This window comes from Paramisgurnus dabryanus, chromosome 8 (assembly GCF_030506205.2).
Source record: "Paramisgurnus dabryanus chromosome 8, PD_genome_1.1, whole genome shotgun sequence".
NCBI lineage: Eukaryota > Metazoa > Chordata > Actinopteri > Cypriniformes > Cobitidae > Paramisgurnus > Paramisgurnus dabryanus.
Window position 1 is genome coordinate 11,817,228 of NC_133344.1, and position 144,179 is coordinate 11,961,406.

The 144,179-nt window shown below is 37.7% G+C and overlaps 8 protein-coding genes across 10 annotated transcripts; 6 read left to right on the top strand and 2 right to left on the bottom strand.

Moving 5' to 3' along the window:
• Positions 1 to 3,286: 3,286 nt before the first annotated feature.
• gpr55a (G protein-coupled receptor 55a) lies at positions 3,287 to 10,484 on the top strand. Of its 2 annotated transcripts, none has more exons than XM_065280025.2 (2): positions 3,287 to 3,535; positions 8,805 to 10,484. In XM_065280025.2, the coding sequence occupies exons 1-2, from the start codon at positions 3,514 to 3,516 to the stop codon at positions 9,794 to 9,796; spliced, it is 1,014 nt and encodes a 337-aa protein (XP_065136097.1). In that variant the 5' UTR covers positions 3,287 to 3,513; the 3' UTR covers positions 9,797 to 10,484. The 2 variants fall into 2 exon arrangements, with proteins under 2 accessions (XP_065136097.1, XP_065136096.1); XM_065280024.2 differs by having other exon boundaries at positions 3,290 to 3,535; positions 8,802 to 10,484.
• A 4,039-nt stretch (positions 10,485 to 14,523) lies between these two features.
• lpar5b (lysophosphatidic acid receptor 5b) lies at positions 14,524 to 19,130 on the top strand. Its single transcript, XM_065280519.2, has one exon. The coding sequence runs from the start codon at positions 15,640 to 15,642 to the stop codon at positions 16,585 to 16,587; it is 948 nt and encodes a 315-aa protein (XP_065136591.1). The 5' UTR covers positions 14,524 to 15,639; the 3' UTR covers positions 16,588 to 19,130.
• Positions 19,131 to 19,965: 835 nt separating this feature from the next.
• itm2ca (integral membrane protein 2Ca) lies at positions 19,966 to 35,969 on the bottom strand. Of its 2 annotated transcripts, XM_065280521.1 has the most exons (7): positions 35,662 to 35,968; positions 34,286 to 34,429; positions 31,465 to 31,613; positions 30,895 to 30,934; positions 23,420 to 23,530; positions 23,110 to 23,260; positions 19,966 to 21,662 (listed from the first exon to the last, which is right to left on the bottom strand). In XM_065280521.1, the coding sequence occupies exons 1-7, from the start codon at positions 35,767 to 35,769 to the stop codon at positions 21,571 to 21,573; spliced, it is 795 nt and encodes a 264-aa protein (XP_065136593.1). In that variant the 5' UTR covers positions 35,770 to 35,968; the 3' UTR covers positions 19,966 to 21,570. The 2 variants fall into 2 exon arrangements, with proteins under 2 accessions (XP_065136593.1, XP_065136592.1); XM_065280520.1 differs by lacking the exons at positions 30,895 to 30,934; positions 31,465 to 31,613 and having other exon boundaries at positions 35,662 to 35,969.
• Positions 35,970 to 36,535: 566 nt separating this feature from the next.
• On the bottom strand, positions 36,536 to 52,154 carry cab39 (calcium binding protein 39). The gene is made up of 9 exons (XM_065280522.2): positions 51,993 to 52,154; positions 46,601 to 46,757; positions 46,301 to 46,465; positions 45,763 to 45,881; positions 43,578 to 43,746; positions 43,410 to 43,469; positions 42,342 to 42,407; positions 42,041 to 42,184; positions 36,536 to 40,142 (listed from the first exon to the last, which is right to left on the bottom strand). The coding sequence occupies exons 2-9, from the start codon at positions 46,715 to 46,717 to the stop codon at positions 39,954 to 39,956; spliced, it is 1,029 nt and encodes a 342-aa protein (XP_065136594.1). The 5' UTR covers positions 46,718 to 46,757; positions 51,993 to 52,154; the 3' UTR covers positions 36,536 to 39,953.
• A 405-nt stretch (positions 52,155 to 52,559) lies between these two features.
• rps5 (ribosomal protein S5) lies at positions 52,560 to 54,496 on the top strand. The gene is made up of 6 exons (XM_065280523.2): positions 52,560 to 52,668; positions 53,296 to 53,403; positions 53,561 to 53,770; positions 53,960 to 54,088; positions 54,188 to 54,286; positions 54,381 to 54,496. Exons 2-6 carry the CDS (start codon positions 53,296 to 53,298, stop codon positions 54,447 to 54,449), a joined length of 615 nt encoding a protein of 204 aa, XP_065136595.1. The 5' UTR covers positions 52,560 to 52,668; the 3' UTR covers positions 54,450 to 54,496.
• A 379-nt stretch (positions 54,497 to 54,875) lies between these two features.
• On the top strand, positions 54,876 to 55,887 carry lypc (ly6 domain containing, pigment cell). Its single transcript, XM_065280525.2, is given in 3 exon segments — positions 54,876 to 55,013; positions 55,132 to 55,251; positions 55,665 to 55,887. Coding segments are annotated over 3 exon segments (384 nt in total). The 5' UTR covers positions 54,876 to 54,958; the 3' UTR covers positions 55,874 to 55,887.
• Positions 55,888 to 57,117: 1,230 nt separating this feature from the next.
• On the top strand, positions 57,118 to 79,928 carry msh5 (mutS homolog 5). Its single transcript, XM_065280527.1, has 24 exons — positions 57,118 to 57,204; positions 57,287 to 57,410; positions 57,789 to 57,869; positions 58,284 to 58,337; positions 58,806 to 58,927; positions 59,020 to 59,126; positions 69,928 to 69,963; positions 70,054 to 70,136; positions 70,721 to 70,766; positions 71,488 to 71,626; positions 72,384 to 72,446; positions 72,548 to 72,676; positions 72,775 to 72,847; positions 73,028 to 73,137; positions 73,568 to 73,648; positions 74,825 to 74,912; positions 74,996 to 75,182; positions 75,320 to 75,446; positions 75,544 to 75,693; positions 78,308 to 78,382; positions 78,515 to 78,658; positions 78,767 to 78,904; positions 79,008 to 79,081; positions 79,270 to 79,928. Exons 1-24 carry the CDS (start codon positions 57,121 to 57,123, stop codon positions 79,379 to 79,381), a joined length of 2,427 nt encoding a protein of 808 aa, XP_065136599.1. The 5' UTR covers positions 57,118 to 57,120; the 3' UTR covers positions 79,382 to 79,928.
• A 6,430-nt stretch (positions 79,929 to 86,358) lies between these two features.
• Positions 86,359 to 91,090, top strand: LOC135770751 (green-sensitive opsin-3-like). Its single transcript, XM_065280526.1, has 5 exons — positions 86,359 to 87,216; positions 87,364 to 87,532; positions 87,779 to 87,944; positions 88,633 to 88,872; positions 90,605 to 91,090. Exons 1-5 carry the CDS (start codon positions 86,787 to 86,789, stop codon positions 90,713 to 90,715), a joined length of 1,116 nt encoding a protein of 371 aa, XP_065136598.1. The 5' UTR covers positions 86,359 to 86,786; the 3' UTR covers positions 90,716 to 91,090.
• Positions 91,091 to 144,179: the final 53,089 nt, after the last annotated feature.

Consider the following 144,179-nt stretch of genomic DNA (forward strand, 5'->3'; position numbering starts at 1 on the left):
AGAATATTATATTATATCATAATATATTAGAATATAGACTTTATGTATGATTGACAGGCTCGCCCCTCGCTCTTTGGTAACATCCCACAAGGCAAAAAAGGTGACATCTAGTGGAGAAGACTAGAAATTAGATCAATGTTTGCGGAAAAAAAAACGTCGAAAATAAAATTGGAAAAAAACTATTCGTGGCCTGTGAGAATCGATTTTGAATCAATCACAGAAAAAACGATTAATCGAAAAATCGAGCCCTACTCGCGTCATTGTTTACTTTGAAGGTCGTACTTTTTGCATACCATTAACATGTACTAATACACACTTAAGGGCTCGTTATAGTTGTGGGTAGGTCCTCCGGCGTAGCTTCGACGGCGTAGGTTCCGAGTCGGTTTTCATTTATACTTTTGCGTCGTCATCCGCATCGACGTGCAAACACACGCGCAGACCGCTGGTAGGCAGTAACCACGCGTGTCACCACAGTAGCAGCGCGAACGTCAAAGAAGAGGAAGCTTAGCAAGTTAACCCACAAACGAAGGAGAAACAGCAACTTGTTTTGTATAATTTGAGAAGACCAGCAATGATGGAAGTAAATAAACAACGACTTTTAATGCAGTTTGAGTTAAATCACTCCTCAACTTGGCTCATCTTTGTTTTCACCGTCACAAACGGAAATACATGACGCAGTTTTTTTAACCTGACGGGAGGGGTTCTGGTGGACCAATCACAGCGCTTGCGGTCCGCGTAGATCTGACGTGCTGTTGAAATTTTTGCAAGGTGCACATCAGGCTACGCAGAGCTACGCACAGGCTATGGATAGCCGACGCCGTAGCTACGGCGTAGAACTTACGCACGACTATAAATCGGGCTTTACACACCAAAGGAAATTTAAAAACGTGAATCGGACCATAAGTGCCCTTTAATATTTACTGAGTAAGCGCATGTCAAAGATTGAAATCAATGCAAAGTCAATGAGTGAAATCTAACTTTGGTGCTCCTTATCTCATTATTAGATCATAAGACTTTAGCCTGGATTTCACAGACATGCAGGGTCACATATTTTACAGTAAATTTCCTTAAAAATGTGCTAAATCTCACAAAGTTGGTAAATAAACTACACTTCAATGTAATTATGAAATCAAAAAATTTTTAGGGGTATTGTTTGTAGTAAATATAATTGATTGTGTAAAGAGAAGTATGTGTGTGTTGGATATAAAAACAAAGCCTGTTTTCAGGATGGAATGTGAATTCATTGAATCATCTGTATGAATCAGTAATGTAATGCCATTGTAAAGAAGCCTGTCTTGATACAATAGGAGCAGCTCTTATTCAATTCACCTGTTAAAACCAGGTGTGTCGATGCTGTGGGTAAAAAAGCCAAGCATTGTCTACTTTTAATTATCCTCTGCAACATGATCAAAGTCCACACCCCATGTTGATATCAGTCGTACCACCATAATGTTTATTCATTAACTGTGTGATAAAATGTGTCTATTTTGCATTAGCTTACAAAAACAGTTTTTGATACACTTCTTATGTGCAAATTCAAGTTGTTTGTTATCCGCAGCCTACTTTTAAACAGGTAATAATAATATTTGATCAGTGGGAACAGACATGTCAATTATTTCACATAGGTTTTCTTAATTTGCAAGTTACAGCAAAAACTGAAGGCAAACAGAACTTGTGGTCAAGGTTTGTCGACATCTTATGGTGAGGTTTGGTATCTCCCGTGCACTAAACGACTACTCGGTGCATTTCCTCCTTGGTTAACCCCATGAATACAGTGTGAGAGACAACGTATAGTTGGTTAAGAGTCACTTGGGTACTTGGGCTTCTCATGTACTTCCTGTGTAATGCAACTGTTCTGTACAAGATCAGCTAGTACATACTCGTTCATACTAGTATTACTCATTGGCAATAAGCATTTTAATGACCTACCTAGCCTATGTGTTAATAATGCAGAGACTGATTTATTGCCTATTGTATTATAACCTGTACTTACACAAGACTAGTCACGACAAGAAGAGACGATAAAGAAACAAAATATTAACCATATTATCATGACTACGACAAGGAAACGCTAAATAAAAACGATAAACACACTTTCATTAACTCCAGCTAAAAAAAAAACGAAGAAAAAATTAGCTTAACTTACCAGGAAAATAACTGTGCTTGATGATACTGGTGTGTAACTTAACTATCGTAACATGCATGGTAACTTGAATACATCGCTGATCAAACTATCCCCGCGATTCACTGTCATATGTATGTTCTTCTTTTTGTACTATGGCACGAAAATATTATCTAGTGTTGTTAAACAAACAAAATTTAGTTACAATACGAAATGTTATTTGTACGTTACGCCACTTACAATTAATACGAGTTTCCCAGCTTTCCCAGCTACTTTTTCCCTCGTATTTTTCATTTTTTAACTTCACCGATGGATATCTCATCAGATCCAGAGGCCTTATGGGATAGCAAAGTATCCCGTGTCATCAGGCTTGTTTGACTGAATATGCACCGCCTCAACAACCCACAGCTGGATGACGTCAAAGTTCCGCGAGAGGGATTTGAAAGCAGATTCCTCCGCATGAATTCTTTAAGCTCTCGCGGTACTTTGACGTCATCCACTTTTCAGTTCGTGTGTAGCCGAATAAAGTCGAACAAGCCTATGATACGTTTCGAAATTTGCCCATTGGCGCTCACAACCATGATCACAACCCCTGAAGGATTTCCCACAATTCATCTCGCGTGACGATTTATTTCTGTTGATAAAAGCAAACGGTCGCTCACCGCGAAATTGAAACGGTATGTAGGGTCCTAGCACAGTTGATGTGGTGTTAGCGGTGGAATTGTTGTGGGATTAGATTAAACCCTAAGCAGTGTACAGAGTAACCAACAAATGTAGACTTTGCGTGTTTCACTTTAAAATAGCGTATTGGTGTTGCTTTACTATTTAAATATGACCATTGACCATGTTTTAAAATACTATGCAGTATGACGTGACGTTAGGCTGTTTTTAGTTGTGCATGTCTCCAACAGCTCGAATTCCCCACCTACTTGTTTAAATTTAAATATAATGGATATTTTTGCTTTAAAGTAACATGCATGTGAAGAAAACAAATAACTTTCATTATATTTTCTATTGTTATATATTTACTCATTACATTACAAGTAATTGAATGAAGCATACAAAACAAAGGTTGATTAAAAATAATGACTAAAAACGGTTCTGTCAATGTTAGTCATTTGCTGTTCCTGTAATTATGTAATGATGCTGTTTGTCAAGTTTGACTAACCGCGCACAACCGCACGCGCGCTTCAGAGACTGGTGCGTGAGCGCGCGCGTGGGCTACAGTAGTTTCTCTGCTGAAAAAAACTTAAAACGTGTGTATGTGTGCACGCGCGCGCGCGTTGTACAGTTGGAGAGGAAACAGGACCCATCCATAACGCAACACTCAAAGAAATCGACTTAAGGGAACCAGCAGGTACCGGTGATCCAAACAACTTTTGACTGTGGGAATGAACTCCACCATCACGTCATGTAAGTAACCCGCACGTGACATGTCAAGAGTGACACAAATAATAACGATCATTTTCACCGAGTTAAAGTTAACGTTTCTGTATAACCGCAATGAATGAATATGTGAGTTTGAAACAGTGTTAGATAATTTAAGAGTTTTCTCTCAACTTGTTTTTAGATGTTAGTGGTGTCTTTTCACACTTATTTCACAAAATATTTTTAGATATTTCATTTCAATCTTTGGTAATTTAGTAATGGTTACTATTTTAGTAATTGTTTTATGCTGTGTTTCAGTCAGATCAAGACAAGTATTTCCTATTAAACAGAGTGTGCTGTAAATATAGTTTGTATGGTTGGATTTTGGTTTGTTCTAGTATTTCTGTTGAAACGGGTAGAGAGTCAGCGAAACATCTAAGTTCTCTAAAACTGTATTGTTCAATCATAAACGACCTAGGCATATTGAAGATAATCGACCATGCAATCTGTTTTGCATACGTCTTTAAAAATAAATTTTACCCTCGAATGAAAAGATCTCGAATAGAAAGGAAACCCCCGGCAGACCACACTCACATCTTGACTGTGTGCTGTTGGTATCGTCAGAGAATTTCCAGTGGAGGTATCTCAGTCAAATCGATATAAATACCAAGACAAGATCAAGATAAACTTTTGTGGGTACAACGTGACTAATTCGTATGAGAACTGTAGTTAACCTTAAATCTTTACATCATCACCATTATCACGTTTCTTAATAATATTAGTGTTTTGTGTGTAAATATATTATAAATGATAACAGGATGTTTCTTCAAGCCAAGGATTATTTGCATGTATTTTCATAAAGAAGTTGTTGGTTTTAGATGACACGCGATATGACGTTTAGTTTCATTTTTATATGTACAATACAGATTAAATCATATGTGAACGAGTTTGTGAAAACACAGCTGAAGTCTTTTTTTAAGATTGACTGTTTCTAAATAAAATCATGTAAATGTCATTCTGTGAAATTATAACATTGATATATTTAATATTGACTGATTAAGGTCATGTCAAAGATTGAAATTAAGTGAAATCAATGACCAAAATCAAATTTGATGCTCTGAATTACTACAAAACTTTAGTCTGGATATTGCAATCATGGTCACCAATACATTACAATGTACATTTCTTTGCATATGTTTCGTTAAATCAGTAAATAATATATATAATATATATATATATATAAGTCGCTTTGGATAAAAGCGTCAGCTAAATGAATAAATGTAAATGTAATATTGTTGAGGAGAGACAGGTGGTGGTTGAAATTGCACTAGTTTCTGCAATCATAATATGCTTTATACTTTGTTTTTGATGTAGTTTCACAGTTGTACGTTTTTATGTCTAGACATTTTGAAAAAGTTAGCAAGGAAAGATCAGTTAGTTTAGTTTAGTGTAACCAATGAGGCTTTTCATACCGTAACCATAACCAAATGGTCCCATTTGCAAGTATTAGGTTACGATGCCACGATTAGATGTGTTGTTTTTGCAATGTCATGACCATATATAGCCTATAATTATTTTTCAGTTTCTTTATTAGAATACAAACATAAAATAATATTTTATAATTTAATTTAATTTGTTACATTTATATAGCGCTTTCTGTAGCACTCAAAGTGCTTTACATATAAAAATGGGAATCTTCTCAACCACCACCAATGTGCAGCATCCACCTGGATGATGCGACGGCAGCCATATTGCGCCAGAACGTCCACCACATACCAGCTTATTAGTGGAGGGAAAGCAGAATAATGTCACCAATTAGTATATGAGAGGATGATTAGTATAGGCCAATGGGCAGGTTTGGCCAGGATGCCAGGTCATAAAAAACAATAAACAATTAAATAAAAAACAAACAAACAAAACAAACAAACCCCTGCTCTTTTTCGAAATACATCCTGGGATTTTTAATGACCACAGAGAGTCAGGACATTGGTTTAACGTCTCATTCAAAGGACAGTGCTTTTTTGACAGTATAGTGTCCCCATCACTATACTGGGGTGTTAGGACCCACACAGACAACAGGGTGAGCACCACCTGCTGGTCTCACTTGCTGGTAATAGCAGGAACCCCGAGCTTTCTTAAATCTACATGATATGAAATCTTACTCTAATCTAATGACTTCAGGATCTCAATCTTCTTAAAAGAGTTTAAGGTGTGTTTAGTGCCACCAAGAGAGATCACACTAAAACTGACTTTTTGCCAGAAGATGACCACATTTTGTCATGAAAACTGTATTTTTTTTTTACATTTTGTGTACATATTTTCTGTATAAAGGCTGAAAAATCAGCTAAACACTGAAAAAAATCTGGAAAAAAAACTGTCAAATTACAGACACAATAAATTACAGAAATTTCCGTAATACAAAATACATTTTTTCTGTAATTTTGGTGGTGGCCTAGACTCTTAAAAATAAATAAAGGTGCTACACAATGTCATAGAAGAACCTTTTCTGTCTAAATGGTTCTTCAAAGCACTTTTAAAATCTAAAAGACGTTCTTCATATTATAAAAATGCTGGTTCTTTAAGGAACCAAAAAAGTTTCTTCTATGGCATTGCGTGTAAAACGTGTAAAAATATCTTCTGTTATCTTAACTGGCTCAATCAGCTCACTATGAGGTAAAAATGTTTGATAGGTTAATATCATACACATATATAGGTCAAGCATTTATATATCAATTGAACATCACCACAAAATACACCCACACGTAGATACAGTACAGTAATGTTTGTTCGCTGTTGCAATTTAAACTGTAATGTGGTATCGCTTTACTATTACAATTAGTGTTACAGCTGGTTAAATGGTTCTTAGATCAGGTAAATTAAATACAATTTAAAATTATTTTAAAAGGGACATATTACAAGTGTTACGACCACAGTCCTATGAAAGGGGTATAACAGATGATGATGATGTGATGGATGTAATTGGTGTGTGTGGGGGGGTAGGCAGTCAAAGACCACAAACACAAATGAAGGCAAAAACTTTGATTTTTATTTATATTCAAGTGGAGGTGCAGTAAGTGAAAAAGGTGAATAGATTTACAGTATTTACAGAACAAAAACACAGACACAAGGGGAAAGTGGACAAAGACGGTGCCCAATTAAAGAAATAAACAAAACAAAACTGTACTAACTAATGTCAAAACCTGCTAACCTACACTAAAACTAAAAGGTAACAAGATGAATCTTCAGCATCCAAGACGCCCTAACCTACCTACTTACTCTAACTACCCAAACACAAAACGTACAGTGGTTGGCACACGCCTCTAACCTAATGTATCTTATACAGTTGACGTTCCCAAGTGGTGCACAATGTAAGTCACATGACATACTTACCTATCCACTTTTTTAAGATGCAATATGTTTGGTTTCCCCAGAGTATGTGAAGTTTTAGCTCAAAATACCATATAGATAATTTATTATAGCTGTTAAAATTGACACTAAAGGTGTGAGCAAAATGTGCTAAAATGCAAATGAGCTGATGAAATGGTTTGTTAAAATTGAAACTCAGTGCAGTGGTTGGATAGTGCAGATTAATGGGCGGTATTATTATAATAAGATTAAAAGATATCTTAAAGGTGCCGTAGACTGTAAAACTGTATTTACCTAGACATAGATGAATAATATGAGTCCTGTCCATGGTAATGACATATCCTCAAACACGGTTGTTTCCTCCTTCTTATGTAAACATCATGCATGCAAAACACATTTAAAAAATGTAAGATAAGTGAAGAAAAGCAGCAGATCCACCATTGCAAACAAAGTTTAGAACAAACGTCAAGAAAACAAAGAACAGAAATCAAACATTATGGTGACGAAAATGCTCCACAGCTTTCTGTTCTTGGAAGAAGGGAAAATAAAAGAAGAGAAAACGATAGTGATCGTGCTGTCTATTTCATTTGTGTAATTGTTTGTAGTGGAGTGTCCTGTTTCAATATTTTCTCATGCATGCACTGTTGTACGCGTACTGTCTGTGCACTTATATTTGTTACCTTGTAGGACAGCATTTTTTAATGAGGGCATTAGTATGGCATTAAATTAAGTACAATGTTGTGACTGCTGAGTTATCCTAGTTAATGCTATATGTTAGCGTTTAGGCTGAAGTTCTACTATTGACGTTACAGTTACGTTTTGCAGGTCCATACAAAAAAAAACACAAACTTACCACTCAGAAATGTCCGTTAACTCTTTCCCTGCCAGCTTTTTTATAAAAAAGTTGCCAGCCAGAGCCAGCATTTTCATGATTTTCACAAAAGTTTAATGCCTCCAGAAAATGTTCTTCTTTAAAAATATATAAACAAACATATATTATATATATATATATATATATATATATATATATATATATATATATATATATATATATATATATATATATATATATATATATATATATATATATATATATATATATATATATATCAAATGATAGAACAGACCCTCTGCTTTCAATCAAAAAAAACCTTTTCATCCTACCTTCATTCGTTCTCTTTTTATCACCTCTCAAATATGGGTAGGTTTCTTCAAAAACACCCAATTTTGAGCAAAAAGATAATTCCATTTTTGTGAAGGACTTTTTATAGAGATCAGATTCAGAGCGATCCTCAAAACATACACGGAGTTCTTTCTCTTTCACGTGAGATGCTATTTCCGGGGTGGAATCTCGTTAATGGCGGTGAAACAGTTAACAATCTCCAAACAATTGATTATTCCTCAAATTCTGTATCTTCATCAAATACAGACTCAAACATAATGTTTGTTTACACACACACAGAGAGCTACTGAAAGGAGCTGCTCTGAGAAACAGCCAATCAGAGCAGAGCTCAACATTATTATTCATGACCCTTTCAAATAAGGGTTGTAAATGGACATGTAAAACTGTCTCTGGGTAATTTTTGCACTTTATAAAGCCACATACCTTCTATGTAGATATCAGAAAACAATTTAACAAATTATGTCAGTGCATTCTATGGCACCTTTAAAATACTGTATATCAATGTCATTGTTTTGTCTCGAGATGAACACCAGTATTGTTTTTTCTAAGGTTTGTTTGTAAAGACTACTTAAATGTCTTTATATATCTAGGGCTTATCTTGTATTCATCTTAATCACCCCATAAAGTCTGCTATACTGTAAATATGATATCGTTTAATGACCCAGATACTTTGCAAACTTTGCATTTTAGCAATATTTATTGATCAATAATGAAACTGAAGTTACAGTCTCTCTCTCTTTCTCTCTCTCTCATTTTTAACAGCAGGGTGTAACTGGGTGTGCTGGGTTCAGTGGTGCATGTACATGCCCATTTTGGTTTTTGGATTCCCCTTGAACCTGGCAGCTCTGTGGCAGCTCCTCTTCCATGTCCGACGCTGGAGTGAATCCACGGTTTACCTTCTCAACCTGATAATAAACGACATGTTGCTGATGTTTTCCCTGCCCTTTAAGATATACGCATACGAGAGGGCCTGGACCCTCGGCCCTACCTTCTGCTCCTTACTGGAGAGCCTGCTCTACGTCAACATCTACGGCAGTATAATGTTGAGCGTATGCATTGCTGTTGACCGCTTCATTTCTCTACAGTTCCCGTTCGCTGCCCGTCGCCTGCGGTCTCCACGCAAGGCAATTGTCGTGTGCCTGTTGGTTTGGATAGGGGTCTTTGCAGCCAGCGTTCCCATCTACAAGCTCCACGACACGGGCAACAACGCATCTCGTTGCTTTCAGCAATTTTCCAAAGACACCTGGTCAAAAAGTGGGCTCGTGATTGCTATGGAGACAGTGTTTTGCAGCAGCACCGCGGTGATGGTGTTCTGCTCCGTGCGTGTGGTGCAGATCCTCCACGATCTGAGGAAACGCAACCCGGACGATTACAAACTGCGCAACAACAAAAGCATAAAGATTGTCCTTAGCAACCTAATGGTCTTTCTCACATGCTTCATCCCTTACCACATAGCAGCACCGATGTACTTTCATGTCAAGGTCAATACACCAGATGATCTCATGATCGATCAGCTGCGCTACTTTATTCATATAAGCATTTGCATAAGCAACGTGAATTGCCTGGCAGATGGTGCATGTTATTATTTTATTCTTAAGGAGAACATGCAATCTGCGCAGCGAGAAAGAAGAATGGCCATACAAACCAGAGAGACACGAATACGAAAACCAGACAGCCTAACGAAATGCAGAGAAATGTGTAACAGTTTGTCCAAAAACACAGAGTTGGAAATATGTGTGGATACGGGTTTTACATAAAGTCGTACAAAAACCTCAACAGGGAAAGAAACAGAAGGGAAACGGTAAAGCAACAAAGGATGGCGGTGAGCGGATACACATGGATACTGATGGAGCCATGGAGTATACACTTAAAATACTCACTGTAGTATGGAGCCAAAACACATGCACTGGTTGGTTAGTTGGTTGTTCTTCCAACCAGAAGTGTCATGCTCATGCAAACATTTGATAGTAAAGTTGCACTATTAGAATAGACTACGTGAATTGCTGTGTCATACCACTGCAGAGTCATTTGGTTTTGTTATCATCTACCCAACGTTATGTTGCTAAAAAAAGCTGTGAAATGTGAAAGACGTTATAGTTGATGCTGCTAAATGTATGGTTTACAGGATGCCAAGTTTAGTTGAAAATGTTTTTTATTATTGTACAGACGGTCAGGATTTAAACTAAAGCAGGCTTACATATGTCGCACCTTTTTAAAAAGCACTATGATGTTAAAAAGACAAAGTCATTCGTGTCTTATCTGCTCTTTGTCTTATCTCACCTCGAAACAGTCGGTGCATGGCACCATTGCTACAAAGCAAGATCAAAGTGCTCGTTTTTTAAACGGATATTTCACATTTACATTTTTTGCAAAGTATTTGATTTCCTATTTATTTTTGTATATGATTGGACATGTTGGACTACTTAATAAATATGTTTGAATGTTCAGGTGCCTTTACTGGCGTATACTGATTATTTAATATGTGACCCTGGACCACAAAACCATTCATAAGGGTGAATGTTTTTAAATTGAGATTTATAGAGAATAGGACAATATTTGGCTATTCAACAATCTGGAATTTGAGGGTGCAAAAAATATTACCACATATTACCAGAGGCGGACACTATTTTAGTATTTTTACTTTCTACATAAAAGTAGATTTTTAAGTATTTGTATTTTATCAGTGTTTTGACATTCCAAAGCATATTATCATAATTTTTACTACACCATATTTCATAATTTCAAGTTTTTGGTTTATATTTAATATTTAAGTACATTAAAGAAAAGTAAAATTATTTCTTTGTAATTAGGTATTAAATAAATTTTAATATGCAATATAAAAGGAATACACAGTATGATTTTATGCTTTAGAATGTAGTGAACATTTTTCAGTGACGTAAAGTAAATTTTTTCCCAAGACAAACACTTTGATAAAGCACAGATGCCTCAAGTAGTGTCCGCCTCTGCATATTACTAATGATAAATATATTTTTTATATATATATTTACGGTAGGAAATGTACAAAATATCTTCATGATCTTTATTTAATATCCTAATGATTTTTGGCATAAAAAATTTCATTTTGACACACACAATGTATTGTTGGCTATTGCTATAAATATACCCATGCAACATATGATGGTTTTGTGGTCCAGGGTCACATATAGTTGCAGCTGTTTTCCAAAAAGTTTGATTAGGGGCAATATCAAAGTCATTGTGAAGTAATTTTAACCCTTTAGAATCACTTAGTCTTTATTTGTTTTAGTTTCAATGGTTAAACAAATACTCATGTTTTTATTTACATTTGGCCGACACTTTTATCTAAAGCAACTTGAAGTGTATTCAAGTTGAAAAAATTTTCTTTTCAGTATGTGTGTTTCCTAGAAATCCAACCCATGATCTTTTTGTTGCTAACACCGTGCTATTCCAATTGAACTGCAGTTTATTTTCTCACCAGCAGAGGAGGCTCTTTATTCAAGCAAAAAACAGCCAACAAGAGGTGTAAAGGTTACAAAGTGAGATTGCAAGTTGATATTTAACGTTTTTAATATTACTTTTATCAATATTTGACATTACCCTTTGCCTGTGTGTGTACACATTTGTGTCAGTGAAAATAGGTGGAAACGTACTCACAAATGTACATGTGAATGTACAGTACACTGAATACATTTAATGTGCAGTTCACTGGGTGAAAGCTCATGACCAAATCATGTTTTGATTTGTATACAGGTGCTGGTCATGTAATTAGAATATCATCAAAAAGTTGATTTATTTCACTAATTCCATTCAAAAAGTGAAACTTGTAAATTATATGCATTCATTACACACAGACTGATATATTTCAAATGTTTATTTCTTTTAATTTTGATAATAGAACTGATAACTAAGGAAAATCCCAAATTCAGTATGTCAGAAAATTTGAATATTACTTAAGACCAATACAAAGAAAGGATTTTTAGAAATCTTGAAAAATACTGAAAAGTATGAACTTAAAAAGTATGAGCATGTACAGCACTTCATACTTAGTTGAGGCCTCTTTTGCCTGAAAAGAAGCTAATATTTCAGTAAAAAGCATTGTGATGGGACACCCCTTACGAAAGTTAACCATGATTTTACCACAGTTAAAAAAACATTAAATTATGGTCACAATAAAATTACCATGGTTGTTACTCTGGTAAAATAATGGTTTTACCAATGGCACTCAATGTGCCAAAAAAAAAACATTATTGTTATCTTTTTTCAAACTATGTTTTCTGTTCACTTTTGATCTCATCACTACCCTATTGGTTTCATGCAACAAAAAAAAATGCCTAAATGACCTTATAGTTGTACTGCCCTCCATTAGTAGCTACTGTGACAGCAAAGAAAATTTTGCTTTGTTTACTTTGGAAACAAAAATATTGTAACATGAATAGGCCTATAAGGGAAACATACAGAATGTCACATTTTATTAAAGCTGCCAAAGAATGCATTGATACAACAATTTAACATTATTCTCTGATATCTACATAAATATTTGATATCATACATAAAAATATCCACAAAAAAATATTTTCATTTACAAGGATTTGTCCCAAGAATTAAATGGTATATTATTATTATCTTATTTGAAAGGGTCATGAATAATAATGATGAAATCTGCCAATAGGTTAAGCAAATTTATCTTATATTTTCCTTGAATTTAGTATTGAAGAAAATTTTATTGAAGATTTTTTTCCTTACCCTATTGACAGTTTTTTTTCTTGTTTTATGCACAAACAAATTAGCGTCGCACACCTGAAGTAGATAGGTGCGTGGGATAAGAAGACACAAAGTCTCGTAACATACACAAAAGGCAATTCCCGCACACTATCTGCTTGCTGAAAAAGTTTTTAATAATCGTTGCGTTGCATTGTTTTATGCACAAAATCACTTAAATTTGATATTTTTGGTCTAAAAACTAGACTTATTTTCTTGGGTACTTTTGCTCATCAAGAAAAAGCATCTTAATTTCAGAATTGTTAGATATTTTACTGAAAACAAGACAAAAATACAAAAAAAAAATTCTTGAAAATATTTTTTTGCAGTGAGTGTACTTATGGAGGGCACTGTATATAAAAAAACATTGCACCCTTAAATTCAGGCAGCCGCGGCTTAACCTAAGCTTGGTTTCACAGACAATGCTTAGCTAAAACCAGGACTAGCCCATAGTTAAATTAAGATGCTTACGCATCTTTTATAAACATGTCTTAAAGATGTTACTGTTGCATCTTGAGACGAATCACTGGCATTGGCTTATTTTAAAGTCGCAATGAAATTGAAATGAAAAACTATATATGTATTTTTAATAGTGTGGTATTATTAACAAATGACTTATCTGTGAGCTTCATTATTTTTTAAAAATTTGTGTGTGCTCATAATCTTTAATCAAAAATGCAAATCTCCTCCCCTCCTCAAAACGATCTCTCTTCACTTCCGGTCAAAAGTATGGCAGGTGGGCGGGGTCCGGGAGAAGATCGCAGTGATTAGCAATTAGCAACACGACCCAACTTCAAACGATCCAATCAGATCTCGATGGACAAATTCAAATCCAGCCCTGCCTTATTTCATCTCAAAAGCCGTTTCATTCGGATATACGTCACCACGGGGAAAATAAGGCAATCGCTACTTCCGTTTCATGGCGACTTTAAGATCTCTCAGTGCAAGTTATTTTCAGTTGAGAGAGCTAAAACATGTGTTTTACTCTTGAATTAGTCTTAAAGGGACACTCCACATTTTTTGAAAATATGCTAATTTTCCAGCTCCCATAGAGTTAAACATTTGATTTTTACCGTTTTGGTATCCATTCAGCTGATCTCCAGGTCTGGCGCCCTGACTTTTAGCATAGCTTAGCACAATTCATTGAATCTGATTAGACCATTAGCATCGCGTTAAAAATGTATGTTACCACAGCAAAGTCCTTAATTATTACGCCAGAATGAGAGTATAGTTCCTAGCCATTTCTGTCAAGAAAATCATAACTTTTAATTTTCCGTTGGTCTTAGTACACAATGTAACTACAGAAGAGTCAAGTTTTAAATAGGAAAAAAATTGAAACTTTTTTTGTTATTTTTTAGCGTGATGCTAATGGTCTAATCAGATTCAATGGATTATGCTAAGCTAAGCTATGCTAAAAGTGGTGCCGCCAGACCCGGAGATCAGCTGAATGTATTCCAAAACTGTAAAAAAACAAATGTTTAACTCTAGGGGAGCTGGAAAATTAGCATATTTTCAAAAAAAGTGGAGTGTTTCTTTAAGTCTTGTCTGTGAAACCGACTTTAGTCTTCTACTTTTCTGTTGGCAATATACAGTGCAATTTGTAGCTTTAGAAGCATGCCACAGTTTCAAAGAAGATGTTCACAATCTAGATCTAGATGTTCTGCTCTCTCTCTCTCTCTCTCTCTCTCTCTCTCTCTCTCTCTCTCTCTCTCTCTCTCTCTCTCTCTCTCTCTCTCACACACACACACACACACACACACACACACACACACACACACACGCAAATTTTTTCTGTAAATACACTTACAACCCACAAGGCTTGTAAGCAAAGTGTATCAGTATTTCCAATGCAGCAATCTGAACTATACACACGTTATTGCCACGGGTAGCTATGGTGACTAAGTGCCATAAGTGTGGGTTCAAATGTTTTTTTTCCATAGGCAACAACGGTGAACGGAATTAGTCAAGTAACTTATTTGCCTAAATCTAGAATTAATTATTTAGTCTTTAGTCTTTATTTTTATCTCGAGCTTACACTGTAAAAAATAAGTTAATTATGCGAGTCAATTCAACCTACTTTTTAAAGTTTTGACTTGTTATATGTTGACATAACTTATAAAAGCAAGTTGAAATTGTTAAACATTATTTGTAAAGTTAAAAATATATGTTGATACAATATCATTTTTTTTTATAGTGATACGATTTTTATTTTAAAAACCTGATGGATTGGTACATGGTTTATCAGACTATTAAAACGTAAGGGGTCCTGTACACTGTAAAAAATGCAGCATAAAGACTTGGTTTTGCAAGTCAATTCAACCTATTTTAAGTTTTGACCTGTGATAAATTGACATAATTTATAAAACAAGTTGATATTGTTTAACTTAATTTGTTAAGTAACGTAAAAAAATAAATGCTGATTTGACAAAAATGCTGCATTTTTTTCAGTGAAGAGCTCAATAGTGGAGCACTGCTTTAACAATGCAAAGGGTGATGGGTTTGAATCCATGAAACATATATGCTGATAAAAAATGTAAAAAAAAAACTTGCGCTGGAATGCAAATTGCTTTTAAGCGTGTGCAAAATCATGTTTAAATCTTAAAAGAGAATAAATGGTTTACCTTATGGCACCCTTTATAGAAATTTGTTTAGTTTTAGAACTTAGATTTAAGGACGTTCAACTATACCACGTGGACTATGACCTTTCTGTAACAGGTTCAACTAAAAGGGGCGGAAAAAGAAACCCATCCCCTCCTTTACCTCTTTCTTCTTCGATGTGTCATTTCTCTGTGGGTGTCCAAAGCTTATTAAAAGAACGAAAAGAGGATCTAAGAGGCCACGTTCTATTCAGTACTTTTGGAAAATGAGCGTAAACTTGACTAACAACACATGCAGTGAAATCGTATGGACGCAGCGGTTTCTGGTATCGTCTATCGTGTACGCACTGGTGCTGGCCGTGGGTCTGCCAGTCAACGCGGTGTCACTGTGGGTCCTGTTGCGCAGACACGGGCTCCGGTCACCGAGCGCCGTGCTGATGATCAATCTCGCCGCGTCCGACATGCTGCTCGCGCTCTCTCTGCCGCTTCGCGTTTACTTTTACGCAACGCTCCGGTGGCCTTTTGGAACGGGTATGTGCACCGCTGCCGTCATGATGTTTCGGATCAACATCAGGACCAGTTGTATTTTCATCACTTTAATCAGTTTGGACCGGCTTCTGGCCCTGGTCTTTCCTCTGCGCTCCCGGTCTCTGCGCACCTCCGGGTTCGCATCCAAGTTCTGCGGTCTGGTCTGGATCTTAATTACCATCTTGTGCATCCAGGAGAGTATAATTTACAGCCGCGCACTGAACAAATCGCTATGTGGCTCTAATATTTTTTGTTTTGAGGTGCAAGTTGAGGGCTCAGAACCCGTCGCGATTGGTCAGGCATCATTTTTCTTAATACTCCTGGTGATCAACATCATATCCACGGTCATGGTCATATGCGCACTGAGGAAACGTCCCAGTGTGGACGCGGCAAAGGTGAATAATAAAATGAGCGTGATACTTATTTTTGTTGTTAACATGATGGTGTTTATTGTGTTTATCTTGCCATTCTCCTTACAACTCATGATGGTCACCTTAAAAAACGAGGAACTGGAATATAAAACAGGCAGAGAAGTTTTACGCGCACTGATCTGCCTGGCGAGTGTCAACTGCTGTTTGGATCCGCTTATTTATTACTTCTCTCTGGACTCGTTTTGGCAGGACAAAAGCAAAAGTCAAGGGTATGCGACGACGCATTCTCTTAGTAAGTCAATGGAGAGGTCATGAAACTTCTAAAAGCGATGTGGACACAGTGGTGCATCACCTGCTCTCTGGTTAGTGTAGGCTAACATATTTTTGACCTTGTATGTGAAATCCAGGCTTAAGACTCAAAATCTAATTGAGATTAATCGTTACTTTAATTTCAATTTTTGACATGGCACATTGAAGATCTCTTTCACTGAATGTTCTTTACATTCTATAGGATGATAAATCACTGAAAATGACTTTTCACAGATTTAATAATGCATAGGAGAGACTAGGGGAAGTTATTACAATTTATCCATTTTACACTGTTTTTAGTCCAAATTTTTGGATAAAAATGTATGGTAAATGCCTAAATGTAAGTGTTTAAAGCCAACATACAAAAACACTATTAAAACGTTTAAACCTTACAGGTATTGTATCCCCGGTCGCCCCTATATATTTTTATTTGTATCAATTTGTAAGAAATGTGTTATGATGTTTTATACTTTGGATTACTGCATTGATATTTTGGTCCAGAATCCCACAAAGAAACATTTTTTTATTTTTATGAAAGCAAACATGCATTGCCCAGATATCTATAAAATATGTACATACATCTGAAAGATTAAATATTAAAGTATACCTTTTTTAATATCTTTGTACATTACCAGTCAGATCTTTCAGATAATTTTGAGATATGTATAAAATGTGAATCTTTTAAATGTTTAATATTTGTACAAGATAATGTAATGTAAGATAATGTATATGTGGTGGACTGAAAGTCATACTGTATGCCACATAGAGCTTTTTTTTAACTTCCTGTGAAACCACCCATTCTCACCACAGAACAAATCATCTTCCATCATCAGTTTACACTAAACTGTTAAAACAGAGAGTTATTGTAAAGAAAACTAACATTTAATGGTTTACACATACACATACTGTAGAAAGTTTACATTCTCTATTTTTGGGGCGGAAAGAAACGGGCCTCAAAATCAAAATATTGAATTCCTCTTAACTTCAGAGGAACTGAAACTTGTGCATATATATTTTTTATTTTTAGCTGCAAGCAGCAAAAAAACTTATAACTCGACATAAATGTATGTGTTTTAACAAATGTTGTTTAAATAACCTATTTATATTTATGTTTGACTTATCAGTCAGCAGCTTGTATTGGTATTTAGCTTGGAAAAATATTTAAGCTAAAAGATGAAGTGTTAAAAGATTAACAGATGGAAAAGGAGCGTTTGTGGGAAAATATTTAAATGCTTGTGAGAAACAAAACATGTTTACAGCATGTTACTCTGTTACTGTATATATGTTCATTTACCTCTGGAGTTAAATAACGCTGCTTAAAGTGTTCTTCACAGTGATGCCATAAGAATCATATTTTATTGTTTGTTTTCTTCTTTATACCTAACATCTTATTTAGTTTTTCTTTTCATTGTCTCCTTTGGTTTCTTACTACAGAATCTGTATGGCCCTTTTCTTTGCAAAGCTGCTTTGGAATCAATATTAAAGAAGTATTATGCAAAGCGTTATACAAATAAATAGCATTTAAACTGATCAATCACTGCATTTATCATTATACATTCTTCATGCTATCGCAGAGGTCTTCAACCTTTTTCAGGCCAAGGACCCCTTAAAGGCGGGGTGCATGATTCTTGAAAAAAACTTTGGAAAAGGGAGTCGGCCGAGTAACAACCAATCAGCAGTAAGGGGCGTGTCTACTAACCAACATCATTGACTGGGTTGCGTATGTATGGGGCGGATCTATCCAAAGATGGTCCAGATTCTGTTGGGGTAGGGGTGTGTTTGTTTACATGATTTCAAATGTCAATACTGGCTTTCAGAGATCATGCACCCTGCCTTTAATGGATAAAGAGGGGGACCAGGGACCCCCAAGTACTGTACATGTATCAAATTAAGACTGGATTCATAAAGTATGCTGTGATGTTTACGTTACAAAGATATTTAAATAATTATTTTTGATAAACACATTCTGTTAAAATACATAATTTACTCAATAGATTTTAACATGGGAACCTTCATCTTATCAAATTTTTTATTATTAGCCTTTTAATGTATTTGTATTTGTTGTTTCATTTCATTTTTTTTTAATTCAAACATTATTTGGAGGACCCCTAGTAATACCATCAGGGACCCCTAAGGGGCCCCGGACCCCCGTTGAAATCGTATATATGTATAGATTGTGATTCATTACGGTCCATTTTACAGTACTGTATATACAAAATTGTTTATCTTAGCATTACCACCAACCTCATTACGAACCTATGGTGTTTGTGAGAAAATGTTTAGATCATCATTTCTAAACATGATTTAAGAGTTCTGTAAACTGTTTAGATATCGTGAACTCACACATTTTCGTTTGTGATGCAATGCTGTTGCAAAAAAAAAAAAAAACAGGAAGATTGTCATTTCTGGAAGTGATGTTATATATAACGTAATGTACAATAATCATTACATGCCAGGGTACGGCCAGAAGAGAGAAACAATTCTGTTTCTCGGTTGAAAATTTAAATAGCTTCAGCATTTATTTTATTCCTCTCCAACAGAAATCATTTCTTAAATTTACAGAAATTAAATCCAGACAGTATACTGTCGGAAAAAAATGGTCGCTAGCTGTTGGAGCGGTTGGCCTACCACAAAAAGTGGGCTACAACTTTTCACCTAAAGTGTTTATATTAGTACCCCAGAGGTGCATATTGGTATCAAATGTATACTTATGAATGGACCATATAAGGACCTTTTTAAAGGGTACTGCCCCAGTGAAAGCACTCGAATGATGTAGAAAAAAGTTAAAACGCCTTTATTTTAGTCTTTTAAAAACAGGTGAATATTCACCTACGCGTTACGGCTTTCAAGCCTTTGTTGAGTTGAATTATCTGTTGCATCCAACACCTAGATCAGCATTTCACACCCTGTTCAACACTTTTTTTTTTTGCTTTAACAAGCTCAGGGCTATTTTTATCATTTTATCCGAAAGGTTATTCCGCTTTAACATCTCTTTATTTTTTTGTATCTTGTTACCTCTGACTTGAGAGGTCTGAGATGAGAGGGGAAGGATGGGTGTGCATGTGTGGTAGAGATGACTGATGACATTTTAACAAGGAAATTAGATAAGATCTAATACAAATGTTCATCTATTGCAGGTGCACACACTGTTGTGCGATCATTTCCAAACATTTCCTCTTAATTAAAATTAATATGTGATCCATCACCAGTTTCGGGTTGGCTTTGATTTGCCCTGCGTCTGACATTTCCTCTTTTGAAAGTGGACTTTATATGCGCATGGAGAGCCGATGTAATAAGCCGTTACTCAACTGCAATTGTACTTTCTCATAACTGTAAATGTGGATGTGAAATTGCCGACGTTTTAAAAGAAAAACCACAAAAAAGTTCATGACACAAGTTTATTTACATGTTTGCTTTACCAAACTTGACAAGGTTTGTGAACTTTAACACACACACGGAAACACAGAGAGCTTTTGAGATAGTATAGGCTACTTTAGTCCAGGGCATGAGTCTGGCCTAAGGCTTCGCTCATAAGAAAATACTCAAATGCATGTGCATGTGCTCTCTTGAAAAGCATGCAGAGAGAGAGAAAGAGAGAAAGAAGTGAGAGAGATTGAAAGGGGAAGTTGCACAGGAAGCGGGCACTGAAATGACATTGCAGACCGAGTACAGGGTACGGAGGAAAGTGAGTGAGCGCACAAGTATGATAAATGTAACCATGAATGTGATTCATTACCAGACATTTTAATTAGCATTAAGATCAATTATAGTATCCATGAGAAGCGATGCACCAAAGCTAAACCAAAAATTCTGGACATGCTCGCCAAAATGCTATTTGGTATTAATAGTATAACTTTACTTCAGTTAATCACACCTAGGCTCTCGTATTGTTTAATATGTTTTTAAAGTAGACTGTATAGGTGTAAAACTAATGTTCGAATTGAGGGGGGAGTGGGGTGGTCCCAGACCTCCTATGAGCATGGAGGGACCCCCAATAAAGCACAAAAATATAAATAAGGGGCCCCCTGGTTTTTATTTAAAATTAAAATATTTAAAATTCTGCCACAAAGCGATACTGTCCATTATTTCACAATAAACTAATCCAAAAGATTTCTTAAATAATAAATATTGATCCAGGATAACATCTTACTTTGTGCAATCCCGGCGACCTTATAATGACCGAAGAGGTGAGGCTTAGCTAGGGGAACCCATTGATATAATCTGAACGCTGCGTAAAACAGTAGTTATGCAAGTTTTGCAATGCAACACTGGCTAATCCCGAAAGCTGCTGACACTTGTTAACACGCCCTACAATGACAATGTGCAAAGATATTTCACAGCGCTAAAGGAAGTTCTTTAAAAAGAAACTTCCCTGCCTTCTCACATAAAATGCATGCGATTAAAATGAACCTTCACATACACACTTCCGTCTTTTCTTTATGTCAAATATTCCGAGTTTTTCAGCTTGGTTTCTCTTTGAAATTGTGCGCATTTGCCTCACACTTTTATCAACTTCGAAAAAAATGATATTATGTATTTTATCTGTGTCCTTTCTGTACCACTAGTGACACCAAATGACATTTGTTTGAGCAACTTTACATTACAACATCAGCCCAAACAATGTTGCGAGTTTGATGGTGGTATTTTGAGGTTTTCTCAACCAATGGTTTCGAAACAAACACTATTTTCACATTGTCTGCTAGTGATGCAAATAGTGACTCACTTTAGCTTTAAGACTTCATGATGCTACTGTGATAAGTGCACTGTGTAAAAAGCGTTATTTGTGTGATTATTTTTGCCAATTTGCAAAAACAGCGGTGATAGACAGCGTTAGAGAACACATCTTGTGAATAACAGATTACGGAGAGACATTAAAAAGAAAGAGAGAGAATGACTGTGATTTAATGACAAGAGTGTCAAAGGGGAGTGGCTACTCAGACCAACAATGTGATCTCATCAGGAATGGGAAGGGGCAAAGGGTCAGGCAGCCTATGGGTTGTCACAAATCACCGTCTCCACCACAAACGTGTTCTCGAAGTGACGTATACGGTGACAGTTCTGTGCATCACGCTTGGAGATACCTAACAGGAGAAAATACACACAATTATGTCTGATATAAAAATATGCCACTGCAAAATATTTTTAGAAGACATTTATTTTAAATAAATAAAGTACAATATTCTTAACTCTTTCCACGCCATTGATGAGTTATCTCGTCAATTAAAAGAAAACGCTTCCCTGCCAATGACGAGTTTTTATGGCGATCCATATTTTCAATATTTACCACTAGGTGGCACTCTTACCCAACTTATAAAACACAAAAAAATCCACTGATCCAAAAACAGTAAAAACTCGGTATGTTTTGATCATCGTTCTGAATCTGATCTCTTGCAAAAGTCCTTAACAAAAATGCAATTATCTCAGCTATTTGCGCAAAATGTTTTATTTTTGAAGAAACCAACCAATATTTGAGAGGTGATAAAAAGAGAACAAATGAAGATAGGATGAAATGGTTTTTTTAAGCAGAGGGTCTGTTTTTTTCATTTGATATATTGTATGTTCATATACAGAAGCACATTTTCTGGAAGGCATTCAACTTTTGTAAAAATCATAAAAAAATGCTGCCGCTGGCTGGTAACTAAAAAAAAAAGAAAATGGTAGGGTAAGAGTTAAAATATTACAAAATTATATATATATATATATATATATATATATATATATATATATATATATATATATATATATATATATATATATATATATATATATATATATATATATATATATATATATATATATACTAGGGCTGGGCATAGATTAATCTAGATTAATCTCATACAAAATAAAAGTATTTTTTTGCATAACATGTATGAGTTTGTGCTGTGTGTAAATATTATGTATATGTAAACACACACACACACACATACATATATATGCATTTAAGAAATGTTTTATTTAGAGCTGGGCATAGATTAATCTAGATTAATCTCATACAAAATAAAAGTAATTTTTGCATAACATATGAGTTTGTGCTGTGTGTAGTTATTATGTATATATAAATACACACACATTAATGTATGTATTTAAAAAACATCTGTATGTGTATATATATTTATTTATATTTTTATATATTCTTAATTATATATAAATAAAAAAATGATATTTAAATAAAACATTTCTTAAATGTATATATATTTATGTGTGTCTGTTTAAATATACAAAATATTTACACACATTACAAACTCAAATTTTATGCAAAAATACTTTTATTTTGTATGAGATTAATCTAGATTAATCTATGCCCAGCCCTAGTTTTATTTATATATTTGTTTTTTATTTATAAATAATATAGAATATATAAACATATAAATAAATATATATACACACATGTAAATGTTTCTAAAATACATACATGAAATACATAATAATTACACACAGCACAAACGATGATCAGGAATATATATTGGTCTATAACACTACAACACAAACACTAAAGAAGATCGATTATTGAAAAAAAATGTAACTTACGACGGCGTGAGGTGCGACGGCGGAGCCTGTACGTGTCTTTACCATTGCACAAACGATAGATAAAACGTCCGAGCTGGTGCATGTTATTAACACGACCAGTCACAACCATCTCTTCTTGGACAATGTATGTCTGTGGCAAATAAGTCCCTTTCTACAAAAAAAGAGTAAGAGAATTAGGTTTTAGTATTTAGTTTAAATTAGCTTACAATGCATTCAGGCTTCGCATTTTATCAGAACATGGCATGCTGTTCTACGTGAGCTTAAGTAAATCATTTAACTGACATTATAAACACACACACACTGTAAGTACCTTGACGTTTATAAGCAGTTCCCAGAGGTTACGAGGTGGCATAACCACAGTGGTGTTGAGCTCAGTGACATAACACTTATTTAAAGCGATGTCATGGTAGGCTGTCAGACCCTAAAACCCCAAACATTCACATGCACACAAACAAGAAAACAATGTTAGAGTTGAGCGAGTGTACTGTATGGTACAGAAGTTTTACTTATCTTAAAGGGATAGTTCACTTTAAAATGAAAATTCTGTCATCATTTACTCATCCTCATGTTGTTCTAAACCTGTATGAATTTATGTTTCCAGAAGATATTTTGAGAAATGATGGTAAACACACAGCAGTAAGTGACCATTGACTTCCATAGTAGGAATAAAAAATATGATGGAATTTAATGGGTACCATCAACTGTGTGCTTGTTGTGGGTAGATGTGACTGAGAGGTCGTGAGCAGATGTAAACACTCAGGAGAAGTTGGATGAGTTTGAGAAGATGGGATTTTTTATTTATTTACCCCAATTCAGGCCAAATAAAGGCAATAAAAATCATCAACATTAAAGAAGAAAAATAACTATTAAATAAGAAAGTAAATTGACATGAGAGTCAAAAAAACAAAAAAAAAACAATCAAAATTTATAATTTTCAGCTGCTTAGAAACAGAGCTTAATAAGAAATCACATTTGAGAGCCTACATCAGACTTATGTCTTCACCTCTCCTCCTTCCAAGACTGACACTGTTCGACTATTTATAGACCTGAAACACACCTCTGAAATTGGCACATACCAACACACCATACAATACAGGGGTGGCTCAGGTGAGCAAACAATAAAAGCTTAACAACAGCCAAAATACTAAATATACAAACCTAGAAAATTGCAGACCATTATTTATATAATGCAAGCTCATATTTGGCAAAGCCACAATATATATTTACAGCTAATAAATTAAATTAAATTAATAAATCAAACTCGGGGTAACTTCCTGTTGACCCGGAAGTAATAGCGTCATTTCAAGCTATTTAAACCTGCCCATTGCAGCAAACTTCCCTTTAAACAGACCAAACGGGATATGCTGGTAAGATACAATGATGGTACCTTGAAACTCTGTTACCTTTTAAACTAAATAAACAGACACATAATTAATAAAAACATGTGTTGTGTAGTTATTGTGATCAGCTATTGTTGTGAAGTGAATGGCATGATTTGAACAGTAAGAGATGTATAAATGGCTGTAGCTATAGCATATAAATCACCGTAGTGTTAGATGTCAAAAATGTGCACACAAAAGCTACGGGATAAATGAGTGTATTGATGAATGGCTGTAATTGACAAATGATTAGAAACAGTATGATGGTTAACGAAATACATAAACACACTATACCAACATATAAAGGTAACATACTCAGTCTTTACCTTATGGTAGGTAGCGCTCCGCTACCGTGACGGTAGCTATGAGCTCTGTCACACACCCCCCCCCTTAAGAGAGAGCGTCCAGATCTAGTTCATGACGCGAAAGAAAGTCAGCAATGAGATTGTCCTTTCCAGCCCTATACTTCACCGTAAACCTGTATGGCTGTAAGGATAGATGCCATCGGGTTATTCTAGAGTTAAAATCACGCATGCGGTGTAGCCACTGCAAGGGCCTATGGTCTGTCTCCAAAACAAAGTCTTTGCCAACTAGGTAATATTTTAAAGTGTCCAGAGCCCACTTGATGGCAAGACACTCTTTTTCGATGGTGGAGTACCGTGTCTCGCGAGGGAACAGCTTGCGGCTCACAAACTGTATTGGCCTTTTGTCCTCCCCCTCACCCTGCAACAACACTGCTCCTAGGCCAATGCCCGAAGCATCGGTTTGCACAGTGAAGGGCAAGGAAAAGTCAGGACTCTGCAACACTGGTTCGTGGCACATACTTTCCTTTAGGTCATGGAATGCTGCCTCACACTCAGCAGTCCAGACCACCTTGTTGGGGCTGGTCTTGCGAGTGAGGTCTGACAGGGGAGCTGCTCGGCTCGAAAAGTTAGGGATAAAACGCCGATACCATCCGATCAACCCCAGGAAAGATCTCACCCCTCTCTTGGTTGCAGGCGGCTGGGAGTTGCGTATGGCATCCACCTTGCTGACCTGAGGACGTATTGTGCCACTACCCAAGACGTATCCCAGGTAGCACACTTCAGACCGGGCAAGCTGGCATTTGCTGGCATTCACTACAAGCCCGGCCTGCCGAATCCTTCGAAAGACATCACTGAGGTGTTGAAGGTGTTCTTCCCATGATGAACTGTGGATGATGACATCATCAATATAAGCCGCGGCATAGTCCTCAGCTCCCCTCAGCACCTCATCCATAAGCCGCTGAAATGTTGCTGCTGCCCCATGTAGGCCAAAGGGCATGACCTTAAAATGGAACAAGCCAGATGGGGCTTTAAAGGCAGTCAGCTTCTGTGCTTGGGGGGTGAGTGGCACTTGCCAGTAGCCCTTACACAAGTCTAAGGTGCTGAGGAACTCAGCCTTACCCAGGCGCTCCACCAGCTCGTCCACACGGGGCATAGGATATGGGTCAAAAGCGGAGATTGTGTTCAGCTTTGAGAAGTCGACGCAGAAGCGAAGCCCCCCATCCTTTTTTGGCACCAGGACCACGGGACTACACCACTCACTGTGTGATGTCTCAATCACCCCCATCTCAAGCATCGCCAATACCTCCTGTTTCAGTGCGGGGATCAATCGCGCTGGAACTCTGGTGGTGGTCTGCCTAATGGGGCCTGGAGAAATCAGCCGGATGTCATGGGTGATGACGTCAGTTCGCCCCGGCTGGTCTTGGAACAGGCCTCTTGGGATGATTTTCATCAGGTCCTCCTGCTGCTCAGATGTCAAGTGTGTAATGGAGGGGTAGGTTGACTTGCCGCCCGCAGTAGGAAAGTACTGCTCCGACGGCTCTTCTTCCTCTTCCACGGTCCGTGCCCACAGCTGATCTTGTATAGTAGATGGTCGGTCAATCCATTGCTTTAAGAGGTTCACATGGAAGATCTGTTTGGAGCGACGTCTGTCTGGTATTGAAATTTCATAAGTAACTTCACCAACCTTGCGAAGTACCGTGTAAGGGCCTTGCCACTTCGCCAGCAGACTGCTTTCTGATGATGGCAACAGCAGTAGCACTTTCTGTCCGGACTTGAAGCTGCGACTGCGTGCTGTCTTGTCATACCACGTTTTCTGCCTCGTTTGAGCCTGGGCCAAGTGTTGATGTGCCATGGAGCTCAGCTGGTCCAGCTTCTCCCGCATCTTCAGGACATAACTCGCAATGTTGGTTGGCTGGTGAGGAGCGTCCCCCTCCCAACCCTCTCGGAGGATGTCGAGTGGGCCTCTCACCTCCCGTCCGTACAAGAGTTCGAAAGGAGAGAACCCGGTGGATGCTTGCGGTACTTCTCTATAGGAAAACAACAGGTAAGGAAGCCACTGGTCCCAGTCTGCTCCTGACTCAGATACAAACTTCCGCAGCATCGACTTCAGTGTCTGATTGAACCTTTCCACCATGCCATCGGTCTGCGGGTGGTAGGGTGTGGTCTTAATACCCTGAATCCCTAACAGGGAGTATATCTGCTTCAATGCCTTGCTTGTGAAATTACTTCCCTGATCTGTTAAAATTTCTTTGGGAACACCCACACGGGAAAAAAGTTGAATTAAACTATTGGCCACTTGCCTTGCCTTAGTATTTCTGAGGGGGAATGCCTCTGGGTAACGCGTTGCGTAATCACAAATTACCAAGATATAGCGGTGCCCTGTCCTACTCCTCTCTAAGGGACCAACTACATCCATGGCAATACGACTAAATGGTGTGTCAATAATTGGGAGGCTGACGAGGGGAGCTTTTAAGCCTCTTTTGGAGCGAGCAGACAACTGGCACTCGGGACATGATCTACAGTACTCAGCTATGTCCTTGTTGAAACCTGGCCAATAAAATCTTTGCAGGATTCTCTTCTCTGTCTTCTCCCTGCCTAGATGTCCTGACCACGGAATGCTGTGCCCTAGGTGTAACACTTTGGCTCTAAGATTCTCAGGAACCACTAACTGCTCTGTGTTTGCACTCACTCGATAAAGTTTCTCATTATTGACAACAAAACATACGTCACCCTCCCTCATGGCTTCTTTAGCCTCTTCATCGGTCTTAACCGAGGAAAAGCAAGAGCTAAGTGTGGGGTCTTCCTGTTGAAGCTTCTTGAACTCTTCACAAAAAACTTCATTGCCATCTAATTGTGGGAAGGACAGACTTTCCCGCATTTTGGTACCTGACACCTTTGCTCTGCGCCTCTCTGCCTTGGACTTTTTAGGTTTGTTATCAGAACAACCCTCAAATGGTAAGTCTGACCAACCATCAGTGTCTGGTTTGTCTCTGGCTTGTGCTCTAGTTGTAACATAAGCACTGACTGTGTTAACACTTTGCAATAGCTCTGTAAGAACTGGTACATCCTGGCCTAAAATGACTGGGTAAGGGCATTTATCCAAAATCCCCATGGTTAATAAGTATTTTTGGCCATTAATCTCAATGAGAACCTCACTGGTCTGGTGCTCAGACTCATCGCCATGGATACAGCGGACCCTCACTTTGCCCACAGTCTGAAAATCAGACTTCAAACAAGATTTGAGAATGAATGATTGACTACTCCCTGAGTCAACTAAAGCCTGAATTACTTTTCCTTTTATCTTCACAGGGACAGTAACATCCGAAGTAGTACAAGGTAAGTGTTTGCTAGGGCCAGGTAAATAACATAGTCTTGAGTCAGACACTTTCTTCAGTGTACAATTGGGCCTAATGTGACCTTGCTGGCCACAACCATGACATATAGGTACTCTTGGTGTTTCAGCTGGAGTGGGGTTAACACTGGGGCTTTTGGGGTTATTAGAGGACCTAAACATACGACCACTACCCCCCGCAGACCTACCAGAGGATGTCTTCTCCGGCTCTCGCTGGGCTACTTGGTATGGTCTTCTCCAGTCCTGCTGTTGTATACCCAGGTGATAGCCTTTTCTGGGTTGCCTAGCGGTCATGAATGTCTCCACCAGGTCTGCAGCTTGTGCCGATGAGACTGGGGTACGTTCTCTCACCCACACCTGAAGCTCAGGGTACAACATGTCCAGAAACTGCTCCAGCACGATTTGGTCACACACCTGCTCTTTGGTCAACCTGTCTGGAACTAGCCACTTTTCCATCAGGTCCTTTAGCCGGGCTTGAAGTTCTTTCGCCGCCTCGCCCTCCTTGATGAGCTTGGAGCGGAAACGTTGGCGGTAAGTCTCTGCACTGATATTAAACTTGTTGAGAATGGCTTGCTTCACTTTCATGTAATCCTGACTGTCTTCCAAACACATGGCTACGTAGGCAGATCTGGCCTTACCATTTAACAAGGGAACGAGGTATAATGCCCAAGTCTCATGGGGCCACTGACTTGCTGCTGCGAGCCTTTCAAAGGTGGTTAAATAGTGCTCAATATCTTCATCCTCTTCATATGGGGACATCTTAGGAGGTTTCCACCCCCGCTGGAGGTTAAGTGGTGCAGCAAGGCCGAGAGTGGTGGAGTTGAGGGAGCTCTGTATCCTGGGTGCTGGGTGTTGACCTGGATGTGGCTGAGGAGTTGGTACATCCAGAAAAGGCATGTTGTGTAGTTCAAAAGTTGTCGAAGGGCGAGAGCCAGGTGAATCTATCTGCTGTAGTACGTTGAGTGGCTGTCTCGACGCCTGCATTGATGCTGGATCGCCTCTCACCAGTTGCTGTAGTTGCTTAAATTGGTGCTCCATACCTTTCCATCTGCGCTCTTGCCGGAGCGCCTCTGCCTCTATCTGGTCCTGCTGACGGCGCTGAGACTCCACCATCGTTCTCACCATCTTCTCCAAGCGGTCTGTTCTGTCTTCGACCACAGGAGTGGGATGTTTAGATGACTCTGTGGATTTGGGCCTGGTCCCCATAGTTGAACCATCTCTAGGGGGTGCCATACCTCTGCCTTGACTGTCCATCTTGACTCACTGAGTGCTGCTCGGACACTGTTTACCCGGAAACCGCTGCCACCAAATGTTGTGGGTAGATGTGACTGAGAGGTCGTGAGCAGATGTAAACACTCAGGAGAAGTTAGATGAGTTTGAGAAGATGGGATTTTTTATTTATTTACCCCAATTCAGGCCAAATAAAGGCAATAAAAATCATCAACATTAAAGAAGAAAAATAACTATTAAATAAGAAAGTAAATTGACATGAGAGTCAAAAAAACAAAAAAAAACAATCAAAATTTATAATTTTCAGCTGCTTAGAAACAGAGCTTAATAAGAAATCACATTTGAGAGCCTACATCAGACTTATGTCTTCACCTCTCCTCCTTCCAAGACTGACACTGTTCGACTATTTATAGACCTGAAACACACCTCTGAAATTGGCACATACCAACACACCATACAAAACAGGGGTGGCTCAGGTGAGCAAACAATAAAAGCTTAACAACAGCCAAAATACTAAATATACAAACCTAGAAAATTGCAGACCATTATTTATATAATGCAAGCTCATATTTGGCAAAGCCACAATATATATTTACAGCTAATAAATTAAATTAAATTAATAAATCAAACTCGGGGTAACTTCCTGTTGACCCGGAAGTAATAGCGTCATTTCAAGCTATTTAAACCTGCCCATTGCAGCAAACTTCCCTTTTTTCCTCACAATTCAGATTCATTACACATATGCGCAAGTTATACAGTAGGTGGCAGTAATACTCCAAAGGAGTGAGCAGCCATTAAACGAAAAGAAGAAGAAGAAGAAGAAGACAAACTTCCCTTTAAACAGACCAAACGGGATATGCTGGTAAGATACAATGATGGTACCTTGAAACTCTGTTACCTTTTAAACTAAATAAACAGACACATAATTAATAAAAACATGTGTTGTGTAGTTATTGTGATCAGCTATTGTTGTGAAGTGAATGGCATGATTTGAACAGTAAGAGATGTATAAATGGCTGTAGCTATAGCATATAAATCACCGTAGTGTTAGATGTCAAAAATGTGCACACAAAAGCTACGGGATAAATGAGTGTATTGATGAATGGCTGTAATTGACAAATGATTAGAAACAGTATGATGGTTAACGAAATACATAAACACACTATACCAACATATAAAGGTAACATACTCAGTCTTTACCTTATGGTAGGTAGCGCTCCGCTACCGTGACGGTAGCTATGAGCTCTGTCACAGTGCTTACCATCATTTATCAAAATATTTTCTTCATCATTTATCACAATACTTCCAAAATATTTTTTCCTACTATGGAAGTCAATGGTCACTTACTGCTGTGTGTTTACCATCATTTCTCAAAATATCTTCTGGAAACATAAATTCATACAGGTTTAGAACAACATGAGGATGAGTAAATGATGACAGAATTTTCATTTTAAAGTGAACTATCCATTTAAGAGCCAAAGTAAAGTGAATTATGGGTAGCTGAACATTTGTGTTTTACCCTGTGGAAATCATGAATGATATCAGCAGGGTCTGTGTTGCTGAAGTCAGGTAGCCTGGTTAGCCAGACCTACATCAAGATGTAAGGTCTGGCAACTCTTCACACAAACGGCTCAATGCAAGGGGCGGGATATAAGGTTGTCCCTCAAAATGCCTCTGCACGCAATAGGATAGCGCTATGACGGATCAGAGCAACGAAGAAGGTGACGTAGTTACCGTAACCAGTCGGCAAAACTCCAAACACATCTTTCTTGCTTAAAAAAGACTTCAGTAGGGTTTATTTGCTCTTCTCTCAAAGAAAAACATAAGTCTAAGTCCTCCAGAGTCGCGGCCAAAGCCGCTTCAAAAGATAGCTGTTCGCCAGCAGCAGCAGCCATTCTCTGTTTTCAAGTAGGAACCGTTGCAGCTCTGTCGTCATCATGTTAAGCCCGCCCCACAGACGCTACACACGATGTGATTGGCCTGACCAAATTTTGGTTTTTGGACCGGGTAAGTGTATTGTGAGTGCCTAGACTAAACCCTGGCAGCAAATATATTTTGCGGCCGCTAGGGTGCGTCTAGATTTCTAGGCTAGAAGTCAGGCACAGGCACACTGATTTGCTCATAATTTTCTTTCAAGTAAATCCCCACGCTCTCCTCCATCTCATGAGACCCTCGCAGCGGAGCAGACACAGAGTCCTCATACACCACACGGCAGTGGAAGCGACTTTGATCCGGAACCTGCAACAGCATCGCAAAAAATAATTGCACGGACACATCCAGAACCATTAGTATATACAGCCGATACATTACCAGTATGGAAAGAAAGCACTGGCCAATCTAGAACCTTTAAAACTATCACATTAAAACTAGGACATAAAACAAAGTTGACTTAACAACAAACTTTAACACTAGTAAATAAAGCAAACAGTGATTGCTGATATACAACCTTTAACACTAGCATATAAAGCAGAGTTGACTCATCTAGAACCTTAAAAAAACCATGTTGACTCATCTAGAAAATTTGGGGGGGCTAATGGTATTTTATGCATTCTGACTTATTAACACAGTTAAAGAGTTGGATTCCTCATGCGAAAGCAACCATATCTCACAAATTTCTGTGATATAGTCACAGAATATTTTGCTCATTTATCCGTGTCATTGTCACGGATCTCCGCATTTTTCCGTGTCCGTACCACAGACTTTTGCGTGTCACTTTCATGTATTGGTTACTCAATAGTTTTTCCTATTTTTAAACCATTGTCGCTTGGGTTTGGGGTTAGATTTGGGTTTGGGTTAGGATGTCACTTTAACTATGGGTTTATACTATTTTTCCAGATTTTTAAACAATTGTCGCCTGATGTTAGGGTTAGAGTTGGGTTTAGGTTAGGATGTAATTTTATGTTACAATGGTAAGAAAATAGGAAAAACAACTGAGTAACCAATATGTGAAACTGACACAGAAAAGAAAGTCTGTGGTACGGACACGAAAAAACGTGGAGATCTGTGACAATGACACGGATAAATTAGCAAAATATTCCATGATTATAACATGGAAATTCATGAGATCAGGTTGGCTAAAAACATGGGAAAAAGTTCAAAGAACCATTTGGATGTTTAAGGGGCCAATCACACCAAAAGCGTTTATAGTTGCCTTTTTTGATTGATATTCTATGGGCAGTGAGCATTTGCGCACTGTTTATGCGCGCCGAACGCCTTGCGTTTTTTGCCGCCGGTCGCAGCACGTGTTTTTGCAGGAGTGCTGAGAGCGGAAAAGCAGCCGACGTCATTCGCGTCTTTCCATTGTCCAATCGAATGAGGCGAGAGGCGGGCCTTACGTTGTGCTGAGGGAAGTTTACAGTTGCTTTGAAAAAACGGACTCCACTCGCTCACTCTCTCCTGAGTGTTTGTGCACCTCTCATCCTCAAACAAGATCAGAGCAAGCGCCCTCTTTTTAAAGTTTCTGCTAATATGACAGTTAACATCAAAGGAGCGCTCACGCTTCCATATTTGATTGACAAGACAGCTGACTTTGTGGTTGCCTAGCAATATAAAAAGTTGCGTTGCACTGCTCTTTTTAAAAAAGAGCCTTGCGTTTTCAAGCGTTTAAAGCGCGTTTGGTGTGATTAGCCCCTAAAGGAGTATTTCTGTGCCGAATGCACTTTGTCTGGGTTGGTACAAGTTTCAGAAAGATTTACTGAATCTTTTCCTAAGCAGTGCAGGAAGTCCAGTGGAAGTCCTTATATGGGCACTTCGCCCGGAAAAGCGCACGCACACAACAATCAAGAGCTGACACGAAATCAATGTCAACTGTGAGGTAAATTTAAGCTTGTTCAGCTTCCCAAAGAACCCAGCATTCCCATACAGTCAAAAATACATTTCTCTGGCCAAAAATATGTTTTAAAGGGGACATTTCACAAAACTTTAAGATGTTATTGTTAAATAATTATTTAGTGTCCCCAGAGTACATATGTGAAGTTCTAGCTCAAAATATTATATGGATAAATTATTATAACATGTTAAATTTGCCACTTTGTAGGTGTAAGCTAAAATGTGCCACTGTTGGGTGTGTCCTTTAAAATGTAAATGAGCTGATCTCTGCACTAAATGGCAATGTCGTGGTTGGAAAGTGCAGTAAGCGGTGGTATTAACCCCTTCTGACATCACAGTGGGAGCCAAATTTCATTGTTCCAATTTACTATCCTTTCGTTTTGTTAAATTAAATGGATGTAAAAATGTATCAAATGAATTTTTTTTCTTTTTTTTGCATAAATCTGTTAATTAACCTCCGTACTGATCAAAACTACAAAATGTTTACAAAAATTGCATGATTTTAACTCTTTAACTGCCAAGTTTATAAGTGATGTCACTGATTTGAGGGGGAAAACACAAAATTATTGATTTTCAATATAAAAAGTGATTATGGACTGGATTTTTGTTCACCTTTTCAAAGTCTTGGACATGTCAAAGATTAGTGAAAACATTTGGCTTTAATGCATTTTTGTTTTTGTGCAGCATCAGATTTTATTTTTTCCCCCTCATTTATGGTTTGTGGCTATTTTGCCCCATTGATTTCCATTATAACAATGTTTTTTGATTGCAGAGCCATGACACCATATAATCTTGCATTCTTGATTGTTGGTGGTTTTTCTTTTGCAAAGAGGTAACATTTGTCATTTTTACTGTTGATCACCATGTGGCACCATTAACCCTTTAGTAGGCCTGTGCAAAAAACAGAGCTTAATTTGTGGTTTGTCCATTGAGTTATATGGAGTGTAACAGCATTTTAAGTTTTGTAAAATAAACATAACGTCCTGACAGATCCAGAACCTTTAAATTTTGGATTATATTACACAGGATCCGGCATGTGTAGCACATATACAGTAGTTGTCTTAAATGTACTATTGTTTTACCTGAGGAATGATGTAATATCGGTAGATATATATTGAAGCATATATCAGACTGCAGGTAAAGACAATGAGTGCTGTTGTCAGACAGCAGAGTCCACTCAGAGATGAGCGTTTCCGTCCCACAGGCAGGACCAGTTCCTCTTCAACCTATAAACACAGCAGTAATGAATTCATCACGTCCTCAATACAACACTTTTACTATCATTACCCACACACTGAGAAACGTGCTACAATCTGCACTTCATTCGCTTCATCCCGCTGCAGTCAAGAATGGATTATTCAGTGCTCTCCTACTACAGTGAGAAAATATTAGATGTCGACGTGACTAATAACGCCTCCAGTCTAGCAATCCATCTGGCACTGGCCCGGCTCATGTCCTTAGCTGGCCTCCTTCAATTTTCACATCTACATTTATGCCTTTTGTGCCATAACTGATTGTGACTCTATCAAAACTATTTCTGATCCAAACTGACAAGGGAACGTTGGTCTAACCAGAGGTGTGAGATACGTACTGTTTGTCCAACCAGTGGCGCACAGGGGGAAGCATCCTGTTTTGAAAACACTTATAGTTCATTTGGGGACAATAGTGAAGCAGAATAACAAACATCACATTGAAGCTATCTTCGTCATACTGGTTGCGGTTTTGCTCCCAACAAAGAGATTTATGCATTTGGACGATGCTTTTATACAAAGCGGCTTACAGTGCATTACGAATACAAATTATAAAATAACAAAACCTGACACAGACAGATACCTTTTGAGCCAGTGCAATATTAAACAGCTAAAGCTGAATGAAGTCATTTCACCTCACTGTAGCCATCTGCCATTTTGTCTCCATTGGATTTGTGTGTGTGTGTGTGTGTGTGTGTGCTGCATAGACACATAAACACCCTGCACCATTTCATCCCCTATTATGAGCTCTAAAGAATATGCATAGGCCTTAAATACTGACAATAACATATAATGCAATGATTCAAATGTGATTATGTATTGTATTCAGTCAAGGATGTTTATCAAACCACCACATGTCGTCTTTAAATGATTCAAATAAAGCCGATTATTAAATATGACATTCAATACACTAATACTGTGTAAAAATAAGGTCATAAAGCACACATTAAAATAAATATTTTTATTTGTGTTATTATTATGGATAAATCTGACGCAGTCGGGGTGCAGGTGCATGTTATCAAATCCAGAAGCAACAATAAATTCGCGCAATCCAGCTACAAATACTTACAATGGCAAATGAACTTTGATGCAATGTTAACAGATTTCACCAAGCAACCCAATGTAACGTTACGGTTTATTTACGAATCCGTTTCCGTATTTGTTGTAACCGCAGTTTTTACGTCATTAGATATAAATGCGATACTTACGTGTGGTAAGTTTGGGGGATGCTGGATGAATATTTGCGTCTTGTCTCCATCACTATCATCTTTCTCGGCTTTTTGTCCCGTGATGGGTTGAAAGCTGATCTTCACCATGATGCTGGGAAATAAACGGTGGTTTTTTGGGCGTAGATCCCCTCCTGGCCTTGTCCTTTGACACACTGTGTTTGCTGTTTGTTATAGGGCACCGGAAGAATGTGTTATTTATTTATATACGTTAACATGAAAATCGCCCTTAAAGTCACAGCGGGCGCGACGCTGGGATGATGCGCGCGACACGAAACGGGCAGGCGCGCTCACGTCATCCATCTCTATTATCTGAGGCACGGTACTTCGTGTTCTACACAAGTGATATAACACTTACAAAAGGTCACATTGATGCTGTCTGGTTTTAATATTATTTTATTTTTAAAATAAACATGCTGTCGTGTTACATATGCACCACCACGCTAATAAAAAACAATAGAAACATCATAAATATTCCTACATTAAAAACATACTACTGTACTGAACTGTAAATTCACTACACTGAAATGAATTGTAAAAAAATTCATTTCATGTAAGAAAAGTTAAAAAAAAAAGTAGTTAGTGTAGTAAAACCATGGTTTTGCTGAAAGTAATCAATACACTAATAAAACATGGTTACTACACATTTACCACAATAAAACCATGGTTAATTTATAAAAACTATTAGGATTTGTATTATCTTTATTCAGCACATAACTCTTACCCGTTTATTGGTTCTGCTTTACGTAAAATATTTATTTTGAAATACTTGGTACATGTCCAAAAATATGGTATTATCATTGTAGATGAACAATAGAAACTATCACAGAAAGTGTAATGGATTTAATGATGGTACTGGGAATTGCATTGGTTTTCATGGAAACTATAATGGTCTGTACTGGTAATGTCTTAGGCTCTATTGGTGGGAGATATATAATGAATGGAAACCAATAAGGAACACACTACCTGAAATGGCTGATGATTCATAATGGTATTTGCAATAAAAACCATTAGAATTTGTATCCCAAAACCTTGCATCACCACAAAACCCATCCCATAAAGTACAGAAGACAGTGGAAACTTTTATTTTATTCCAAACTTTATTTCCAATTGTTAGTCTGGCAATTGATTGACAATTCAAATTAAATCCCCACCAAGGGCTCCAAGTTTTATTACTTGGGCTGGACTTAAATACGTCAAGTTGGACTGTTTAATTATACAGACTCTGAGCGACGATAGGTACCCAGCCTGTTGAAGGTCCATGCTATACCCAAAGCTTTAAAATATAAACATGCACTTATATGCAAGTTTTAATTCTCAGAATTCTTAATGCTGTAGGCCAGTAATGAGGCATATAAGATGATCGCAATTGGCTGCTGTTATATATGCCAACCATTGAAATCTAGATTACAGATACAGTATTACTTTGTTGGATTGCTACTCACCAAATGAGATATGTTGAGACTGAGGTATAAATATCAAACCCCTGTGACTTTAAATACTACTGTAAACTTCCTGCAGAACAAGCTTTTATGAGATTTCGGCCAAAGTTCTGCATTGCATGTATTACAATCAGAGTTACATTATGAATTACATTCAATATCGTGGGTGTTTGTGAAAGGTGGTGCCTTGAAAATGATCAACCAAAACAGTTTTCTGTTTCATATCATATTATTTTGACGTAAATTAATAAATGACAATTGTGTAAAGCCCACATCTAGCAAAGTTATAACACTGAAATGATATAAAATGTTTGATTGACAATGTTCTCAATTTCCAGCAACAGCTACCAGCGGGCGCTCATAGTGCCACAGGGATGACTTATTTTTGTAGGATAACCCGGAAGTTAGCGGGACACTGGTTCACTCGCAAAAAAGGCCATTCATTATTCCCATAGACTTTTGGATAAATGCAAAAAAAATTATGACACAGTTTGTTAGTCTTCACAGATGAACAAAACTTTTATGAATTATGAAGTCAAAATTTAGCTTTTTATATTTGTAGTAAATGTATTTACACTTAAAAATTAATAAAATTTGTATTCATCTGTGAAGATTATCTTATTTGACGAAACGTGTAAGTGTCAAACTTTTGTTAAACACTTATTTTTTGCAATAATCCAAAAGTCTATGGGAAAAATCAATGGGCTGTTTTGGGAGGGAACCAGTGTCCCGCTAACTTCCAGGATTTGCCAGCAAAAATAAGTAATCTCTTCAGCACTCTATATCATCCGACCATTTTAGACAAGTCTGCAACTAAAGGGTTCAAGTTTTTTTCTAACAAGGAAAGTGATACATCTCTGATAAAGATCTCATGTTGCAGCATATGTGTAAATATAACGAAAACCATGAAAATGTCATATTTCACCACAAAATCAAGAGAGATAAATATGGGAACATTTTTTGAATTAAGACAAAGAAGGTTATTTGCAGTAAGAACCATTCAGGTTTATTACATTGTGACATTTTTTCATGATAATAAAGCAATTTGATTTTAACTACAATTATCACACAAATTTAAGCTACAATATGAAGAAATATGTTTAACTGTCATGAAAAAGACATCACAATGCATACACAGAGTACTTAAAGGAAAACACCACCGTTTTTAATATTTTATTACGTTCTTACCTCAACTTAGACAAATGAATACATACCCATCTTTTTTCAATGCGTGCACTTTGTGAATGTGTTAGCATTTAGCCTAGCCCCATTCATTCCTATGGCTCCAAACAGGGATGAATTTAAAAGCCACAAAACACTTCCAAGTTTTCCCAATTTAATGACTGTTACATGGGTATTACACGAGTAAGTATAGTGGCACAAAATAAAACTTTTGTTTGGAACCATAGGAATGAATGGGGCTAGGCTAAATGCTAATACATTTACAAAGCGCTGTACAAAGATTAAAAGTGCACGCATTGAAAAAAGATAGGTATGTATTTATTCGTCTGAGTTGAGGTAAGAACATAGTAAAATATTGACAAACGGTGGTGTTTTCCTTTAAAATTGAATAGTAGAACTTCACAATAAGGTTGTATTTGTTAACATAAGTTAATACATTAGCTAACATGAATTAAACTTTTATTAATCTCAGTTCTTTTTAATTTTAGCATTTACTAATTTTCAAAATCTAAAGTTTAACTGTTTAAACTAGTATATAATACACTATACAATTATGAACAATTGAATTGGCATTAATAAACATTAAAAGCTGAAAAATGGTTAGTTCATGTTAGCTAATGCATTTACTAATGTTAACAAATACAACCTTACTTTAGAGTGTTTAATCTTTCTTTTAATTATTTGATTTTGGGGCGAAATTTTCCCTGGACATCTTTTGGTAAGATTCACAAGAGATCAATGCAAGGCAAGTTAATGGTTTGCTGATCAAACTCAAACTGGTAAAAAAGCATTGGTACTGGTTATAATAGAACATCTAGTACTTGTGGTAAAGAATTACACAGAAAACAGATTGTAGGTTAGTTTCCATGACATCACTACTACAGCGTGAGAGAAAAAATCAGAGTCGACATCTACAAGGGCATTGCCACAATACTAACCATCAACAAAACCACCCAATCAACATGATCAAAATGAGTAAGCCGTGTGAAAATCTTTAACCGTTTCAGCCAAATGTGTGGGCGATGAAATCTAAGCCAAAACAAAAAAAAGAAAAATGAATAAACCTATGTACACCCTGGCTATGCAACTTGTATGCATGATTAACCCTTTAACACACAAACTTGTGCACAACATCATGCGTGCACCACGTTTCCCTGTTTTAAACCCCAGTTAACTGAGTAAATAAGGAGTGTGTGTGTAAAGTTGTTGTAGGATACGTTAAGCGCTTTCGCATATCAAATTCCTTGAATTCATTAATATCCAATACTAAACTCCATCAACGTAATTTAGGTTAATTAGCATAAAGAGACATCCGAGTTTGTGTGCAACGTACAAAACCCTCCACTTCTGTATGTGCAATAACGCAGCAGCATCTATAACGGTCCGTACAGTTCATTTGCCCGTGTTTTTAGCCATGAGAATAAACATTGTGGGGGTTGAGGTCGCATGTCGAGCGAAGCAAGACTCTTCCCGTCCTCCATAATTTTTCACCCGTCTGGCAAAAGCGGGCGACGCTTCCAGCAAAACACAAATCTGTTCAAACATGCCTGTGCTGCGGCCACTTCCAGTCCCAGAAAGCCAAACTTTGTCCAGACGTTGCCTAAAACACCGTCTAGACATTTTCTATGCTGTCGAATACATTCGCGTGTCTCAGGCATCCTGTGGGGTTGGCTTTTTGAGGTCGCGGATCTGTTTGATTAGATAGGTCTTCTCGTCGTTGAACTGCTCGTCCTCGGTGCGATCGCTCTGAAACTTGGTGAGGAACTCGATCAGCTTGGTCTGGTTCTTCAGCAGGATGTCCAGGATCGGCTGGGTCTTGTTCGGGTTGGCCACAAACACCTGAAAGAAAGACATTTTAAATAAATACAATTAAATAAATAAATAAATACAATTAAATAAATAAATAAATACAATTAAATAAATAAATAAATACAATTAAATAAATAAATAAACATATATATATATATATATATATATATATATATATATATATATATATATATATATATATATATATATATATATATATATATATATATATATATATATATATATATATATATATATATATATATATACATATATATATATATATATATATATATAAATAAATAAATAAATATATATTTTTTAAATCATACCACTCAGAATAGTGAAACATCACACAAAGGATTACAAACTATGGGGTACAGGGTTCCTTTCAATGACTTTCCAGGTCCAATACCCTGAAATTCAAGGACTAAATGTGGGGACACATTTCAAGTGAGAGCAAGGTTACATCGTGTTACCTTTAAGATACATCATTACAGTTCCCTTTCAAGGGGAACTCGCACGGTGTCACTGCACAACACTTTGGGGACGCCTCCAGGGGTAAGTGTGTCTGAATGTGTTTATCAAATTCAACGACAAAGACAGGGTGATGCGGGATCCAGGAAGTATATCGCTATCTGAAATATTGCCAAAGACGGCGTTACAGGGACACAGGAAGTGTGGCAAGGGAGACTGAGCATCTCGTTCCCTTTTCAGGAAACAACAGTTACATACGTAACCCGAGACGTTTTTATGTGTCAAACACAACTATGCAAAAAAGCATTTTGGTATGAATCAACATTCGCATACAGAAAATATAAGCATTTAAAGCGAACAGTTTAGCATGTGTGCTTTAAAAGTCAAGAATTTTTATGATATTATCCTACACTACACAGGGAATAATATGGATTTTTTTCCAGAAAACTTCTTGTTTAAAATAGATTCACACACTTTCAATGAACCTGTATCTATGTATTTATATTTTCAACAACTTTCCAGGGCCTTGAATTTTTCCCTCAGATTCACAAACTTTCAAGGATTTTAAGGACCCGTGGGAACCCTGGGCGTAAGGGGGCGCTTTCCCAAGATTTGTTGGTGAAAGGTGAAATGTAGGACTTTTAGAAGGATCTCTTGCCAGAAATACAATATAATATACATAACTATATCATCAGTGGTGTATAAAGACCTTACATAATAAAATGTATTGTTTTTATTACCTTAAACGAGCTGTTTTTATCTACATATACCACGGGTCCCCTTACATGGAAGTCACAGTCATGTTTCTACAGTAGCCCTAAATCGACAAACTACTCAAGACGACAACATGTTTGTCCTGTGCCAGCTAACGTAGCTTCTTCTGCATTTCGAAATTGAGGTTATTATATAATTTAAGTATAGAATAGTTACATACGATAGTCACATCAAAAGAAGTAATTTTATAATCGTGATTTGCGATCATCTTATGATTTATGGGTGATCGTGCCCTGTGGAGTAAACATGAAAGTAGTGCTGCCTCATGATTATTCGCGACTAATCGTTTGCAGAATAAAAGTTTTTGTTTACATAATATATGTGTTACACACACATATGTATAATTTTAAGAAAATAAATATTTATATAATACATATTTATATTTATATATAATATAAATTATATATAAATATAAACACGTATATACACATGCAAATGTTTCGTAATTATATAAATGCAAGTGTGTGTTTGTATTTATACATAATTATTATACACAGTACACCCACATATATTATGTACACAAAAACTTTTATTCTGCAAAACGATTAGTAGTGACTAATGTAAGGCATCACTACATGAAAGCTGTTTGCTTTTTAATTATATTTAGTTTGGATATAAGTGTTAGAATATCTGTTAGCTTTAGCATAAATGTTAATAAAGTGTTAATGTGTCGGTACCTTAAAAACATGAAAGGCCTCAAACTGGATGTTGCGGCTCTTATCTCTCAGTAGATTCATCATGAGTTTGAGGTTTTCTGGTTTGCTTATGTACTTCGTCATTATGGTGAAATTATGTCTGTCCAAAAGCAGCTCTCCCAACAGCTAAGGGAAAAACACATTACGCAATCTGAAACCATGTTTAGGACAAAATCTGAGTAATAATAAACAACCTGCATCATACCACAAAAGCATAAGTACAAACGTGACATAAATAAAAGCAAATAACAACATAAAAGCGCAGAATTTTCCTGCTGCTTACCTTTAGCGACTGCCTCTTGGTGACGTAATTTTCAGAGTGAAGAAGTTTCTCATATTCACTAAAGAACTGAAGATAAAAAATGAAAATAAAAACATAAGCAGATGGAGAGATACAGTATTAACCTGCGTTTAAAAATGACACCAGATGGCTCTGGGAAAAGCTCTTGAATTATTAGTTTGCCGATGCCATTCAATCTGATAGTTTGTTATCTAATGCCGTAACATTCATGTATTGTGGTGGAACTTCACATTCATATCAACTTCAATATTTTTCCTAACAGAAACTGTAACAAATCAAAACAATAACCCAGAACAAACAATGAGTTCTGAGAGGATGCGGTTGGAGTACAGAATGGTTGAAATCACAACCTTTGAAAACAGACAATAGCTTCTTTCACACAGTAATTTCAGTAAATTTCCATGAATTTACCAGAATTACTTTATCAGTAAATACAAAATTGTGCCATTCACACACACGCAATGACGTTACGCCTTTTATTAGTAAGATATCATTCACACGTCAGTATCAAAATTACAGTAAACTCTGTCAGAAAGCAGAAGTTTCCACTTAACAGCCATGTGAAGAGATCGTTTTGTGGTGTAAACAATCATGGGTCATGACTTTATATCCACGATCCTATAGCAAATGCTGATAGACATGCACAGTTACTCTTGACCGTACAACGCAAGCGGCGCAAGGGAAGTGTTGCAACTCGCGTCTAAAACATTAAGCAGTAATGTCTGAACAATTGTGCAAACAATTTGGGCAATTCTGCAGACAAAGAGTAAACTGTTTGAAACAACTTTGGTGAAGAAATTTGTCCTATTTAGCACTTTAGGTGTGTCCGACTTACATAAACAGCACGTCATTTGTATCCGAATGCTACGATTGGCACTAAGCTCTCATCCGTGCTCATACCGTTAATCCCATTTTCTGTTCACATATTGCATAGTACCAGTAAATGACTGGTAATCTTACAACCTCTCTTAATGTTACATTTACCAGTCAAGACTGTATTAGGGACTAATGATGGAAACCAAATCAATGACAGCAGATCCAGTGACTCACCCTGTCATAGTTCTGCTCCAAAAACTCAGCGCTGAGCAGTTTGTGTCTCGTCAACAAATCCTGGAGGAAAACCAAACAAACCGGATTTGTCAGACACAGCAGTCACACAATTTAAAAGAAATATACATAATTAAAAATGCCGTCCAGACAACATCACAATATACTCACTTTAAAAGTGGCGAATGCATCCGAGGCGATGTCAAAGGTGGACATCTCAACATATCTGAAGAAATCGTAAAACTGCTCGGAGGATAGCGTGATCTTGGCCAGCGGCTCGTGACGTATGCATTCCCTCAGCATGATGCCACAGTTCAGAGCGATATCTGGAGACTCGTAACTATAAGAGCAAAGTCAGAGAAGATCTTAACATTAAAAATTTTAAGACACTATGGGCCGGTTTCCCGCACAGGGATTAGAAATAAATGTAAGAGCTGTCAAAACTGAAAACTATTTTCACTAAAATATCTTGAAATACATCAGTGCTCTTTGTTTTGCCCCAAAATACACAAAGTAATGTTTTTAGTAAGGCATGTTTGTTCAAACTTGTTATATTTCCTAATTAAACCAAGGTCTAGTCCTGGCTTAAGCTAATCTCTGTCCGAGAAACCACCCCTATGTTATGCGTGTGGCACACCGGGCGAAACGTGGTGCGCCACATGTAGGACAACACACAGGTGTCACACACTGGACGTTCATATTCAGTAGTGCAAGTTTAAGCCGAAAGTATACTAGGGACGTCCGCGCATGCGCGCCATCCGCATGACATCATTTTCGTCATCAGGAGGGTCCGCGGCTTAAACTAATCCGCATGACATCATTTTCGTCATCAGGAGGGTCCGCGGCTTAAGCTAATCTCTGTCCGAGAAACAACCCCTATGTTATGCGTGTGGCACACCGAGCGATACGTGGTGCGCCACTTGTAGGACAACACACAGGTGTCGCACACTGGACGTTCATATTCAGTAGTGCAAGCTTAAGCCGAAAGTATACCAGGGACGTCCGCGCATGCGCGCCGTCCGCATGACATCATTTTCGCGTGCAGGCAAAAATTTGAGACCCCGCGGACAGTGGCCGTACAGTCCGCGTACAACAGCGCATCCGTGTGAAAATATTTAGACAGGGCACTCCACTATAAACAATTATACAAAGGAAATAGACAGCATTTGCACACACACTATCGTTTTTCTTTTTTAACTTTTACTTCTTCCAAGAACAGAAAGCTGTGGAGCATCATAATGTTTGATTCCTGTTCTTTGTTGTCTTGTTGTTTGTTCTAAACTGTGTTTGCAATGGTGGATCAGTTACTTTTCTTCACCTATCCTAATGTTTTAATGTACTGTAAATGTCGCCAAATCAGTGCTGCCCTGACAGCCTGTTAGACTAATAATTTGAATAAGAAATCATTTGTATTGCGTATAGTGTCGAACGCGGCCATCCGCGTGTAGCCGCGGGGAGTATACTTGGCAAGCCGGACGCGGACGCAGAAAAAAGGTATACCCCAGCCTTTAGTCAGAGAGAGTCTACTCTACTTTCAGTCTATTTTTCATGCAAAATGTGTGTTAGCAGCCTGTGTTAATCGTTAATGATTTGGGACAATTCTGATTTTATTTATTGTTAATGTGAGTGGCGCTGCAGGGATTTAAGCCGCCGTCATAGTGTATATATTGATAAAAATACTGTTTTCAATTTTTATAGACATGGCGTGACGCGCCGCTTCTCGTCTGGTGTTTGCAAATAGACTGATGTAGGATTAAATTAGGTCTGCACAATAAATCCCATGCCGTTTCTTTGATTTGTAGTAAATCGGCATCACTTGCTTTCAGATGGAGCGACATTAACTACACAGAGCCGTAGTTCACTGATAAAAGCTAGGCAATATCGCATTTTATAATTGCGAACACATCTCCTGCAATAATGATTGGGATATATTCTCTATCTTTTCAATCACATGCGATTTATCGTGCAGCGCTAGATTAGATGTACCCATTGCTAATGTTGAGTCCACAAGATTCAGTATAAAAACAGATCTAGGAATAAAAGAGCCCAGTTTAAAAACTGCGAATGTACAAAACAACACCACTTGAAAATCAACTAATCTGTGAACGGTCTAAACAGCCAAACCGTTTAAAAAAAAGCACTGTTTCAGGTTAACCTGATTGAGACTGGAAACGTTTCATTAGGAGGGGTTATGCTGAAGTTATGCATTCTTAGGTTGCTTTTTTGCATTTACGATTTGATCTAAACCTCTAGGTGGAAAACATTAATCTGTAGCATGAAAAAGTTTGATAAAGGTTGCCCAATAACATCCGTCTTGATTAGAAGTAAATGTCCATATATTTTGTGTATGTCTCACCCTTTCAGCAGCATGAAGACTATGTTCTGTTGAGTGCACAGGTATTCCACAGTGGGTGTCCGTGTGCCAATCTGTCGTCTCAGAATATTGTTAAAGATCTGCGCTACATCTTTCTTTCCCTACAAAAAGCACAAATACATGCAGAATAGTTACTGAAAAGCTGTTTAGGGGGAGTTCACAGTTAGCGTCTTTATTTTGAATGAAGGCGTGAGAATAGAGAGCAATGCAGTTGCAACGGGCATGCAATGGATATGCCACGTCTGAAAGCATGTTCAAGGCATGGTCAAGGTTTTCTGCGCTTTTTAGACGCAATTTTTTTGATAGCAAAGTTGCTGACTATATCTGAAGGTTGTTCAGTTAACACATTATCCACATGTAACTGAATCTCCATACAGGGACGTTAACAGCAATGAAACAGAATTTGAGAGCTCCTGAAAAGACTTTGATGACTCAACCCCTATAAAATCTTGTATTTTGGTCTTTGTGATAAATGTAGTGTGACATTTGTTGCTTAGTTTATTGAGCATGAAATACACACCTCAAAGTCAATGAGCTGCAGATCTGCAATGAGGATACTGAGCAGACCGCTGTTATAAAGCTCCTGAGCCAGCTGGGCCACGGCTTCAGTCTGTGGTTCTTTCTCATTAGTGCCGTAAAGAATCTCCTTCATAGCCAGAAGACATTTGGACACCTCTTCAGAGGCCTGCAAACACACACATCTCTCATTACTGGCTGTGTAATGTTCATATATGATTCAATTGAGTGTACAACAATGTATAATCCTGAAAACATCACAGATATCACACCCATGTGTAACACCAGTGAGCATGTGTGGTACCTTCTCAGCCTTCTTGTCCGAGATGTCCTGTTTCTCCAGAATGGTCATGCTGTCCTTCAGGCTTTTTACGATGCCCACCGGTAATTTGTGGGGCGGCCTAACAAACGGGAACGGCATGGCAACAGGTTACCAGGATAATCAGGAAAAAGAAAGCGAGCTGTGAAATTGAACACAAAACAGAGAGGATATTAGATTGAAAGAATATAAATGAATATGTGAACAAACAAAATAAATGAATAACTGTGATCAGGGCTCCAGACTAACTTTTTTCAATAGGAACACAGTGGCCCCCAACTGAAAATTTAGGGGCACCACCGTAAATCAACATGCTAACCAAATATTTACATTTCTACTAATTTCCACTGTATTACAAATAAATACTTTAATGATAGATGCAGAAAGTACAATGTGCTGTTTCAAATTCAGTGTCACATTTTATTGTGAACTTTTGGAAAAAAAGGTCAAATTTATAATTATTATTATTATTATTAATAATTAAGCAAACAAATAAATTAAATAAAGCTATGAATTAATGACAAAAAAAAACAGAACAGCTCAAGAAAAAGAAATTTGCCTTAATTAAAGATCCTGTAAAGTCGGATATTAAATGTGTTTGAGTTTGTTACACCACAGAAACATGTGTTATTAACACCCCAACTAAATTTAAAGGGGACATATCATAAAAAAATCTGACTTTTCCCATGTTTAAGTGCTACAAATGGGTCCCCAGTGCTTTTATCAACCTAGATAATGTGAAAAAAACCTCAGTAACTTAGTTTTGGTATACCATTCTCTGCAAGCATGTGAAAAAATAGGTCATTGAAATTGGCTCCCCTTGTGATGTCAGAAGGGGATAATACCACCCATTAATCTCATTTGCATTGCATTTTTGCTCACACCTACAAAGTGCCAATTTTAACGTTATAATAAATTTTCTATATGGTATTTTGAGCTGAAACTTTACATATGTAATCTGGGTACACCTCAAAAAGTCTTGTGAAATGTCCCATTTAAATGTTGATAAACCAGCAAGTAAATAAAATAAGTTTCATGGTGCATTCACACCAACTGCGGTAGAGGCGGCAAAAACGCGCTATTCGCGCGTAGTTGGACGCTTGAACATTTGAGTTTACTCACTTCATTCGTGCATGAAATTTTAGTCATTCCAGACATTCACAAGGAAATTCGCATCATGGGAGGGGATTCTGCGACTCCGCTGAGACTCCACTCGCTTCCTGTAATCACGTCACTACTACAGCAAGGTCCAGATTGGTTAATGCAGCGCGGAAATCCACCGAAGTTCAGATTTTTCAACGCTCAATTCGCACGTTCAGCGCCATTTGCGCCACAGGACGCATAATCGCATCTATGCATTGACTTAACATGTAAATCACTCACGCTTGCCGCCTCTACAGATTGAAAAATCTGGTGTGAACCGTTCATCAGGATTCTCTTCTCCCAAACGCTGGGGGCGTGTTCGCTGTTTGCGCAAAAAAATCATGCCCACACGTGTAAAGCTGCCATCTCTCTCCATTTTCAAATCCACTACAACATGAATGAATATTTACGATTGTGTTATGGACGGACCCATGCATGGTGGCTCAAGTGCATCATCAAGCCACTGTTTTAGGCCTGCCTTAAAACTCAGTACTACATATTTTACAATTTTTGTGGTGTGTTTCAGCAATACATTTATAATGTGTTTAAAATCTTCAAGATTTACTTTACAGGGACTTTAAAATTTAAGACAGGTTAAAAAGAGAGTCATAAGCTTATTAACTCAAACATTACGATCTAAAATACTTTGTACCAGTTTCACAGACGGGCTTAAGTCTAGACTAAAATGCCTTTTGAGCTGTCTAACCTGATAACAACATGCTTATTCCAAGCCTTGTCTGTAAAACCATGGCTTACAGATCACAAAAATCAAACTCACCTCTCCAAATGACTCAAGAAACACTGATCAAACCCAACACTTTCACACACCCACTGTACACAACAGGTTAAGAAACACACACACTTTCACGTGTCTGAACTAGCAATATATTACTCAGTACAGATCCTTGACCCATTGCTCAAGAATAGCCACTGACACTGGTTGGAGGCTGAACCCAGATGTGTTGTGCATGGTATAAGAAGTATACCCACTTTTTTATTAGATGGTATGGGGTATACCCACTTCTAAATTTAAATAATATGAATTTCATAATGATCCACCTTAAACTAAGAAATCATGTAGCAATGGTTAAGTGACATCACTAACACATTTTCTTTTTACACCACGACCACAAATGCCAATGAAAACCTTGCTAATAGTAAACAGGAAATGTGCAGCAAAAGCCTCCACAGTGAATAATTTTGTATGCAGACTTCCTCTATAAAAAGTAGTGCATAACAACTTTCAAAAAAGTTTTGTCGAGCACCACGATTGTAAAATAATCACGTTACTTGAGGATAAAAACACCTTGTTCTGTCATTATAGCCGCTCCCGAAAACACAACTTCCTTGTGACAAACAACTTTTATTTGAGACGAAGTCTGTATATTAACCTGAATGTTAAAATTCCCACGTATTGGCTTAGTGTCTGCAATTTCCAACCTTTACAGGGCCAAAGATCTCCACACAGACTCAGCCAACAAAGGGGCCGTGGCATAAAAAGCTGTCTCTGCATTGTTTCCAACCAAGTAAATATAAAATTACTAAATAACATAATTCTTACCAAATCATTAACTAGAAAGTTAGAAGTGTCATTAAAATGCGTGTTATAAGATGCACACTGAGACCAAATTAGAGTAACAACATCCTCTGTAGTATCCGTCACATGCCTTGAAATGGCCATGTGGCAGCTTTTTGGATGCGTGCGTCACAGCATACGTCCAGGCGCTTTAATCTCCACTCTGTTCAGTGCAAGGCAGCCAAATCCTTGATTTGATGACCACACTCGCCATGTCTGCACCTAAAGCAAATCTCAGCTCAAACAGATGCTACAGCTCAATTAGACAGCTGCCTGATTTGCTAAGATACAAGCAGAGGTCTAACATTCATGTTGTCAGAGCTGCGTGTGATTAATAATAAATTAATCTGATCAGAAACACTAATGAGTATTATACAACGTCAGCAATAACTGATTCATGAAGTACTGTTGTGTATGTGCTAGGTGAAAACTCTTAAGAGCTCATAACAGTTGGGCATAGCCTCGACGGCGTAGGCTACACATCGGTTTTTATATATACTTCTGTGTCGTCAATCGCATCTTACATGCAATTATGCATGCAGGCCATTGGTAGGCAGCATCCTTTTTTGTTGAATTGTCGATCTGTCGGTGTTGCGTCACTGCCGTTGCTCACTGCAATTTCTAAACTTCTCAAACGCCAAAGCAGACATCAGCCAATCAGATCACCTTATGTAAATAACCTAGTGCTGACGCTAGCCAATTACGTTTATGCAAGACCGAAGAACATAGGAGCATAAAATGGAGAAAAAGATGAATAAGTGCGGTGTGTAACAGGTGAACGTGATTTCACCAAGTAAGGTGTGATCCTGGATCAACACCATTGTTGGTCCTGGATCAACATTTTCATTAACCGGATTGCCGGATTAGGATTAGTGTGTATGTTAGATTAAGGTTTAGGATTGGGTTAGGGGCTTTTAAAAATACTCCTTAAACTTTTATTTCACACTAATTTGAGGGTTTAAAAATGGTTAGGGTTTGAGTTAAGGGTAAGTTGGGGTATCTTTATTAAAACGTTGATCCAGGATCAACAAATTTTTTTTATCCAGGATCACATTCTTACTTGGTAAAATCATGGCTACCATGTGTAACATTAGAACTACACCAGCAATAACTAGCGCAACCAAACCGGTGACCTGGCTAGCTTTCAAAACAAAAGCTGCCTTTTTGTGTTATGTTGCGGTCACTATGATGATCGCATCAGGGCCACGCTTCAAATACACACTACATCATGCATTAAAGGCGGGTGCACAATTTTTGAGAAACGCTTTGGAAAAGGGAGTCGGGCGGGTCTATCAAAAGAAGGTCCAGATTCTATTAGGGTAGGAGTGTGTTTGTTTAGGTGATTTAAAATGTCAACATTGGGTTTCAGAGATTATGCACCCCGCCTTTAAAGGGACACAAGGCAGCATTTTTATGTTAATAAATCATCTTCGTAAGTCGGTATATGGTTAAATGACTCATTACATGACGAATGAAGACTCTCTCGCCCGCCCCTACCGTCTGTAGGAAGAATAGCCCACTTGCAAGTTCGCTGTATCCGACCCGGTGTCCTTCAGTCTTGTAAAGTCTCAGATGTAGAAAGCATTTACTCCCAGACACTAGGGGGAGCTAGTAGAGAAATAATACTCAGACTTGCCTTGTGTGCCTTTAACTGGCTTTACATCTAAGTGTTATTTTCATTACAAATTTAAGGAACAGAAATATAAATTGGCAAATTCTAATAAATATTTTAAAAAAAAATCAAATATTGGCCGATATATCAGCCACTGCAATATAACAATGTATCACTACTATTGACTATTTTAAACTTCTATTTGAGAAGGTTTTTAAACCACATATAAATGTAACTTGAAATAGATTCGTTAAAATTTCGGATTAAGGTCGGTTATCATGTGTTTTTCATCCGTTCACACACTTGGTAAATATGATCTGATTCAAATCAGATATGTAGAAAAATCAGATGTGGACTGACAGTGTGGGCAATTTAGAGTCAGACATTTAGCATCTGGTTTGCAAGAGGTAAGGTGTGAATTATAGCAATACAGCCAAAAGCCATAAACATGCATGCTCTTGTTCTAGCTGAAGGCATTTTCATGTAGTTTAATACACAACTTATTAACACAGAGCACAATGAAAACAAAATGACAAACACAACCAAGCATTTCACAGTCAAAATGATACCAAACACTACAACATACATACAGAAATCTCAAATCTACAGTTTGTGATTAAATATGATATAAACCCATAAACCAAAGTTTTATGAATGTTAGATGCAGAGATCTCTGTGTGTAATCAAAAAATATTCACCTGCCTATCTACACAGCATGACTTAGATCTAGATCAACAATAACGGACAAAAATGGTAGGCAAGTAAAACACAACCCCTATAGGGTTTCCTTTGCGCAACCAAAAGGCTTGGTATGATGGATACACATAACGCAGGCCTACATCTTTATTTTTAACTTTTACTGAAAGCTTCTCAGACACAGAAGATAGGAAACCACAACTCACAGTTGAGCCGAATACCGTGTGCATATATTGAAGAGATAGATATGGTTTGTATTTGATCTGATAAGTTAGGCCCCTGACTGCACTTTAAAACAACTGCAAGAATAAAAGCATGAGCAAACACGACAGAAATAATCAACACCGCACCTTATTTTGGTTTCCTTCGGGCGTTTCTATCGACCAGCGGTGTAATTCCGGGAAAAAGTGTTATTTCTCACTCTGTTTAGTGCGGATAACCGTGTATGTATTTGTGTGTATGTGAGTATGTATGTGTGTGCATTCAAACCACAGTCATCAACACTGCACCAACTTCCGCAAACACGCCGTGAGGGTAATTTCAAAATAAAAGCCCAAGACTGTGGTCTCACAAACTGTAATAAAATATTAACATATAATTTTGTTGTTCTTTTTTCCATAAATTATAATGTAAAAAACACATACACTTTTTTTATGTTTTCAGGCAACATATTATTATAATAAAAAAAGTATTTTTGATTTTTGCATCGTCTTTTCGTTGAAAGTCTAGTTGCCGATGATATACTGCCCTCTACCGTCAAATATAATATTATGCAACAGCACGCCATTGTGACATAGGATTAAAGATCACAAAATTTAAGTGTGTTTATTAAAATACCTGCCTTTAGAATGCCAAATAACCGCTTCAACAAATAACTAACTAGAAAGATAAAATAGTAGGTGGGGCCAATTCATCAGACGACTCCGACCCGGAAGTGAATTGGGCGGAAGTAGTTTTTTCCTCCGACCTCGTGTCGCTCTTCCTTTCCGCCTGCTCGAGTGCGCCATACACACACACGCTGCGAAGGTAACGAGAAAAAAATAGTTTTAAAGCGGTTTTATCACATCCGCACACCTCAAAATAGCCAAATCGAACAGCTTAGAGTTCATTGTATATATTTTAGCCACTTTTGTTATGTATGGTCCGTTAGAAAAATGATTTTTGAACGGCTTTCATAACCGTTGCGTGAGTCCACAGTGTCTCCGTTAGGAAAGACTGTATAATCAATCTCACGCATTTGAGACAAATCACACAAAATTATCAGTGTCTCGTCATTTATACATTTTTTGTTGTCTGACTTTTTAAAAATGTTTGTCACAATTTTAAATTTTTGCATCTTATTTCAGTCATTGGTGGACCGTATTTAGATTTAACGTTAGCTCATGGTGTACTGTATGACGGCGTCCATCCATGTCGGTCTTTTAGAATCCTTTAGGTTTCATAAATCTAAGTAATTTGTTATCAAAGTTAATTTTGTTTTTATTCATGCATAAGTTCCTTAACACTAGCAATGTGTTTTTCTCAAATTCATAGTCATGTTAAATTGTTAAACTTTGGTTTACTTTGTTTAATATACTTGTTTAATATGATTTAATAATTGAACAGAATCGTTCCTCATATTTGCTAACAATCAGTTTTCTTTTTTTTGTTAAGATGGCTGAAGACTGGGAGGCTGCTCCGGCTGTTGCTGAGACACCAGAGATCAAACTTTTTGGCAAATGGAGCACAGATGATGTGCAGATCAATGACATCTCCCTGCAGGTATTATATATTAACCCTTATGACTTAATTCAGTCCAATTTGGCCTTGCTGAATAAAAAAACTCAGGGAAATCTAAAATAACACACATTTTGAAAGGAAAATAAATTTTAAATAGATCTAATAAGTTGAGTAAAATGATGTCTCTTTTTTTTGTAAGGACTACATTGCCGTTAAGGAGAAATATGCCAAATACCTCCCCCACTCCAGCGGCAGATACGCAGCCAAGCGTTTCCGCAAGGCTCAGTGTCCCATTGTGGAGCGCGTCACTAACTCCATGATGATGCACGGACGCAACAACGGCAAGAAGCTGTTGACCGTCCGCATCGTGAAACACGCCTTTGAGATCATCCACCTGCTCACCGGTGAGGTGAGACAAACGTTTACTTAAGATTTATATCTTGGAGATTTCCATTGCTGTGGCCGGTAATGCTGGATGAGATGAAGTCTTTGAAATTTTTGAAAATAGCATTTTGGTGCAAATCAACTATATGCACAAGTTTCTCTCACGTGTTGTGCTGGGTCAAAGTCAGATTCAAATCATCTTTGTCCTCCCCAGAATCCCCTGCAAATTCTGGTGAACGCCATCATCAACAGTGGCCCTCGTGAGGACTCCACTCGTATCGGACGTGCTGGAACCGTGAGGAGACAGGCTGTTGATGTGTCCCCCCTGCGTAGAGTCAACCAGGTCCGACTTTATAACTTATTTCTGCAAAGTCAAGAAAAATTTGTTTTTAAGTTGCATTTTTGTAACGACATTGTCCTTTCATGTTCTTGTTGTTTATAGGCCATCTGGCTTCTCTGCACGGGTGCAAGAGAAGCTGCTTTCAGGAACATCAAGACCATTGCAGAGTGTCTTGCTGATGAGCTCATCAATGCTGCTAAGGTAAGAGAGACAAATGTTACTTTAAAATTGTACTTTACATCTTGCATGTTATCCTGATTGGTGTTGTAACTGTTTTCGTTTCGTTTATTTTTAGGGTTCCTCCAACTCTTACGCCATCAAGAAGAAAGATGAGCTGGAGAGAGTGGCCAAGTCTAACCGCTAATCTCCATTTTGTTTTGTTGGATTACAATAAAGGACGAGTGAAACTTATTAATGTCTCTCGTGTGTTTTTTCCATGTAATGATGTTCAGCCTGACTGCAATGCTACACTCATTTATGTGCTGTTCGATTTAAGTTATTTCATGATTACATTAAGTAACTTAATTTTGACTCTTCTCTACAGTCACAGGAGTTTCATTTAAGATGCATGCCTTTATTTCTTTAATTACATTTGTGCTTCTATTCCATGTTGAAGTTAAAGGCATCATGAGATTATAACATCCCATGATTGTTTTAATATGAGATCTGCAGTTTGCTTTTAGAGCTTACAATACTGAATCAACAAATTACTGAAGCATTGAATTGTTACAGGGTGGGGACACAAATTTGTGTATGGGAGGGAAAAAGGTTTTGAAGGTTCTGGCAAAAAGGGAAAGTCTGTTTGGGATCAAATCACTGGTGATACATGTGTGATCATTACAAACTGGGTGCATTTAAAGATAAAGCTGAAAAATGACTCCACTTTTGTTTAACTCTCTTCTCTTGTTTTGTCTTCTCCCATTTGTGGGTAAGTTAAAGTAGAATTTAATAAAACTTTACTGAACTTGTAGTGTAAAGAGCTTTAAAATTAGCTTTTATTTTGTATTTTTTTAATGGCAAAACTGTATTTCCTTCTTTGTTTCCAGTTCCTCTGTTGTGTTATGTCTGTGTGTTTCCTTCTATCTCTCCTCTGGACTGTCTTAAGTTCCCAACCAAGTGTCCGCCAGGTCAGCTTTGTTTGTCGAGCAAAGCAAACTACCTGTAAGGTAGTGAGAACTTTTCAGGATCACACCTGTAAGAATTTTATACAACATTTATGCAAATCGTTAAATTGATTTATATTTTACTATTACAAGTCCATTTGTATATTCTAAAGATCACAATATCTGCTTAAAATCCTTAAAATTAGGCATATGGAATACAAAAAATTCTTGTTTGCTTTCAAAACTGAAAAATTATTACATCCTACAACAATTAATGCAGGAGGGCCTCATAAAGACAATTACATTCCTACATCATACAATTTGGAAATAAGTCACAGTATTTCCATCTATGTCTTAAATGCAGCAGTTTGTTTGCAGAGAAATGAAGGGCAACCATTAATTATTATTAATAAAAAAATTAAATGTGCATGCATGCATATCTCTGTTTTTATAATGTGCCTTATGTCTTTGAATAGGAGATTTTGAGGTTGTGTTGTATGAGAAGAGCTGTGTTCTTTCTGCCCTGTGTGGTTTAACCGGAGAGAAGTTTGCCATGGGTTTAAACTTCACCTTCAACAGTGACTGCTGCGAAACGAAACTGTGCAATGGCATATCAACCAGTTCTGCTTTCTTCTTGTCCAGTGCTATGCTGTCAGTTCTTCTGACATTTATTTATGCACAGTAAACCCAACAAATGAAATCTCATGCAGAATTTTTTTAAGCATCTAAAGTATATTCAGAGCCCAGTGTCACTACAGGTTTTTAAGTATATTAGGTGTGTGTGTGTGTGTGTGTGTGTGTGTCCTGTAGTTTTTGAGACTTTTGCATATAGCTTAATATATCTGAGAAAAAATAAAAATATTAATATTTCTTGGGGAAACTAATTTATATGTTTGTATGACTATTTTTGTAATATAACTTTTGTACATTTATGTCACGCATGAATACTTGATATATAAATAAACTCGTGCTTTATAAAATGTTTTTTACTTACCACTAGACTTTTTTAACAGATCAATTTTTTTTTTTATACAACTGATTATTGTAAATTACAAAAAAATGCGTGTTAAAATTTATGCATTTGTTAAATGTAAGAGTAATCAGAATTTGGTAGCTGACATAATAATTGCCCACTTTGACAACTTGCCACATTATTCAGAAAAGTGTTTACTGTAAATTAAAGTATTTTTTCCAGGGTAAAAATGGATGAAAAATGCTTTTTTGTGTTCACTGGGCAAGATGTACGTAACCAGAGTAGATGCACGTAAACGTTGAGTAACGTTGGCTGCGCCGGCGCGCGCCTATTTGAAATCGAATAAGCGCCCGTTAGTGGTGGGAGGACAAAACAACACGGACATTCAGCGGTGTTTCTGTTTAAAACTTCTAAAAAAAAAAGAGCAAATACTGAAATATTTCAGGTTTGTATAAAATCCAGGAGTGCAGTTAATGGGCAAGTGTAAATGTATTTTATTTAAAACTCTTTCAATCGTAAATCTGATTTCTCCTCAGAGGTTTATCGCAGGTGCCATGTTTATTTGCCTCGTTTTCTTTATGTTTATTAATGATATTTATAAAGAAAATCAAAAGGGATTTAAAAAAAGAGTAAATACCGAACTATTTCAGGTGTGTATTAAACCCAGCAGCGCATTCAAACGGGCAGTGTAAATGTATTTTAATCGTGAATCTAACTTTTCCTCCGAGGTTTAAAGTTACCTCAGGTGTCATCTGTTTTTTTCGCGTCGTTTTCTATGTGTTTAATAATTGTATGTAATAAGAAAATCAAAAGGGATTTTATCTTAAGCCCTCAAGGGATTTAAAGGTCTGAAGTGAAGTACCCGCCTGCGTTGTGTCAGAAAAACCCTTATTAATGATATGCAAACCATATACCAAAGAGAAAATATAAAGTTTCAATACATTTTTGTACAGTAAAATATGTCCAGCAGCAGTTTTGTACAAGAACCAGAATTTGGAGATGTGGGTATAAATGGAGATAACGAGGATGAAGAAAATCATGAGGTAAATTATTATTATTAAAAATTATATTTCAGTTATGGAGCACTTTATTTTGTCATTATTGTAATGATGTGTGTTATTTTAGATTTTCTTGAGTGTATTTATTCAGCAAGGGCAAATTGGACTGAGTTACTATGACAACAGTGATTGTACTTTGCATTTCATGCCGGACACAATGGAAAACAGCGACCTCCAGCTGCTAGATAGAGGTACTGCACTATGAATTTTGTTTTGTCTCTTGAATCAGCCAGAATATTTGAATTGCATATAAAATCAAGATAACAAAAAACATTATTTTGTTTAGCAGACACCTTTAACCTCATAAGATCCAGGATTTAGCTATTTTGGGGTTATGAAAAACCAATAAATATAAATAAATATTTTTTCTTAGAACATTAGGCAGTGTTTTTGTCCATGTTTGTGTACAACAGGTCCCAGTTACACAGAATTAAGTATTATGGTCCAAACAATAAAAAAATTATGTCCACGTATTTGGACATCTAGGTCTTAGGAGGTTAAGCGATTGTTTGCTATATAATGTGGCCAGTGCATTAGTTTTCACTGTTTTCTTGAATTTTCTTCATCAGTCATACAGGAGCTAAGCCCAAATGTCATAATCACAAGTGCAAAACAGGACCACAGCCTGACCCAGTTTATTGAAAGACTTGGTAAACTTTCCAGCTTTATTATTATTTTTTTAATTAATTTATTTTAAATAATTTTAGACTTATTTAGCACAGGCAATCTGTCTTTACGGGGCGGTTTCCCGGACAGGGATTAGACTAGTCCTAGACTTAAACACTTTTAAGAGCTCTCCAAACGGAAAACAACTTGCACTTACATATCTTAAAATACATCAGTGCCCTTTGTTTTACCTCAAAATGCACACAGGTAATGTTTATAGTAAGGCATGTTTGTTAAAACTAGTTATATTTCCTAATTCAACTAAGGCCTAGTCCTGGATTAAGCTAATCCTGATCCGCGAAACTGCCCCTAAATCATCTAATCTTATATCAGACTAGTGAGTTGTTGTTAGTAAGACAACTATTGAACCTAACTTTACAATTGTGCCTCCATTTCAGAGTTAAATCCAGATTACAAGCCTGAAGTGGTCTTATTTCCAAGTGTAAATTTTGGTGAGTCTTTAGAAATAACTCTATTTGAAAAAAATGCTAAAAATACATGATGAAATAGTTTGAGAAGAATTTATTTATTTAAAGCCCCTAACCCAATCTAAATAAAAAAATCTGTCACCTGCTCCAGAAAACAGCGTGAGGGGCACTTGAGAGTTTACATTTATTTCAGACAGAAAGCTTTTGAATTAATTTATTGCAAAACTGGGACAAAGTATGGACAGTATTGCTTTTGTGGCAGCGCAGCACAAACACATTTAATTCTTTTTAATTTTAATAAATAACAGGGGACCCCCCAATTTATATGTTTGTGCCTCATAAGTGGTCCCTCAATGTTTATAGGAGGTCTGGGACCACCCCAGTCCCCCTTCATTTCGAACACTGCATATAATTATGTCGAGTTGGATGACTTAGTGAGAATTTGTCTCGTATATAGCACCACACTGAATGACTCTCTCCTGCCCTCTGCAGGTCTAGAAGTGAGCAAACAGCGACTTCTCTCAGCACATCTCCCATTGCTTCCTCCTTCCATCACAGCGAGTGAGAAAATCCCCTATCTTACCTCCTGTATCCCATTAGACTCCGTGCTGATGGTGAGGATGTTTTTATGCTTTATGATTTTTTATGAGAAATATTGCTGTTTGGTAAATGAATGGGCACAAAATCATGTTCTTCTATGTTGTAGGTGAGGTCAATAGGAGGGCTGTTGAAGTGTGTGGAAAGTAGGAGAGCTGGCTTAGAGCTGGAGGGCAATGTGGGTGTCCCCATACATCAGTTTCTGGCCTACACACTGTAAGACATTAATATACATTAACCATGTATATGTTCTAATTTTGTGCACCTAATTGAAACTTACCATTTAAAATTCACAGTCTCTGATTTCCAGGAATATAAATACCAATAATGTTGATTACCTTAACTCAAATTTTATCCAATTAAATGTTTTTTTTATGAGAATGAGTCATAAACATGATTGGGACATAAACAAAAGGCTATTTAAAAACTGTTAGAATCTAATTCTAAGCAGGTCTAGGAGTATGAGATTTTCTTTCAAGTTCGGTACCTAGGTTGTTAAGTTAGGATCTGAGGTGAGCAGCAGAGAAATCTGATATCAGAGGACCATGAAAGACACTGACACCGAGATGCAGTTTCAATCATAGACAAAAGTTTATTAGACATCCTTCACATTATATAGGATACAGAAAGGAAGTATTAGTCACCTGAACACAGTCTGGCACACTTCTCGTGATCAAAACATTGACGAATCCGTCTAGCCAATAATCAGATGATTAATTGACTTGAACAAACAACAGGCCCTTAGGGTAGTCACCCCAGACGGCTTTATGCTTAATACAGAAAAAGGGGAAGTGATACTAAAAACAGGGAAGTGGGGTCTGGACCATACCCTCCTTGACCTGACCGCAACCAACCTGCAGTTACCAAAATATATTTCATAATATCTCCTAAACATAGCATATTCAAAATCATCAATCACTAGGGAAAAACATTATCTGAATCAGAACAGAAGATGAACAGTGGGTTATACAAAAGTCAGACATAAAACATTTCTATAATATGCATTGTATCTATTCAACCTTAAAGACAGGATGAGCTTGTCATCAAAATATATGATTAGGAAAATGCCACCCTGAAAAGGATTATCATAAGCATATTAACATAAATGTGAAATCAAACAGGATATAGATATATATTGGGTTTGCTTACAAGTTAACTAGAGGGGGTGGGAAAGGTACATCTTTTAGATTCTTACAATGGCCCCTTTGGTACACGATAGTGGAGCACACTTTTTCCCACACCCAGAAATAGCAGTTTGCATTTTTTGTGGGCTATAGACCCTGTGTTTATGCAGGCATCAAAGATCCATTAAAAGAAAAACCCAAAAAATAAAATGATTAAATCAAAACATCAAAAATGACCAAGACATATAACAAGCTTGATCAAAAAATAGTTAAATGTGATTCCAGGTTCATCCCACGCTGTAATGGGGTTCCTATTTTATAAGGGGGTTTCAACCACATCATTACTGGTTGAAACCCTAAGTCGCCGCACAATTTCAATCATCTCCTCGGCCGAGGGTAATTCATCAGATTCGGGTATATCATAAATTGGTTCGGGGTCCTGTCGTTCTAGGACATAAGTTTGAACAAAATCGTGGGAATCTTCACTCTCATTCACACTACGAACCTCTGGGTCCGTAGTGACCATCGTACGAGCATTCTGATATTCAAAATGTCTTTGGGGCTGAGTGATGCTAACCATAGTTTGATAGGTCGTTGTTGACATCATTTTTTTTGGTTGTTCGAGTTATCAATCCAATTAAACATTGTATTAGACACGGAGCTATCAGCAATAAGGCAACAATTAATAACATCACAGGAAGGACGGTAGTGAAAATCCACGTTCCCCAACCACCCCACAGGCCATCCAGCCAAGCAAACCAGGAATCACTGACCTTCTCCGGTTGGGGTATGGCCTTTCTCATGTGTCCTATGATGTCAGTAAGATTGCCTGAATTATCAGGAACGTTAAAGCAACAAGAAATTCCGAGCATTTTACACAGACCACCTTTCTCTGCTGTTAACATGTCTAGTACCAATCTGTGTTGTATCACCGCTTCGCGCATCTTCTTTAATTCATCACCTATTAGCTGAAAAGCGTAAGTAGTATCATTTTCGAGAGATAAAACTTGCCATGCTAAACCATTGATTTTATTTAATGCGACTGTTGTACCCACCCCAGTAAGCATTCCGGCTAAAGACCATCCCACGTTTTCCCACGGACTGGTCCACGGATTGGCGGTGCGATATCCATCATAATGATCTGGCCGAGCCGCACTGAGGACTTCTCTTTTTGATCGATTCTTAACGGTTCCGGTTCCGAGAACTTCATGCCCTTGTCCAGATAGGATGGTGGTACCTGTGGAAATCAAAGAGGGATAACAGCATCCTTGCCAGTCCCCTGGATCTAGATGGTAGTGTGCTATCCCTCCACAGGTCCACATCATACCTGGAGCACTATCTAAGTGTGAAAAGGGACAGTTAAATTTTTTCACACCTTTTCCAGGAGTGTGTAAAGTACAATTACCAGTTCGTTTAGTGGAATTAATTGTGACAGTGTTTTTACAATCTGACATGCCAACAAAATGTGTTCCGGAAGTGGAACAAATACATAACTCGGCTAGGTGTGACTGCACATGAAATGTGGGTCCCCTAAAAGGCAGGCCAGGATTAGAACAATAATGGTTTGTGAGATTGAACATTATGGGCTGATTTGCTTTAAGATTGTCACTCATTCGAACAATGATTGACATCTGTTCTGGCATTACACATTCATTGGTTATCATTTCTGAGGTTAAAGGCTGAGTTCTCCATGCAGTGTGTAACTGCATGCAGACCCAGCAATCTCCATCCAATTCATCTTTAACAACGTCTCTTTGCAACAGTGCCAATGCACAAGCATAATTACCATTACATTTAGCTTTAGCAGTTCTTACTTCCTTAATGTTGTCACTCAAATCAGAACCCATAATGTACTCAATGTCTTTGCTGGAAAAATTTTGTGGCACGTGATTGGGGTCAGGGAATAAATCAGCCATTATATTTTTCATAGTTATCTCAGGAGGGGGAGGAATTACATTAAGCTGTACTTCCTGATATGCATCTTTGCCAGTTAGGGCCCATACACAATAATATTTTCCTGCATCAGAAAATTGAACATTGGCAATCGTAATGTTAAGTAACCAAAAATACTGTCTGGTTCGAGATCGCCCAAACACTCGTGTCATTTCTTTTCCATTGAAAATTCCCTTGTGATCCCTTTTTACAATCCCAGCCCTAAACCTGGGATTAGACTCAACTTGTTCGTCACCATAATATGCTTTAACATTTGACCAGGCACATTGTTCTGAACAAAAATACAAATCTCTACCGTATTTATTTCTGGTTACGTCAGTATTGGAATCTCTCCCAACACTAATAGATATGGGGTCACAAAGAAAACTTCCATCTTTACCTTGATGTAGAGTGACTCTTAGCGGGTTAGTCTCGGGGGCCATGGCGGTCTGATCTTCCAATGCACGCTTAAAAGGGGCAGTGGCATTATTAACATCAGATTTTAACTCAAAACCAAAAATCAGTCCAGTTATAATGGCTGAGAGGAAGAGCAAAATCCATGTTGTTCCCCTCAGCCCACACAGGCCCGGCTGCCTAAAGGGATGCCAGGGTCTGTGTCTTGCTTCAATCATTTTCTAAAGGATCTGTCTTAAAAGATACAGGTTAGTTTTCACTGTACATGTGTTCTTGAGACACCATACGCTTTTGAACCTTGAAATTTCCCTCGTGCTTAAAAATACAGAATTGAATCACTGAGGGTTCTCCCTCTGTAAGCACACTAATCACTACTCCTCCTAGGTGAGGGTTCGTGTTTAACGCAAGTTTTGCTTGGTCTACAATCTCTGGACCTATAAGGCTAGTGGCAACTGCCAAGGTTGTGTTTACACACCCAGGAAGTTTTGGTTCCATAGATGTTCTTGTAAAACAATCGGGATACTTCAAGGATGTACCACCTGTAAAATAACTTTGTAAATGAAAAATAGACAGTGCAATAATTTGTACTTTTGTAAAACATCAAAGTCTCAAAAGCGGAAAAGTCTCAAAAGTTCTTCTGGTATGTTTTCAATTCACCTCCTTCGAGTGTAAACAGGAACCAAAGGATGTAATAGTGAAACAGTGCCCGTTTCACAATCACGTATGAGATATTAGCGTGATCTTCCAAGATTTCCACGATATCTTCCACGACTTCTTCCCCGAAAAAAGCATAGGCTTCAGCTACCTCACACTCTACGAATCCTTCCAGTGGCAAATCCTCCATGAGGGTTATGACCTTCGGCTGTGGTCTCGATTCTCTCAGATACAACCAGTGGCTCTGGTTCGTCCCCTGCTTCTCGTTCCGTGGCAGAGTGATGTTTCAGCCTCGATGCGTGAATCCACTGTGGCTGATGATCGGTCAGGACCCCGGTCCTGGTGATAGCAATCACCTTTGCTGGGCCGTAGTAGCTCGGCTCTCCAACCCTTGTTGGTTTCAGATTCTTAATCAGAACACTCTGTCCAGGAGCAAAAGAATGAGTAGGGTTTTCTGAGGGAAGAGGAAGAGACAAAGAAACGTCAGCACAAATAGAGTTCAACTTCTCAATTAGGGACGCCGTGTAATCCTCCTGTATCACCTCCAAGTCACCTAAGGAAGAAATGCCAGCACGGCCTTTCACCCAAGGGGTGGGGAAAGGCCTGCCCATTAGTATTTCAAATGGAGACAGTTTTGTGGTTGAAGATGGTGTCATTCTCATTTCTGCTAATACTGTGGGCAGCAAATCTACCCATTTCTTTCCCGTCTCCAATGCCGCTTTCGTAATTTTTTGTTTAATCGTCCTGTTTGTTCTCTCTACTACTCCGGAGGACTGTGGATGATACGGGATATTAAAGTGCCAATCAATAGACAGTGCTTTTGCCAAAAGCCGTGTTACCTTGGATGCGAAAGGTGTCCCGTTATCTGATTCGATCGTCGTTGGTATGCCGAAACGAGGAATAATTTCTTTTGTCAAAATTTTGACCACCGTCTTTGCGTCTTCTTTTACGCACGGGAAAGCTTCGGGCCATTTCGAAAATCTGTCGCAAAAAACTAAAAGATACTTATAATTTCCGACAGGTGGCATGTGAGTGAAATCAATTTGAACATGTTGAAAAGGTGCCTCAGGGTGTGGCAATGCATCATGTTTAGTTTGTCTGTGCGGGTTAACTTTTGCACAGATCAGACAAGAATCCAAAATCAATCTGGTGGTTTTGTTTACATCTGCTATACAATATAATTTATTGATTGCTTGTATCACTTTTGCGCTACCGGTATGTGATAAGCCATGGTAATGTCGGATTAAAATTATCAAACCCAATTTTGGAAGCGCCACCCTTCCTTGTTTGTCCCTCACGATTCCCTTTCCATCGGGTTCACAGCCGTGTTTACCCCAATGTTCGAGGTCACCTTGTGTTGGTTGGCTCTGCAAAAATTTGATATCAATATCAGGTATGTTAGTCACATGTACAGTCATCGCAAGGTTTGTTTTGATATCACCTTCAAATGGTGATTTGATTTGTGCTTGAGCTGCTTGTTTAGCAGCTTCATCTGCCCTTCTGTTTCCCACAGCCTGCTCATCACTTCCTGGTGCATGGCCTTTTACTTTCACTATTGCCACTTCAGACGGTAGCTGTACTGCTTTTGTTAACCGTCCTATTAAATTTGAATGTGCAATAGGCTTCCCATCTGCTGTCTTAAAATCTCGGGCTTCCCATGTCTTAGCAAAATTATGCACGACGCCCCACCCGTATTTTGAGTCTGTATAGATCGTCACTCTTTTTCCTTTCATCAACTCGCATGCTCTTATCAAAGCTATCAATTCTGCAGCTTGTGCTGAGTTGTAATTTAAAGCAAAAGCTTCCATGACTTCACCAGTATCCTCACCAGTATCCGACACCACAGCATAGCCACACAAGTAGACACCATCTGATGGCTTTGCGCATGAGCCATCCACATATATATGCTCCCCCCCATCTAGGGGCGAATCCTTTAAATCGGCCCTAGTGGAACAGGAAGTGGTCAGTTCAACAATACAATCATGTTCAGTATTGTGATCAGTTGTATCTACCAACCCCAAAACTCCCAACAAGGCGGAGTTAATTGTAGACGTGGGCTGGATAGACAAATTTTTTGTTGCCAACAAAGTAACCTCATACCCAGACCGCCTCTGCGCTGTCATGTGTTGTGTTTGCATGTTATGTAAAATAGCACCTACTTGATGTGATGTGTAGAGCGTCATTGGATGTGACAACACCGTTCTCTCTGCCATCTGTACAACCAGAGAAGCAGCAGCCACCGCACGAAGACAAGCAGGCATACCTGAAACTACATTATCTAGCCTTTTAGACAGGTATGCGATTGGTCTATAAGTACTGCCGTGTTGCTGGAGCAGGACGCCCACGGCCACTCCCCCCGCCTCACGTGCATGCAAATGGAAAGTCTTTGTATAGTCTGGCAAGCCCAAAGCAGGGGCTGTTGTAACGGCATGTTTCAGAGCATTAAAATGCATCTCAGCTTCATTAGTCCAGTAAATTAACGACCCAGGCGGTGCCTTGTGATCGATCAGGCCTCTCAGGTATTTGTCGTGGGCAGCACACTCAGGAATCCACGATCGGCAGTAGTTAATCAGTCCCAAAAAGCTTTGGACTTGTTGGACAGTTCTTGGAGCTTTCATGCTCCGAATTAGTTGCACCCGATCGGTGGAGATGGCTCGCAAACCTGGCATGATGATGTGTCCCAGGTACGAGACTTTCTGCTTCACCCACTGTAGTTTTTCCTTCGATGCTTTGAAACCAGCGTCCGCCAGCACATTGCAAACGATAATGGAGGCTTTCTCACAGTCTTTCTCAGTCTCAGCTGAGACCATGATGTCATCGGCGTACTGCAGAACGCAGACCGAAGACGGCAAATCAGTCATTTTTGCGAGAGTTTTTTGCACAGCGGCGGAGAAAACAGCCGGTGAGTCGACACAACCCTGGGCAAGACGTGAGTAGGCGAATTGGCGCCCCCTATAGGTAAAGGCTAGCAGTGGCTGCGTCTCTGGATGCACTGGAACAGAAAAGAAGGCAGCACACAAATCAATGACAGTGAAAAAATTATGTGTGCATGGTATAGAATTTATTACTGTTACCACATCTGGTACAATGGGAGACAGGGGGATAATCAGTTTGTTGATCTGCCTTAAATCTTGTGTCAGTCGCCATGTCTTCCCATCGGCTTTCAATACCGGGTTGATAGGTGTGTTGTATGGAGAGTGGATGGGTCTGAGGATACCTTGTTGGAGAAAATTTTCAATTAGTGGTGCAATACCATCTTCCTTTTCTTTAGACAAAGGATATTGTTTAATATAAACGGGCTTATCAGTTGTAAGTTTAGCTTTGTATGGCTCCATATCGATAAAGCCTGCATCATTGCTCGACTGAGACCACAAGGTTGGATTAATCAAGGTGTCTACATTCAGTGGCATGTTGGTGGGAACTGGATTGGGGACAGGATCCGCCTGTTTTTCGTTTTCCCCCATTGACAGGGGTTCACTGTGTTTCTGTAAATATGACATAAAAGAGAAAACAACATGTGAGGGATGAAATTTGATGTCCATATTCAATTTGTGCATCATATCACGCCCGAGCAGATTACGACAGGCATCTGGTATAATATGAAATTTGTGAAAAAATGGTTTTACACCTGGAGCTCTTATCTCCAAGGGTGGGGTTATTGGACAGGACATGTCAGTTCCTGAAATACCCATAGAACATGCAAATTTATCAGTGATGGGCCCCTCATACTCATAAGATGACATTGAAGAGGCATCTGCCCCGGTATCTAAAAGGAATGTATACATTGTACCATTTACCTTCAGATCAAAATAGGGGGAATTTTCATCATTGCTATCAAAAGAGAGGGATACCATCGATAAATCGGAACTGACATTGTTCTGTGGGCCCCGTCATTGTGCCTGATTGCGCCAGTTAGTTTGGTAGTTACGGTCAACTGGCTGTCTTTGCATTTGCATTTGCCGTGGCTGTTGGCCTTGCTGTGGCTGTTGCATTGACTGTACACACGGTGGCGCCCTTGAATCATATTTGCGACTAATGTTAGTTCTGCATTCTTTCTGGTAATGGCCCCTTCTACCACATCGGAAACACACAATCTCTGATTTATCTCTCCGTTCCTGTTTCCTTTCCGGGTCTCGAGCAGGCTGTCTCCATGGTTGCGACGCCTGCCCTGTGAACATAGCATTTTCAGTTTTAACAGAGAAACCACCAGAAGCATCAAGCTCACGAATTCGTTTACCCAAATCAACCACATTCATGTCCATCAAATTAGTGGTTGTTACTCTGATCAGCTGCGCTTGTCTGGGATTCATGTTATTCAGCAAAGTATTAGCAAATAGTGCATTTAAATCTTTGCTTATGGGAAGTTTTGAATCATCAACCCAGGCAGTCTTAAAACGTGTGTAAAACTCAGAAGCACTTTCTTTAGGCTTTTGTTTAGTGTTAACCGCAAACGACAGATCTTGGCGTGAACCAGCACGTTTCTCCAAAAATTTGCGCAGCTGTCCATAGAACATTTCAATGTGTTTTATATCTTCCCAAAATGTATGTTGCGGCGAACGCGCACTTCCGTCACCAACAATTTCATCATTATCACGGGTCAAACAGGGACATGCTTCAATCAATAATTCTTCCGTTACATCAGGTTCCATCGTACGCATCAAAATCGCACGATAGTCTGCACCCGTGAGTTGTGCATACTTCGTGTGTGTTTGTAAAATATTCACAAATTTTGCTGCATGTTGTGGAGACGGTAGACCCTTACATATTGTATCCATATCAGACATTAGCAAAGGTTTCAGACGCAACTGATTTCCAGCTCTCGTCCACACCATAGCTCTAGATTTCTTTTGTACAATTTCATCATCTGGTTGGTCAGAGACTCCTTTTATAGCAAGTTTCGGAGAATGTACTCCTTGTGAAACCATTTTCATATCCACAATCGCTGCGGATGCACTTGCGGCTCGATCGACAGCGGTTGCGGATATCACATTGTAAGGTGGTGGTTCCTTTTCAGAACAATCAATTTTTTCGCGCATTTTTTTCATTTCTTTTTTCTCTGGACCTTTGTCCCAGACTTTTTTCATTCCCTTCCAAACAGAGAAACATTCTTTCATGTAAGACATGTCCCAATTTGGGTTTGCCAAACCATGGATGGACATGCTTTTAGCCAAACGCATGCCATCTTTTGTGAATGAACCTGTTCGTGGATATGCAGGGTCAACCTGCGGGTACAGTGTCTCAGACCAACCAGATAAATTTGTCACATATGGATCAACATAATAAGACTGTTTATTTCGTCTCATAAAATTGACGGGGGTCTCCCCCGGCAATGGTCTTGAAATAGAATCCCCCATCTTCAAACACCGTAGTATATACAAGTATATGCACACAGCAATAAGCAACAATAAAAACAAATAGCAATCAGAAGCGTCACAATAGCGACAAAAAAACATGAAAAGACAAACACCCGGGTTTTCTGTGCTACTCCGCTCAGCCTCAGCGTACCGTTTATAGTTGTTTGTTATCAATCATTTGATTAATTTGTTTTGCAAAATGTATTTATTCATTTAGCAATTTGTTATTCCAAATTGCGATGTCAATAGCTTTTTCCAGTGTTAGCTTTATTTCGAATCAGCTTATTCGAAATATTGGGCCGTGCTCGATTAATGTTTCATTTATCGACACCACGATCTCAAATACACAGTGAGCTCAAAACTGTATATCTGATTCGTTTCGTGGGCTGGTAGAATCAACTTCCAGCGCTATGAGGATTTAATTTTCAATCACGAAAACGACTTTACCACCTGCCCCACCTGGGCGAAGTGGATTGACCAGTCTTGACTCGAGTCAACAAGATACAGGTCCTCTAGGACTCTCCAGGTCCTCTAGGACTCTACAGGGGCAAGCGCTGTATTTCAAATTTATTAGAAATATCGCAACACTTACCCCCTTTTTGTAGAGTCCTCCCCGATCTGCGGTGTTTGAAATTCGGTCTCCGGTTCGAGGATGTTCCCCTCTTTCGCCGGACGAGCGCCCAACTGTTAGAATCTAATTCTAAGCAGGTCTAGGAGTATGAGATTTTCTTTCAAGTTCGGTACCTAGGTTGTTAAGTTAGGATCTGAGGTGAGCAGCAGAGAAATCTGATATCAGAGGACCATGAAAGACACTGACACCGAGATGCAGTTTCAATCATAGACAAAAGTTTATTAGACATCCTTCACATTATATAGGATACAGAAAGGAAGTATTAGTCACCTGAACACAGTCTGGCACACTTCTCGTGATCAAAACATTGACGAATCCGTCTAGCCAATAATCAGATGATTAATTGACTTGAACAAACAACAGGCCCTTAGGGTAGTCACCCCAGACGGCTTTATGCTTAATACAGAAAAAGGGGAAGTGATACTAAAAACAGGGAAGTGGGGTCTGGACCATACCCTCCTTGACCTGACCGCAACCAACCTGCAGTTACCAAAATATATTTCATAATATCTCCTAAACATAGCATATTCAAAATCATCAATCACTAGGGAAAAACATTATCTGAATCAGAACAGAAGATGAACAGTGGGTTATACAAAAGTCAGACATAAAACATTTCTATAATATGCATTGTATCTATTCAACCTTAAAGACAGGATGAGCTTGTCATCAAAATATATGATTAGGAAAATGCCACCCTGAAAAGGATTATCATAAGCATATTAACATAAATGTGAAATCAAACAGGATATAGATATATATTGGGTTTGCTTACAAGTTAACTAGAGGGGGTGGGAAAGGTACATCTTTTAGATTCTTACAAAAACGCTCCAGCTTTCTGTTTAAAAAGTAAAGAAAACAGCAGAGTCAGACTTTAAAATCTGTTTTGTGTGTTCATTATTTCACAGGAAAGATGTTGTATACATGGACAAAGACACATACAGGTAAGTTGTATAAATAGGTTAATGAGATATAATCCCCTCTTCATATGTTGTCGTTTTTCTGAGAGCTAATTTTTGCCCTCACTTTGATAGTGCACTGCAGATCTTTAAATCTGAGCTGCATCCTTCAGTTTTTAAACTCCAGTTTGGCGAGAAAGAAGGAATGAGTCTTTACGGTAAGAGACATTATCCTGTGTTCAATGGTTTACAGCAGTGCATCCCAACCTGGGGTCCTGGCCCCCCTTAGGGGCACCAGTGTTCACAGGGGGCCGCAGGATCCGATATGCTTTTGCTCAAATAAAGTTGCATAAAATGTTCCACTAATAATTATATAAAAATATTTATTCATATAATATTTATAAAAGGTTTTTTTTAAATCATATGTGCCTACAATGCCAAGATAAGGTAGTTAAATATTCTCTTGTGTAAAATAATTATTTTATTATTATTTTGCTCGTTTCATCTCAACAGGGGTGGAGGGGTGGGTGGCAAGGATAAAAGGTTGGGAACCACTGGTTTACAGTAAAGAAATAGTTCACCCAAATTGAACATTTTGTCATTCCAAACACGTTTTGATTAGAAATATTAAACATACTTCAAAATGAAATATTAAAAAACGGTACATGTCATTTTTGGAGCTTGACAGCCTCGGTCCCCAGTGGGGCCTAATTTCCATGAAAGTTTAGAAAAATAAGAATAGAAAGCATTTATTTTTGGATCAAGTATGCCTTTAAAACAAATGCATTGTGCGTTTTTGCAGGTGTATTGAATCGCTGTCGAAGCAGGTTCGGGTCTCTGCTTTTAAGGTAATAGTCCTTTAGATTATACTAGACAGTATTGCATGTTTAAAAGACAGACAGATCTTACGGAAATTCGTGTTAAAGTCACGCAAAATTTGATTAATTTATTTATGTCCATGGCACGAAATTCAGGGTTTTTTTGTGCCTTAAGCACGCATGTCTTTTTTGTGTCATTCGCACAAATTTCTAGAAATAGGTTTTCGTGCCTGTGTCACGACTTTCTTTTTCGTTTCATTTTATGTATTGTTTTCTCAATTTTTTTTTACTATTTTCCTACCATTGTCGCTTGGAGTTGTGGTTAGAATCACTTCCTGTTACATTTTTAGACATCCTAATCCAAACCCCATCTCTAACCCCAACTCCAGGCGAGAATAGTTTTAAAAGCAGAAGAAAAACATGTAGAAACCAATACATACAAGTACCTCCTAACCCAAACCCCAAATCTAACCCCAGCCCCAAGCAACAATATTTTAAAAAAAGGAAAAGAAGAGAAAACAATACATAAAATGACACGATAAAGAAAGTCGTGCTATGGGCACGAAAAACAATTTACAGATTTACAGAAATTAGTGCGGGTGACACGAAAAAGACAAGCTGAATTTTGTGCCATGGACACAAATAAATTAATACAATTTTTTTTGACTATAACACGACTTTCGTGAGATCATGTTGTTAATAGGTGTGTTGGCCCAGAACTACAAGTAATGAAAACCTCTTCATTTCTCAGACAGTGGTTCCACAGACCTACTCGAGATTTGAATGTCTTGAAAAGACGACAGGAAGTGATCCGTTTCTTTACATCCCCTCGAAACTCCAGCGATCTCAGCACACTACAGAGTTGTCTGCGGAATATCAAAAGCATTTCGGTACAATTTAGGCTAATATTTTTTGTCTAAATCTCCATTTTATTTTTAAGCGTTATTTATATTTATTTATAGTTCAAAATGCGTTCTGCAGTTTATTCTTAAATAAACAACAAAAACAGGAACTCAGTTCTGTGTTTACATGGATATTCATACAACATGCAGTCCCTCCGGAAAAATGTGATTGGCTGATTATGCATTGAATCATGCGATCGCATAAAGTCTGCATATTTATGCGGAGGCCACATTTTTTCAAATCCGCCACACTTTCGCCATTTGTGCAAAATATGTGGGGCTTGCATGATTTCATAATTCCAACATTTTCGTAGCAAAAAATCAAATTTCTTAGCAGAAAGTTGAAAAATGTTGCATTTAATTCACACAAGCGCAGCCATGTCCCCTGTTGCTATTGGAACGTTATGAAGTGACGTAATTACGCAACGTGAAAATCATTGAAAAGCTGCAAACACTAACCGCAGTTTTTGCAAGTTCCCGCAGTTTTTGCAAGTTCCCGCAGTTTTTGCAAGTTCCCGCAGTTTTTGCAAGTTCCCGCAGTTTTTGCAAGTTCCCGCAATTTCATCATCGCACAAAATTGCATAAATATCCTGCATATTCCAGTGCATTTTTTAAGAAAACGTGCCGCAACAATCACAAAAAAACTCTGCATTTTGTCCAGGACTGAACATGACTGTAGCAGGGGTGTGTTTAATGATATTAATCAAACACCATTGAGTCTAAAATAGTATCTCTTTTTGTACAGATGCTACTGCAGAGAATGTCTCTCTCTAATACAAAGGTCATTGACTGGCAAAGTCTATACAAGGTGTGCACACAATACTTCACAGATTGATTGTAGATTTCCTTTACCTGCAAAGTGCCGGACTTCCCATTTTTTGTACCCTGTATTTCTCTCGATGTCAACAGACAGTGTACAGTGCAGTTTGTATTGTGGATACCGTTCGCGGTCTGCCCCAACACATCCAACTTTTCAGTGAAATCAGCGAGAACTTCACAAATGACCTTTTCTACATCGCCACGTTTATCAGTAAAGTGGTAAGACTAAATAGTGGACCAATATATGGATTTGTTTCAGTTCTTGTTTGTGTTGAAATTAAAATGTAAGTGAATTTTGTTTGTTGTTTCCATTGCAGGTGGACTTTGAGGCAAGTATAGCCGAGAACCGATTTACCGTTAAGCCGAACATCGACCCTGTTATTGACGAGAGTGAGTGGCATCCCATGGCTTTCTGAAGTTTTGATCGAATAGTAACCCGACATGAATGATGCATGGGTGGCCATAACTGTGCCAGTTAAATTATTAATAAGGATACCAACAGTGGTATTCCATATTGGTGTGAAATAATAGCTTTGAAGCTTTGAATTTGTATAATTCTCTCCTTAACAGAGAAAAGAAGGATGATGGGCCTGCCCGATTTCCTCACAGATGTGGCTCGTGCTGAGCTGGAGACCCTGGACCCCCGTTTCACCACCTGCAGCGTCATTTACCTCCCTCTGGTGTGGATGTGATTACCTCTGCTCTTCATTTATTAAATTTAGACATGAAACCTAATGATTAATACCATGAGTGATTAACATGAAGGTTGCAGGTTCAATTCCATGTTGGAGTGACCCAATAAATTTAGAGTCAGTGAGGTCACTGCTGTGCCCCAAAGCAAGACCCTGATCCCTATTCTTCTTATCATAAAAGTTTTACAGTTCTCTCTGCTGCATATTAAACTTATATACTGTTATAAACTATTTTTACAAAAATCAAACACTTCAAATATTTATATTTATGCATTATGCATTAACCAAAGTGATATACAGAAAAGAATAGGCGTATGCTAGCTTTATTACAGAGAGAATGTAATATAATACCAGATAAAATTAAATGCTTATATATGTTTTCATCTTCAATCCTGATGTTTTATTTTGTGTTTAACAGATTGGATTTTTACTGAAATTGCCAAGATTACCCACCATGCTGGATAAACAAAGCTTTGAAATTGATGGTCTCAACTTTGTTGTGAGTATGCCAGTGTTTTTTGCAAGACTGCTTGCGAATGCTTGCAAGACTGTTTTGATCATTCATAAGGGTTATTGTAAGTGGTTTGTTCATTCTCCAAAATGAACACCAGGCAAGTGCCAAAAGCATGTTATAATTGGCTTTTGTGAAAGACAGTTGCTTGCCAATTGGCCAGCAACTTTATAGCGAACTGCAACATAATAGACGGTTTAACTCAAACTGTACTGTAGATATCTGAGCCTCACTGAAATAAAACACATCCAAATTTTCTACTACAGAAATGATGACAATTTTTACCTCAGTGGAGTTGGGAAATTGTAAATTGTGAAATTGTTAGTGGTATATATATATATTATTCTAAATGTTTTAATTTCAATAAAATTGTATAAAATAGTATCTATTATATAATATATCCTCTATAGAATCAGCTAAGTCTGGCTTTCTCACAAGGGTTTTTTTCCGGGAGGTTTTTTCTCCTAGGAGGCTTTTTGACCTAGGATGTTACATTATTACTACGCTCAATTTTTTTCTGTGTTTTCGGCATTTATTAATGTAATGCTGCTTTTTAAAAATTAAACAATTGTGAAAATCGCTATATAAATAAATGGAATTTAATTGAAATACTGTGTTTTTATGTTAAATAGCTTTGCGGCCCTCCGAAGAGATGCTAATCTCAAAAATTATTAAAAATTATAATTCTGCAATTAATTCAGCATGGATGCTCAATGTAGAAACTCCAATCAGCCGTTAGTCATTTCTGTCTTAAATGTTAATCTTAATCTGTTTGCAAATTTCGAATGTTACCTGTTGTATTGCATTGATAGATCAGCTCTGAAAATGTCAAAGACTCAATAATGCATTGTTTGCATAATGAATTGCACCTAGTATTGTCTTTCTTGCATATTTTCAGCCATTTATAGAGCCTTTACCATGCACAGGGACTAGAAAACAAGAGTGCTGGGTGTCATGACAACAACACCAAAGCGAATGCTGCATTTCATTTACAAAGCTCACCTAAAAACCAAAACACACTATTATTTTGCTGCCTTGCATGCACTGGTATTCCAAGGAAATGTAATCTGCATATCCAGATTTAAAATAAAATGATTTATTATTGCATTTCAAGCATGTGTTGGTAAGAGCAGATATCTGTTTTTGTTTGTGGGATCGTCTCAGTTTCTTTCAGATGACCGACTACATTACCGAAGCACCCGAACCAAAGAACTGGACAGTATGCTGGGAGATCTGCATTGTGACATTATAGGTCTGTCTTTGTTTCTTTCTCGCTTGCAATCTTGATTTTGCAATTAATGAATTGCATAAATCTCTAAATTACTGTTTTTGCAGATTTGGAGATGGCGGTGATGAGGGATCTTCAGACTGCGGTACTCCAGCGGAGTGTCTGTTTGTATAAGGTCATGGCCCTGTGTGCAGAGCTGGACTGTCTAATAGCTCTGGCTCAGGCCTCTCAGGACCATGGTTACTGCTGCCCAACACTGACACCAGACCAAAGGCTGGCCCTGATTGAGTCACGGTGCGTTACATTTAGGGGCTTCAGCCCTCCTTAAAATCCTAGATGAAGTCTTACAAGTAGACTTCATTTAAAGAAATTCAGGGTTGTCACAAACAAGCAGCTTTTACTCTGAAGGTATCTCTCTTTCTATCTCTTAGACACCCTTTGATGGAACTTTGTACTTCGGTGTTTGTATCCAACACTTACATCAGCTCAGAAACTGATGGAAAAGTTAAAGTGATCACAGGACCAAATTCTTCTGGAAAGAGTATCTACCTTAAACAGGCAAATATTACAGATGTCACATAAAACACAGCATTAAAAATTAAGTAAAACAATATTTATTAACAAGAATAATCCTGTTTGTTCATTTATGATAAAGGTGGGTCTGATTGTGTTCATGGCCTTAATCGGCTCAGACGTACCTGCTAAAGAGGCAGAGATTGGGCTGGTGGATGGAATCTTTACCCGTATGCAGAGCCGTGAGTCTGTATCAGTGAGTTTGAGCACCTTCATGATAGACCTAAACCAGGTAAATCTATCGCACTTTCATGAACACACAAACGCACACATAAAGATACATGCCCGCTGAATATCAAAACTCCCTGCAGGTTTAACAAAAATTGGTGTAGCATCCAAATACATTTGCATCTCAAGCAAATGTGACAAAGCAGAATTGGTTATTTTTTCAATAATTAATAATACATGAAGCCCACCTTTACAAAATGTTTTGTGCATCAACTTTCCCAAATTTTTATTATTTCTTATAAACACATTTTTGGACATCAGATGAAAAATCACATCCTACTAATGGTGGTGTTCATACCAGACGTAAATGAAGCGTTAATCGTGAGTGATTTTGAGTTTAAGTCAATGCAAAGACGCGATAGACATACTACAGCGTGATTTGCTTGAATAACCAATCAGTAGCTTGCTCTAGTAGTGATGTAATTACGACCTAGCACGAGGAGGCAGAAATATGAAACAACAATAGAGGACAAAATCATTGTGTCTGTATGTGGAAAGTTGTACGATACATCTCCTTACTTTTATAGAAATAGGTATAAAAAGGATCTTACTTGTAAGAAAGTGAACGAGGAGGTTGGACAATCTGGTAAATTGTAAAAAACGCTCCATACCCAAAATGAGCTACCGTATTTTCTGGACTTTTTTCATAGTTTGGCTGGTCCTGGGACTTAGGGAGGTGCAACTTATATGTCAAAATTAATTCATATGAACCAAGAGAAACCATTACCGTTTACAGCCGCGAGAGTTTGCTATGCTGCTTCTGTATTTGTGTAATTCAATGGATTCAGTGATGTGGAATGACTTTGGGAGCTTGGTGAACTTGATTTGGCTTGTTGTCGTGTTAATGTAGCCTATTCAGCATCCCAGGTATGTTCAATATGCTATTGTGTTAGCTGAATAAGTGTTAATGTTTCATTAACATGTACGGACGCTTTTCAGCTTGCTATTCTGTGTGCCATAGTTGAATAACTTGCCTTTCCAGATTAAATGTTTGTTCTTCAGCTTGGATTTTGTGAAATCATTTTCTAAATAAATGCAACGTATAATCCTGTGTGTCTTATATATGTATTTTTCCTCTTCAAAACGCTTTTTTGACTGATGCGACTAATGCTGCGTTTACACCAACCGCGTTTCAGGTGTCAAAAACGCTTTATCGCGCCTAGTTTGCCGCTTGAACAGTTTGAATGCATTCGTACGTGTAGAGCGATGTAGATGCGTGGAAAAAGCAAGCATTTTACGCGCCAGAGGCAAAATCCGCTTCTTGTGGTAGGGGCAAGTGCTATGGTCTTGGTGGTGGTTGAGGAGATTCCCCCATTCATATGTAAAGCGCTTTGAGCACTGGAAAAGCGCTATATAAATGTAACTAATTATAATTATTATTATTAATTATTATTATTATTATTATAATTATAATTATTATGTGGTTTTCTGTTTGCAGGATGACTGATGTTGATTGTGCATTTATCGAGAGAGTAACCGGTTTGTATTTAGCCACCATACTATAGGGGGAAAATAAACAGGGCTGGTTGATAAACGTCACGTGACTCAAAAGTGAAATGTGTATTACAACTTACCAGGTTGCCCAATGTCCTCACTGACACTTTTTCAAGCTAGGTCCTTTTTATTCCTGTCTCTATACTTGTGTCGTATAGCTCTGGGTGACTGCTTACGGACAATATCAAGCCTTCATGCTGAATGAGTGACTCCAGGCGGGGCCGCCGCTACAGCAGCAAGCAGGCTCCTGATTGGTTAACGTGGCGCGAAAATCCGCCAAAGTTCACATTTTTCAACTTGGGCGTCAGCCGCAAATTCACGTCAAACGCAAAATGCACAAAAGCACCATTCGTCTTCCGCGCCGCGCTAAACGCCTCATCCTCGCTGCGGGACCTTCACATTGACTTAACATTGAAATCACTCGCGCTTGCCGCCTCTACCGCGGTTGGTGTAAACGCAGCATAAGGGGTTGTGTACACCAAAACTTTTACGCCCGCGGCCGGCGCATGTTTTCAATTGTTTCCAATGGAAGCTCGTCGTTTTTCAAATAAGCCAGCAGCTAGCGGGTTTTTTCCGCGCTGAAAACCGGCGCTCGGCTCCGCTCGTCAATGTCAGTTCTCACACGGCCGCCCAATCACAGTGGAGGAGGGGCGGGACACACAGCAACCAACCGGCTCGCAGCTGAAGTATCACAGCTATCAAAGCGCTCAGCTGAAGAAAGCTGCCACTCAGCTGAAAAACAGCTGGCATTCGGCGTCCTCAAGGCGTTTTCAGCCGCGTTTAAAAGTTTTGGTGTGTCCAGCCCCTAATACTCCAGAGCTTCTTATAGTCGGGAGCTTCTTATATACGGTATATATACATATTGAGACTATAAGCTAGCTAAAGCTGGCAAAACTGAGCGTCTGAATTTCACGCGCAAATGACATGCATTTCACATGCGAATGAAGCGAGTTTACTAAAAAATATTACATTTTTTCGCGTCTGGTGTGAACGCACAAACAATTTTACAGCAATTGCAATGCAGCCATTAAATATGTGACTGATGATGTCATTAAAATATAAACACACTAAAATGTATCATTGATATGTTTTCCATTAAATGTAATGCATGATTTTTATTTTAGATGGCTCATTCCTTGAACCATAGCACTGGCAATTCTCTTGTTCTGGTGGATGAATTTGGCAAAGGAACCAACACAGTAAGTGTAAAAAATCAAACGTTATCAATTCCAAGACTGTACACTGTTTAAAGTTTATTTATAATAACTTAATAAATCTTTGCCTATTATGATCAAGCAAACCTGGATGTTTGTGTGTATTGTGTGTTGTAGGTAGATGGATTGTCTCTCCTGACCGCATGTCTCAGTCACTGGGTACGCCGTGGATCACAATGTCCTCATTTACTCATGGCAACAAACTTTCACAGCCTCATACAGCTGGGATTACTCCCTGAGTCCCCACTGCTCTCTTTACTGGTGCCTGGATTGTGTTTCCTTAATCTGATATTTAAACCCAACGTTATCTTTAATTCTCCGTTAGATTTGTTAAAGTGGTCATTTGTAAAACATAAACTGTTTGTCCAGACTCTAGAGACGGCTATAGAGGGAGAGGAGCTGGTCTTTTTGTACCAAATCAAAAATGGCATTTGCCAGTCGAGTTGTGCGGCCAATATCGCCACTCTGGCAGGCGTTCCCCCTGCCCTTATCAAGAGAGGAGTGGAGGTGTGACATTTACAGTAAAAAAGTATTTTAATTTAAACAATATGTTTGCATTCTAATGTTTTATATTTTTTTTATTTATATTTGTTTCTAATCGTCTCTGCAGGTATCAGAGTTGTACAGAACAGGAAGTGCCATCAGAAAGATTGACAGGGCCTCTCCAGAAGATCAGAATAACAGGTAATGAACATTTAAAAATGCAAGTAATTATTTAGCCAGCACAAAGCAGAATCACATAAATGAGTAATACATACTTCGCAGCAGGGAGTTATGAGGGCTTGTAAATCGGTTCATTTCATAAAGGGTACATGTTAGGAAACCAAAGCACACAGGCAGGCTTTGAATATTTAATATAATTCCTGATCCAGGTGTACTGAGGTGGTGGAGAAATTTCTTAGCCTTGATCTGGATGATCCTGAGCTGGATCTAGATGCTTATTTAAAAGGCGAGGTGCTCCCAGCTCTTGAGGAGGTGCTGTGACAACATCAAAGCCTGGTTTTTGTGTGTTCAAATTGCGAAGCTCATTTCAAGCTTTTATTTAGTCCATAATTTAATAGTTCTGTAGAGCTGAAGGTTTGTTAGTAAGATGTTTTTATGAGTGTTTTAGAACGTTATTGTAAGATTCTTCCTTGTTTCACTTTTTAGCAGGTAGCACAATGTAATTTTAAACTGTGAACGTTTCCTAATTTGATTGTTTGCTAAATAATAAAACTCGCAGAATGTCGCATTTGAACTGATTCTGTAAAGAACACCCAAGGGGGTTGACTTGATTTCATGACCTTTAATGAGACACCTCAAGTAATCGCTTGTCACAGCGTTGGAAGGAAAGAACCATTCACTCACAGTTGATCAAATCAATTAAGATCTCAAGCCATCTGTCGTGAGAGAACCAAGAAAGATCTACTCTGGTAGGATTAACCTCTATGTGCAGAAACAAGCAGACCAGGGAGATAGAGAAAGCCCACCACAAGTATCCTCGGCAGTGTTGGGGAAAGTTACTTTTAAAAGTAATGCATAACAATATTAAAGGTGCAAAAGAGGATGTTTGTTTTATAAATTTTTGCAATATTACTTGAAACTGTCTTTACTAAATGATAAAAGACTATTTATTAGCTGCACTGAAAGTAATCATATTAATATACGTCATCTGTGCACAAGATAGGGACTTAAAAACATTTGCAATTGCACATGCGGTCATCGCATAAGCGATTGGCCCACTGACTTTACGATCCTTGTGAGAGACGTGCGCACTCCAGTAACTAAACACAGGCGACGCATGCGCACAGCGCATGAAACTCCGTCTTAAGTTTCGTTTTGTTTTGATTGTCGATCCTGCTTTCCTCCTCGAATTTACAACCACGGTACAGAAGAAACTCGAAGGAGGACGCAAAGAAAGACTTTTTTAAGCCGCTGGGAATAGGAGAAAATTGTCAGAAGAACGTAATGTAAACAGAGTCGTTATTGGAGAAACGTTTCAACGCTGGAGAGCAATGAGAGGTGTCAAGACAGATGCGCAGTTCGCAAAATTCTTCCCGACAGGTAACAGTGATTATTCTTTCTTTGGGGAATAATTATTGTTGTACTGTTATTCAAGTATATTGACGTTGTTCTTGTACTGTAGTTGTAAGGCAGTGACCAGTCTGCTATATGCTAGTTGAAATAGGAGTAGCGTCGACTGATCTAAAGTTTTAACGTCTTATTTGTTTATTATCATCATTTCACATAATGAATCCACAGACGCACGTCACGCGACACAGCAAATGCCGGTGGTAAACAAACACTTGTGTTCAAATATTCGTGTACGAGTTTTGGAAAGCGTTCCCTAGAAATGAGCTGTGAAGGAGGGAGGCTGTTCTTACGCATGCGCTCATTTAAAAAACTCAGTAACCGTTTTTTGGATTCTCAGTCGGCGAAAAACATCCTCTTTTGCGCCTTTAAGTTTCTCCCCAAAAAAGTAACTAATGGCGCTTTTCCATTGCATAGTACCCCACGGTTTAGTTTAGTTTGGGTCGGGTCAGCTCACCTCACTTTGGCGTGGTTAGCTTTTCCATCGAGTTTAGTATCACTTCGGAGTGGGAGGGATTATAGGCGTGTCGTTATATTTACGCTGCCTACTGCTGTGACATCATACACGTGAGAGCGTTGTTGTACATTCCCATACATTCATTTATTTCTCAGTCTGCCACAAAATTAAAATTGGCCACCACAAATAGATGTTTGCACATCGCGTTTATCACTACCTCTGTCTCACATGACAGTTTCTGTTCAAACACCCGACCCGTGGCGTCAGTCGACGGCGCTCCGCTGAGCCTCATTCAAGTTGCATTTAAGCATATATAATTCGGACGTGCACGTCGCGAATGTGCCGCCACAAACTGCAAGTCTGGAAAAAACTGTTATGGTGTCCCGGATTCTCAACCTGCGGATGTTTTTCATCGCTAAAAGGGTGTTTGGAAACTTATAGCAGAACACAGATAACAACATGTTTGCTTGAGACAGCGCAAGCTAGCAGGAAGCTAAAGCTAATATTTACATTATAGCGATGACGTCTGGTATCAGCTCGGGTCGGTTGGAACCCCAACCGAGGTGGTACGAAAAAAAGTATCGGGTACTACGTACTGCACCCAATGGAAAAGCTCCCAAAAGTAAGCTGACCCGACCCAAACTAAACTAAACCGTGGGGTACTATGCAATGGAAAAGCGGCATAATTGTGTTACTTAGTTACTTTTCATGGAAAGTAATGCTTAGGTGACTTTTTAGTTAATTTTGCGTTAATTTTTCTTGGCTGAGGCTTGATCTCTTTCAGGTTTGCAGGTGATTTTATGACCAAAAAGTTCTGCATTCAGAAAATGCATATTTAATCACAAAAAATGTCGAGCTCTGGCCTGCTGCTTAGTTTCTGACTCAAACTGTTCCCACACAAACGTGTACACATAGAGTGCATAATGTGACTACGTTTAGTTTAATTCAGTGGAATTTTTTTTTAAATCTAATTAATTAAACTAAAAAAGTAACTTGCATTACTTTTTTTTTAAAAATATTGACGTTACTTGTAATGCGTTACCCCCAACACTGATCCTCGGTAACACAATAAGGTTGTATTTGTTAACATTAGTGAATGCATCATGTTTGCTAATGGTGCATTAACTAATGTTAACAGATACAACTTTTGATTTTGAAAATGTATTAATCAATGCTGAAATGAACATGAATAAAAATTAATAAATGCTATTAAAGTATTGTTCATTTGTTAGTTCATGTTAGCTAATGCATTAACTTATGTTAACCTTATTGTAAAGTGTTACTGAATCCTCAATAGCATCCACATAATTGTGTTCAGAATAATAGGCATATAGACTTCCGGTACACTTTTGCATTGAATCACTAACAACAGAGTCCCTCTACCTTAGTTTAAATCATAGCTAAAGCGCATCAACCATTACACTGAGCTAACGTTAATGTGTAAATCTACACAGATCTACAGATCCGATTTACGATTTTACATTTCCTTTGGGTGTAAGTGTGTATTAGTACATGTTAACGATATGCGTCTCCAATGTGAATCTCTTTTCTTGGACTACAACAAACACACGGATTGTAGGCTACGGTTTACTGCCCTGGGATTGGTGATGTAGACAAGACCGACATTACTATAATTCCTCCTCACAGCCTGTAAATTGACTCCTGTTAGGATTATATTGTGACCATGGGCCCTATTTTAACGATCAAATCGCATTGTCTAAAGCGCACAGCCTAAATGGGTGTGTCCAATGCCACTTTTGCTAATTTAACAACGGGAAAAATGGTTTGTGCACCGAGTGCACGGTCGAAAAGGGTTGTACATATTTTCCTAATGAGTAGTGTGTTTTAGGTGTAACGTGCAATAAACCAATGAGAGTCTTATCTCTCATCCCCTTTAAAAGCCAGTTGCGCTGGCGCTGCAGAACGTTTCAGCACTAGAACAGCGCCATGGGATTTTTTACAAAGCATTACTTAAAATGTTTTTCATCTCACCATAGATTTGTTGTTTGTGTTAGGACGTCACTTTAAGTATTGGTTTATACTATTTTTTCCTTTTTTATTTTTTTATATTTTCAGATTTTTAAACCATTGTTGCCTGGCTTTAGGGTTAGAAGCGACAATGGTAAGAAAATAGGACAAAACCGTTGAGTAACCAATCCGTGACAATGACACGGAAAAGAAACTCCGTTGTATGCGGAAAAATGCGGAGATCCGTGACAATGACACGGATAAATGAGCTAAATACCTCAACAGACTTAAAAAATATAAACAACACTTGATAGCTGTACATGCCTTCATGAGTGCAAAATCTAAAAAACTAAATGATTTTGCTACAAAAGACTTTGAAATTTTATGCATTTACAAATGATCAAAGGCTGAAAGTGACGGGTACATTGCAGGCCGTCTCTCCCAGCCCCGGATAATATGTAAACGCATAAAATTTCTAAGTAATTTATTCACCATTCTGGTGTCCACATAACTACGCCTAGTGGCAGTAGTGTTATTGCAATGAGATATGACTGTTTATGCTGAGGTAAGTGAAATACATTTATAGTAAAAAAGAAGTCATTTTTATGCCATGATTATAAATTTGGTCTCGTTTATGTGCGGTTAACTCTATGAGGAAACAAATAATAGAATATTGCTATGGTCAGATGCTTAATTTTAGCAGAATTACATGCTGTTATTTTCCCATGTTGACAAGGCAAACCCATCATCCAAGTCAGCAAATCTGACACCATGAATCACTTAAGATGTTGGTTATAATTTTGAGCAACATTGGACTTGGCACCTGTAATACAGAACTTAATACAGTGCATATTATATGCTGAATACTTTAAATTCTGATTGAATGAACCTTTGAAATGCAAATAAACACAGACCTGTCATAGCACTTAGGGTGAATGCAGGTAAAGTGGGTTATTTAAGCTTGATTGCACTCTTATAAATGGCTATACACTGTCAGAGCACATATTACCATGGTGTTGTGTTGAGGGGTCACAGTTTCTTTAAATGAAAATATTTTGTCTGAAATTTAAATTTAACAAAGGTGGTAAAGAAAATGTATATAACCTCAAGGTACACTGTAAAACATATTTATTAAAAAAATAACAATTTTAAATTAATTCAGCTTAAAAATATTAGTATTACATTAAGTATTATATTAATATATTTAGTTAAAATTATGTCAAAATTGTTGGGTCAACTATTATTTATTTGTTTATGAATTAACCCAAAAATATTAAAGCAACCAGGTAATTTATTTAAAGTCGAACCAATATTTTTTTTTACAATGTATCTAAATTACACATTAAACATAAAGTGGCCCACTTTACCTGAATACACCCTCCCTATGAATGCAAGTTGCTTTGTTAGGTTAACATACACCATTAGATAAAAATATGGAATTTATTATTAATAAATATAATAACGTCTTTTCATATGTGTTAATTTGTAACTTACACTAAAAACGGTAAAAGAATGAAGTTGAAGTAAGTTCAGGAGAATCATGGTCATGTAATCCAACCAGTCAGCTTGAAGAGGTCTCTATATAGCCGTCCCTCACCTCTGTCCATGACAGTTTTTTGCAGCATCCCTTCTCCACCCCATTGCCTAAAGGCCAAAGTATAGTCCCATTTTTATGCAGACGCAAGGGTCCAAGTACAGTGCACATGATGTAATTTTTCGTCATCAGAAGAGTGCCCACGTACTGTACGCGCACCGCTTACATTGTACATGTAGGTCGTGCATGCGCCTACAGAAGAATGTAGTATGTAGCCTAGGAGATCCGTCACACACGTGTACATGTACGAGTCAAATTAACCTATTCCGGACCCTACACTCTCAGAAATAAAGGTACAAAAGCTGTCACTTGTGAAAGTAAACCTTTGTACCTACAGTCTAAAAACAAACTGTGCTAATAAAAGTGGTTCTTGGCTCGTAATTATAGAGGAACCATTTTAAGTGCCATATAGCACTGATGAAGTACCTGTGTAGCACCTGCATAGAACCATATTGTGCTATGTAGAACCATATGTGGTGCTATATGAGTATGACCCCCGTATGATTCTTCATAGGTACAATATAGCACTAAAAATGGTTCCTCTATGATTACGAGACAAGAACCACTTTTAGTGCTATTTAGCACCATCTGTTTTTGGAGTGTATGTGGTGCATATTAGTACCTCAAAGGTACATATTGGTACCTTAAAGGTACATATCTATACCTAAATGGTACAAATTAGGAGGGTGCCGTCCGAGTGACAGCTTTGTTACCTTGCTAAAATTCCGAGCTCTGATCCTTCCCCTCAGACATCAGGCCAAAAATGCTTTATTATGATATTTGATTACAAGTTAATGCAAACTCTTTAAATGGTATTAAGAATACATGTGCATTTTATTTGATGTTGCTAACTTAAAATTTGCAGCATTTTGTCAAATCAACATATATTTTTCTGTTACTTTAACTTAAAAAACAAATTTAAACATATTCAACTTGAATTTAAAAGTTCTGTCAACTTTTTAAGCCAAAATTTAAAATAGTAGGTTGAATTGATTGCAAAACAAAGTGTGCTGCATTTTTTTTATTTTACAGTATTTACATGTAAAATCAGTGTTTAACATTTTTAATATTTGGAAACACTGAATATAGCTGTTAAAACACCAAAAGTAGCTGTAACAAATCCAACAGAAACTGGAGAACCATTTATAAAGACTTGACATTTACTACAGCCTCAATCTTATTTACTGTACAGATGAAGGCAGACATTAAATTCCAAGTGACGTCGGCTTAGGTCTAATTAGTCAACAGGATTGGATTGAGGAATTTTGGCATAAGAAACGTGTCACATTGTGACAAAGAGGAAGTTGGATTAAAGCAACTTTAACCTGCATTCACTTATACTTTAAATTTGCTTGAAATAACAAAATGATACACATTTGTCAGATCTCAACAACCCTTTTAGCATTCAGGAAAAGTCACAAAAGGAGCATAATTATTTGTGACCTGTCTGCTTCGAATGGAAATGCCGGAGATGGAACAATGTCAAAGTCCATTAGCGTGAATAGAAAAAGAGGCCACCCAAAAAAGGCGTAACGTCTCTCATCCATCACGACTTGATCTTCCTGACCCAAAAGTACAGTTGATCTGACATTTGGTTGACATTATAAACGCATTTGATATTTGTGTCAGATTTGTTCACAATAAGCCTTTCCCTTTCTTGAAAGCAGATTGGAAATGCACCCTAAATGGCCCATTACATGATTACAGCTATTTTGAACAACAATTAAGTATTTCTGTTGTAATTTAAAGTGGATCCTTGTCAAGTCCAAGCTTCATTTCTGCCACTTACTGTCAGTTTTAAAAGGCAAAAGATGACATTTGACATTTCAGGAGGCAGATGATGAAAGGGTCAGTCATTCAATCTTGGTGCTGGGGAAGAAATAAGGGTACAAAAGCTGTCATTGGGGCGGTACCCTTTGAAAAAAAACGATACAACAAGGGTTCATATTAGGTACATTGTACATTATAACTGATTTATTTACTGGCATCACATTACAGTTTCCATCGTATGGTGTATTTGTGTGTATTATGTAATAAACGGCATGCACTTTTGTATTCAACATGGAAAGAAATGTAAATCGTTACTCACAGTATATTATAAGGTTAGTGTAAGGTGCTGTGATAATCCCCCAGATCTCTTGTTGGACTCAAAAGGTGATTGTTTGGCCTGTCTCACACCTTTTAATGAGGCCATCAGATTAGCTCTGTCACTTTCTGCGTGTCCATCCTGATCCCATTTTGCTCCTTCACCACTAATCTCCATAAGTCAATTAACTCACAATATAAAAACCACCACCGTAATGCCAAAGTCAAAAGAAGGCAGGCGAAACGTGAAGAACGCTCCAAGCATGCCTGATAACATGGCCGGTCTTCATGGCTTCGAGGGAGAAAACTACTACATTCCTTTGAGTAACCGCACGGGGTTGGTGCGTGACCCCTTTCTGTACCCGCAATACTACCTCGCAGACCCGTGGCAGTTCAGGTGTCTGGCTTTTTATATTTTTATGCTCATCTGTCTCGGTTTTCCCATCAATGGCTTGACTCTCGTGGTCACGGCACAACACAAGAAGCTCCGGCAACCTTTGAACTTCATCCTGGTAAATCTTGCGGTTGCGGGGATGATCATGGTCTGCTTCGGCTTTACCATCACCATCACTTCAGCCATGAACGGCTACTTCATTCTGGGCCCGATGGCATGTGCCGTTGAAGGTTTTATGGCAACACTTGGAGGTCAGTAATGTTGCAAGATTTGGGGGGGGGCATATATGGATAGGGTTGTCACACCCAATTTAGACTTTTTAAAACATTTAATTCACTATGAATAAGAATATCTGCCAAATGCATAATTGAAAATATTAAGTCTTATTTTCCCATCAGGTGAGGTGGCTCTTTGGTCACTGGTGGTGCTGGCTATTGAAAGATACATCGTAGTCTGTAAGCCCATGGGGAGCTTCAAATTCTCATCAGGACACGCTATGGGTGGAATTGCCTTTACCTGGTTTATGGCAATGGCTTGTGCTGCTCCACCACTTGTCGGCTGGTCTAGGTAAGCATCATTTCCCCAATTTTGTTCATATAGGAAAAAGGTACTATTGCATAGCGTTTACAGATCTGAACTGATGATCCAAAAATTCAAGGTATGAAACTCACAAGGGGGCGATTCATATATTATCCCTCCCTATTAACCCCAGACATTAACCTCATGTTGCTCCAGGATTAATAGATCTTAGTCTAAATGACTACGCTGGTATATTAGTGGTTATTAATTGACTTTGTATGTCTTTTATTACAGGTACATTCCCGAGGGCCTGCAGTGCTCATGTGGGCCAGATTACTACACACTCAGCCCTAAATTTAACAACGAGTCCTATGTCATCTACATGTTCGTTGTCCACTTTATAATTCCCGTCACCGTCATCTTTTTCACATATGGACGTCTTGTATGCACAGTGAAGGCGGTAAGCACTTTTTACACTTGTATTTGAAAATAAGGGAAATTTCCCGAACCCAAACACCACAGGACCCACCCCAGTCCCGCAAGGGAATGGATGGGATACCCTGTATGAATTTTTTTTTGTATGGCTTTTTGCATTTGTTATACACGTCACACACATTTCTTAAAGAAAAACACCAAAGTTTTTCAATATTTTACTATGTTCTTACCTCAACTTGAGATGAATTAATACATACCTATCTTTTTTCAATGCGTGCACTTTTAATCTTTGTACAGCGCGGAATGTGTTAGCATTTAGCCTAGCCCCATTCATTCCAAACAAAAGTTTATTTTGTGCCACCATACTTACTCGTGTAACTACTCATGTAACAGTCTTTAAATAGGGAAAACTAGGAAGTGTTTGGTGGCTTCTAAATTCATCCCTGTTTGGAGCCATAGAAATGAATGGGGCTAGGCTAAATGCTAACACATTCATGGGGCGCTGTACAAAGATTAAAAGTGCACGCATTAAAAAAGATAGGTATGTATTAATTTGTCTAAGTTGAGGTAAGAACGTAAAATATTGAAAAATGGTGTTGTTTTCCTTTAACACCATAAGGGAAAATCTCGGGAAAAACGGGAGGGTTGACAGGAATGGCATAGACTGCACTACTGTGTAATAGTATTTAGTTACATGTTTTGTGACCTGACAGGCCGCAGCGCAGCAGCAAGATTCAGCTTCCACCCAGAAGGCCGAGAGGGAAGTGACACGTATGGTCATCCTGATGGTAGTGGGCTTCCTGGTGGCCTGGACCCCGTATGCTAGTGTTGCAGCTTGGATCTTTTTCAACAAGGGAGCCCCTTTCACAGCCCAGTTCATGGCCATTCCTGCCTTTTTCTCCAAGAGTTCCTCCATCTATAACCCCGTTATCTACGTGCTGCTAAATAAACAGGTATGGTCACTTTGTAATACTTAAAAAATTATAATAATGTGCTTATTAGTTTCCCAAGTTTGCTGATCTTGAGTAAGGGGGTCGCACACCAGACGAGAAGCGCAGTGCCGTGTCGCATCACGCCATGAATCTAAAAACAAAACACATTATTTTCTATGAATGGCGCTGTCCGCTGTACCTCAGGACACTGCTCAAATCCCTGTCGTGCCACTCACATAGTTTAATATTAAATACCATCATATTTGTCCCAAATCGTTTAACATTGGCTGCTAACATATATTTCGCATTTTGAAGTAGACGCTACCTGACTAAGCTTGCGCTATTTAATGTGCTCTTCTACTGTACGATACCTTCGAGTTGACTTAGATGCGACATGGCGCTGCGCTTCTCATCCTGTGTGCGCCCCCCTTAAGACACGTTCACACCAATGACATTAACTGTAATGGTGCATTCCCACCAGCCACGGTAGAGGCGGCAAAAAGGCGCTATTCGCACGTAGTTGGACGCTTGAACATTTGAGTTCACTCGCTTCATTTGTGCGTGCAGGCCGCTTGTGAAATTTGAGTCATTACAGAAAGCCACGCGGAAATTTGCGTTATTGGAGGGGCTTCTGAGTCTCCGCCACTCCGCTCGCTTCCTGTAATCACGTCACTACTACAGCAAGGTCTGATTGGTTGACGCTGCGCGGAAATCCGCCAAAGTTCAGCCACGGTAGAGGCGGCAAAAAGGCGCTATTCGCGCGTAGTTGGACGCTTGAACATTTGAGTTCACTCGCTTCATTTGTGCGTGCAGGCCGCTTGTGAAATTTTAGTCATTACAGAAAGCCACGCGGAAATTTGCGTTATTGGAGGGGCTTCTGAGTCTCCGCCACTCCGCTCGCTTCCTGTAATCACGTCACTACTACAGCAAGGTCTGATTGGTTGACGCGGCGCGGAAATCCGCCAAAGTTCAGCCACGGTAGAGGCGGCAAAAAGGCGCTATTCGCGCGTAGTTGGACGCTTGAACATTTGAGTTCACTCGCTTCATTTTTGCGTGCAGGCCGCTTGTGAAATTTTAGTCATTACAGACATCCACGCGGAAATTTGCGTTATTGGAGGGGCTTCTGAGTCTCCGCCACTCCGCTCGCTTCCTGTAATCACGTCACTACTACAGCAAGGTCCTGATTGGTTGACGCGGCGCGGAAATCCGCCAAAGTTCAGATTTTTCAACTTGCGCATTTTCCTCAGCAATGCTCAATTCGCTTACCGCGTCTACCGCACCGCAGGATGACTAATCGACTTAACATGTAAATCACTCGCGCTTGCCACGTCTGGTGTAAACGCTGCATAAGGATAAAGTCCTAAAAATCAGCTATAACGGTAACGATAAAGAGGAACAATATGACTTTTGGAGTCATTTAAAATACATTTGCCCGTTTAGTATGTGATACGCAGTGTCCAAGTTTAGAATAAACAAAGTTGTTGGAGCTGATGGTGTAGTGGGGAGTGCTCTGACTTATGCCGCAGGTGCGCTTTCGGCAACCCAAATTCGTTTCCCAGTTTGAGGTCCATTGCCAATAGTGCATTTCTCTCCTTTCCTTACACATTGCATGTCAAATAAAGGCATTAATGGCCCGCAAAAATAATGTTATTGTCCCTTTGTGTGAACGCTAATATAATTATTGTTCTAGTTATCTCTATCGTTATCGTTCTTAGTGTGACCTTTTTTGATCCCCTCATGTATCTCCTCACAGTTTCGCAGCTGCATGCTAACTACTCTGTTCTGCGGTAAAAACCCCATGGGCGATGAGGAATCTTCAGTGTCCACCAGCAAGACAGAGGTCTCTTCGGTGTCTCCGGCATAACAACCTCCTGCCCCGCCCAATCACACTTGGTACCCGTGAAATTTTTGGAACGTTTGGAACTCCTCATCTTGCATGCACTCCCACCTTCTCACTCAATACAAGAGCACAGTTTGCAAATGATTGTGTCCTGGGTATCGGATATTTATATTCATTGCTGTACTACACAATTCTAATAGGGGACACTCTTTTGGGGGGTGGGGGTCGATGCCAAACTGCTAGCCCGAATCTGCAACACTCGCTGAATATTTTCCTGTGTGTGTGGGGTTTTTTTTTTTGTTGTTGTTGATCTATTGTGGATAAACTGATGCAAATTTTTGCTGGTTTGTTGAAGGAATTGTTGCTGTATATATTTTTGTATGTTAACAAGCATGTAAAAAAGACAAAAAAAGAATGTTTGGAAGTAATAAAGTCTTGCATTTATGTTTCGTTTCATTCACTTTGGATGAACACAGACAATGCTTCATGAATTCAAAACAGGAGATAATAGGTTGCCACTATAGATGCAGTATAAGCTGCTATTTTATTAGTTTGTTGCTATGCTATGGTTGCTAGGGTTTATAACCTTACAAGCTCAAATCAACACAGCCTACCCATCTGTAATATTCTGCTCCTATTATATTGCAAGAAAGTTAAATCCTATAGTTGGAAAGGCATATAAATAGCATTTCTGTCATCATACATCGTATCATTATTCATTAAACTCCAAGTGCTTTGTCTAATATAAGACCCTGTCATTACCGCTAGCTGTGCCAAAACCAGAACATTGGAAAACAACCAGATCTTAAGATTCTTAACAGATTTTGACACCTGCAAACTGCTTTTAGCTTAGTTCGGCATTCGAGCTATGCCGGATTAACTCACCACATCATTAGATTTAATGTATTTATTTACTTGATCTCATCTAATTGTTTAATGTTAAGTTCTTTGACCTTCATTTCCAGACGCCACCTACATGTGCCATTTAATCCTGGAGGTAGCTGAGGACATGGGCAGCTGTTAGGGTTAATAAGGGGGTTAGTCTAATAATAGTTATAATAAGAAAAGTTCATGTTTAAAAGAAAATATGTTGTCATGAAAGATTTTTCTTAACCTAATTCTTCATCCCCACATCTAAGGTTTCATACACCTGATTCAGTCACACAATAAAATCTTGTGTAAAGATACAAAGTGTTGTAATCTTGTTATATGAAGTTAAACAAGCTCGTTTAGAGACTTTAAAGATTAGTCTGGCATGACATATCAACGGTAATGAGGTCAGATAAAAGCCTCAGAGGATTTGGGAAGCATTCTGGACAGTGTTTTATACTTAACACCATAGATACCGTATGAGGTCACAGTAAAGACACTTAGATTTTATTGCATTTTGTTTCTGGCACAGAAAACTGCTGTTGCCATGATGGTTTAACAATATTGGAAAAAGTAATTTTTATTACCCACTGTAGGTGTAATAACATTAAAAAGGTTGTGTCATTTTCTTTAACTTACAGATACAAATGAAGTGCAAGTTTTTGTATAAACCTCATTTATCAGAAAGTTTACATCCATACATTTAAACAGTGTTTGGGAAAGTTACTTTTAAAAGTAATGCATTACAATATTAAGTTTTTCCCCCAAAAAGTAACTAATTACTTTACTTAGTTACTTTAAATGGAAAGTAATCCGTTCATTACTTTTAAGTTACTTTTGCATTATTTTTCTTACTTTGGCTTTGGCTTGATCTCTTTCAGGCCTTGCTTGCGTTTTTATGACTGAGAAGTTTTGCGTTTAGAAATCGCATATTTCCATCGCAAAAATGTCAAGCTCAGGCCTGCCATCTTCGTTTCTGACTCAAAACTGTTTCCACTAAGGCAGGGCATGCATAGCAGTGTAACGTGAAATTAATTGAATGGAAAAGTAACTTGCATTACTTTTTTAAAAAAGTAACTCAAATATTAATGTGCACATTTAAAAAGTAATGTTTTACTTTACTTGTTACTTAAGAAAAGTAATATTGTTATGTAATGCATGTTACTTGTAATGCGTTACCCCCAACACTGCATTTAAATATACAAAACGTAAACCATACTTTCAACCTTTGTATTCAATTAAATACAATTTCAATGCCTGTTGATAAGAAAACATTTAGAATTTGTGCCATGTTTTATATTCTTGATGATATTTTATAAATAATTTAATCAAATAGTTATTGAGCCATATCTTATTTTTTATGTTGTTTTTTTTTGTATTTATTTTTATTACATGTAAAAATGGAAAAATAATATCTAAAATTATTAAACTAACAATTTTGAAAAAAGTTGGAAATCATGTTCAAAGAGAGATGTACATTCTGTTTCAGGCACCATGTCACATGTCCCTTCTCACATACAAAAAAACCCTTTATTTTATCCTTTCCTAAAATGTGTCCTTTAATCAAATTGGTTGTGTTGGTAACCATGATGTACGTTTCATCATGTGCTTGGTTTAACTTTTCATCTTATAAGTCTTTGTAAATATCCATTTAACTAACATAAGCCAGTTTCTTAATGACATCATCCTTCAGGAGGTGACGTATTTGCGTTGGGGAAACAAACAGCAAAACTTTAAGTAAGTACATTTCATAAATCTTCAATTTTTTTTGTATTAGTTGCAGTTTCACTCTAAAACATTCGTTCCTGTAAAATCAAACTACAGTAAATTGTAAATTAATCTGGTTTTTCAGAGATTTCTTTAAAGTTTACAGATGGTGTTGAAAGCTGAATATAGCTCATTCGCGCCCTCTAGTGGTTCGTTTGTAAAACTATAGCAGTTAATTAGGTGCTAGGTTGTCAATGGATTTCAATTTGCTTTCATGGATATTTCTTAAGTTAACGTTAACTTTCTCATTTTACGTTATTTCAAACAGGTCAGTTTTACATACAAGCCCAATTAATGATTCATAAAGGCTTCACAATAGGGTTACGAGGAGCAACTTACCAGAAAATGCCGCTAGTTGCAAGTGTTCAAGGTAGGCTATTTTTTCTTTGTGTACATGCTTTTTTACATGTTTAACTAACACATTTAATTAATTTATGCTGTGTGGGACTCTGCTGACTTTAGTTTGGAGATTGTAGTGTTACGCCTGTTTCACACATACTCCGTATGCAGTGCGTTTGCGGTGCGTAATTTTTTACGTAGCCATGTTAACAGGTTAGAGCTTTCACACAGCATACGTATGCGGTCCGTCCTGTCCGTTGCAGATGCGGTGCGGTGCAGCAGTGCTGCGATCGTTTCGGCAGCGAGTCTATTTTTGCTGTACGGCACGCAAGCTGCACGAGCTGATTTAAAGTGATAGCGCATGTTTTGTGGTCAGAATGAACACGGATTTACAAAAAAATGCAGTAATTTCACTCTAAATGGATGTAAATAAAGTTTTTCAGTAGTTTTTTCTGTAATTTTATTTGTTTAATCCCAGTATGAAGCAATTAAGGCAAAGCACTTACCACGAGTTAAAAAATGATATGTATAACATCTTGTTAAATATTCTACCGTGTTTATATACATTGCATATACATAAAGTATGCTATTAATTTTACCATTGTTTAATTATACTAACATAGCCTTTTAGTTTTTATTTGTAAAACAACAGTAACCAAATTTATATTGTCTTATAACAATATCCATACCCATGGAATTTTTAGTCAAACTAAGGTAATACAAATCATAATCAATCTGACAAAAACCGTTTTGTTAACCGTTAAAATTATGGTGAATTTTTCTAAAGAGAACTATACAAAATGATCTGTTTGATAGACGGGGAAGCCCACCTGTCAATCAGCGCTATTATAACAGAGCGAGGCGAGAGACGAACGTGCTCCGTAATATGGAATAATGTGTTGATCTTGAATGATTGTAAGAATACATTTGCTTTAAATATAATGTTTTTCATACAACATTTTGGGAGATAATAATGATTTTTTTCAATTGTTATTGATCTTATTTAGACTTGTTGCAGTTATAACAGCGTTTGGCATATTTACCTCAGAGTTTGTTTCAGTAATATTGCTGTTTTTCCGGTAATAATAATACAATTTGCATGTCAATCTTGCTTCCTTGTCTGTTTATTCATGTCATTATGCTGTTATTTTAATTATTTGAGAATATTTCTTGCCATATGAGCTTCATTGCCGTTATATAAATACTCTCGTCTATGCAAATATATAAATAGTATAGGAAATGTAGCCTATAATGTAACCATGCATGTCACCTATATTTTCTCTTCAAAAGTTATAATGCTAATTTATATTTATGATATATGTGGAGATAAATAGACCTTTGATCATCCTTTCATGTTTCCTGACCATAACACTAGAGATTTTAAACATCCTAGTCTATCAAATAATATCTAAAGTATATTGTTTTGTGAAGAAAAAAACACAGCAGGCTATAATATAGTTTATTGATGAGGCGCTTTTCAACAGAAAGTGTCAATCACCTGATTATTTGATACGCAGAAGCAGCGGTTAGCAACGCACTGCAAACGGAGTATGTGTGAAAGCACAACGGATGCTTGACGGATCGCACCGCATACGTACTGCAACACGCACCGCAAACGCACTGCATACGGAGTATGTGTGAAACAGGCGTTATATTTCCAAACTTCAAAGCCCAAAAAGTAAAGAGTAAATTTTAATGGTTTGCGGCTGTGCGCATGCGCGAGCGTGGAAGCGTGTGCTTGCATAGCGTGTGATGAAAGCGCACACGCCAAAGAAGAAACAACAACAACAACACGAGAATGAAAACATTTAAGTGATAGGTCTTGTTAAGTTTACTTTTCACTGTTTTCTGTATGCCAATTTAAAAGTCATGGACTTATGAATGGACAGACAGTGGATTGTTAGTGGACAAAAGCTTCACCACTTCTCTTGTGCTTCATTTAGTTGTGTTGTTGCTTTGATCTTCACGAATTGGATGCTGGTCACATTTTTAATAACCCTCAAAAATGGCCATAAATAGAGTAGTGTACTGTGCGCTGGCATAAGGGTGAAGGTTAGCATTAGGGCCATGGAGTGCCAAAGCTAATTAGCCAAGCCTTGACACCCTGTTTAGTTTTGAGCCCAACTAGTCTAAGGGTTTTCAAACAGTGGGTTGCACAAGTCACTTGGCTGTTTATGTTAATTACACATCAGACAGTATAAAGACTTAATGACCGGCAAAGACAGTGGTTTTGAAAACTAGCAAAAGGTATTTCTGTATTTAAATTCAATTTCATTGTAAACAAAAACATTTCAGCTGTATTAAATAAATAGTAGTTGTGATATATTCAAAACAGCAAATTGTTTACACACTTAAAGGAAAACACCACAGTTTTTCAATGTTTTACTATGTATTTACCTCAACTTAGACTAATTAATACATCCATATCTTTTTTCAATGTGTGCACTTAATCTATGTACAGCGCATTGTCAATGTGTTAGCATTTAGCCTAGCCCCATTAATTCATTAGTATCCAAACAGGGATGAATTTAAAAGCCACCAAACACGTTCATGTTTTCCCTATTTAAAGACTGTTACATGAGGGGTTACACGAGTAAGTATGGTGGCACAAAATAAAACGTGCCGATTTTTTTTTAAGCAGATAAAAAATGAGAACTATATTGTATGGCAGAAGAGCACTTAGTTTGCAGCACCTAGACCTCGGGTTCAGTAAAAATGTTTATATATTGTCCTATTTTTGTAATATTTTTTTGTTAGGCTCATTTATTTAGTTTACTGCTGTCAGAATTTGGCATTATATCACTTTATTTAAAAGCTGCAGAATTCATGGCATACTGGTTATATTCAACCTCTTTTACTGCAATGTTTGTTTTGTGTCTTGTTGGGTTTTTGTCTTCAGCTTTTTCAGATCTTTGTCTTAGCACATTCTTTCAGCAGATGGCTTCCAATCGATAGGGCTTTTCTGCTTTGTATGTGTGTGTTTGAGTGTGCATGAAAGAGAGAGAAAGTATTGATAAATTCAGGTACATTGCATTGTTCACTTACAGCCCACTGAATTTTCTGAGACAGCTTGATGCTTGTAGGGACAATAATGTGTGTAATACGGAGGACTATGAGCCTCGACACACCACAAACAAATGAAGATACAATGCAAATTGTTTCCTCTTGTCATTGCCTTTAAAACAAAGAGATCTATCCATCACAATAATTCCAGTCATTATTGGCTTAACGCTGTGAAAAATAAGAGCTTTCACTGACTGCCCAAACAGTGCAGCTAAAGTGTGATTTATACGTTTGCATCGAACCTACGCCGTAGCATCTCACTGTAGGTGCACTGTTTAGATTTTAGTGGCATCTTGATGTGAGATTTCAAATTGCAACCAACAGCCCACTCCACCGCTCACCCATCCTTTTCGTAGCACATAGAGAAGCTACGGTAGCCGCCCGCCACAGGACAAACATGTCGTCGTCTGAAACAACATAGTGACAAAACATGCTCTGTAGAGCTGTTAGTCCATTTAGTGCTACCGTAGAAATATGGCGGCACAAAATGGCGACTTCCATGTAAGGGGACCAGCGGTGTATGTAGATAAAAATGGCTCATTCTAAGGTATAAACATAATGGTTCATTATCCAAGGTCTTTATACACAACTGAAAACATAGTTTTGTATATTATATTGCATTTCTGTCAAAAGATCCTCCAAAAATGTATACATTGCTCCTTTAATGGTTCTTTATGGAACCAATTAGACAAAAATGGTTCTTCTATTGCACCTTTATTTTTAAGGATTTATTGATCGGAAGTGATTTTGATCATGTTTATATTTGTTGGTAAACCCAATTTTGAGTAGCTTATTGCTTAACTCATTCCCCGTCAGCCATTTTTTGAAAAGCTGCCCGCCAGCATTTTTCGTGATTTTCACAAAAGTTCCACAAAATGCCTTCCAGGGAAATTTTCTTCTAAAAATATATAAACAACAAATATATCAAATGATAGAACAGACCCTCTGCTTTCAAACAAACAATTAACAAACAAACAAACAAAACTGAAAAAAAATCATCCTATCTAGATTTTTATATCTACTATAAACTGTTAAATATGGGTAATTTTCTTAAAAAATAAATTTTTTGCAAAAAGCTGAAATAATTGCATTTTTGTGAAGGAATATTGTTAGAGATCAGATTCAGAACGATTATCAAAACATACAGGGTTATTAGTAAATTAGTAAATAACGTTTTGGCTTCTTCAGAAACTGAAAATGTTTTCTCTTAATTGACGAGATAACTTGTCAAATCAGTGGCGGAGCTAGACTTTTAAAACGGGTGGCAAAGGGGTGGCAAGGTATTATTTTGGGGCGGTCAATATACAAAGTGGTCAATTACACTAAAAATAAATTATTTTCCACAAAATGTATATAGATTAAATTAAAGTTGTTTATTTTCCTAAATGTACACAATTATAGCCTATATGTATTAAGTATACAGCAAAAATAGAACAACTGGGATCTGTCTTTTGCTTCTTTAGAAAGAAGTTGGTAATATCGCTTTTTCTCTTCATTCTGCTGTCCCTAAAGGATAACTTGGTTACACACCTCATGAAGAAACCAAAATTTGGAACAATTTGCTTGTTTTTATTTACCATAAGTACACCGTTACTAATAATACAAATACTAAAGTAATACAATACGAAGATCTGAGTATTGAGGTCTAGCCTATTTGACAACACAAGGAAAATTGCTTAAAGACGTCTAGACATGTGTCCCAAGGAAGAAGGGATTAATTGAATGATTATTTATTTTAATCATTAATTTAATGATGTAAATAGACTTCTGTCCCTCACATTAAGCTATGGAATGGCTTCAGATGACTTTGTGAAATTATAATCCAACCCTCTCAGACCCAAGTCACCCAAACTAGCGTGAAAAAAGCGCGAGGCGCCGAAAAGCGCGCTGTTTACTTCCCTGTACTATGTTCACGGTGGTTTTATTAATTTCAATATGCTGCATTACACGTGCCAATATGAATAACCCTACCTAATGTCTGTGATTGTTGCTGAACATTTGCTAACTACATGTTTTTATTGTTTCTTGACCAGTAAGGCTCATTGAAGTATTAATGCTAAGCACTACAGTGCAACGTCTCCCTTACTCGCCGTTAAAACAGTACTTTGTTTAATTTAATACCAATTAATACCAATACATACCAGCAAAACACTCTTCATCGATCCTGTGTGTGGTGCCGCGTTATGTTTTGAAGCACGAAGGAGCTGCGTGTCAGCTTAACCAATAGGCTTGTTCGACTTCCAGCGGCGCCTCAAGAATCGACAGCTGGATTACGCCAAAGTACCGCGCGAGCGATTCGCGAAATCATACGGAGGAGTTTGCTGTTAAGTCGCTCTTGTGGAACTTTGACGTCACTGGCTGTCGGTTCTTGCGCCGCCGCATGAAGTCGAGCAAGCCTAATGAAAAGTGTAGCAGCTGCACGGGGTGGCAACAGGGGTGGCAAGGACTTCGTCAAATTAGCCCTCTGGCTCCAAGGGGCCATTTCACAAGACTTTTTTAAGATGTTAAATAAATCTTTGGTGTCCCCAGAGCACATATGTGAAGTTTTAGCTCAAAATACCATATAAATAATTTATTATAGCATGTTAAAATTGACACTTTGTATGTGTGTGCAAAAATGTGCCATTTTGGTTGTCCTTTAAAACGCAAACGAGCTGATGAAATGCAAACTCTGATCACAATGATGGTGGTTTGTTGAAATTGAAACTCAATTGTGCTGTGAATTATTTTCTCTCTCTCTCTTTCTCTGCACTAAATGGCAGTGCTGTGGTTGGACAGTGCAGATTAAGGGGTGGTATTATTATAATAAGAGCTCCTTATGACATCATAAGGAGAGCCAAATTTCAACGACCTATTTTTTCATGTGCTTGTAGAGAATAGTTTACCAAAACTAAGTTACTGGGTTGATCTTTTTCACATTTTCTAGGTTGATAGAAGCACTGGGGACCCAATTATAGCACTTACACATGGAAAAAGTCAGTTTTTATGCCATGGCCCCTTTAATAGCTAACTTTGAAACTTTTATTAATTTAGTTTGTAATAGATTCTGTGAACATAAAATCTACAATCTGATCTAAACAAAAGCTGTGTTTCCATTGCGGATTTGAGCAAAACTTTAGCGTTATGTTCTAAATGTCAACAAAAGACTATTGCGAAATGATGGCTTTTCCATTAACCAATGATATGCGACTGAAACATAGTTTTTCCTCTCGCAATAAGTCAGTCTAAACATTACATCGACTGATGTTGGTAGGTTTACTAATATCACATACACCGCAATAGCCATTATTTTTAACCGAAGGAGATGTAAGAGTATTATCCAAATATTTATGCCAAGGAAAGCCCCTTATAGTTAGGAGCGGCAACATACAGGTGTTTCTCGGTGGTAATGCATTATTTTAAATCAAAAGAGATGTAGGAGTGTTATCCAAACATTATTGTCAAGGACAGCCTCTTATACTTGGGAGCAGATACGTATTGATGTGTTTCTGGTAGGTTTTAGTACATACCGCTTCCTCTTTAACTCTTTCCCCGCCAGCCAGCACCAGCATTTTTTATTAAATTTAATGCCTTCCAGAAAATGTCCTTCTTTAAATATATAAACATACAATATATCAAACACACAAAAGTATCATCTTACCTTTATTTGTTCTCTTTTTATCACCTCTAAAATATGGTTAGGTTTCTTCAAAGATACAAAATTTTGAGCAAAAATATTCATATAATTTCATTTTTGTGAAGGACTTTTGATAGAGATCAGATTCAGAGCAATCCTCAAAACATACACAGATTTTGAGCTGTTTTACCTAAGAGGTTGCATCAAGTTTTATTAGTTTGGTTAGAGCGCCGCCTGCTGGATAACCCCCCAGTCACATTAGCTACTAGCGACAGAGACAGAGCGACAGGCTACCATTCATTTTCAATGGAAGTGGCCGTTTACCAGCGAAAAGCGACGAGCTCGCCGCTGCGCGAGCAAGGCGGGGCCAAAATAGACAAGCAGGTTATTTTATGCAAATGATGAGCGATGCGTCAAAGCGACTGCCAATCGGAGTGAAGGAGCAGCGTGACGTAGGTCTGTGGTCGAGTCTGAGAAAATAATTCAAGATGGCGGAAAATTGGTATTTATGTATATATATCTGATAAGTTTGGCATTTTATCTCATATATTTTGTTACTTTTATCGAGAAATAAATACTTTTAAATCCAAAAACACCGTTCTTGTAACTTAACAATAGGGACTTTTAGCAACAGCCTCTGGTGGAGCGGCAACGGCATTCTGGCGTTGTATTGCGCATGCGCGAATTTAACTGCTACTTTGCGACGTTCTACTGTAACGGTCTACTACGGGAGAACAGCTGATTTGCCGTAGTCGCTACAACGTGAGAGATTATGTAAATAAATATTATGTTTTATGGCATATGACATTGTAATTGCATCAGTTTATGATTGTACCAGTCTTTTATATAATATGTGTTCGAATGTTTTAAATTTAAGCTAATTTTAAAGATTTTTAAGTATTCAACATTTTCAGTATTGCTTAAATCTAGGTTTTTAGACTTATTTACATCATACAATAGTAAAAACTCTTCTTCTGACAAAAGATTGTCATTTAATGCCAAAAGCAATCCTTCTCTTGCTTTTTTAAATGACATATTTTTGCATCTTAATAAATGAATTAATACCGCGTTGCGCTGTCCTGTTTACGTTTGCTTAGTGATTTTTACGTTCTTGGCTACGGTGGTCTGACAGCTTACTTCCGGTCCCCGTAGCCGTTCTATTCCCAGCTTTTGCTTAAAGTCCCTAATACCTCTAAAGTGACTTTTGATACCGCTTTTAGAAACTAGCCAAGGAACGCCCATCAAGCGAGTGCGTGTCGCTCAGTGTCGTTCACTTTTGTAGCTAATGTGACTGTAGGGTAATAGCAGAAATTTGGATTGCCGGAAAAACTCGTCATTGGCAGGGAAAGAGTTAAAAGATTATTAATTGCTTCAGGTGACCTGAAAATGCTAATAAACTATTTCCATTACAGTTTGGCAAAAAACTCTTTCCAAATTGTCTGAAGAATCACCTCGAAAAACCTTTTTTGCTATATATGGGAGTTTTGTGAAATTGATGTGTTTCCATTAGTTGTATTTAATTCGCAGTGTCAATATTGGAAACGTTGCTAATGTTAGGCTTATTTTTTCTTAATGTTAGGCTTATTTTTTCTTTGTCCGCACCGTCATGTAGCCCGTTAGCTTTTACTGACGTAACATTAAAAATCTCGCTGAATATAACTGGAACATGACAGAGTTGTGTGGACACAAGGAGAAGAAAGGATTTGGTTAATGAGCAGTAGGTGGTCTGTCAGCGAGTAGAGAGATGTCATCATGGCCTTTAGCGTTTGGCAAAAAAAACCCCTCATGTTTATTCATGTGGGTTTCTCGTTGAGCCCAAAGGAATAGGTGTAACGCGCCATAATGAAACCCAGCCCCAGACAGGCACGATATGCTCCAGAGAAACTTTAATTGCATTTGGCTTCTACTAATTTTTCATTTCTGGATGAGCCTTTTTTTGTCCCTGTATAATCATTCAGAAGTTCCAAGCCTCTGGCTCTTATGCATTTTAATTGTCTGATGTTTAGATCAAGCAAAAACACTGTCGATTGGGTGTTTAAATTATTGCGGGACGTGTTTGCTTTGTTTCATGGTAACAGAAACGAAAAGTGGGCTCACTATTCACAGTCATGATGTGTAGAGCTGTAAGGCTTTCAGAGGTAATGTAAACATTGATTCATGAGGTGAGATTTGAAATTCAAATTTTTCGTCGATGAGACACAGAGCTGTAAATATATATTGGAATAAGCATCTCTGCGTGCGTGCGAGGCGGTCCATAGCAATACTCTCTTATAATAGGATTCATGTAGATGATGGACTTCGTATGAGCTTTGCGCTGTGGGGGTTGGTCCTCTGATGTATCTGATGTCTTTGGCATCCTCCTGTAGTCAGGAGACGGGGAGACAGCTGTTACCAATGACCAGAGGAAAAACATTGATTGTGTTTTTCTACCTGTCGGCCTTTTGTCTGAAAATGTGTGGGATATTGCCAAAATCTCTTGTAATTGGCTGAGATAGAATATAAAGATTTCTATGTCTAGACTGATTTTGGAACGACAGTAAGACGGAAAGCAATTATCTGATAAATTCCCGAAACTAATTTATGCCTTACGGAAATGATTTAAACGTCACAATATTATAATGTAATTCTGTGTTATATGCATTATGTGAATCCTATGCATTATTCATATACTGTGATCCTGTAAATAATGCATGTTACTGTATGTAACAAAATATCTTATGCAATATTAAATTATATGCTTTTTTGTTTTGGCACATCCACATGAGTACCAAATGCTCTTGAGGTTTGTGTGCCTCTGTTTGGGAATCAGTGGGTTGGGATAATTACGGTAAAGTATATATTAAATATATTTAATGAAGCCGTAAATGACAATCTGTGAGGATCCATGTCGATCTACACCTGTCAGTCAAAATGCAATATAATCTCATTCCTGTTACAATTCTCCTGACACCGCAAATCCACCTTTATTTCTTTTCATTTCTATAATAAAGGAATTAAGTGGATGGGAGAATTTAAAGCTTGTGAATGACCCTTTACATTGCATTTATATGGAGTATTATAAGCAGTATTACAGATAAGGGAACCTACACAGCTGCAAAGTTTATGTATTGAGAAATTATTTTGGATTAATCTGTTAAACAATTCCAAAGGTAGGCCTATGCACACAAACAGCAGACTGCTCATATATTTGCACTTTTGCATCTTTCATTTTTTTTTTTTTTACAAATTGCATTCCTTTTCTCGCTTGTATTGCTCAATGTGTCAACACCATCAAATACAAAATCGTGCTGGTAGTCCAGTATTTATTATAAATATTGACATATCTAGAAGTCTTCTCTGAATAGGAATGAATTTGGAACACTGGATGATTTTAAAGTGAGTTTCAGACATCTTTTAAAAAAATGATGTATAAAAAACACATTTTGTAGGTGAGATGTATTAAATTCAGCAGTAGTCACTTTTGGAAGTTGCACCACTAGGCGGTCATGTTTGCATCGCCCCTAAGCCATCTATTTAAATTGTAAAAGACAATTAACAATTAAAAAACATATGAAGAGTTTGGTTTCAAAACACAATAAATCCATTTTGACTAATTTGTACGGTGGCCGTCAGGGGTCACTGCCTTGCAATGAAAGAAAACACATGCAAATAAAAAACACCAGCAAATCAAGAAAACATCTTCATCAGTTTGACAACACATACGCTGCAGTTATCGCAACACATCCAAATACAGAAACGCGTTGCAAATATCACAACACGAACAAAAACAGAAACGCGTTCCAAATCTCACAACACAAACAATAACAGAAACGCGCTGCAAATTTCTCAAAACACGACCAATAACAGAAACGAGCTGCATTAACAGAAACGCGCTGCAAGTAGTTTAAACGACAACGGAAGTGTTTCAGGGGGGTCACAAAAAGTGATGCACCAGTCTGAGAAGTGTTTTCGGTTTACATTCAATTCGTCCGTGGAGCTTTTGTGAGTTTACATCGATCAAATGTAAGTTTTTCTTGTTTATTTTAATATCCTAATCGCATATTTGTATTTGGATGTGTTGCGATATCTGCAGCGTATGTGTTGTCAAACTGATGAAGATACTTTCTTGATTTGCTGGTGTTTTTTCTATTTGCATGTGTTTTCTTTCATTGCAAGGCAGTGACCCCTGACGGCCACCGTAAATTTGAGTATCTAAACCAAGAAAGTGACAAGATGAAAACCACTATTTTCTGTTACAAACGTTCACCTAGCATCTTTAGGTTGTAATAACATAAAAAATTCAAATACATAATTTGATTTTTAAAGATTTATTATAAAAACTGATTATTGTTTCTGCAAAATGCAATTAGCAATTCCATTACAAGTTTTTTTTCTAAATGCTATTAATCTATTTAATCAATAAATAAATGTGCATTAATCTTTGCCATGTTATATTTATTTAGTTGACTAGTGGTATACACTGATTTAAAAAATAAACATTAATGGCATTAATCAAAAAATTTCCTTTGATATATTAAGAACACTGTCATTGCTGCTTTCATCTATGGGACGTCGTCCCTCAACTTTTTTGACAGCGATCAGCTGTAAAATGTTTTGGTCCTGCTCGATTTTCGTTAACTTTGCGTAAAATAATGGAAAGTTTTTTATAAGATTCCTTGAGGTCAGTGTGTTCGCATGACAGAAGCTTGATGCTGTCATGTGAGAACAAACAACAGACGACATTTTTCCTTCGCCCGAGTGATTCTTCAACACAGAAAATCACCACAGGTTTATCAATGCCATCAAAAGTATTATTTTGTTTTTGTTTGTTTGTTGATCATGAAGTACAAAGTTGATGGGGATAACTAGGATTCAGTGTTTATTTAAAGCTTCGCCATTATTGTCTACAATGCCCACGCATTGGTCCTCTGTGATTGGTTAAGAGGATTTATTGCATTCTGCAGAGAAGGATGACTGGCGATTATCGCGGTTTGAAAAAAAGGGAGAAAAGATGACAGAATAACACAGCGGATATCGGATTTTGTGTATAAAGTAAAAGTGCATAGCGACAAATCTAGTGACTTTTTGGATGAGCCGTAGCTTGAGATCTGAATGCTTTTTGTGTTTGCTGTACTGCCTTGTGAGCGTGAGGTCTTGCTTTCCCTAAGCATGTGTGCATCATTTTAATGGGTCATGTTCAGTCGCTATTATACTTGTTTTGTTGTCTGACAACAGAAGCAGAAAATATGCAAAACGAGAAAACCTTTTTTTCAGGCACTTGGCTGTATTAAAATGTAATTTGAGACAGCCCAGAGAGTAAGAGAAAAGTTTAACAGAAGTGCCAATGTAGTCAGAAAGCAAATATATGACGTGACTGGTATGCTAATTATATAATGATATTTAGCTACTTATTAACCAAGCTTTAGCTACTTTCTAGGGATGCACCGAATTTTCAGCAGCCGAAATTATGGCCGAAAAAGTGAAAAGGCCGGATAAATTCCGAATAATGAGGTCTTTGACGCAATAAAATTAACTCGCAGAGAGTGAGAGACCCGTAAATGCAGAAAACATGTTGGTTAAAACATTTTAAAGTGTCAGAGAAAGACGCGAAAAAAAACAACATACACGTTTCATTTATCATATATCAAAAAAAAAAATTTGGTATTCGGCCTTCAGCTGAGTTTTTCATTTTATTCGGCTTCGGCCAAGAATTTTCCTTTCGGTGCACCATTTTACTTTTCATTGAAAATATTTGGCAACACTGGCCATACTGAGCTTAGCATTGTTGTCTATTCATAGTAATAGCATTGCTTAATCTTGTTATATCCAATATATTTGGGTTCAATTAGGATTACGATTAGTTATAATTAGAAAAAATATAGCAATAACCCAATTGATTTCTTTACCATTTTAATAAAGGAATTGTAAGCACAATAACTTAATCAGCTCACCAAAGCCGGCGTGACCTTTATTGAACTCACAGCAAATTAGATATTAACAAAGGGATGTTGTGAATTAAAACTGACCTCTGCATTGCTTGATTTAATGAATGCTTTTGAATATCTTATCGTGTTGACAAAAAGATACAATTGGACATTTTGTGTTAAGGACATTTTAAGTGAACATCTCTGGTTGATTATAGCTCTCATCTCAACAATCAGTCTACTAACATCTGAGGAGCCTCTGATGAATGAAGCACACATGGCCTTTCATTACATACTCAATAAAATCAAGTCTAAAGGAAAAAATATGGATCTCTCATGGAATTCAAAGGGTTCAGATTAATACAGTCTTGAAACAGATAAAACGTATATAAATATACTATTGTAGGAGCATGCATTGGGAAAGGATTCAAGGTTGGGTTCAACAAAGTACTTATCTTTTCAATTGCGAACGTCTGAGAAACTGGTCCTTAATTTGCTAAAATCAAGACGATCGGGCACTCAGAATGCTTCAGCTCATGTCTCAAAGAATTTACTCTCTATTTGTATCAATCGCTCTTCAGAAGTGGAAAATTGAGAGACTTCAGTGAGCATCTCCAGGAATACCAATCACAAGCCGATCTCGCAGTGAAAGCACAAAAAGTTGCTAAAGCACTTGTCAGTTTCCAAGCGTGTGTCTTTTCTCCAATTAGCCCTGTATCTTATTTCCCAGGCACACTTTTTTCCTCTCTAAAAATGTTGACTTTATAATGTTTCCTTAAAATAATTGGCAGAAGCAGAGATAATTTGAAATGCGTTTTGAAGGAGTCACAAAAACACTTGCAAGTACGAGGGTCTGTCACAAATGTCATGTTCCCAGTCACTTTTCCTTCTTTAAAGGAACAGTTCACCCCAAAAGTGTCTGTTTTATTTCAAACCCATATGACTGTCTTTCATTGAACAAAGGAGAATTTGAACAGTTGCTCTTTTAGGTTTTGTACTGTGAATGGCAAATAAAATTTGAGTTGTGAGAAAGGATGTAAAAACGTCATGAAGTATAATTTAAGTATAACTTGGTTCTTAAGACTTGTGGGCAATGTTAAGATCTCTTTGAATCTTTTGTAAGAAACAGACTGCACCAGACGAATCCTTGAATCAATGATTTAAACTTAAACCAAATTAGTTTGATTTATAAACGAAGCATTCAGTCCGGTTTTGATATTCAAAATATCTGGTGAATTATAACTTCATTTTTGTTTGTAGCAAGCTACATTACTGCATGGCACAGAGTATAGTCTGTTTTTTACGTTTATGTGAACGTACACGCATGGTTGAACGCACAGCCTTACAAAGTATTGTTTATTTGGCTTGTACATGTATACAGCATTCTACGCGTGCACATTTTAACAAAATGTAATGCATTTTCCTGTTTCCGCATGCACGACCTACGTGTAAAATGTACGTGTGGTTTAAAAAAAGCCAGCGGTGCACGTATTGCGCATTCTTCTGATGCCGAAAATTGTGTCATGCGCACTGTACGTGGACCCTCGCATACATGTAAAAATGGACCATACTTTGGCCTTAACTCATTTCCCGCCAGCCATTTTTTGAAAAGTTACTGGCAGGATTTTTGTGATTTTCACAAAATGCCTTCCAGGAAAATGTTCTTCTACAAATATATGAACATACAAATATATCAATTGAAAGAACAGACCCTCTGCTTTCAAACAAACTATAAACAAACAAACACAGGGTTTCCCGTAGGAGTAAAGGTGGTGGTTTTGGGCCGGGGGCGGGGCAATTAAAGGGGCGGGCGTACGCGTCTTGATGAAAATTTAAATATTTTTACTTAAAACACTCAAAACTTCATGCTGAAGAAACTTTGACAGAAAATTAACACATACTAGATTATTAATTAACTAAATGTTTTTACTTCTAACGGAATAGCTGTGTGATGAAGTGAAACTAAAGGGTTAATAAACACAAACTAAAGCAAATGTTGTAGAATGTCGGTCAAACGATGATAGATAGCACAAAAATAAAAAAAAACTGATTATTTCCTACTATTAATTACATTATCTTAAAGGACTGTACACTGAAAAAATGATTCATTCAATTTAATCCATTTTTTTAGGTAAGTGGTTGCAATCAGTTTATTTAAGCTACATTTAAACAAAAGTTTTTTATTGTATTTTAATTTACTAATTTTTTTTGTTTAAATGTAGCTTCTAAATAACTAGATTGCAACCACATACCTTAAAAAAATGTAGTAAATTGAATGAATTTTTTTTTTTGTGTAACTACTGAAACCTAGCTAGCAGGTTGCTCAAACAACAAAATCACCTGCTAACTTACTTTAAATTTGCAAGAACAATAGACTATAAAACATAAGTCCACTTACAGTTCTCACGGATACGTGTTTTATCAACGGGCTATCCTCCAGACATGACGGACCACGTCTTTATCTCTTTTTTCAGCTGTGTGGCGCGTGCACGCTCGCGGTGTGAAGCGTGTCTGCGCTATTCTCCAAGATGTTTTATCAACTGGCTGGTTATCCTCCAGACAGTAATGGTCCAGACCACGTCTTTCTTATTTCGGCCGTGTGGCGCGCGTGCCCGCTCGCGGTGTGAAGATCGTCAGCGCTATTCTTTGAGATGCACTTGACGCCCTTTTTTGCAGTGAATTTTGTTTTGTTTTTTGAAGCGCTGGGTTTTTTCTTAAACAGTCTAATTTATATTGTTCTATCGGAGCATACTGTCAGTTTCAGTAAATATGATCAAAACAATCTTGCCGACTGCAGCTTTAATTGATGAAATAAGTCATCAATGGCGAGGAAAGAGTTAATTCACCGTCATTATAAGGAAATGTGTTGCCAGATATTCTTCAGAAAATCACATTTTGTGTTTCACAGCTGAAAGTAAGTAAATATCGGTAGACTAGGTGAACCACATAATTTTCAAGCCAAATAAATACAGTAAACTCACTGTAATAACGTAAGCAAGCTAACATTGTGAGAAAATTGCCTTTTTTGCATCCCTCTTTAACAATTCAACAATTTTTTCACTGTTGTTGCTCTTGAGACTGCACCAGTGAGAAACCCACATTTATATCAATTAACCGCAGGTCTATCATGCCTGTTTACACGGCCAGTGTAGCATCACCGCATAGACTAATAAAGTGGCCATCTGGATCTAAGAGAGAAGAATCTGGCGCAGAAGAGCCGTAAGGAACGCTAGGAGAATAATCCAGTCATGGGCTGGAATAATGATTAGAGGTGAACTGACAAAATCTCATTTCAATCCTGCAACTAAACAGAATGTTGTTTTTATCTAAATGTTTTGTTTATGCCAAATATGCTTCTTGGAAGATACTAATACCAGATTGCCTCACCAGTTGGTGACCTTAAGCATCTATTAATATGCACCAGTGAATTGTGGGTATTTGTTCACTTTAATGACGGGGCGTCTGTCCGGCATCAACCACTGACGGAAAGGTCACTGGAATCCAACTGGCAAATAGTTCAAAGATTAAACAAACATCAGGAACTCCTGTCTGAAGATTTGGATTTTAACTTTTCATGAGATTTGATGATGAAGTATTGGTGCGGCTAAATAGTTTTACCCCATCAATCATGCTGAAGGTTTCTACCCGAATGACCAATTCCCGTTTATTTGTAATTAGAAAACATTTATGTAGGCCTGCTAATGCAATGAATATTTCATCACTCTCTTTCAATCCAAATCCCAAAGCCCTTTGGCCCCCGGGGACCGACTCGATGTTGAGTAATTGAATCATGTCTTTACTTAACAATGTAAAAGCCATTGGAAAACTCCTTGTGTAAACCCACAGCATAATATTTATTAAAATTTTGAGTTAGTTTAAAATAAATTGGGCTGTACGTTTTTTAATCATTAATTTGAATATAAAAACAGTTGTATTACATGTTAAATTGGTATGTATTAAATTGTTAGTGCTAATAGTCTTGTCGAATTGCTTTTTTCCTGAATTCCTGTATCATACTTGGTAGAGCATTGTGTTAAGCAGCACAAATGTTGTGGGTTTGATCCCAGGAAACACGCGTGCTGTTAAAAATGTATATCTTAAATGCACAGCAAGTCGTTTTGGATAAAAACATCTGTCAAAATGCCAGCCCAGTCTCACAAAATTTGTTATATAGTCACGTCATTTTTTTGATTCTTTTTTCGTGATATTATCACAAATTTCCAAATTTTTTCGTGATCGTATAACGAATTCCTGTTTTCGTGTGATTTTCACGTATTAGTTCCTCAACTGTAGTGTTTTGTCCTATTTTTTTACCACTTCGGTACCACTTCGGTTTAGGGTTAGATTTACATACTACAACTTACATAGTCTAACCCTAAGGCCAGGTGACATATAAAAAAATAAATCAGAAAAATAGTATAAACCAATGTATAAAGTGACATTTTAATGCAAGCACCAAATCTAACCCTAAACCGAAGAGACAATGGTTTAAAAATTCGTTATAGGAATTTGTTATACGATCATGAAAAAACACGGAAATTTGTAATAATATCACGAAAAAATAATTAAAAGAATTACGTGACTATATCACGAAACCTCGTGAGGCTGAGTAGCAAAACGTGGAAATTCGTAATAATATCACGAAAAAATAATTAAAAGAATTACGTGACTATATCAAGAAACCTCGTGAGGCTGAGTAGCAAAACGTGGAAATTCGTAATAATATCACGAAAAAGAATAAAAAGAATTACGTAACTATATCACGAAACCTCGTGAGGCTGAGTAGCAAAACGCGGAAATTCGTAATAATATCACAAAAAAGAATAAAAAGAATTACGTGACTATATCACGAAACCTCGTGAGGCTGAGTAGCAAAACGTGGAAATTCGTAATAATATCACGAAAAAATAATTAAAAGAATTACGTGACTATATCAAGAAACCTCGTGAGGCTGAGTAGCAAAACGTGGAAATTCGTAATAATATCACGAAAAAGAATAAAAAGAATTACGTAACTATATCACGAAACCTCGTGAGGCTGAGTAGCAAAACGCGGAAATTCGTAATAATATCACGAAAAAGAATAAAAAGAATTACGTGACTATATCACGAAACCTCGTGAGGCTGAGTAGCAAAACGCGGAAATTCGTAATAATATCATGAAAAAAGAATAAAAAGAATTACGTGACTATCTCACGAAACCTCGTGAGGCTGGGTAGCAAAATGCATAAATTTTAGGGATGTCAAAAGATTAATCACGATTAATCGCATATAAAATAAAAAAAGTTTTTGCATAATATGTGTGTGCACTGTGTGTAATTATTTTGTATATATATATTTTTTTTGTATATATAATTCTGTTTATATATACATAATAATTACACACAATACACACGCAAATATATTATGCAAACACAATCTTTTATTTTGTATGCGATTAATCACGATTAATCTTTTGATAGCCCTAATAAATTTATTTGAATATATCTAAACATACAGTAGTCCATGTAATTTGAAACACATCTTAATAAAACAAGAGACACACAGCATTACAGATTCATAAAAAGCCATGAAGGACATCAGACAGTGATTTTAAGCCAAATGGATAAGCGTTAGAAACACCACCTGTGCCCAGTTCTAAAGGTCAACATTGGGGGGCAATCTTGTCAATCAAACCCCAGGACCACCCCTTAACCCAAACACCGGACGAATCTCACATCTATATTTGAGATGTGTATTTAAGATGTAATATGTATGACCATGTGGGACTTCACAGCAGGGAAGTCATCTTTAAGCGTACAAATATTCATGTTTGCATTTCCAACAGCTCTGTATCTTTATCAGACCTGAGATTGTATTTAGGTACCAGACGTTTAGATATCACAGACAACGTTGTTAAAATGCTAATACAGATCTCTGGTATTTGACACGCCATTAATAATCGGCATGGTGACCTTTTTAAATTCGGCTTGTTGGTACGGCCTCATCTGCAGGGACACGGTCCAGCGGAGCATTTAAAAGCAGCAGCGGTGTTTTAGATGTGTGAATAACAATATATGAGGCAACGAAATTGTTTTTAGATATCCAACAGGGCAAAGCAAAAATATTGCCGTCCCTGACTCTTCACTCAGGACCAGCTGGCCCCTGCACTCCTGCTTTTTACAAAGAGATATGTGAGAAAGTTGACTATTCATATTATTAATTCATGTTGTTTTGGCCTGATGAATAGATAATAAACTCTGCGGTCAGTCATGCGAGAGATTTGTTAACTAAAAAGAATATTTTCCTTCTCCTTAAACATACATTTACACATCAAAGATGCCTGAAAGCAACGGTGTACTCTCCAAAGACGGTCTGAATGACAGACAACATAAATGACGTGTCTGGAAGTGCTTGTTAAATTACGAGAACCGTTCCATGAAATAACAGCGCATCCTAAATGCAATGCAACAGCCAGCTTGCATTGGATATGCATGTGACAGTGTCTAGAAAAAGTCATGCATTGGGACTAAATAAAAAGATAATTAGGCAGCAATGGACCTCTCCCCCCAAATTAAAGATTTATAGCTTACCGAACCTGTTAAAATTTTATGGAGTCTGGCGTAATGACTCAGTGTTGCCCTAAACAGGGTCGGTTTAGTTTTGCTGAATTGCAAAGGACCATTAGGTTTTAAGAAGTGGCTATCATCATCATTAAACCCATGAAATTCATTAAAGAGCAAGAAGCTTCAATCTAGTCTCCCACTGCCCAACTCGGCATCATCAGGACCGTTTTCAGGCCAAAAGTGGTTGTTGCCATGCATCTGTGAGTCTTATTCCCCTTTTAAAGCCATTTTCTCAATTAACTTTAATGGTCAATTGGGTCTCTCCGTGCTCTTCTCCTCCACAAGTCCATCTTGAACATTGCCTTCCCTCACCATCTCTCACATCTCGAGCGTCAGCCGTTTAAACGGATTGCCCATCCGGCCAGTTACCCTTCCACTGTGATGAGAGCTATAATTGGTTTACTATAGAAATGGAAAGGGATAATCCTTCTGTTTGATTAATGCTCGTCTAATCAATTGGTGTCTGGCAAAACCGCCCCTCCGGTCACATTTTGTAAAAAGGAACAGCTGGTTTTTCAAAAGGTCAGGCTGAAGCAGGGCACACCGTGTCACGGAGAATGATAGATCGAGCGACGCATATCAAACTACTCAATAATTATAAGTCGGTTTAAGCACATTTGCTTTTTCGCTCAGGTGTTTTGGGTGTGGCCGAGCAACAAGCACGAAAAGAGTAGTTAACTAGAAATTTAAATTCTCATGTTTTCCTTATGTTGTTGTAAAACCTGTACGATTTTCGCACGGCAGTCACAGCGATTTTTAGCTCTCTTACCATTTTACAACAGCAGAGGACCTGTAAATGGTGCAGCTTTTATAACCTGATCTTGTGGGAATTTGTTTGTATTTTATAAGTTGGCTCATTAGTACGAATTCGTATAAAGTGAATCGTACAAAAACATATGATTATAGAAAAAAACGATAATGAGTGCGTTTACAGAATGAACTATCCAAAATTTTTGCGTTTACACGAAAATCAATAAACCGACTATGCAGAAAACTCAGTTTACATGCACTGTAAAAAATACTTTGCTGCCTTAATATTTTTTGTTGAATCAACAAAGTCATGTCAACTTACTATTATTTATCTTGACTAGAGATTTGTTGTTATAACTTATAAAATATAGTTGAAAAAAGTCAACTTCATTTTATAAGTTGTAACAACTCATCTCTTGTCGAGATAAAAGCGTGTCCTTCAAAAATGCTGGGGCAGGCGGATAAAAACACAGGGTGTGCGATACGCCAGGTGCACGCATAACGCTCACTGCCCATAGAAAATCATTAAAAAAGACGCCTGCAACTGCCATAAATGCGTTTGGTGTGATCGGCCCCTTGGGTGTTCACATACAACTAAAATTGGGGTAATGAGCAAAAAAACTACCTGTGCTGATTGGTTTTTGCATACGCCTTTTATGTACCAAATATTGTACGTACACACTGCCGCAGACTTCAGCTTTCAAAGTTACCAGAAGTCATTCGTTTACAATGGAAGCTGGCTTCTCTCAGCTGCAAGGAGCGTCAAATCCATCTGCGTTGTGTTTTGGGCGTTTTGAGCGACCAGAGCGTCAATCAGAAAGTTGAAAGAAGCTCAACTTTATGGTAATGAGCTATGACGTGGTTCAGGGGCAAGCAGCAGCAAAATGCCAGCAACCAATCGGAATATAGCCTGGACGTTCTTCGCTGGCTGATTCCGGAGAAATATACAATGTAAACTTTCATTCCTACTAAAACATTAGTTCAGAGAAAACAGACTTCAGAGCAGCCAAAGCGTCAACAAGCTTCCCCGTACTTTTTGACAAGCGTACATGACCGAGTGGCCTGAGCTTCTTTGGAAGCTCAAGTCTGCAGCGGTGTAAACGTACAGTTACAATAAGATTGTGTTGACATTTCCAGATCTAGTGTGTAAGTGTTTGAGGTGTCATGAGGTGTTGTGGTGGTTGGCACACTTTTCCGAGGTGTGTTGGTCTTTTAAACTTAAATACAAAAATATATACAAATTTATAAAAATCTGCATTTCTCTATGCACCCTGTTAGCTATATTGGCTACATTTGATCACAACTCGTTGAAATGCATTCTGGGATTGCCCAACACAATCTCATAGCAATTTGTAATTTTATGTGGTAGCTAATTCTTACATTTAAATATAGTTTGCTTTCGTAATGTGATGGTTGAGTTTATGTGCGAAGTTCTTTTTTGTAATGATTGTACATTTTTGTAAAATTCACTTTTTTACCGATTTATACGAATTGGCCAACTCCTATTGTTAAGAATTCATGTCAGATCAGACTGGACTACCTTCTCCATGAGCGATATTTGGTATACAGGAATTTGGTACACAGGAATTTGACACTGTTGTTTTAATGGCAGCTCACTAGGTTTTAAAGACCACCTATTTCATTGCAAAAAAACCCCCGTTATTTTGTGAATTTGATATAATACAATATGTATGCTTTGGTTTATGGTTAAAAACACATTATTTTGCACATTTTTGTAGAAACCTGCGGATTTGAAAAGCTCTGTGTCCCTTATTGGCCAGCTAATCTGTACGTTGTGATTGTCCTGAATACCTCTGACGTCAACGGGAAATGTGACGCTCCTTACCATGTTTGAAAGATTCGCTCACAATGCAATGCTAACAGGAGTTAACTTGCAGGCTGTGAGTCTGAAGCGAGAGGAATTATGATAATGTCGGTCTTGTCTACATCAACAATCCCAGGAAGTAAACTGTTGCCTACAATTCGTGTGTTTGTTGTAGTCCAAGAAAACGTTGGAGACGATAACTCGTTTCATCATTTACCTTGGGGTTTGTACCTTTTGCATATCGTTAACATGTGCTTATACACACCTACACACCAAAAGAAATGTAAAAATGTGAATCGGACAATAGGTTTTCTTTAACTGTTCATTGGTGTCATGGTTTAACATGTTACAATATGTTTTTCGAAATTCATAAGACACACACCCTTAAGGAATTTCTTTGTCTCAATTTTCAGTATGCGGTTCAGTATGTTACCAATGGAATTTGTATCTCATGATGAACCTCTTTCTGTATGCTAATGATCATTGATAAAACCCCTCCCAAGCCCTGACCTTTGTCCAACGGTGTATCCCACATATTGACTAGCGGCCTCATGAATTTGTCTTTTTTTCCCAAAGCAAATGTGCTGTTTCGTTCAGATTCATATCACAAGACATTCATCTTTTTCATTTCTTTTCTGCTAAACAAAGATAAAATTCAGGCACCCTCGAGCACAAATCACCCGCCATTTTTCACTTGTCAACATCATCCATCTTTCTAAAGCTTCCTGTTCTCACCGTGTAAATCAAAAGAGGCGTCCATTTAAGAACTACGAGCAGAGTCATTCTTCTCACAGAATGCCAGAACAAACATGAAATATATTGTTCGTTTTTATAGATCTTTGAGAATGCCGAGAAAGTCTTCAGCAGGACCGTTCCTCATTTCACCGTTGGCTGACCAGCCGTGATGTGAAACAATACATTTTTGTCATTGATTAGTTATTGATTACAATCCCCGGCCTTTTAAAATTAAACTGGATGCTGCTACGCATCTGCCGAAATTCGTATAAATCCGGGATTAGCATGTGTTATTTGAGTCCGCTTTCGATATTACCCAGAGGATATTGACAGCCCACTTACTGCCGCAGATAATCGACCACTGAGCACCCAAGCAATGCTAAGCATAGCTCATAAGAAAAATACAAGCATTGAGCTTCTCATGTGAATTCACTATACATAATACCACAACAATAGTCCTTTTACCATTCATTTATACTAGATTAATGTTGTAATTTCTAGAGAAAACTTTAAAAGAATTGGTCTTTGCATTTTGCATTGACCCTATGCTTGCTTTTCAGCAGCTTGGACTGCAAAAATTAAAGCTGTAGAGGGGGCGGCACAGGTTCAGATGGAATTAGAGCAAAGTCTTCAAAGACCTCCACTTGCAAGATTCTGCCAAATTCTCTTTTATTGTCCTTTAATTCTCATTGTCTCTTAATCTACTTTCCTGCATTTACATTTATGCATTTGGCAGGCCCTTTAATCCAAAGCAAATGGGTGATTCTCACCAAATCCAGATTTAGAAGGTGTCCAGGATCAGAATTTTTTAAAAGCCCTTGAAGCCAATTTTTTTGCACGTATAAGATTAAGGTCTGAACTTACTATAACCATTATTTTTAGAGGATTTAAAAAATATTTTCAATAGAATTATTTGCATTTTTTTAGATTATCATTATCAAAAATTATCATTACCGCAACATGATATTACATTAAATATATGCATTTACAAACTCATGTTTCGGTAATGAGAACTGAAAAGTTGTCTTGGTACTATGACAAACAAAATTTCAACATTTATCTGGAGAGAAAAAATAAGAACTGCTTACCTGGTAGCCATCTTGAGTGTCACAGTCAATTATGTCCCTTACAACAAATTATTTTTGAAAATGTTTGTTCCTTGAGGGCTTAAACAATAATTGTTGCGGAGGATGAGAAAATTGGTCTTGGACACATTTATATTAGGGATGCACCGAATATTCGGCCACCGAAACAATACGGCCGAAATGTTGTGATGACGCAAACAGAAACCGCGCCCTGCACGTGCTTGTCTGAAGCAACATATATGCGGCGTGGATGTATTTAACCGCAAAAAGGCGCTAAAGTACGCACAGAGGCACCTGCGGTTGTGTCCGGTCCAGACGTGATCATCACAGTGAGTACGCCCTTCAAAGATCAGAACTCTTGATGTGTAAACTTTAGAGAGAGTCGCGCAAATGTGTCTCATACTGTATAGTCCATTAACATACATGTGCCGAATAAAGCAATGAAAAACAATGTAACGTTTTTATGCTGCGCTGTTTGGGATTCGCCGTCGTTCTCTGTGTGCGCGCGCGTTTAAGTGCCCTCAATAGTGCACACACGAGTGAGACGCAAACAAGCGAACGTAAAATCTTTCTGTTATTGACAGGGCACATATAAACAAAATTATCTCCAAAGTATTCTTTTTCTTATAAAAACATTTGTTTATGTCTTAAGTGTATGTATAGATTACACTCATAAACCAGTCTCTGCTTATTTAAAGAGACAGTAACCTCAATTAACCTACTTAAGTCTAACAAAGAGACAAAAATAATAATATATTTAATTTATACAATAAAGACAGTGTTATGACTCATTTAATTTGATTTCTGGACCAAATGCTAATGTTAGCCCTTATTAATGTGCAGCTTTGTTCTTTTTTATAAATGTTTGTAATTTCTTTATTTGTTATTAGATTTTCCCCACCCCCTTTTTGCTGATCTGAAAAATAATCCGATCCGTGCCTCAACAACTGTAATGTGATCTGAACCGTGAGTTTTGTGATCTGTCACACACCCCTAGTAAAGTTAGTACACAGTGATAGCCATAAATGCATTTGTACTAATAATTGGCATAATAATTTATTTCAGTGTTTCGGTTTCGGTTTTTCGGCCTTGGTTTCCTCATTTTCGGTTTCGGCCAAGAATTTTAATTTCGGTGCATTCCTAATTTATATTCCTTATTATTGTTGCCAATGATCACCAAACACCACATGTTTCTTTACTGTAAATATTTATAGTATAACATGCACTGAAGCTTTTTATTTTTTAGATTTTATAATTATAAATATTTCCATGTCAAAGAAACCAAATCCGGTCATGGACACGTTGCGGTAATGAAAATTGTCCCCTTGAATGTGAAAAAACAACAAAATTGGTTTGTATGATGTCATTTGAAATCATGTGCAAAATAGTACATGAAGAGATGTTTGTAACTATACACAATAAGCTATACCTGCAGTATTGTAAATTAGGGTTTGCATACTCATGGTTTCTGTTACCGTATGTAATGACTCATGATACAACATTGACTTCCTGCTAGGCATGGGCCGGTATAAGATTCTGGCGGTATGATAACCTTTAGCAAAAATACCACGGTTTCACGGTGTTGCGGTATTGCCATTGCAACACTAAAATGTGTTATTTTCAAATGCCAGGTACAATAAAGCCTTTAAATTATAATATGCTTTCAAAACATATATAATATTTTCGTAATATATATTAAATGTAAACATCAAATCAATCACATGACTTCATGATTTAATGAATTTTGTATAAACACAGCTCATACCTTGGAGACGGTATCACATAACATTTTAGTGGTTTTGAAACCTTGACTGTTTTAAACCTCGGTATACCTTGAAACCGGTAATCGGCCCATGCCTACTTCCTGCTCAATTGGTAGAGCATTACATTAGCAGTGCAAAGCCCATGGGTTTGATTCCCAGGAATTACACATACAGTAGGATACTGATAGCTTGAATGCATCGTAAGACCCTTCAGATGTAAATAGTTATTTTGTTTTTGTCAGTGCTACAGCTTTAATAATGCATCTTAATGCCCAACACTTAATTCTGTTCATAAATGAATTTATAGGATCAATAGCCACAGTGAATTATTCAATCATTTGGGGAAAAACGCAACAGTAAAGCAACTACTACAGCAGCTTGGCAGCTTTACCCTATAAAGTCAATTTTCTTTTGACCAGGCATTAGAAATATATATGACTTTTAAATAATTCATTATGTTATGCTGCTTGAACCAGGCGTGCAACGATTTGGCCAAGTATGTGTTTGGAACAAGACGCCTGACAGGCAGTTAATATCAATTACAGTAAGCAAGGTCACTAGACTGAATGCGATATAAACTCACTTCACACTTCAGTGAGACTTACTGCTGTAATGAAAGAGCGAACAAATGCATTTGAGACTTAAGTAGGGCAGTAAGTGCTTAAAGAGTGGTTCTCAAGCATTTCGGAGTGTGCCCCCCTTTGTGTAGGGTCTTTATGCCCCCCCAAAGGAAATCTCTCAAGCCCTTTTCACACAGATTCCGGAAAATACACGGAAAATCCATCCGGGATCGATTGATTTTTGGTTCAGTCACATTGCCAGTGATTTTCAGGAACCTGTCCGTGCATTCAGACACATACTGTAAAGATCTTGTTCGGGAGCGAACCCAGAGCATTTACGTGTCTATGTGTAAACACAAGCCTCTCTGCCATTTTAACTGAAATTTACTGGGACCAAACTGCTGTGTGAATGGGGTTTCAGACTTAAAATTTTAAATTAAACAAAACATATTAAAATATACAATGTAGTGCTGTTGCTATATTTTTCTGAGGTTTGATTACACAGAATTAGTAATAAAGTAATGTATTTTATCAAATGTAATAAAACGGGGGACCCCCTGGCACCATCTCGCACCCTACTAGTTTGGGAACCACTGGCTTATAGGGACAGTACACCAAATAGAAATAAAAATAATATTTATACACATAACACATATTTAAAATTAATTAATTTATGAATATATCTTTCAATAACTGAAAATTCTTTTTAAGATATAAACAGAATAAAGTGTCTGAAAAATAACTGAAAATAAAAATGCAATCAAAATAAACTGACTATCTGTTCTGATACAGATCTTAAATAGTAGCCAATCCTACTTAGGTCATACTAGGTCTGCAGTGCCTGCAAAAAAAAAATTCTTACAGATCCTTAAGAATAGCATCCTTTACTTCCCTTAATTTGGAATAGCTGTTTTGGAAATCTGTGTTTTGCCTGGCAGTTTATACTGCTTATCAAAGTTTTGCACCATTTATTTAAATGCTATTTTTTCCCACTATATTGCATTGTATCGCGTTACACAAGGAGCACCATCTAATACTGTCTTGTTTATACGGGCACTGCAGCTCCCCCTTGTGTTTTTTAGAGAGATGTGCAATCATTGTGGTGATCTGAAATCATTGCGATTAGGGGTGTCACGATTCTCCAAATCCTCGATTCTATTACATTTTCGATTCTAAGGTCACGGTTCGATTCGATTCTCGATTAAAATTTTTTTTTTTGAAAGACAAAAAATTTATATGCCTTTATTATTATGTTATTATTATTATTATTATCTGAAATTAAACCGGTGCGTCATAAGCAGCTGCGCTTCTCTCTGTCTCACGTGCACGCGCTCTCGCATCTGTCCAAAGTCTAAACATAAACTAAAGTTTTATCCTTACGTATTTGTTCAGTTTTATGTGTTTCATGCGAGCTGAGCAAACTATCCCTTTTGTTTAAAATATAACCCGCTGCATATTGGCGGCTCTCTCGCGCATGTGCAGAGAGCTGGATGGGTTCTGTTCGAAGGCAGATCAGTAGGTAGGTAATCCTGTTTATGATATGCATTACAAGGAGTTGTAGCAATACATCCCTCGTGTTTAAAATACAAATCGCGTTCCGCTGGACCAACGTTTTTAAAGGCACCTCTGAGAGGTTTATTTTCCCCCGCTTGAAGTTTGAGGTTGTAACTTAATTTCGATCGATTTCGATTTAAAATCGAAATCGTGACACCCTTAATTGCGATGAGGTCAAACATTCACGATGAGACGATATTTAATCATTGTGAAAGTCCTACATAAAACATTGAAAAAAATTATGGCCCAAAAATATACAAATATGGTACGAATAAGCCACCTCGTAAAATTGATACATACAAATTGCCATATGATTGTGTTGGAAATACCATAGGCATTAAAGGCGCTCTAAGCGAATCTTCGAGATGTCAATTCTTGTTGATGTTTGAACTGTTTTCAAACAAACGGAGCGTAGCTAACTCCTCCCCTCCCACTCCCTTCCATGCTTTCATGAACGCGCCCAAACCCCACCCCCAAATCTGTCGTTTATTGGCTGGAACACTTTGTTTTGTTTCGTGGGGCTAGGTTTGGCCACTGTGTTTATATTGATAGTTTGTAGAGCCTGGGCTGTCTACAGAGATCGCGTTTTTTTACAGTTTGATCAGCGGACAGGCAGCAAGCAGATAGTGAGGAGATGTTTGCTGTATGTAACAAAAAATGTTTTATGGTCTAAAACGCGTGAATTCGCTTAGAGCGCCTTTAAACACAGGGGCAAAAAAAGACACACTGGTTTCCTGAAACCTAAATTTAATCAAAATTAAGCACTGGTAAAACAAAGCATTTTCATCTTATTACTATTTCCTGGGAGTTAACACACATAATTAATTCACAATTGAACTCTGTAAAAAAGTCCAAATCTGTATCCGCTCAACACAACTATCAACTTTCCCAGGTGAACTTCACCCTCTCAGGGACAGTAAACAGTAAATGAATTTGCTTTGTGCACTTCGTTTGATAACGGCGCACAATAGAGGGTCAGTGAGGTGGACCACGCAGTGTTATGTAATCAATATCATTGGTCATTTGGAACTAAAGGGGCTGCCAAGCTGCTGACTGAAGCACTGTTTACACGTTTCCTTCCCCCCTCCACAGAATGCTGCCCACCGAGAAGAAAGAGAAGACCGAGCAAATAAAGGACTAATCTTTGTGGGCCAATGGTGCGGTTTAATCCGAGCCAGCCAGAGTTGATTGAGGACGCTTGCAAAAGCACCTAAGCCCGTGACCCATGTCCCAACCCAGCAAGGTCACCGCAAAGTCGCTTATCTCTGTAAATCAAAACTGTCGGCGTGAACAATGGGGGACAATTTCAATTAAAGTGTGTTCGGGGACCACAGAAACATCGAGGAACAAACTAAATGGCTTTACACCGCTCCGGTATTGCTTTGGAATTCTGACGAGGCCAATTAAGGGATCACGTGAGGCTTCGGATCTGGGACAACACCTCTAACTTCAAGTCTTAAACCTCAGCTTGTAACTCATCCTTGAAGCGTGCCAATATATGACAGTGAATTTGTCTGGTGCACAATTAAATAAATGAAAAGAAGGGGGAATCTCAGCCACATAATACTTAAAAATCATACCATGTCATATAAAATTGGGGATGGACCTACATGTGTTGGGCTAGTAAGTGCCAAAAACACACACTTTTAGTAAAGTAGCTTAAAAGGTTTGTTGTAGTGATGCCATAGACCAGTGGTTCTCAAACTGGAGGGTGGGCCCCACTTTGTTGTGTCACGAGATTGTGCCAGGGGGCCCCAGTTTTATGAACTGTTTTATGAAATAACCAATAGCACTACATCGTTTTATTTAAAAAGGTTTTGTTTAATTGAAATTCTACATTTGAGATTGGTAAAGGGATGCACCCTATACAACAATGGGGGGGGGGATGGGGAATATGCACACCAAAAAGTTTGAGAACCATTTTGGTTCCCAAATAAAACCATGCAGTCAAAGGTTCTTGCAAGATCCATCACTTTTTTTACAAGTCTAAAGTACCTTTTTGTCACTACTAAGAAATCTTTTGTAAAACCAACATTTTCTTCAGATGTTAAGGTTCTTCTATGCCATCTTGTAGCATCTTCATTTTTAAGAGTGTAACCCTAATACCACCCATAGCATCCATCTAGAAAGAAACATTACAACATGCTCACAACCCAGCCTGGTCTCATAGATGGTCAGTTTGTATACATTTGTATACAGTATGGATTCATGCAAAATAGCCACCTACTTAAATACTTAAAAATTGCACGACAAATTGCATTGCACCTCTCAAAAACCTTACACTGTCAGAAAAAAAGAGTCCCAAGTTGTCACTGGGGCAGTACCCTTTCAAAAAGTACACATTTGCACATAAAGAGTTCATATTAGTACCTCAAAGGTACATTTTTTATAAAACTTGTTTTAAAAGCATGCATCAGGTATATTTCAATGCACATAGTGTATTTATGTTGATTTTATGTAATAAAAAATACATTTGCACCAGTTAAGACTGAATGGACCCAAATTCCACTTTCGCGTGCAAATGATACGCAAGTCCTTCCCATTCACTTAAACGGTGCATCTTTTTTGTCGTTTTATTTATTGGTTTCTCAATTTTTTTGCCTTTTTGTTACCATTTTCGCTTGGGTTTAGGGTTAGAACAACATTTTGTTATATAAAAATGACATCCTAACCCAAACCCCAACTCAAACCCCAACTCCAAGCGACCATGGCTTAAATATAGACAAAAACATGGAGAAACCTGTATATTAAATAACCTCATTAAGCAAATCTAAAATCTAACCCTAAACCCAAGCGAAAATGGTTTAAAAAACAGAAAAAAATTGAGAAACCAATTGCACGAGTTTTACACTTCGTGCTATTTATACGCATCCTCAGGAGACTGGGTAGGAAAATGTCAAATGGTCTAACCGCCAGTTGCACCAAAGAATGAGAAACATTAAATATTTTATCCACCTTGATGGCATGTAAACATAATCATCATGAAAATACATTTTATTAGTTATTACTAAATGTAAATTTTGATGCGTTTTTGTAATATTTGTCCCGACATATGCTGAAAAACAGCCCTGTTTTCTAAATAATCTTTCACAAATGATGTAAAATGTATGTAAAAAAAAAAAATCATATTACACTAAACTAGATGATTATATTTTATTTCACAATTATGAATATATTTATATTTTCTTAAAACAAAATACTAGTTACACCAAATGACACAGACCGGTTACACCACATTGCTATTTTTGCAATTATCTCCCAAATATTCTTTCAAAATGAAATAAAACCAGAATTTTAGACTTGGTCCTCAAAAAAGAGAATGTATGTAAGTAATCTGCAAATTTATTTTGAAATTTTAAACCTTTTACATTTAATTTAACCATACGTCAAGGACCATAAGTCCTTCCCGAAAAACACAAATTTGTTTGTGATTGTTGCGGGCAAAAATCCTTGATCTTGCTGCACGTTTTTTTTTTTTTTTTAATGCGATGGGATATGCAGGATATTTATGCAATTATAGATATTGTGGGAACTTGCAAAAATTGCGAGAACTTGCAAAAACTGTCGCGTAATTTCTTCACTTCCTATTATTCCTATGACAACAGGGGACATGGCTGGCCATGTGTGAAGTAAATGCAACGGTTTTCAACTTTCTGCTAAGATATATTGACTTTTTGCTCGAAAATGGGGGGATTATGTAATCATGCAAGCCCCGCACATTTTGCGAGCAGAAATCTGCAATTTATACGGCGAAAGTGCGGCGTATTTAAAAAATGCGGCCCCCGCATAAATATGCGGACTTTGGCTGATTATGCATTGAATCATGCGATCGCACAATTACGTTTTTCTGGAGGGACTGTCACTGACCCTGGTACCAAATGTATATTTACCTTAAATTGTACATATTAAGATCATATCTTCAAAGGGTACTGACCCAGTGACAGCTTGGGACTTTTTTCTGATAGTCTAGCAATCAAAAACTGCTGTAGCTCTCCAACAAACACCGAAAAGACACTATAGCTATAAAGTATAAAAAGTTTACTATAACCAAAGCCTCCAGGTTTTTTGAAAAAATTGTCATCTTTTGAAGCAGCTTACCGGCAAAGCTTATTTTGGGAAATTTAGACCAGGAAACCTTATTAAAAAATGATTTCAGTTGAGATGAACGTTAGTTGGTTTGGTGGATCCAAACCTTTGTTGTTTGCTCAAAGTCTTCGCCCCAGGCTGAGTGATGCTCTCCACTCTACTGGAGGGGAACATCAGCATTTTTCGTACTTATCTTTTAATCACTTTTGCCTAAAACCTAATTGGAAAAATAATAGGAGCCTCAATTAATGCAGATCTCAGCAGAAATTAAGACACAGGAGTTACAGTTTGTCTCATCCAGAATAGATTCGAACGAGAATATTTTGCTAATTAGCATAGAAATAGAATAAGCCGTTATAATTGGTCAGTCTAAAATGAAAAATAAATTCATTCCCACATTGATTTATGTCTTGATGAATAGTAGCGCTTGAAGAGATTTTCAAACGCAGCCATCTGATGTTTTCTCTAAAGGCCCTGTAATCAGATTCCTAATTCAAATACATATTTTGGCTGAGCTTTAAACCATGTCACCTTGGCACGTTTTGTTTTTTTTGATCAGTTTTTGTGCAAGATGAGTATTTAGTTGAATGTAAGTTATAATTAATTCAGATGATCTCCTTGCAGATGTCTCATCTGTGAATTATCCCAGTTTGAGGTCTTTTGAATACCTGCCAGGAAATAGATTGAAAGAACATATTGCAACCTGAAAGAAACTAAATCTTTACAGTGTTCGCAAGGCTCTGTTGATATTTATTCTGAACTAATGATTAGATTGCATTAGGCTTTGTTGTTTGTAGATGATTTCATAATTTCATTTCTTGTGCCATCAGTTATACAAAGTTATTAAAGGTGCAATGTGTAACTTTTAGAAGGATCTCTTGACAGAAATGCAATGTAATATACATAACTATATTATAAGTGGTGTATAAAGACCTTACATAATGAACTGTATTATTTTTATTACATTAGAATGAGACGTTTTTATCAACATACACCGCGGGTCCCCTTACGTGGAAGTTGCCGCCATGTTTCTACAGTAGCCCTAAAAGGACAAATCCCTTTGTTGTCTCAAGGGGATCGCACACCGGCCGCGCAGCTCAGCGTCTAGGACAACTCGGAGGTATTGTAAACCGTAAGTGCACATTAAATAGCGCGAGCTTCGTCAGATAGCGTCTACTTCAAAATGCAAATTATAAAACGGGCAGTTCTGGTTCTTCATTCTGATTGGTTGAAACGCGTTCTAAGCCGTGATAAAATACACCGGTAACCTCACAGTTCAGACCACATTACATAAGTATCACTGCGCCACTGACTGCGTATTGATTTATGAAAATAAACACCACAGTCTTAAATCATATTTTTAATTTGTCTACAATTGCACAATTAATGGCGATATCCAGATGAATGTCAATAAATATTGTTGAGTCATCTCGTCGATAAAGAGAAAACGTTGTCTGAGGATTTCATAACTCAAGTTCATACGTCCGCTATTATCCACTGGGTGGCGATCTTACCCAACTTAAACACTGACGCATTCACTGAAAACACCGTGTAGTACTGTTCATGGCTCCGTCTGAATCTGATCTCTTACTAAAGTACTTCACAAAAATGGAATTATCTCCGCTTTTAATAAAAAAATTTGAGAGGTGATAAGAGATCAAATGAAGGTAGGATGAAATGTTTTTTTGTTTGTTTTTGTTTCAAAGCGGATGGTCTGTTCTTTCATTTGATATTTTATGTTTATGTAAAGAAGATCATTTTCTGGAAGGCATTAAACTAAAACTGGGTGGCAACTTTAAAAAAAAACGGGGAAAGAGTTCAGCATGCTTCCAAACATATTTGATCATCACTTCAACAGTTGCACGATATAAATGTTAATGTATAAATTAGATGAATGGTGATTTATAAAATAAACACCACAGTCTTAAATCATATTTTCATTGTGTCTTTGCTGTGTCTGTGTTGGTTGGGAACTGCGCTCTGTTTCAGTCACACTTGATTCTGAGGAACTACTTTGTTTGGCGGAAGAGTAATATTTGTACTAATATAATTACAACTTTTTGGGGTTTTATTTTATAAAATCCCGCTAACGTTATGCATATGAAGTAACCGTTTTATAAACGCAATAAACCCCTCGAAGCGTTGGGTTACCAGTGCATTTTATAACAGCTAAGGGGGTTTAGGCACTCCACTTCGCGTCGTGCCTAACAACGCCCCTTAGCTGTTATAAAATGCACTGGTAACCCACTGCTTCTCGGGGTTTATTGCTTTAATATACGTTAGCAGCCAATGTTAATTGTTAATGATTTGGGACAAATAGGATGTTATTTAATGTTAAACTATGTGAGTGGCGCGGTGTGGCACGATAGGGATTTGATCAACTTCCTGAGTCACAGCTGTTCGCGCCACATGGCGGCACCGGTGTGTGTATACTCATAGAAAACAATGTGTTCGATTTTTTTTTTTTTTAGAACGGCGCGGCACTGTGCGGCTCTGAGTGGCGCGGCCGGTGTGCGATCCCCTTCAGACTCCTCTCATTGTGTTTCGAAATTGCGCCCAAAACCGCCTACTTGTGTACTAAATAGTAGGTGAAAAGCAGTAGGCGGGGCGTATGTCTGAATTCATAGTATTCGAAAAACAGTAGGTGAGGTTGGTTGCAATTTGCAATATCTCTGCTAGGTACCCCCTGCAAAAAAAAAACCCGCTAAAAAACACATTACACTTTTAAGACATAGGGCCCTGTTTTAACGATCTAAAACGCAAGTGCGAAGCGCAACGCGCAAGTGAGTTTGTGGGCGGATCTTGGGGGCTGTTGCTATTTTCCCGGTGTGAGAAATAACTCTTGCGCCAGGCGCAAATCAATAAGGGGTTGGTCTGAAGTAGGTTTATTATTCATAAGTGTGGTTTGGGCGTAACGTCAAATAAACCAATCAGAACGTCATCCAACATTCCCTTTAAACGCAAGGGCGCAAATTCCATGGCGTGCTTCTTTTATTATGATGGATTTTTCAGCCGTACGCCAGGAGCGGTTCACAGCCGAGGAGACCGACATTCGTGTAAGAGCAGTCAAAGACAGAGAAGTTGTTTTGTATGGGGATAGGAGAAACCCGCCCAAATCAGCGTTGGTTAAACAGGCGTGAGAGGAAATAGCCACAGTCTCATCAGCTGGCATCCCCATCGTTGCGCCAAGCGCTACAATGATGTCAGGAGACGGGGGAATCCCAAGCTTGCCAGCATAAATCGGGCACGCCGTGTAACGGGAGGTGGATCTGCCTCTACACAGACGCCTGCAGAGGACATCGCTGCGTCACCTCACCGCTGAAAGGGTTTGGGGGCTTTGAAATCAGACCCAAGAAACGCAAGCAAAGTCCAACCCCAAAGTACTCTTACAAATCAAGTTCATATACATTAAGGTTTCTTATGAAAACATTTTAATTATTATTTACCTAAAATAAACGTAATACAGCCACACAACAAACTTATGAAAATATTTTAATCGTTATTTGCATGAGAATTTTTTAACGCAGCCACACAATAAATAAAAACTATCACCACAATGCTCACCACAATGATTCCCCTTATCTCGTGTATTAATATTTTTAAGTGTAACAATTTATGATTTGCAAAAATAACTGTTGCATCTGTGTAGATTAGATAAGCAAAGTGTGTGCGCGTTGTGCACGCTATACATTATGGTCAAACATGCGCCCTTAAAATAGCATAATAAACCACGCGCAACGCGCCACTGACTTAAAATTTTTTTTTTTCTGGTCAGTGGCACAATTGTTTTTTGAAACTGCAAAATAGCATCAGGGATGGTTTGCGCTGCAACACGCCTCCTTTTTTGCGCTGAACCGCCCAGGGAGCTTAAGTTCATTCCCTAGTTTGCCGACGTGCGTCTGTGGAGGGAAAAACCCGCTGTGCGCCGGTGCAAAATACGAATGATACATGCGTCACTGACAAAGTCAATTGCGCTGGGTGCAAGATAGGGCCCATAAGCTTTTTTTGTAAAAAAAGGAGAAAATACAGGTGGAGGTCAAATGCAGCATTGCATTTACACATTTATTACTTTTTCTGGAGCTAAAAAATGCATTTACCTTTAATACTATACCTATAATACTGTTTTTTTTTTACTTCTTTGCAAACCCAGATATTTTCTTCAGGAAGTCTACAAAATGTAGTTTCTTTTCTACCCTGGTATGATTAAATGTTTCTGTCTCCTGGCAAACCTTTTAAATATTAAAGTTCTGATCTATCCGAACATTCAATGGTGGTAAAAGTTGTATTAGTTCAATGCTTTTAAATTTTTAATTCTTTCAATATTGAGCACTTGTGTAACACCCAGATCCTGATATTTTCAAGTCGCATTGTTCTACATTCTCACACTCGTTCAACGGATTATTAAATAATTATAGTTTGTGAGAACAGAAGTTCTTGCAGTCGTATCAGCAGATGCAGCGATGTCGAGCAAACATCTGAACCTCAGTCAGAGAGAAAGCAGGCGATGGGCCATGGGACAAAAGATTAAAAAACTCTTCCTGACAAGAGAAAACTCTCAACCAGGCCAGCAGACTATAAGTTATTCATAGCCTCAGGCAGCTAGTCGTTTGTGGTTTCATTGATTGAAGTTGAAAGACAGGACCTAACAACTCGTCTGAAATCCATCAGTAGTTCAGACCGCATTGAGATCTTTGGAAAAGTTTAAATCGGTCCTGATGGTAAAGTTTCATGACCTTGACATGATGGATGAGTTGATAATGCAAATGTAAAGCTAAATGTATATTTGAAGAGTTCAGATGAAAACCCTCCAAGTGCATCTGACATTCTTTCTTTTAAATAAGCATTTTATGTTGATTTTTATGTTTTATATTTTATCTTATGTTTAGGTTCAGTAATTTCACTTTAATAGCAATCAAAAGGTTATTATTCAGTAAAATGCCTTATTGTTACAAATGTTATTTGGTATTTAACGAATTTGACTGCCTTTCCCTGCAAGACTCTATAAATGCATGCAAGCTTTTTTGACCAAAATCCACTTATTTGTACAAGACATAGAAAACAGTTGCAAAATCACTAAGGATTCAACTAGAAACATTGCAAATGATGAAAGTCTGAATTCAAAAGGGAAAAAATGAACAAACTTAATTACGCATTAGAGCTGTGATGCATGGGGCTGCCACATTCGGTTTGTATTTAGGTCCAAGTATTCACACGGGTAGCGAGTTTAAATGTGATCCACAGTGGTTTTACATTCGTCTTCTATGCACTTTGAGGTCTTTGCTAAAAAATAAACAGATTTTGCCAACAAATCAGTATTTCTAAATGACCTGAGGCCGGGATTAAGCGGATTTGAAGCTGAAGCTTTGATGAACGTATAATACGTGCTAGGGTTGCATAGCTATTAATCGCGATTTATCTATTGCAGAAAAAAAGGTTTTGTTTACATCATATATGTGTGTGTATTGTTAACAAGGCTTTGAACCGGTTCACGGAATGAAACGAAAACCAGAAACTTTTGAGGCCCTATTTTAACGATCTGAAACGCAAGTGCGAAGTGCAATGCGCAAATCTTGGGCGCTGTTGCTATTTTCCCGGCGGGAGAAATAACTCTTGCGCCAGAGTTAATAAGGGGTTGGTCTGAAGTAGGTTCATTATTCATAGGTGTGGTTTGGGCGTAACGTTAAATAAACCAATCAGAACGCTATCCAACATTCCCTATAAACACAAGGGCGCAAGTTCCATGGCGGGTTGCTATTATTATGACGGATTTACCATGCGCACGCCAGGCGCGATTCACAGCCGAGGAGACTGACGTTCTTGTAAGAGCAGTCAAAGACAGAGAAGTTGTTTTGTATGAGGATGGGAGAAATCCGCCCAAATCAGCATCGGTTAAACAGGCGTGAGAGGAACTGGAGGTGGATCTGCCTCTACACAGATCTGCGTCCACCCTCACAGCTGAAAGGGTTTGGGGGCTTTGAAATCGGACCCAAGAAACGCAAGCAAGGTCCAACCCCAAAGAACACTTACATATCAAGTTCACATACATTAAGGTTTCTTATGAAAACATTTTAATTATTATTTACATAAAATAAACGTAATACAGCCACACAAAAACTTAGGAAAATATTTTAATCGTTATTTGCATGAGATTTTTTTAACGCAGTCGCAGCCACACAATAAATAAAAACTATCTCCACAATGCTCACCACAATGATTTCCCTTATCTCATGTGTTAATATTTTTTATTGTAACAATTTTTGATTTGCAAAAATAACTGTTGCATCTGTGTAGATGTGCGCGCGTTGTGCACGCTATACATTATGGTCAAGCATGCGCCCTTAAAATAGCATAATGAACCACGCGCAACGCGCCACTGACTTAAGACTAGTTTTTTTTGGTCAGTGGCGCAATTGTTTTTTGAAACTGCAAAATAGCATCAGGGATGGTTTGCGCCGGAACACGTCTCTTTTTTTGCGCTGAACCGCCCAGGGAGCGCAAGTTCATTCCCTAGTTTGCCGACGTGCGTCTGTGGAGGGAAAAACCCGCTGTGCGCCGGTGCAAAATATGAATGATACATGCGTCACTGACAAAGTCAATTGCGCTGGGTGCAAAATAGGGCCATTGATGTTTTGCAAGGAACAGAAACGAAACCAGAAACTTAAAAAAAATAAAAAATTCCGGAACAGAATTCCGTGGTTTTAGCACTGCAAACCACGTAATTTTCTAGGGGTGCACCGAAATTTCGGTCGCCGAAAATTTCGGCCGAAAATGGCATTATCGGTTTCGGGCCGAAATAAAAAATCCAGCCGAAAATGTAAACCGAAAATGAATGTCAACCGCGCCCCTCCCATCTGTGCGCTAGCGCTTGGGTTTCACTCACGGTGATCAGTCGTCTCCCACCCCTCCCCTTCGTGCTCAAGCAGGTTTCACTCACGGTCGAGCTGTTTGCACGCGTCTGCAAAGATTAAGCATGTCTTGATGTGTAAACTTTAGAGAGAGTCGCGCTAATTTAAAGTTTTTATTCTGATGTATTTGCTATGTTGTTGTAGCGCTTTGGGTATATGAAAAGCGCATTATAAATAAAATGCATTATTATTATTATTATTATTATTAATGTGTCTCATACTGTAATCCATTAACATACATTTGGCGAATAAAGCAATGAAACACAACGTAACGTTTTTATGTGGAGTGACTGTTGCGCTGTTTAGGATTCACCCTCGGTCTCAGTATGTGCATGCGTTTAAGTGCCCTCGGTAGTGCACATACGAGAGAAACGCGTTTAAAAAAAAACAAGCAAACATAAAATCTCGCTGTTATTGACAGGGCACATATAAACAAAATTCTCTCCACAGTATTCCTTTTCTAATAAAAACATTTGTTTATGTCTTAAGTGTATGTATAGATTACAGTCAGATTAACCTACTTAAGTCTGTGTCATTAATGTTAATCAAACAACCCATGACAAAGAGACAAATAGCTCTAAAAAATAATTATATATTTAATTGATTGTGTTATGATTCATTTAATTTGATTTCTGTACCTAATGCTAATTTCAGACCTTATTAATGTACAACTTTGTTCTCTTTTATAAATGTTTGCAATTTCTTTATTGTTTATTAGATTTTTCCCACCTGCTTTTTGCTGATCCGAAAAATAATCTGATCTGTGCCTCAAAAACTGTAATGTGATCCGAACTGTGAGTTTTTTTATCCGTCACAAACCCCTAGTAAAGTTAGTACACAGTGATGGCCATAAATTCAATTGTACTAATAATTGGCATAATAATTTATTTCGGTGTTTCGGTTTCGGTTTTTCGGCCTTGGTTTCCTTTTTTCGGTTTCGGCCAAGAATTTTCATTTCGGTGCATCACTATAATTTTCACTTTAGCACTGAAAACCACGTAATTTTCACTTAATGTGGAGCGACTGTTTATGTGGCATCTTCTTCCTGAAGCACCGTTTGAAATTCGTCCTCTGTCTGTGTGTGCGCGCGTGTTTAAGTGCACTCAAAAGTGCATACATGGAGAGACGCGTTTCAAAAAGCAAGCGAACAATCTTTCTGTTCTTTACTGGACACATACAAACAAAATGATCTCAAAATACCAAAGTATTATTTTTCTAATAAAAACATTTGTTTAAAAGGGGCAATAAGGAGGATTTTAAGTGTTTTATTAATCAAAATCAATGTCTTTATTTATAAATATGTCCTCGTTGGTGTCAAATGACATCTGCCAGTGATCTGACTTTTCTTTGTAAGCTTAAAATTTTCTTCTCTTTACTTACATTGAACGGTTAAGTCCAAGGAGGCATCCATGTCGTTCCGCCGTATTGATAAACTATAATAGCAGAGAGGGACAAAAAGCACTAGCCTACCAACGCGTTTCCACAACGCGTTTTCATACAGAACACGTGAACCAGCTGCAACGGACAAGGAGATCAGCGATTACATAACGGCTACCTTAGTTGCAACACGCATTTGGAAAGGGGAGGAGCTAGTAAGCACTGTTCGTTTGAATGCAAAATACAATTTCACCACTAGATGGGGGTAGATCCTACTGATAGCCCCCTTAAGTTGTTTGCCAATAAACGACATGGCAGAAATTATCCTTGTCTTAATTCATTTATAATGCTGAAGGCATGTCAGAATTACAGTTATGCCGCTATAATATATCCTTTTTTAATGTTTGATGACAAAATAGAGAAAATTATGTAGACTAATAATTTAAGTTTAATGTCATAATGATCAGCCTACTTATTTGTATTCCCACAGCTGATATGGAATGTTATTAACCGGTTCGGGAACTTAATTTTTTTGTTCTAACCGAATCAGGAACGTCAATTTTAGGGTTTAACTGGAAAATGCTGTTTCTGTTCGAAAACGAACCAATTGGGAAAAAATCTGGTTCAAAGCCCTGATTGTAATTAATAACATTGTGTAAATAAATACACACACATGCGTGTACATTTTTAAGAAACGTTTACATGTGTATACTTGTATATTTATGTATAATTTATATAATATATACAGTACAGGCCAAAAGTTTGGACACAATTGACTAAAATGTTAACTATGATTTTAAAAATCTTTTAATCTGAAGGTGTATGGTTAAATACATGAAATTACGTTTGTAGAAAAAACAATCCCTGTGCCAAACAGATAAATTTCTGTTATTAGAAAACTAAAATTTTATTTTAAAATATTATTTTTGAATAGAGATAGCTTGCACTGAATATTACAGAAAAAGCTGTCAATAAGAGCCCAGATTAAATGTGAAGTCCTTTAATTTTTTTTTTTATTCAGTCTAAAGTAAAACTTCAAGAAGCTTCTTGATAAAATGACATGAGTATGGTTTTGCAATTTCCAGGCAAAGGGTGACTGTTTCAGTTGATAAAATATAACAGAGTTTTAAATTATTTTGGATGCTTTCAGTCACCAACATAATTCCCTCAGTTGCATTTGTGTTATGCCATAGCTTGGACGAGTTGATTATGTGGAAAAAATATATAAATAAAGAATGAGTGAGCGTGTCAAAACTTTTGGCCTGTACTGTACATATAAATACTTAATATATAAATATTTATTTTTTCTTAAAATTATACATGCATCTGTGCATATTTATATATAGATAATTATTATTTACAGTTCACACAAATATATGTCAATATATAACAAAAACCTTTATTCTGCATTAGATTAATCGTGATTAATCATTATGCAAGCCTAATACTATCGAGAGCATTATAGAGTCAATATCATTTTCTAATTTTTAACGTAGGTGGGGTTTACCTTTTGCTTTTGATTGTAAGAAAGAAAATGTACACTTTGCTAAACTTTTCACATGTTTGTTCTAAATAAACATGTTTAGAAGGACATAACAGTAGTTGATAAAATACAATTTTGGGTTCAATTAATCTTGGTAGATGTTTTGGTTTAGCTGTTAAATAAATGAAAAGCTCAGATGCAAAAGCCTGATTGCGAATTGGCAATGTCTTGATTTTGATGGTGTGTATGTTGTGTGTATGTTGTGTGTATGTTGATGGCGAGGTATGTTCAGGACCTTCTATAGGGACCCATAACCAAACACATAACCATACATTAGCCTCTTCAACCCTGAGGACCCTGTCCCGGGTCCAAAATTTCGTATTTTGACTTAATATAAAATGTTCTTTTAATCTTTAATGCTCCGTCATGGACCCCAGTAACACATATGAGATACTGTTTGAAAGCTTGGAGTCTCTACTTTCTGCAGATATGCATCACTTTGACATATCTTTTTAACTGTAAGAAAGTTATTTACACTTAATTTACACTATCACCCCCCATATTTTTTAATATAATTTAATATTCACATATCATATTTTTCAAATATGACAAACATGGGCAAGTCTTATATCAAATGAAAGCTCTCATTCTCAGCAATAAGGCTGCATATTTTTGTTCTATTGTCAACACATATCCAACAATCGTTGAATGAATAATAAGGTAAAAAATGGTCTTTTGTAAATGTATGTGAAACTTTAGCGTGAGCTGCCTCAGATAGCACATATCGCCACAAATGATACAGCATCTTTTATCTTAGTTCCTACTCTAAACAATGAGTCCATTCACAACATTTTATTTGGTTGTGTTCATTAATAATCCCTTGCTATTTATTATTTGTGCAAAACAAAAAAATTATATTTATATGAAAAATGTATTTTCACACCCTTCAGTAAAATGAGAATAACTTTTGAATGCGACATGCTAAAGAGTTCATTCTTTTTTTGGGTGTTTACTTTCTGCTGCTGCTAACAACCAGAACTGTCTGCAGTCTGCTAGAGCATCCAGAACCAGAGTTATACACTATCAAAGACAGTGTTTACAACATAAAAAAGAAAATTTGGTGTTTAATCACATGAAAAACAACATAAATAAGAAAATTTGTCACAAACAGCAGCTTTTTATGTAACTTCAAAGGGTTTTCTTTAAAATTATATAAAGAAATTGCATTTATTCCACTGTATGTGGTTATGGGGACACTTCAATTTTTTTAGGCGGAAATTGTATACAAAAAGGGTATTAATCCTCCCTTCAGTTGGAGTAAAATAACTTTTGCATAGATTATGATAGAGAAAAAAATCCTTTTTCTTCTGTAAGCTGACAATTGCTGGAATCAAACAGAACTGTCTGCAGTTAGCTGAGGCACCCAGGGCCAGAGTTATACACATTCAAATAAAAACTTTAGAAAAAAAACATCAAAAAGCGCCTATTTATTTTTGTGTTTATTAGAGGACTGATATCACATACAACCATGTTTAGCACTTTCAACAGTGTTTTATGTAATTTCAAAGGGTTTCCTGTAAAATGATACCAAACTTTTGTATGTAAACCTCTGCATGTGGATATGGGAAGCTCATGAAATTGGGTAGGCCAAATCCAGGCGAAAATCCCCAAAATAGCTTCAGGACGGAAGAAGTTAAACATAAAATCCAGTTTTTATAGATCAAAGTTGCACAATGTAAAAAAAAATATTATCATAATTATAAAAAATAAAAGACAGACCAGTAACACACTGTGAATCAATATTCCAATACTAAACATTTATTTAGGCTACTGATTTCTCCTAACTTCGTATTTAGTTAACATTGTTTTTAGCCAAAAGGGACAGACATCTTAATTGGAGAGGATCCTGAAATATTCAGCTGTGTAGGGAAAGACACTGACACGAGGATCTTTCCTGTTTGCCTACAGGCCTCTAGGTAGGTAATTTAATTCATTTACACCCTGGCTGCTGCATTCATGTGGCCCTCCAATGATGTTTCATTATGTTCTCAAACAGAAGAGCTCTTTGGCATGGAAATAACTTTTCGAAATCTCTCTCTCTTCCTTTCTCAATCGCACACTATCCATGCAAATGAAACATAAAGCCTGTAACACAAAATATTCTTTTAATTACATTCGAGGAAAGTCATGCACAGATGAAAATGACTCCCATAAGCTTCGGTCGTTTCGGATTTACTCAAGCAAGATCTTTAAATGTGAGCGGGTCAAGAAATATTTCACCTGTTTGAAGACAAAACTAAGATGATGTCATAATGTGACAGTGATGACATCACAAGGTAATAATCTTTAATAGTAACCCGTAGCACCATTAAAGCATGTCTTTTTTTCTCACTCCCCATATAAGATGAATGAAGATGAAACGGTGCTCCCTATCTCCACGTCTCTTTCTCTCAGCATGCTTTCAAATCTCACCCGTTTGACGGCGTGCGTTACAGGCAGAGCCCATCTGCTGAGGTCACACCTAAAGTCACATCACAGAAAGATGATGAGAGAATAAATTTGTCCCAGTGGGAGAAAAAAACCGAACCTTGTGTGTGTGTGTGCGCATACAGACCCAAAGGTTGAAATGGTGCAGGTATACAGACATATTTGGAGAAATCCGAGTACGATACTGCCGAGAGTCAAGAGACCCAGGAGTGAGCCGAGCTCTACGGCAATCTCATTGATGCTGTTGCCACAGAAACCAGGGTCGAAGGGCTCAAGTGCACGTAACACACACACACAACAGCGTATTAACGTGCACCTGCACACACGCGAGCACACACGTTCATTGTTATTCTTGGGCACTTTCAGCTGTCTGCAGAGAGTTAGTGCTTTAGAAGCATGCTTTTATTGGAAGAACTCATTGGGTTCGTAAAAGAAAAAGCCTCTGTTTTTCAACCAAGATGGTTAAAATTACCTGAAATACGGGGGTCAGGTTTTTGTGACCGTGAAGTACGTTTATAGTGCAGGTGATTTTGGAATCACTCACTGCGGCTTTGAAACAGAAGGCTGTGTGTAGCGCTGACCCAAACATGAAAGCCGTGGTTGGAGGGCTTTCTAAAACTCATCCCCCCGAAGCTAAAACCCGTCTCCAGCTTCGAGTCCCTCTGAGCCCCCTTTTCATGTTGGTGCAGCTAAAAACCTCATAACCTACAGAAGAAAGGTTTAAGCTTCCAGCGTGAGAGGAGCTGGGAAAGAAATACTTTTTAATGGTCACAACATTGTTGTAGCAGCTCAGTGAATGTATCAAGACCTGCACCTGGCCTTTTAAAACTTTAGTTTGTCAAGAAATTGTATGCCAATGTATAATGCTAGTGTGGAAGGTACAGTTAAACGTGCCAAATACAGGTACTAGTTCACCCAAAAAACAAAATTCTGTCATCATCCCTCATGTTGTTACAAACTTGTATTAACTTTTTGTTCTGATGACCACAAAGGACAATATTTTGTGGAATGTTCTAGACATATGTATACATAGATGCATAATTTGCATCCATATATGTAGACGCGCCAGCCGGCAACCATTTTTGAACGGTCCTGATTTTCAGGATACAGTGCACAGCATCTAGTTGTAAATCCTGCTTAGATTTATATTCCTGAAAAACAGGATAACGCTTCACGGGTGAGAATGTGCTGTTTTTATATGCTTTAACTCAGTATAACTTTTTTTTTTAAATACAGTAACTTTTAAATGTTGTGTTAGGTAATGCTTTCGTCTTGGTGTGTTGTGTTATGTTTTGGTCTACACAACAGCATGTAACATTTGATAATTATACATGTGTATTACATTACTTTAGTTGTGGATGCACAGTCAGCTTGCTTTCAAGTGTTCACACACCGGCCTGGCAGGGTTGCCAGATTTGCGTAACAATCAAATCTATCCCAATGACCTTTTCCCACATACCAAAATTATACTTTTATTAAAGTATTACCATAATATTGACAGCCAATGATGAACAAAATCCTCCCACATTTAACTTGCGTGAACTACAATCCATGTTTCAAATAATTAGATTCTGTGGGAAACCACAGACTTGGCAACACTGGTTTACACTCCAACGTAGACCGTTCCAATATGGCAGATGACTTATGACTTAATAAATATATATATATATATATATATATATATATATATATATATATACACACAAATGAAGTAAAATGATTAATTAACTTTTTATTACTGACCGAATACAATACTGATTTGGCGGTAACTTTTTTAAAAAAAGGCGTTTATCTCATTTTGGAACCAAAGTCTTCATATTTATCAATAAACGGCATAAAAAAATAGTTGCCGCCAAAATCAGTATTGTATCTGGTCAGTATTAAAAAGCAAATTCTTCATTTTACGCAAAATCTGATATTCGCTGTGTTAGTCTATCATCTTTTCTCCCTTTTTTCCAAACTGCGACAAACGCCTATCCTTCTTCTCTGCAGAATGCAATAAATCCACTTAACCAATCATAGCACACAATTCCACGCATTGTAAACAATAATGGCGATGCTTTGAATACACACAGAATCCTAGTTTTCCTCACCTACTTTGTACTTTATGATCAACAAACAAACAAAAACCAAATAATAATTTTAATGGCATTGGTGGTATTCTGTGCCAATTGAATTTATTTTTGCTGTAATGTTGGGCATTGGGGGGTCTATGGGAATTGACTCCCTTTTGTAGCCAGCCTATTGCGGCCTTTCGATGAATTGCAGTTTAAGTCACTTCCGTGTTGCCTTTACAATAGAGATCCAAAGGTTGCTCCCTGGTTAGCATGCAAAGTTCATGGGTTTGATCCCAGAGAACATGCATGCTGATAACTGTAGATAGATGCATAAATGTAAATATATTCAATTGAAATATATAAAGAGAATGTGTATGCGTGTGTCTGAAAGACAAAATCTAGACTTTAATAACATAGAGTGGATACATGTTTGGTTTCTACTAATAAAGTAGAGTCATGATGCTGTATTGTACACAGGTGCGATCTTCCGACCAGGTGGCGGGGACGCAAATCTCATGCATATGAATATATTTAAATGGGATGAATATCTTTACAGCGTCAATTGCGACTGAATACAGTCTTTGGGGAAAAGAAAAACAACCGACAAGAATGCCGGAGATAATGTGTCAATCATGCCGTCCAACAGGAGTTGAGCTAGACTAAAAGAAATATTGCGGAAAGGGTCGAGCGTATTCAGGAATGTGACCTCTGTGCTCGCAGGTTTATTCTGACGGAACCTTTTGCCAGCATTAGCACGAGGATAAAATTGGATCTAATTTGAATACGGCCACCTGGGAGCACGATCCGATGTTTGCTCAGGTGTTCCATGAATGTAATTTAGTGTTTCAGAGGAGATCCAACTGTGCGGAGGAGAGATGGCAGCATGCTTATAGGGAGGAATTGGCACACGGATCTCTGGAATGACAAACAGGAGAGCGTGTATCTCTGCTAAACTCTGCTGTTTGGCTGCTTGTATTTGGCAGAGCGAAATTCCAATATGTTGCTCATCTGTCGCATCTGATCTGAGGGGAGGGAGAACAGGAGCCCGGTCGAGGGAGGGAGAGATGAGGTGCAGGTGTTGAGGAATAAGATCTGAGATGAGATTCTCAAAGGTCAGAACCCGTATATCAACTCCCTTCGCAGATACATTGAGACACCCGGCTCTGCCTCTCACCTCGCCTGACCTTCTCAATCCGCTGGAATCCATCGCTGAGGAGAGGGCGAAATGAGAACGGGAAAGAGAAAGGGAGTGAAACTGTGAAAAAGGAAAGATAGAAAAAGAGAGATGAGGTTTGGAGGGTGTATGTGCCGGGGTTGTGCACCGTTCAGAATTGAAGTGAGAATGACTTTTACACTCCAGAAGTCAGGTCCTGAATTTGAATTGGGGTAGAAAACAGAATGCAGAATTAAAGTTTGCATTAACATGAAATTAAATTGATACCTGTTGCAAGTATCATTTATATTAATATGTTTAAATATTTAGTTACAAATATTTAATTGCATTTAATTAAAGGTATAGTCCACATAATTTATTCACCACCATGTCATCCAAAATGTTGATGTCTTTCTTTGTTCAGTCAAGAAGAAATTATGTTTTTTAAGGAAAACATTCCAGGATTTTTTTTATGTTAATGGACTTTAATGGACCCCAACACTTAAAGGAATAATCAATTTTCTTAAGAGAAAAATCCAGATAATTTACTCACCACCATGTCATCCAAAATGTTGATGTCTTTCTTTGTTCAGTCAAGAAGAAATTATGTTTTTTAAAGAAAACATTCCAGGATTTTTTTTTATTTTAATGGACTTTAATGGACCCCAACACTTAAAGGAGTAGTCAATTTTCTTCAAAGAAAAATCCAGATAATTTACTCACCACCATGTCATCCAAAATGTTGATGTCTTTCTTTGTTCAGTCGAGAAGAAATTATGTTTTTTGAGGAAAACATTGCAGGATTTTTTTCATTTTAATGGACTTTAATGGACACCAACACTTAACTCAACACGTAACAGTTTATTTTCAACGGAGTTTCAAAGGACTATAAACGATCCCAAACGAGGCATAAGGGTCTTATCTAGCGAAACGATTGTCATTTTTGACAAGAAAAATAAAAAAATTTAAACTTTTAAAACACAATTTCTCGTCTAGATCCAGTCCTGAAAGCGTCAGCGTGACCCCATGCAAAACGTCATGACGTCAAGAGGTCACAGAGGACGAACGCGAAACTCCGCCCCAGTGTTTACAAGCGTTGAGAACGAGGACTGTTCCTACGTTGTTGTATGTGGAATGATACTAATTAATGTCTTTGTGTCAGTTTATGCCTTGTTTGGGATTGTTTAGAGTCCTTTGAAACTTTGAAACTGTTAAGTGTTGAGTTAAGTGTTAAGTGTTGGGGTCCATTAAAGTCCATTAAAATAAGAAAATCCTGGAACGTGTTCCTCAAAAAAACATAATTTCTTCTCCACTGAAAAAAGAAAGACATCAACATTTTTGATGACATGGTGGTGAGTAAATTATCTGGATTTTTTTTTTTTTTAGAAAATTGACTAATTCTTTAAATAATTCATTGCATGGTCCTAATAATGAATTAACTGTTGATTTTCAGATACACATTTGACCATAACATAATATAATCAACAGATTCAAATTTTGATATCTTTATATCACATATGTCCAATAAAACTCAAACTCAAAAAATGTCCCTTACACTGATATATTCAAATACTGACAACAAATATCCTCCCTCACCTCCTCCTGTCTCTGCACGTGTGTGTCTGTGTGTATATGGTAAGAGTTTATGTCAACATCAATAGTACATACATATATCATGAGTTGACATTTACACATGGTACGTGATGAGCCGGCAGAATTGTGGTTGTTTCATTGGTTTGGGGACGTAGGAGGTGTCTGACAGCTTTGTATTGCTTATTATGGCCTTTGGAGGCCAGGCCCTGCCTTCTATAGCTCCGGCGACAGGCTTTTGTCTGACCTTTACCCAAGCACTGCCTTCCCAACACAAATCATGGCCGAGACTTCATCTATCTGCTATCAGCTGCTCATAATGTGTCATTATCTTGTCGTTTGAAAAATGATTTATTACAGTAATGGTTGGTCTATTAGTGTATCTTTATTAGATCTACTGATTAAATGGGTACAGCACTAAATGTTTCACACATTCATTTCCTTATTGGTGAATAATAAAGTATATTAATGCCTTCCTCTATCTGTCTGTTTATCTATCCGTGTCTGTGTCTTTGTGTATTTATCTATCTGTCTAACTGTTCTTTTGTCCATCTTTCTGTCTGTCTACCTAACTGTCTGTCTGTCTGTTTCTTTGTCTGTCTGCCTGGCTAACATTGTCTCTGTCTGTCTGCCTGTCTGTCTCTAACTCTTTCTTTGTCTATCTATCTGTCTGTTTCTTTTGATTATCTGTCTGTCTGTCTGTCTGTCTAACTGTTCTTTTGTCTATCTATATGTCTGTCTGTCTGTCTAACTGTTTCATTGTCTAACTATCTATCTGTTTCTTTTGTCTATCTGTCTGTCTGTTTCTTTGTCTATCTATCTGGTCTTTTGTCTGTATGTCTGTCTGTCTGTCTGTCTCTAACTGTTTCTTCATCTATCTGTCTGACTGTCTGTCTGTCTGTTTTTATTGTCTAACTATCTATCTGTTTCTTTTGTCTGTCTGTTTCTTTGTCTATCTGTCTGTCTGTTTCTTTGTCTATCTGTCTGTTTGTCTGTCTAACTAACTGTTTTCTGTCTGTCTGTCTGTCTCTAACTGTTTCTTCCTCTATCTGTCTGACTGTCCAACTGTTCTTTTGTCCATCTATCTGTCTTGTCTAACTGTTTCTTTGTCTGTCTGTCTGTCTGTCTGTCTGTCTGTCTGTTTCTGTGTCTATCTGTCTGTCTGTCTCTCACTGTTTCTTCATCTATCTTTCTGTCTGTCTAACTATTTTTTTCATCTATCTGTCTTTCTGTCTCTAACTGTTTCTTTGTCTGTCTGTCTGTCTGTCTGTCTGTCTGTCTGTCTGTCTGTCTAACTGTTTATTTTGTCTGTCTGTTTATGTGTCTATCTATCTGTCTGTCTGTCTCTCACTGTTTCTTTGTCTATCTATCTTTCTGTCTGTCTAACTGTTCTTTTTTCATCTATCTATCTTTCTGTCTGTCTAACCGTTCTTTTGTCTATCTGTCTGTCTGTCTAACAGTTTCTTTGTCCATCTATCTGTCCGACTGACTGTCTGTCTGAGTGTTCTATTTGTCTGTCTGTCTGTCTGTCTGTCTGTCTGTCTGTCTGTCTGTCTGTCTGTCTGTCTGTCTGTCTGTCTGTCTGTCTGTCTGTCTATCGGTCTAACTGTTTATTTTTGTCGGTCTGTTTATGTGTCTATCTGTCTGTCTGTCTCTCACTGTTTCTTTGTCTGTCTATCTTTCTGTCTGTCTAACTGTTCTTTTTTCATCTATCTATCTGTCTATCTGTCTGTCTGTCTCTAACAGTTTCTTTGCCCATCTATCTGTCCGTCTGACTGTCTGTCTGTCTGTCTGTCTGTCTGTCTAACTGTTTATCTGTCTATCGGTCTAACTGTTTATTTTTGTCTGTCTGTTTATGTGTCTGTCTGTCTGTCTGTCTGTCTGTCTGTCTGTCTGTCTGTCTGTCTGTCTGTCTG

Coding starts and splice junctions, on each gene's coding strand:
- gpr55a (XM_065280024.2), top strand. CDS start 3,514: ATGAACTCCACCATCACGTCAT. Junction 3,536..8,801: donor GAACTCCACCATCACGTCAT/GTAAGTAACCCG, acceptor CATTTTTAACAG/CAGGGTGTAACTGGGTGTGC.
- lpar5b (XM_065280519.2), top strand. CDS start 15,640: ATGAGCGTAAACTTGACTAACAACACATGCAGTGAAATCGTATGGACG.
- itm2ca (XM_065280521.1), bottom strand. CDS start 35,769: ATGGTGAAGATCAGCTTTCAACCCATCACGGGACAAAAAGCCGAGAAA. Junction 34,430..35,661: donor ATCCCCCAAACTTACCACAC/GTAAGTATCGCA, acceptor CTGTGTTTATAG/GTTGAAGAGGAACTGGTCCT. Junction 23,261..23,419: donor AACTGCTTATAAACGTCAAG/GTACTTACAGTG, acceptor CTTTTTTTGTAG/AAAGGGACTTATTTGCCACA.
- cab39 (XM_065280522.2), bottom strand. CDS start 46,717: ATGCCGTTCCCGTTTGTTAGGCCGCCCCACAAATTACCGGTGGGCATC. Junction 46,466..46,600: donor CGGACAAGAAGGCTGAGAAG/GTACCACACATG, acceptor GTGTGTTTGCAG/GCCTCTGAAGAGGTGTCCAA. Junction 42,408..43,409: donor TGGAGCAGAACTATGACAGG/GTGAGTCACTGG, acceptor TTTTATCTTCAG/TTCTTTAGTGAATATGAGAA.
- rps5 (XM_065280523.2), top strand. CDS start 53,296: ATGGCTGAAGACTGGGAGGCTGCTCCGGCTGTTGCTGAGACACCAGAG. Junction 53,404..53,560: donor TCAATGACATCTCCCTGCAG/GTATTATATATT, acceptor TTTTTTTGTAAG/GACTACATTGCCGTTAAGGA. Junction 54,287..54,380: donor AGCTCATCAATGCTGCTAAG/GTAAGAGAGACA, acceptor GTTTATTTTTAG/GGTTCCTCCAACTCTTACGC.
- msh5 (XM_065280527.1), top strand. CDS start 57,121: ATGTCCAGCAGCAGTTTTGTACAAGAACCAGAATTTGGAGATGTGGGT. Junction 57,870..58,283: donor CCAGTTTATTGAAAGACTTG/GTAAACTTTCCA, acceptor CCTCCATTTCAG/AGTTAAATCCAGATTACAAG. Junction 75,447..75,543: donor AGAGTATCTACCTTAAACAG/GCAAATATTACA, acceptor TTTATGATAAAG/GTGGGTCTGATTGTGTTCAT.
- LOC135770751 (XM_065280526.1), top strand. CDS start 86,787: ATGCCAAAGTCAAAAGAAGGCAGGCGAAACGTGAAGAACGCTCCAAGC. Junction 87,217..87,363: donor TTTTATGGCAACACTTGGAG/GTCAGTAATGTT, acceptor TTTTCCCATCAG/GTGAGGTGGCTCTTTGGTCA. Junction 88,873..90,604: donor ACGTGCTGCTAAATAAACAG/GTATGGTCACTT, acceptor ATCTCCTCACAG/TTTCGCAGCTGCATGCTAAC.